The 118,597-nt window shown below is 42.0% G+C and overlaps 2 protein-coding genes and 1 pseudogene across 4 annotated transcripts; all 3 read right to left on the bottom strand.

Annotated features, from left to right (window-relative positions):
• Window positions 1-34,937: 34,937 nt before the first annotated feature.
• C4bpa (complement component 4 binding protein alpha) lies at window positions 34,938-74,665 on the bottom strand. 3 transcript variants are annotated; one of them, XM_045135626.1, is made up of 12 exons: window positions 74,511-74,665; window positions 67,188-67,357; window positions 65,674-65,856; window positions 64,334-64,433; window positions 57,931-58,016; window positions 57,576-57,770; window positions 49,824-50,006; window positions 42,589-42,780; window positions 39,905-40,093; window positions 37,088-37,252; window positions 35,651-35,826; window positions 34,938-35,313 (listed from the first exon to the last, which is right to left on the bottom strand). In XM_045135626.1, the coding sequence occupies exons 1-12, from the start codon at window positions 74,585-74,587 to the stop codon at window positions 35,149-35,151; spliced, it is 1,881 nt and encodes a 626-aa protein (XP_044991561.1). In that variant the 5' UTR covers window positions 74,588-74,665; the 3' UTR covers window positions 34,938-35,148. The 3 variants fall into 3 exon arrangements, with proteins under 3 accessions (XP_044991561.1, XP_044991554.1, XP_004663508.2); XM_045135619.1 differs by having other exon boundaries at window positions 67,188-67,360; window positions 74,511-74,663; XM_004663451.2 differs by lacking the exon at window positions 74,511-74,665 and adding an exon at window positions 74,303-74,441 and having other exon boundaries at window positions 34,939-35,313.
• LOC105944410 lies at window positions 53,052-53,654 on the bottom strand (annotated as a pseudogene).
• Window positions 74,666-79,510: 4,845 nt separating the features above from the next.
• On the bottom strand, window positions 79,511-107,387 carry C4bpb (complement component 4 binding protein beta). The gene is made up of 6 exons (XM_045143099.1): window positions 107,369-107,387; window positions 105,771-105,944; window positions 103,438-103,614; window positions 88,840-88,933; window positions 80,483-80,609; window positions 79,511-79,666 (listed from the first exon to the last, which is right to left on the bottom strand). Exons 1-6 carry the CDS (start codon window positions 107,385-107,387, stop codon window positions 79,511-79,513), a joined length of 747 nt encoding a protein of 248 aa, XP_044999034.1.
• Between the last annotated feature and the right edge of the window lie 11,210 nt (window positions 107,388-118,597).

The following is a 118,597-nucleotide window of genomic DNA, read 5'->3' on the forward strand; positions in this document are numbered from 1 at the left end:
CCAAGCTCCGCACTCCATTGGGCCAGTCACCCTTCTCCAAGGACATGGCATAAAAGCCCCCACTTGCCATTCTCTTTCTTTTATGCTGACCCTCTTTCCTGAGGTAAGGTGCGTGTTCTCGGATCCCTGTATCTCTCTCCATCTCTGCTTCATCTGCCTCTCTCTCTACATGCGCTTCTTCTCTCTTATTGTCCCCACCCTGACTTTAGAGACCCTTCTTAGCTGCTCCCTGCCCTCACTCAGCCACTCAGCTTTGTGCATACCTCTCCCTGTCATGAATCGCCCCACTCTGAGCAGCTAATGATAAATAATAAATGATCTCTTTTTAACTTTTATTTTAGTCAGTTTAGTTGACAGAGTGAGAAGGAGAGAGTGGGTGCCCCCAGGTCCTCTAGTCACTGCAAACAGACTCCAGATGCATGCACCACCTAGTGCATCTGGCTTTACTTGGGTACTCTGGAATCAAACCTGAGTCCTTAGGCTTTGCAGGCAAGGGCCTTAACTGCTGAGCCATCTCTCTAAACCATAAGCAATCTCTTATATATCAATCAACTGGTCTCAGAACCTCTGTTTTGGATTTGGATGGGAGAAACTGATGCCTGTGATTTTACTATGAGTTGCAAGATCCCTCCTCTCCATTTAAGCCTGAGTTTTTGTGTCACTAACCAGTCAGTGGTGAGGCAATCAAAATGGAGGGAAGGAGAGGGCAGTGAAAACTTGTTCTCTTTTTTGTGTGGCTTGCAGAAGATCACTCAGGTACACACTGATAGAAGCTAGGCATAGATGCTACATGGTGAGGAAGTTATTTTACTCTTTGATGGGGGCTGATAGGAGCACTTTGTAATATATATATATATATATATATATATATATATATATATGTATGTATGTATTATAAAAGCACACTTGTGCTTCATTTTTAGGAAGAAGTAGGGGAACTTTATAGCGTATGTTAAAGAGCACTTTGTGCTTCATTCTTTTTTAAAAAAATATTTAATTTTTATTTATTTATTTGATTGATTGATTGAAAAAGAGGGAGAGAGAGAGAATGGGCGTGCCACGGCCTCCAGCCACTGCAAATGAACTCTGGATGTGTGCACCCCCTTGTGCATCTGGCTAACGTGGGTCCTGGGGAATTGAACCTGGGTTCCTTGGCTTTGCTGGCAAGCGCTTTAACTGCTAAGCCATCTCTCCAGCCCTGTGCTTCATTCTTAGAAAAGACTCTATGTGCTAGTGCGATTGTGCTGCGAGTAGCCCAGCACAATCACACTGGCACACCCACACTACTAATCACTGGTGCTGAATTAACCTTTCAGTGTAGATGCCATCCAAATGGGGACTCAGCAAGAATGAAAGCCTTAGTGGCCTTGGTGTATGTGAATGTTCCCCTCCGCAGACAGCCAGATGACAATGAAGGAAAAGGGGACTCCCAGTGACAAGGCCAGAAATCTGGCCAGAGGGACAAGAGTACAGACTGATTTTCTGTCTTTCGTTCTGGCTCTCTGTAAAACGTGCTGAGAGATGGAGAGCGGAAGGCCGGCCGCCCCGACCCACGATCTCTGGCTTTCCAGATTGCCTGGTCTCTGGTAAGGGACAGTCTGAAGATTCACTTCCTGTTTTTGTTCACTGTGACAGGCAGCGCTGACTGAACTCTGGCTTCACCTTCACTTATTTCAGCCAGAGCCACAGTGCTGGGGACAGAGGAGGGCAGTGTTCCCTCTGAGCCTCAGTTTCTTCGTTTAGAGAATAGCAATGTTATTTGGGCATGTCTGCAATTGCTGACAGAATATAATAGAAATAGCCTCTGTAAAGGGCTTGGCATGGTACCTAGAATAATGGCATCTCTCTTTTGTTTTAGATTGGAAATTGCTTTGGAAGACAATAACATAATTGGTATTAGAATGTGGCTAACAGAAACAGAACTCTTAGAGGTCACAACGTCATTATCATAATGATTTACAGTTATAATAACAGACAGCCACACCACCAGGTCACTTTAATTAGGCCCCTCTACAAAGAAATTCCCACTGTACTTGGGGCCAGAGGCCCTTGGTCTGGTCTACACTGTGACTGTCTGTACGGCGAATCCCAGAGGCATAGACAGGGATATCCTTGGCATTTTCCCTCCTTATTCTCAGCTGCCTCTCTTGAAGGGGCTCGTGCACTCCCATTATAGCAGTTACCTTCCCATTGCTAAGACAAATCACCTACCAAAAGCAGCTTAAGGGAGAAAAGGGTATATTTCTTTCTTTTTTTTTTTTTTTTTTTTTCGAGGTAGGGTTTCACTCTAGCCCAGGCTGACCTGGAATTCACTCTGTATTCTCAGGGTGGCCTCGAGCTCACAGCAATCCTCCTACCTCCTCCTCCCTCCTGAGAGTGCTGGGATTAAAGGTGTACGCCAGCGTGCTCGCCTCAGTTTACAGTCCTGAGGGGAAGTTTCATCTTGGTGGAGGCGGCATGGCATGAGCAGGAAGCTGGCTCACACGGTTGCATATCAGTCAGCGAGAAGGACATAGTCGGACTGGGTTCACTCTAAACTTCCAGTGAGCTGGACTAATAAACCTTCAGGTCCACCCCAAATGAAGCATCCCCTGCAGCAAGGGTCCACCTCCCAAAGGCTCCACAATGCTCCCCCACTGCCACCAGCTGGTGACCAAGTACTCAGAGTGCATGAGCCTATGGGGGACATTGCATTCAAACAGCCATGCCACTGTGCATGAATTATTCATGGGCCATTGCATACAATTAATAATTCCCTTACTAATCCCCATTCTCTCCCACATACAAATGCTGAAGAAATTAGCCTACTTAGAGTATACACTCTGTTGGGGTCTAGTGTATTCACAAAAGTGCTCCAGCCTAATTCCAGGACATTTTTATCACCTCTCCCCACCCCCAAAACATCCATACTTACTAGTAATCACTCCCTTCCTCCCCTTCCCACAAACTTTCCGACCACCAGCTGAATTTCTGGATCTATAGCTTAGTGTGTTTTAGATATTTCACATAATTGGCATGATACAATGTGTGGCTTATTGAGACACTTTTTAATTTAGTATATTTTCAAACTTAAGCCTCACTGAAGTATGTGTCAGTAGTTCATTGCTTTCCATGACTGAATAATATTCTTTTATATCACTAGTTTATATTTTGTTTATTTAAATCTTTTTCTTTCTTTATTTATTTGAGACAGAGAAGGAGAAAGGGAGGGAGGAAGGGAGGGAGAGAGAGAAGCAAGAGAGAAGATAGAATGGACACATGGTCTCCAGCCACTGCAAAAGAAATCAAGGTATATATGCCACCTTGTACTTATGTAGGAACTGGGGAATCAAACCTAGGTCCTTAGGCTTCGCAGGCAAGCATCTTAACCACTAAGCCATCTCTTTTGTTTATTCATCTTCAGTTGATGGGACTTGGGTTATTGATAGATTGACACTACATATGCTCCTTGGCATCTATCACCCCATCAAAAATTGAAAGTATAAATCATTATAAATCAAAAACACAATTAATATACCCAAACTCCCAACTAGCATACCTTAGGCAAATCTACACCAAACATGCTCAGGTGCTGGAGAGATGGCTAAGCAGCTGTCTCTTGCCTGTAATGCCAAAAGACCTGGATTTGATTCCCCAGTACCCATGTAAAACTAGATACACAAAGTGATGCATGTATCTGGAATTCATTTGCAGTTATAAGAGGTTCTGGTGTACCCATTCTCTCTGTCTCATTGCAAATAAATAAATAAAATATTTAAATTGCTCAGAACACTTGCATTAGCCTTTGTTTGAACAAAGCCATCAATATTGAGTCTATTTTACAATAAAGTACTGAGTATCTCACAAACAAGGTGGATCACTTTGTAGGTGTTACAGGATGTAAAAACACAAATTGTGTCACCCAAAAAATACTGACAGAATAGTATACTAGAGAGTATGAATTGTTCACACTCTCATTCTTCAGTGTTAGAAGAGGAGCTGAAGGTTCTGTCACTGTCCAACAACCTGAGAAAGAATTAATTGCCCCCTGTACTGCTAGCCCAGGAATAGACCAAAACTCAAAGTATGGTTTCTATGGAATACATATTACTATATAACCATTATAAAGTTATTTTTTTTTAAATATAGGGGTTGGAGAGATTGCTCAGTGGTTAAAAGCACTGCTTGCAAAGCCTAATGGCCTGGGTTACATTCCCTAGTACCCACATAAAGCCAGATGCCCAAAATGGTGTATGCATCTAGAGTTCATTTGCAGTGGCAGGTGACCCTGGTGTGCCCATACTCTCTGTCTGTCTGCTTCTTTCTCACTCTCAAATAAATAAATAGAAATATAAAAAGAAGCTGGACATGGTGGAGCACACCTTTAATCCCAGCACTTGGAGGCAGAGGTAGGAGGATCGTAATGAGTTCAAGGCCAGCCTGAGGCTACATAGTAAATTCCAGGTCAGCCCGCCTAGGCTAGAGCAAGACTCTACCTTGTGTGTATGTGTGTGTGTGTGTGTGTGTGTGTATGAAATGCTTATTCCAGTAATTTCTTAATTTTTGTCTCAATTATTTCCTTTTTGAGTCAGGCTCTCTTATGTTACCCCAGGCTGGCCTTAAACCTACCATCCTCCAGCCTCCTCCTCCTCCACCTCCCCTAGTTCTTGGATTACAGGTGTATGACACCATACAACTTTTTATTCATTCTTGATAGTAAAATAAATGCTTTTCATTTTAATGAAGTCCAAACTTTTCTATTTTTTTCTACTGTTACTTATAATTTTAGTGTCATATATAAGAAACCACTGCCATAGACATTTCCTTCTATGTATTCTTTCAAAGGTTTTATGGTTTGGCATTTTGTATTTAGTTTTAAGCCTATATATATATTTTCAAGGTAGAGTCTCAATCTAGCCCAAGCTGACCTAGAATTCACTATGTAGTCTCAGGCTGGTGGTGATCCTCCTATTTCTGTCTCCCACGTGCTGGGATTAAAGGTGTGTGTCATCACACTCAGATTTTTTTTTTTTTCTTTTTTGCTGGGTGTGGTGGCACACACTTTTATGAGAGACAGAGAAAAGAGAGAGAATTGGTGTGACGGGGCTTCTGCCACTGCAATTGAACTCCAGATGTGTGAAGACCCTGTTCACATGCGTGACCTTGTGCACTTGCATCCCTTTGTGCGTCTGGCTTACATGGGACATGGAGAGTGAAACATGGGTCCTTAGCCTTCACAGGCAAGTGCCTTAACTGCTAAGTCATCTCTCTAGTACCTCCCCTTTTGAGATCTTAAATATTTTTTTGAAAGAAGAGACATAATACCAGTTTTAGAAAATGAAGGACCAAAAGTATGAGGAGGAATAAGCTTTCTCTTGAGAGAGGAGGTAAGGAATAACAGGTGTCCTCATGGCATCTCTCAAAGCCTGATAGCAAGGTAGTGTCTTGCTTAGCCCCTGCTGGGCTGGATGTATGTTTTCCGGGTCCCACTGTCCAACTCTCAATAATTTCTTTATTTTTGTTTCAGCTGTTGCCTTTTTGTTTTTGACTTACAGGTTATTTTTCATCTTTCTTCCTTGGTCACGGGAAGCCTATTTAAATTGCCATTTCTACTCCCAGATATGGGTGGTGGACAAACTAACTGATATCTTTGTATTTCAGAATCAGTAACAATAATACCTGAAACTCTTAATCTACTCTGGGGCTTATTTCACTTGTAGGCATTACTGTTTCCCACATTCTCCTCAAAATGACCAAACACAGCCTTTTCCCCAAGACCACCAAGATGTTTAGGAAATCACCAACCTGCGGGAATCTGAGTGAGCAGCCGAAGAGGAGGGACGCTTGGGATTGCTCCACTCTCGGGATGAAATCCCTAGGAGTCCTGACATGCTGAGCCCCTCCCTAGAACAGAGTCACCTTAACATTCTTTCCTTTGAGGCAAACATTCTGCTCAAAGCCCGGAGTTCCAGCAGTGTGGTTAGTCATTATCTGCCCAAGTGGGGATGATAAATTGCAGGAAAAAAAGATGATTTGCCTCAGCAAGTCTTTAATACACATACACACACACACATATATATATGTATACATCTTCATGTGTATATGGCGTGTGTGAGGGCAGGTGTGTGTTACAGGGCTAAGGTGGGGCTCAGGGGAAAACCTCAAGGGTCAGTCCTTGTCTTCTACCTTAGGACAGGGTGTTTCTCTTGTTCTCTGCTGCGTAGGCCAGGTACGCTTCCAGGAGTTTTCTGCCTGCGCTTCTCATCTAGCCGTGGCGCGCCAGGATGGCTGGTGCGTGTATGATAAGTAGTCTAGTGTACCAGGCTGCACGTGGGCTCTGCAGATCCAAACTCAGGTCTTCATACTTGTGCAGCACGGGCTGCGTGTGAACCATCTCCCCAAGTGCCTGTAGTCTTCAAGTTTGAAAAGATACCATGTTTGTTTTGTACATCATCGCCTACTCTTCAGGGGCAACTGACCTTCCTCAGTAGAACACAGAACAGGACTGGGGATTTGGTTTGGCAGTTAAGGCACTTGACTGAAGAGCCTAATGACCCGAGTTCAATTCAAAGCGGTCCATGTGTCTGGAGTTCTTTTGCAGTTGCTAGAAGCCCTGGCATGCCCATTCTCTTTATCTCTCTCTCTCTCTGCTTGCAAATAAATAAATAAAAATATATTTCAAAAATCTTTTTAAGGGGCTGGAGAGATGGCTCAGTGTTAAGGTGCTTGCCTGTGAAGCCAAAGGACCCAGGTTCGGCTCCCTAGCACCCACGTAAAGTCAGATGCACAAGGGGGCGCATGTGTCTGGAGTTTGTTTGCAGTGGCTAGAAGCCCTGGTGTGTCCATTCTCTCTCTCTCAAATAAATAAATAAATAAATAAATAAATAAATAAATAAATAAATAAATAAATCTTTTTAAGGGCTGGAGAGATGGCTTAGCAGTTAAGGTGCTTGCCTGCAAAGCCTAAGGACCCAGGTTAAATTCCCTGGTATCCATGTAAGCCAGATGCACAAGATGGAGCCTGCATCTGGAGTTTGTTTGCAGTAGCTGGAGGCCCTGCTGTGTCATTCTCTCTCTCTCTCAAAATAAATAAATTAACTAATTAATTTAAAAAACCTTTTGAAAAACACAATACAGGCATCATTTGTGGATTCTATGAGCTACCTATGGCATGCTGTGTGGGTAGACATATAGTGGTTACTAAACATGTATAGAATTTCTCCATGTCACTATTCCATAAACAACACCATATTAGAACTATTTCCAAGCCAGGTATTGAGGCTTACATCTTTAATCCCAACACTGGGTCTGAGGGCGAGGGTGGCAAGGCCAGCCTGTAACTACAGAGTGATTCCAGATCAGCCTGGGCTAGAGTAAGATCCTACCTCGAAACAAACAAAAAAACGAAAAACTATTCCCACACCATTTACGTTTTATGGGTACGGTAAGTAGTCTAGTGATGTATTAAAGTGCACAGAAGGATATGCCAGGATCATCCAGCAACACTTTATCATTCCATGTAGGGGACTTGAGCCCAAATCCCCCACAGTCACTGAAGAAAAGCTATCTTTACAGACCTGGAAACTAAATAAACTGGGCATGGAAGATCTTTCTGTCCTGTGGTCACCACCTCTTTTGAAGAATGAGGAGAGCAGTCAATCTACTGCTCCTAACTCAAAAGAACATGCAAAATTGAAAGACTAGTTCTTACAGTTAAGTTTAAACAGCTTATAACAATCCTCATTTTCCATCTAGTTTCACCAGCAATGATGCAGTGAATTACAGCATCACAGTTTTAGAGAGTGATGAAAATAGTTTAGTATGCCATTCACCTTTCATACATGGGTACCTTGGGCACAGGCTTTGTCTTGTAATACTATGGACTCCAAACACCTGATTTCAGTTAATGATCAGAAGGAGGATTAACTTCCACCTGCTAGTTTCAGATGAGATCAGTTCAGGGTGGTATGGCCATAGACCACCTGCTGAATTCAAAATCGTTTCTTTCTATATTTATAAGAAAGAAGTACAAGCTGGGTATGGTGGCACACGCCTTTAATCCCAACACTCTGGAGGCAGAGGTAGAAGGATCGCTGTGAATTTAAGGACAGCCTGGAACTACAGAGTGAATTCCAGGTCATCCTGGGCTGGAGTGAGACCCTACCTCAAAAAACCAAAATAAATTTAAAAAAATTAAAAAGTGAAGGTAACACAACATTATTGGGTTTCTTATTTTTCCTTGGCTCAAAATAACGTCAAAGATTCCAGGCATCAATCTGAACGTTAGCAAACCTGCTGCTACCCTTCCCACCATCAGTGCGTTATCACCGGCTATGAGATCCCCCAGTGCAGTTGACTTTATGTTTTTATTTTATCAGCTTTTAGTTGTACATGTGGCACCAGTTGTCACTGCATTGTCTGTTTGCTGCAAACTGGCCACATGTAGTCCTGCAGCAGTGGGCAGGATTCCTTTATAAGCTTTCAACTGCAGAGCTTCCCCAGTAGAAGATGCTAAAAGTACACAGGATGTCTCCTGATAGTCCCCCTCCCAGTCCATGAAATGTGAAATAGTTTAGACCTAAAATGTCTCCCAAAAGCCTGGTCCTAGGTTGAGGCTATGGTGAGGTGGTGGAAAGTTTAAGAGGTGGGCCTGGTGGGAGGTCTTGGGTCATCCAAGGTATGACCTTAAAGACTTACCTTTGTCCTGTTTGGCTTCCTGGCCATGAGGTGAGTAATTTTATTGCCTTCTCTCCACAATCTGCCACCTTACTACAGGCCCAAAGCAAAGCCTATGGCCAACTGGTCATAGGCCAAATTTTCTAAATGTATGAGCTAAAATAAATGTTTTACCTTTTTTTTTTTTGTAATTTTTTTTAAAGAGAGAATTGGTGCGCCAGGGCCTCCTGCCACCTAAACCGAACTCCACACGCGTGCGCCACCTTGTGTTTATGTGCACCCTTGTGTGATTGTGTCACCTATGTGCATCTGGCTTACATGGGACCTGGAGAGTTGAACATGTGTCCTTAGGCTTTGCAGGCAGGTGCCTTGACCGCTAAGCCATCTCTCCACCCTTTTTTATCTTTTTAACAATTTTTATTTATTTGCAAGCAGAGAGAGATAGAGAGAAGAGAGACAGATAGAGAGAGAATGTGGGCATGCCAGAGCCTCTAGCCACTGCAAACAAACTCCAGACGTATGTGCCCTTTCTGCATCTGGCATACTTGGGTCCTGGGAATCAAACCTGGGTCCTTTGGCTTCATAGGCAAACTCCTTAGCTGCTAAGCCATCTCTCCAGCACCCCGTATTATCTTTATAAACTGATTGTTTCTGGTATCTATTATAGTAGCAGAAAACTGAATAATACAGTAGTTAGTAGGCTATCTTCTGGAGCTGTGCCTCAGCCCCATACCCAGCATGCACTTTTCTCAGTCTTCTTTCTTTGGACTGGCCTAGCTAGCACTTTCCTGTGATTCTCCTGGCAGACCTCTTGCTGTGCCAGTGCCCCGACTGTCTCTGCATATCCACACAGCTGGCCACCTTCTGCGGTTCTCACATGCTCTGCCTGCCCCGGTGGCCTGAGCAGGAGTACATGTGCCTCGTGGCCACCTGTGGGTCCACAGACCCTGCTTGCATTCTCCGAGGCTAGTTCCTGCTTTGTCTACTGATTACAAACCGACTTTGGTACAGCCAATGGGTTACCTTCTCTGGCACCTAGTGGATTAAAATGAATGCTTTTTAATAAGGCCTGAGCCTTGAGAAGGACATGTCTGCCCCTTGAAGTTGTCTCTTGAGTACCTCCTCTCTGCCTTTTAAAATTATGAAGACTTTTCTCATATCATCGCATAGTCACGCTTTCCCCCTGATGTTTTTTTGTTTGTTTGCATGCTTGCTTTTTCAAGGTAGGGTCTCACTCTAGCCCAGGCTGATCCAGAATTCTGTAGTCCCAGGCTGGCCTCAACCTAATAGCAATCCTCCTACCTCTGCCTCTTGAGTGCTTGGATTGAAGGCATGAGCCACCACACCCCTTGGGATTTCTTTTATTTTTTTCTTTTTATTTATTTATTATGACAGAGAAAGAGAATTGGCATGCCAGCCCCTCCAGCCCCTGCAGTTGAGCTCCAGACACATGTGCCACCTTGTGTGCAAATGTGACCTTGCACACTTGCATTGCCTTGTGCATCTGGCTTACATGGGACCTGGAGAGTCGAACATGGGTCCTTAGGCTTCAGAAGCATGCATCTTAACTGCTAAGACATCTCTCCAGCCCCAAATTTCTTAAGAAAGGAGAACTCACTCACTTTTAAATCTGTAAACCGTCTCGAGCTGAGCATGGTGGCACACGCCTTTAATCCCAGCACTCGGGAGGCAGACGTAGGAGGATCACAGTAAGTTTGAGGTCAACCTGAGACTACATAGTGAATTCCAAGTCAGTCTGGGCTAGAGTGAGACCTTACCTCAAAAAACCAGAAAATAAATAAGCAAACCTGCAAACAGTCTTGGTATTAGTATCAGAAGGTCAATTATTTGGTCACAATGGCTGGAAACATGGTAATAGAAACAGTAACTTGTGTGTTCAGAAGAATTTTAGAAAACTCCCTCTTTTTTGTTCTCATAAATACAAAATGACAGTACAATCAAAATAGTTGTTTTAAATTATAACTTCCTATGTCAGAGCTTCTAGTTTATGAGTACTTTTCTCTTCATGTCTATAAAACCTAGAGTTGAAGTAGTTCACTTAGCTAAATCTATTGTCATGGCGTCAGAGAATATTTGGCAGCAGATGCTCTGTAGTTGATTTATCTTGGACTGAATTAAAGTTTAGAGCCAGATTAATATTTCATATAACATTTCACATTTTTCATTCAGGCAAACCTTGATGGAAACCCCCAAATGACCTAGTGTCACATTTACTTTTCTGGGTGATAGGAACAAATATCTATTCATCCAGATAGAGCATCAATGACAGACCAAAGCATGAGTCCACCAAAACCCAGTCTGAAGCATGAGTACACTTACTGAAGTTACTTAGAGAACATGGATGAGGTGCTACAGGGGTATGAGTGGCCACAAAACAGCCCCAGCCCATCACTGGTGGTGGTTTTGTGGAGGTTGCATCCTGAGTCCCTCTTGTATTTAAATTTGTAATTTCTGTTGCTATATCCTGTACCATCTCCTAAGATCACTTGCATCTGGGGGTAGGGAGGTTGGTAGGAAGGAATCCTGGGTTACAGCCCTGTGACCCCGCCCCTCCTCCTCCTAGTCAGTGGCAGTAGTTCCATTTCCATTTCCATAGACCTGGCTATCACTGTGTTGTTTTGCTCATTAGTAGCCATGGCTACAAGGCCAAGGCCTTTCCTACTCCAAGATGACAATCATGTTAAGCCTAGAGGAAAAAAGCCCATAGTGATACTGAAAGGGAAAACATGTCACTGAAAACAAGGCAGTGATTTCTCTGACTTCTAAGGATGGGAGTAATTATTGATACAGGAAGTTTGGGCTTCACCTGCCTATGTACCATTGCATGCACACCAGTGCACTGATAACTGTGTTCCCAGATCCCTGTCTTATGCATTTGAAGAATGAAATCCATAGACCAGATGAAAAGGTTTAGATTTTTTTTCTTTCTTTTCTAGGTAGGGTCTCACTCTAGCTCAGGTGTACCTGGAATTCACTATGTAGTCTCAGGGTGGCCTTGAACTCATGGCAATCCTCCTACCTCTGCCTCCCGAGTGCTGGGATTTTAAAGGTGTGCGCCATCACGCCCGGCTTAGAAATATTTTATTATAGCTTTCAGCTTTAAGGAGGGAGAGCTTTAAGAGAAGAGGAGCTAAGGGAAGGCAGGAAGACATAGCTCTTACTTGGGGAAGCAAGATGGGGTTTGAGAAGCCCACCTTGAGACTGGGGTGGGGATTTTTATGGACCACATGGATGGTGTTGTAGTCAGCTCCATGATGCTGGGATGAGCATCCAAACCAGACACAGGTTAGGAGAGGAGAGGGTTTATTTCAAGCTTACAGATCCAGGAGGGAGAGAAGTTCCATCAAATGGCAGAAGAAACTGCTTCCATACAGCCAGAGAGAAACCATTACCCGCCAGCAAACACCAAAAGCAACAAGCACAAAACTGGCAGCAAGCAGCAGGGACTCAGGCAGAGCTCCAACCACTCTGCAAACCTTTAGGCTGGAAATCAGATCTGTCCCCAAACATGCCTTAAGACTGGACCCCAGGATCAGCCCCCAGTGGCCCCTCTTCCAGCCAGATTACAAACTTAATAAAACACCTGAGTCTATGGGGCTCATACATTCAAATTACACACATAGAAGGCCCAGAGTTTAGAGGAACTACCCACGTGGTAGACTCAGAAATCAAAGAACAATTTACATAAAATCAAAATAAGGAATTAGGGCTGGAGAGATGGCTTAGCAGTTAAGCGCTTGTCTGTGAAGCCAAAGGACCCCGGTTCTAGGCTCGATTCTTCAGGACCCACGTTAGCCAGATGCACAAGAGGGCGCATGCATCTGGAGTTTGTTTGCAGTGACTGGAAGCCCTGGCGTGCCCATTCTTTCTCTCTCTCTCTCTGCCTCTTTCTCTCTCTGTCACTCTCAAATAAATAAATAAAAATGAACAAAATAAGGAATTACCCCAAAGCATAGCACAGAAGGAAGCAAGCTGTTCAGATAGACAAGGTCGCAGGGAAGAGATGGAGGTTAGCAGATAAGTCATGTATAGCAATTAAAAATGGATTTTGTCATCAGATTCAGGTATATAAAGGGAAGACCTGATTGGTTCGCAGGTTCAGGGGGATAACCAGAAGACTAGACTGCCTAGGTAGTGCGCTAGACTGTGGAAGCAGCAGGGGTACTGCAGCCAATGTGGACAAAACTGGATCAGACATGAGTTCTAATTCTGCCAAGGAAGGCAGGGTGACCGTTTCTAGTTCTCTTCTTGGGTTCCTGCCTGCAAGAAGCTAGTTTTCTCCTGTCTCCTTCAATAGGATACCCAGAGCAAATGACTGTCCCTTAACTCAGTGCAGCAAGTGTCCTTGGGCCTGTATGGGGAGAGAACCTACATCATTCCACATGGCTTGGGGCCAGAAATGTCAGAAAGGAGAATCTGGCTTTTTCTTATCTCCTAAAACCTCACCAGAGGAGGTAAGCATCTCTGTACTCATTCTTATCGCTTCCTTTCTTGGGAAAGGAAGGAATGTAAAGGGACCTGTCCCTGCACCACAGCCTAATGCTGTCCAGACACCCATTGTCAGAAGTAAACTGACTAGCCCAGGTGCTCATCCAGGGGGCTCACATGATAGATTCAAATCTGGTACTCAGAGTGGGTTTTCCTATTTCCAGAAACTCTCCCTCTTGCCTCTTGGATATTGTAACGTAAATGGAGGTTTGAATACAGAGGTTCTGAGACCATACTTTTAGAAATGGGAGGGTTATTAATGGAAGTCTTTAGACTAAGGGACCAAGAGGAAGGCGAGGAGCCAGCAAACTGGCTACTACAGCCCAGAGCTTTGGAGAGGGAGGGGAAGGTGTGCACGAGGGGATCTGCGGTGCTCCCCGGAGGCGGCATTCGGTGGGGTGGTGATGCGGTGGAGTAGTGGGCGTGACTCAGTAAGCGAGGAAGAGCTGGCAAGAGGGAGAAAGAAATCGACAGTGAGGGAGAGGTAAAGGAAGAGTAGAGAGTGTGGGGAGATAGGAGCCCACGGCTGGGGACAGAGAGGTATGGCGACAGAGGAATAGACAGGGATATAGACAAAGAAATACATGCACCGCTGTCAGAGGAGGGAGAGCGAGCAAGGGAAATGGTGCCAGGGCCTTCAGATCTGTGCCCTTGCAGTGTCGCGCACTGGCTAGTGGGAGGGACTTGGGGGAGCACGTTCCAGTGCTCACGGGAAGAGACGGGTGGCTGGATCCCCCATTGAACAAGCTGGCCCTTTGAAGGAAGACCTCAGTGTGGACCAGTTGGTAGGGGGGGGGAGCGATGACAGTAACAGACATGAGTCATCTTCCTTCTACTGAGTTCTAGCGATAACCCAATAAAACTTGTAAACGTCACCCTCTGGTGTGTGCGCTCCCATTCTTCAGGTTCCTAAGACAAGAACCCAGAGGTCACTGACTGGAAGTTTTGCGTGACCATTGAGTTTCCTGGCGCCCTGACTCCTGAGTGAAAGCCCAACGAAGAGCCAAGAAAGGTTCTGGTGCTCTCAGAGCCACCCCGAGATTCCTGAAACAGAAGCCTAACCTCATATCACCCAGTGGAAACCCAAACTTACATTCAGGGTGTAAGCTGACAGAAGATGAGAGGCTCTGGATAAACTAAACAGCAATGTAGAACAAAGAAAAACAGGGGCTAGGAGCAAGGTAGTTTTTTTTTTTAAATAGGCAGCCAGTATGGGGCAAAAGAAAAAAAAAAAGGCCCAGAGAGAGAATGCAGAGATGCCATTTCACCTGCCCTGGCAAAACTAGAACTCAGGGTCTGTCCAATTTCACCTAAGATGGCTATAAGCATTCCTTAGCATCAGGGCCTCCTATTTCTTCCTAAGTCTAATGGTGGGGCTGACCCCTTCTGGGTCAACCCTTTGAGTGCAAAGACCAATTAGTTCTCTCCCTTACATACTAAGTCTGATGATAAAGTCCATTCTAATTAATTATGAAATGGCTTACTGAGTGAGTCATTTCCTCTTGGCTACTCATTCTCCTGGTGTCTGAATCTCCTGGACCTCATTTTGGTAAATGCATCCCCCTTCTCAGCCTGGTTGGGATGGGGGAAGGAAGATTTCTTCCTTCTCACTCTGTGACTCACCTCTAAGCTCTGGGCTTTTTCTGATCTTTTGGCCCAGGTTCCCTTGCTCTGACTTCCACATCTTCTCCATGGGCTTCTTCCCCTGAGATCTCCCTTTCCAGCGGAGCAAGGTCTGATCTGTCTTTCTGACCTCCTGGTTCTATCTCCCTTTCCAGTCTTTCTGGTCTGAGTCTTTCTAGTTTTCCCTTAAATACCAATTCTCCCCAGATAAATCTCATAATAATTAGTTTACCCTTCTTGGAGTACATTTCCTCAATTCTTTGTTAAAATGGACAAGATCCTACAAGTTGGGGTTCACAGGCTGCCCCCCCACAACCCAATATCTCATAACAAGTAGACACTCATGTTTGGGGATTCCTGTCCTTACGCTCATCATTGTTAGATTTCAAGTAAGCTGCCGTTCCTGTCCTCCCTCTCCTAACGGGAGTGCCCAGGACCAGACAATCCTTATCTACTGTTGGGGAAACTGGCTAAGCTGTACTGCCCCAGCTTCAATGAGCAATGAGACCTCCTCTCAACCTCTACCTGCGGCCTTGTGAAGGATGTGGCAATTTAAATCTTACCTTCCTAAAGGTAAAGGAGAGTCAGCAGGTATTCCAGTGAACCCTAATAGCTGGCCATAAAAATCCAGACTCAGAAAAGGAATGTCACCCCATCACATAGGCTTGAGTCACCTTGAGTCACAGGTGCTCAACCCCTCCTTTACCCCACACTGCAGATAGTTTCAAGGGAGAGATCTTAGGTTGATCTATGTCACACCCTTACTACGTCCATGCCCCACTTATCTCAGCTCTCCCCACCCACCCCAGTTGCGGGACACAACATTTGCTTCTCACCCAGTCAGATCTCTCTTGAGCACACATGCTTCCCAGAGGTGAGTGGATTCCTCCTGTGAGTCCAGGCTCATTGGCTAGGATGCCTGGTGCAGGGGTGTTCAGGTATGTTGAGCATTGACTCCAAAACATACCTTTTTGCCAGGTGTGGTGGTGCATGCTTTTAATCCCAGCACTCAGGCAGAGGTAGGAGGATTGCTGTGAGTTTGAGGCCAGCCTGAGACTATATAGTGAATTCAAGGTCAGTCTGGGCTAGAGTGAGGCCCTATCTCAAAAAACCAAAATAAATAAGTAAAATAAAAATTAAAAAATAAAGTAAAACTTTTCTGGGCCCATGGAGAGGTTCTTCTTTGTCTTAGCCTCTGTGAAGCTACACACAGCAATATATCTGGGTCTCAGAGCAAATAAGATTATCCTTCTTGCCCATCCCGGTTGCTGGGGTGGGAAGAGAAACTTTTTATTAGTGTTTTTATGTTTAATCTCTTTGAAAATGCACTGAAAAGAGAGAGAGAATTTGTGTGCCAGGGCCTCAGCTGCTGCAGTCGAACTCCAGACGCTTGCACCACCTCCTAGTGGGCATGTGCAACCTTGCATTTGCCTCACCTCTATGTGTCTGGCTTATGTAGGATCTGGAGAGTTGAGCATGGGTCCTTAGGCTTCACAGGCAAGTACCTTAACTGCTAAGCCATCCATCCAGCGCACGTCTGTTTTTTATGTTTGTTTTTTTTTAACTCCACTCTCCTGTTTCTCTGTAAGTTCATAGGGACTCCTGGACCACATGGTGTGCTTCCCTTCTCTCTACTCTGCCTTTCCTTCCTCACAACCCTGTGATATCTGAATAAAATGTGATGGCTTAAAAATCATTTTCTTTAATCTGAATTGCCAATTCTTTGGTTAATTTGCAGACATGGACTCAGGGCTTGGGGCTCCAGGAAGCATCAGAACCCCAAATTTATCCATTATAGCCTCACAGTATAAGACCTGCCCTTCTCCCCTTTCCGCAAAAAGGCTTATTATCACCTTTCTTCCACCACTGGGTGGTTTGGGCATCTCCATCCCTCTCACTCAGAACCCCGTCACTCTTTCACCTGGCATTAAATAAAGCTTTGGGTGCAAGAAGCTATCTGTTTGGTCTTTTGTTGTGAACCCTGAACATGATACTCAGCAGGAGACAGTACACCCAAAAACTCAGTGGCTCACAAGAAGTTTGCTTTTTGATTCTTTCACATGATAGTTCAGAGACAAACAGCAGCAAAGGCATTCATAGTGATCTGGAAAACCCACCATGGTCAGCTTCCTCTGTTGCTTCGGGGCAGCTGTCCTCAGGATGCTGAAGTTGGCTCACCAGTGCCCTGTCAGCACTACAGTCCTCAGCAAGAGAAAGCAGAAAATGAAAACAAGTGGCTTTCTTTTGTTCATTTTTTTTGTTGCTTTTTGGATTTTTAAAATCTTTTTTATTGACAACTTCATAATATAAAGATACCATGATCATAATCCCCTCCCACCCTTCCTTTTTTCCCCTCCAAACCCTCCCCCAACCACTGAATTCCTTCCTTTCAAGTAACTGCTCTTCTATTTTGATGTAATTATCTTTTGCCTTCTGTTATGAAGGTCTTGCATAGGTAGGGTCAATCATTGTTGGGTCATAAATATCAGGGCCACTTTGTGTCTGGAAGACAGTACTGTAAGCACTCCTCCCCTTCCTTTGGCTCTTAGAGTCTTTCCTCCACCTCTTCCACCATGGTCTCTGAGCCTAGGAGGGTATGATAGAAATGTCTCATTTAGTGCTGAGCATTCCACTGCCTCTTCTCAGCACTTTGAGTCTCCCCATACTCACTGCCATCTGAAAAGAGAAGCTTCTCTAACCAAAAGTGAGAGCAGCCGTAATATTTATGTGTATGTCCGTATGTTCAGGTTGCTCAGAGGGGGAGAACTCATATCTGGTTCTGGGAAGCAAGCCATCTTCCCTAGGACAGGATACCAATAGGCTCCAGAGAAAGTATCAAGTGCTCTGTAACTAAGAAGAGTAGACATACACATCAATAAGTCTCTCTAATAACTAGGATTATTTCCTTTAATTAAAATAACCCTCATGTTTGGTTGGAGAATCTGTTCTCTCTTACCGATGGTGGAGATTATTGGGGAGAACCAGGATACATTGAGAAGAGAGACCTGACTATCTACCATGAGATGGGTCACCTCCATCTCATCTGCCCAGGCCCAGAAGTCATTACAGAGGAAGTGGTGACATGAATCTGCTCTCGTGGCTAGCCTAAAAAGCAGGACCAGGGAGATGGTGACACACACTGTGGTCATTCAAACCTCACCAAAACAGATCGAGACATGACAAGGAAAGCAACACTAAATCAGTTCCCCCTCTTGCCCACAAAGACTGGGGAGCATTGCTGAATAGGGGGCAGAGAGGTTGTCAGGGCCTAAGGGTGGGTGGAAATAGACAGAGGTGCTGTATTTCCCCGCCCCCCAGAGACTGACTGTGGACTTTTGGTCCCCACAATGAATACCAATCATCCCACTGAAGAAGGCCCTTAGTAGAACTGGGACAGGGATGAGGAGGTCTAAGAGTACAATCTTTTTTAAATAAAAATAAATAAACAACAACAACAAAAATAAACAGTTTCTCTGCCTGGTGCATGCCTTTAACCCCAGCACCAGGGAGGCAGAGGTGGGTAAGTTAGAGGCCACCCTGAGACTGCATAATGAACTCAAGGTCAGCCTGGGCTAGAGACTGAGACACTATCTTGGAAAAACAACAAACCCCCAAAACCCAAAAAAACAATCTCTAAACAGTTTAATAAAGCATTCTTAGCCATAGATACAAATAACCTCTGAGAAAAAAAATATATATATATATACATATCAGCTGATATAATATATCAGCTATCTTATTCTTCTAATACCCAAGAAACTTATTAAAAAACTTATACATTTTTGGGCTGGAGAGATGGCTTAGCGGTTAAGCGCTTGCCTGTGAAGCCTAAGGACCCCGGTTCAAGGCTCGGTTCCCCAGGTCCCACGTTAGCCAGATGCACAAGGGGGCGCACGCGTCTGGAGTTCGTTTGCAGTGGCTGGAAGCCCTGGCGCGCCCATTCTCTCTCTCTCCCTCTATCTGTCTTTCTCCCTGTGTCTGTCGCTCTCAAATAAATAAATAAAAAATGAACAAAAAAATATTTAAAAAAAAAAAACTTATACATTTTATGCAATGATACTTTATAGTACAGAAAACAAATTAGGGGTTTCTAGCTGGACAAAATATGGACTATTGCATAAATGGAATAAAATATAGCATAAATAATAACTAATGATGAGACATAATATTAATTCAGCTAGCATCTAATAAAATAAACCATCAAAGTCATTTTTTGGGGGGGTAGGGTCTCACTCTAGCCCAGGCTGACCTGGAATTCACTCTGTAGTCTCAGGGTGGCCTTGAGCTCACAGCGATCCTCCTACCTCTGCCTCCTGAGTGCTGGTTTAAAGACATGCACCACCATGCCCGGCTTAAAACTATTATTTAATGAATGAAGATTTTCTGAGTGATAGTTGATCCCAGTGATAGGAGATAGAAATTGGTTATGCAGTTTAGGGGTGATGAACCCCAAAGTGAATAGTTTTCTCTTGGTTAAGTGCAGGAATTATCCTTGGGCCTATAGAGGAAAATGTAGGTTACTACACTTTACTACAAGTCATAAACAGCAGGATATGGTATTTCTTATCTCTGTGATTAAGGAGTCCTTCCACACCCTTCCTAGGAAATTAAGATTCCTAGGAAGGGATTTGACTGCAAACACCTGATGCCAGGACTAGACTGGCTCACTGGTTCATAAAAATCCACAACATGAGCCTCAAAGTGGACTTCCCCAACCCCCTCTTGCCTCCCTAGACAAGACATCCACTTTGCTTCCTTCTGGGCTTAAGCACTTCTCTCCTTCCTCCTAAGGTTTTAAGCTATAATAAATTTTTTTCTGAACCTTATCCCCTGGCCTGTGGATTTCATTCTTTGAATTCATAAGACAAGGATCCAGGGACACCCTCAAATGATCAATACATTGGTGTATATTGGTACACTGGCAGAGGAACCCTAAAATTTCTGTATCACCAAGTTGAGGGAAATGTAGTCTCCAATGTTGGTGGCAGAAGGTGGAAAGAGAATTATCAAAAACAAGTGAATAGGAAGTGCCAGATGATTATTTCTGTTTAGTCCTAAGAATCTTGCCAACCTTACGTTAAACCCCTGCAGACACTGAACATGACAAATAGAAGCGCTGCAGCAAGCCACAGTCATAGAGACGCCGACATCTATTTGGGTTTCCTTTCCTTGAAACTGGGCACTACTGCCCGATGTGGTGGCGCATACCTTTAATCCCAGCTCTCAGGAGGCAGAGGTAGGTGAATCATCATGAGTTCGAGGCCATCCTGAGACTACATAGTGCATTCCAGGTCAGCCTGGGCTAGGTTGAGACTCTACCTCAACCTCCGCCCCCTAAAAACAACTGGGCCACTACTGAAGCCGTTCTCTGGGGGTGATAGAGCCTTAGCTCAGCTCTTAGGTGGGCTTAACTCAGGAACTAATGCCAGACTCTCAGCACTAGGCAGTGTTCTACTGAGCGAGGGGCCTGGATTTCTGTCCTTCAAATTCAGGAAGGATTTTCGCAGACAAGATGACTTGGTTTATTTATTTATTTATTTCACCTGTGTGTGTAGTATTTGTGGGTGGTGTGGTGTGGGGTGTGTGTGGTGTATGCACGTGTGTATGGGCAGGCATGGTGTTCTGTGTGCTCACCATAGAGGTTGGAGGACAATGTCCAGTGTCCCCTCTATCACTCACCTGCCTGTTTTTCCTCGCAATAGAGTCTGGGATTCCAGAGCTTGTGGTTTGCAGTTCCCAGCGATTCTCCAGGCTCTGCCTCCCGCAGGACGGGGTTACACACATGTGTGGACACACCAGCTGTCTATGTGGGTTTTGGAGACTTGAACTATGGTGGTCTTGTAACAGGGGGAATTGGGGTTCTGGGGTGCTTTTAGGAACTCCAAGCCATGATTTCATATTTGCAAACTAACCAAAGAATTGGCAATTCCAGATTAAAGAAAATTATTATTATTTTTTTTAAATTTTATTTATTTATTTATTTATTTGAGAGTGACAGACACAGAGAGAAAGACAGATAGAGGGAGAGACAGAATGGGCGCACCAGGGCTTCCAGCCTCTGCAAACGAACTCCAGATGCGTGCGCCCCCTTGTGCATCTGGCTAACGTGGGACCTGGGGAACCGAGCCTCGAACCGGGGTCCTTAGGCTTCACAGGCAAGCGCTTAACCGCTAAGCCATCTCTCCAGCCCAAGAAAATTATTTTTTAAAATACCACATTTTATTCAGATCTTACAAAGGAGTGGGGAGGAGAGAAAACGGGGAGGTAAGGGAGGATAAGGTAGGGGAAGAGAGGTTCACCACATGGAGCCCAAAGACCCGTGTAGGCCACATGGAGCCCAGGAGCCCAAGTAACTGAACATGGATCTTAGGAAAAAACATGAAAAGGGATTTTAAAAATATGCACTTCCAAGAAGACCAAAAGTGAGGACAGTAATACAAAGGAAAAGGTGTCTCTTCCCACCCTGGCAGCATGGGGAGAGAGCTGTGAGGCATTGAAAAACCCAAAAAACATTGCTGCCAGCTCCAGAGAGAGAGGGGAAAATGGCCCCCTTTGTGGATCCAGGGGAACATAGGATTTACACCATCCCACCTGGACATACCTACGCCAGGTGTCCCAGTCAATGAGCCTGGCCTTAAAGAAGAAATCCACCCATACCTGGGCAAAGTATGAACTTAAGGGAGATCTAATTGGGTGAGATGGGCAAATACTAAATCCCATGACTGGTGCAGGAGGGACAAGCTGAGATAGGTTTGGTGAGGGTGACATCCTAAGGCCCCTCCCTTTAAGGGGTGCCCTGGTCCTGCCTAATTAATCTAACTGCCTACTCTGCCCCCCCCCCCACAGTTTCAGCCCCCCTCAGGCTTGTGCAGAAAGTTCACTTAACTGCTGAGCCATCTCACCAGCCCAAGAAGGATATTTTTTAAAGGAAAACTTCATTACAGAGAGAAAGAAAACAAACAAAAAGCTCATATTAAGCTTATTGACAAATGAAAGTAAAAAGTAAAAGAGCTCTCTGCATTAGCAGACGGGTCCTGAACAGGTTTCTGATGAGTGTCTTTGGGGGAAGGGGCTTCTGAGGCTCTCTGGCTAGAGAAATAAAGTGATTTTTAAAATGACTAGACTGAGATTTGGAGAAGTGTGGTTCTGGCCCAGTCATCAAAGCCCATGAGGTGTCCATGTGTCTTCTTTCCAATCAGGGGAGGCTGGTCACATTCCTCCTTATCTCAGTGAGAGGGGGTGGGGAGAGGAGTATCAGTGCCTACCTACCTGCAGGTTATGCAAGGGGAAGACAGGAAAGAGTCAGCCCACATGGTTTAGAGGTAAATTCCTGTGAGATGTTTGCGCCTCTCTCCCTGATGGTGACTGGCTCGGCGTACACTTGCACAGAGCAACGGGCTCACATGGGTCTCCAGGAGGCGGTGCTCAGAGTTTTAGTTTGTTATTGTTTCAAAGCTTCTGGGAAGATGGCAGCTTAGGAGCCATGCCAAACCAGCCTAGGGAGGGATTTAAGCAAAACTCCAGCAAAATACACTCTTCTTCTGAAAACTAAAGGAGTATAGGTTATTCTTAGACACAGTGGAGAAGCTGGAGAGACCAACACCCACCAGAAAGGAGGAAAACAGCCAACGTCCCACTGAGGCGATCATGACCCACGATCTACACGCCCGCCCAGCACAGTCCCGCCAGGTGCGCCAAGCAATAGATTTTTTTCAACTCCGTCAGCCTTCTTGCAAAGTTAAGAAATCTGAAGGAAAGACAGCTGAAATCAACTAAAGACCTTCTGAAAGTGTGAGCAACTCCAGAAGTCTGAACTTCCCCATCCCTCACCATCTGAACCATGAATCTCCATAATTCAGCCCCCAGTGGCAGCGCAGCCAGCAGAGCGGATCAGAGGTACAGCTGCACAGCACAACACGGAGGGATCGAGGAGGGCACTCAGCACTGGTGAGATTGGAAGCCACTCCAAAAGGTAAAGAGGCTGACAAAAACACACAACAAAACAACAACAACAAACAACAGGTACACAGGCCTGAACTGCAAAAGCTAATCAATCTTTCCTTGTCAGGACAGGTTATGGGTTACATATCCTGGGTTGACTTTACCATTTTCAAATAACCTGTATTCGGGGGTTGAATATTGTTGCCTTTGGTGCTTTCATATGTATAGAGGGCCTTTGTTTTTTTGCTTCTGTCATTATTGGGGGCAGGGTCTGATTCAGAACCAAGTTGACCTGGAACCCAATTCAGAACAGAAATCTCTACCTCCCAGCTGACAAGATTAAGGGTGTAGAACAGCACACACCCTTAGGGATTTTGACTTTATATGACTATCTGTTTGTTTTAATCCCCCCAATTGCATACTTTATGCTGTTTTTTTTATTGTGTATGTTATTCACTTGAAGTTTAGAATTTGCCAGCAAATTATTCCACTCAGTCCACTAGAATACTTGCTTAGAATGCAAACTCAACACCTAGGATTAGTTCTGTGGCTTGACTGGGGGACAAGAGCTACACCTGGCACCTTGAACTCATATCATTGCCATGTCTGGGATCACTGCAGATAAGTAGAAAACCCAAGCATCAAATTAATTCAGGATGCAAAAGTTGCTACAATATAATACAAGAAACTCAAATCATCAAGACAATACAGTGCCACCAAAAACTATAAATCCACCAGAAATGATCACCAATGAGACTGTTTTAGATGAAATGCCTGACAAAGATTTCAAGAAAATGATGGTATCTATGCTCAAAGAAATCAGAAGAAATGAAGGGGATCAAAGAAGAAAACAAAGGAATTAAAGAAGAAAACAAACTTCTGAAAGAGAACACAGGAAACCAGCTTAATGAAATAAGGAGGTTATTACAAGACATGAATAAGGAAATAGAAATACTAAAGAAAAACCAGGCTGAAATCCTGGTTCTGAAGAATACAGTCAATGAAATAAAAAAACTCTGTGGAAAGTCCAGTAGAATGGATGAAGGAGAGAACAGAATATCTAAACTAGAAGACCAGGTGGCAGATCTAATATAGTCCAACAAAGAGAAAGACAAGCTAATAGCAAGGTATGAATTGGAATTTCAAGATATCTGAGACACAAGAATTCAGGGTATAGCAGAAGTAGAATTTCAATCCAGAGGCTTAGTAGGTGTTTTCAACAAAATCATAGAAGAAAAATTTCCCCAAATTGGAAAAGAGATGCCAGTTCAGATACAAGAAGCTTTTAGAACACCGAACAAACAAAATCTGGAAAGAACCTCTCCTTGCCATGTTATAATTAAACTACTAAACACACACACCAAAGAAAAAATATTGAAAGCAGTTAGACAGAAAAAGCAAGTCACTTACAAAGGCAAGCCTATCAGAATAACTGCAGATTACTCAACACAAACTTTAAAAGCCAGAAGGGCTTGGAATGATATATTCCAAGTTCTGAACGAACACATACAGGAGGAAATGGGAAAAAAATAAACCACACTCAAATAACAGTTAAAAAAAGCGAGTAAAGGGAAAACAGGAAACACTCACTACAAAATAAGAAGAATGGCAAGAAAAAAAATGCCTACCTTTCAATAATAACTCTTAATATCAATGGCCTCAGTGCACCACCCAAAAGACACAGGCTTTCAGACTGGATTAAAAGGCAGGATCCTGCCATTTATTGCCTCCAGGATACTCATCTCTCAATAAAAGATAGACACCGCCTTAGGGTGAAAGGATAGAAAATGGTATTTCAATCAAACTGGCCTAGGAAACAAGCAGGCGTTGCTATCCTAATATCTGACAGGATAGACTTCAAACCAACATTAGTGAGGAAAGATAAAGAAGGTCATTTTATACTGATTAAAAGAACACTCCAGCAGGAGGACATTACAATCCTAAACATATATGCCCCTAACATGGGGGCTCCCAGTTTCATCAAACACTATTAGACTTAACATCACAGATAACATCAAACGCAATTGTAGTAGAAGACTTCAATATCCCACTCTCATCAATTGACAGGTCATCTTGGCAAAAACTAAACAGAGACATCTGAATTAAATGATGTCATGGAACAAATGGACCTAATAGATATCTACAGAACATTCCATCCAAATGCTGCAGAATATAAATTTTTCTCAGCAGCACATGGAACATTCTCTAAAATAGACCATATATTAAGACACAAAGCAAATCTCCATAAATATAAGAAAATTGAAATAATCCCTTGTACTCTATCTGACCACAATGGGATTAAACTGCAAATCAGCAACCAGAAAAGCTACAGAGCATACAGAAATTCACAGAGACTAAACAGTATACTACTGAATGATCAATGGGTCGTTGAAGAAATCAAAAGGAAATAAATTCATAGAATCAAATGATTATGATAATACAAAATAACAAAACCTTTTTGACACAATGAAGACAGACTTAAGAGGGAAATTTATAGCTCTAAGTGCCTATATTAAGAAATTAGAGAGTTCACAAATAAACAATTTAATGCTATACCTTAAGGCCTTGGAAAAAGAACAAGGCAAACCAAAAATCAGTAGATGAGAAGAAATCATAAAGACTAGGGCAGAAATAAATGAAATAGAAACCAAAAATCAATCCTAAGAATCAATGAAACAGACTTGGTTCTTTGAAAGGATAAACAAGATTGTTAAACCCTTAGCAAATTTGACCAGAAGAGAGAAGAGACAAAATTTAATAAAATTAGAGATGAAAAAGGCACCATTAAAACAGATACCAAAGAAATTCAGACAACTATCAGGACATACTTTAAGAATATATATGCCTCTAAGTTTGAAAATCTGAAAGAAATGGATGATTTCTTCGATTCATATGACCTACCAAAATTAAATCAAGATGAGATAAACCATTTAAATAGACCTATAACAAGTAAAGAGATCCAAGCAGTCATAAAAAGTCTCTCAACTAAAAAAGCACAGGCCCAGATGAATTTTACCAGTCCTTCATGGAAGAACTAATGCTTCTCAAACTTTTCCATAAAATAGAAAAGGAAGGAATTCTACCAAATTCCTTCCATGAAGCCAGCATCACCCTCATACTGAAACCAGACAAAGACAACAACAAAAAAGAAAGAAAATTACAGACAAATCTCCCTCATGAACATAGATGCAAAAATTCTGAACAAAATATTGGCAAACAGAATACAAGGACATATCAAAAATATTATTCACCCTGACCAAGTTGGCTTTATGCTAGGGATGCAGGGATGGTTCAACATATACAAATCAATAAATGTAATACATCATACAAATGGTCTGAAGGACAAAAATCACATAATCATCTCAATAGATGCAGAATAGGCATTCGACAAAATCCAACATCCTTTCATGTTAAAAGTATTACAGTTGTGATGGGGAGGTAATATGATGGAGAATGGAATTTCAAAGGGGAAAGTGTGGGGGGTGGGGAGGGAGGGAATTACCATGGGATTTTTTTTTATAATCATGGAAAATGCTAATAAAATTTAAAAAAATTTTTTAAAAAAAGTATTACAGAAACTGGGACTAGAATGAACACATCTCAACATAATAAAAGCTGTTTATGACAAACCTACAGCCAACATAATACTAAATGGTAAAAAACTCGAAACTTTTCTACTAAATTCAGGAACAAAACAAGGGTGTGCACTGTCCCCACTTTTATTTATTTATTACTGGAAGTCTTAGCTATAGCAATAAGGCAAGAGACATTAATTAAAGGGATACAAATTGGAAAGGATGAAATCAAATTATCACTATTTTCAGATGATATGATTCTATACATAAAGGGCCCTAAAAACTTTACCAGCAAACTGTTAGAGCTGATAAACATTTTTAGCAATGTAGCAGGATACAAAATAAATTTACAGAAATCAGTAGCTTTTCTATATATTAACAACAACTGTGGGGAGAATGAAATCAGGGAATCTCTCCCCTTCACTATTGCCTCAAAAAATATAAAGTACCTTGGAATAAACTTAACTAAGGAAGTGAAGGAGCTCTACAATGAGAACTTTAAAACACTCAAGCGAGAAATTGCAGAAGGCACAATGATATGGAAAGATATCTTGTGTTCTTGGATTGGAAGAATCAATATTGCAAAAATGTCAATCTTACCAAAAGCAATCTACATACTAAATGCAATTCCCATTAAAATTCCAATGACATTCTTCAAAGCAATAGAAAAAGTTCCTAAATTTCATTAGGAAGCACAAAAAGCCTCAAATAGCCAAAATGATTTTGAGCAACAACAATAAGGCTGGTGATATCACCATACCTAATTTTAAGCTATATTACAAAGCCATAGTAACAAAACAGCATGGTACTGGCACAAAGACTGACATGTAGATTAATGGAACAGAATAGAGGACCCAGATGTTAATCTAGGCAGCTATAGCCATCTGATTTTTGACAAAAATGCCAAAAATATTCATTGGAGAAAAGACAGCCTCTTCAACAAATAGCGCTGGGGAAACTGGATATCTATATGTAGAAAGATGAAAATAGATCCTTGTCTTTCTCCATGCACACAAATCAAATCCAAGTGGATCAGAGACCTTAATATCAGACCTGAAACTCTGAAATTTCTAGAGGAAAAGGTAGGGGGAACCCTTCAACATATTGGCATAGGTAATGACTTTCTGAATATAACCCCAATTGCTCAGAAAATAAAACCACTAATCAACTACTGGGATCTCATGAAATTACAAAGCTTTTGTACAGAAAAGGACACTGTGAATAGAGCAAAGAGACAACCTACAGAATAGGAGAAAATTTTTGCCAGTTACACATCTGACAGAGGATTAATATCCAGAATATACAAAGAACTCAAAAACAGAACAATAATAAATCAAACAACCCAAACAAAAATGGGCTTAGGAACTAAATAGAGAGTTCTTATTGGAAGAAATACAAATGGCATATAAACATCTAAAAAAGTGTTCTGCATCCTTAGTCATCAGGGAAATGCAAATTAAAACTACCTTGAGATTCCATCTCTCTCCCATCAGAATAGCTACCATCAAGAAAACAAATGACAATAAATGTTGGCAAGGATGTGATAAAAGGGGAACCCTTCTACACTGTTGGTGGGAATGTAATCTGGTACAGCCATTGTGGAAATCAGTGTGGAGGTTCTTGAGTCCTCTAAAAATAGATTTGCCATGTGATCCAGCTATAACACTCATAAGCATTTATCCTAATGACTCTTCTCACTACCTTAGAAACACTTGCACAACCATGTCTATTGCTGCTCTGTTCACAATAGCTAGGAAATGGAACCAGCCTAGATGTCCATCCACAGATGAATGGATAATAAAGATGTGGTATATCTACACAATGGAGTTCCATTCAGCAGTAAAGAAAAATGAAATTATGAAATTTGCAGGGAAATGGATGGATCTGGAAAGGATTATACTAAGAGAGGTAACTCAGGCCCAGAAAGCCAAATGTCACATGTTCTCTCTCTCTCTCTCTTTTGACAAACCAATTTATTTTATTTTTTAAATTAGTTTTCTATTCAGCAAATACAGGCAGTTTGGTGCCATTATTAGGCTCATCTGTGACCTACCCCCTCCCCATTGTCCCCTCCTTGTTGAGGTAAATGGGTCGTGCATTGTGGAGTTAGCCCACAGTTATTGGTACAATAAATGTCTCTGCATATCATGACCCAACATGTGGCTCTGACATTCTTTCCACCCCCACATGTTCTCTCTTATATGTGGATCCTAGCTACAAATGTATAGACTTATGTGTGATCTGGAATCAAAAATCAGTAGCAGAGGTCCATAAGCTAGAAAAAGTCTATAAAGGAGGGAGGAGAGGGAAGGTCTTAAGAGGATGGTATGGTATATATGTAAGTAGAAGAACAGATTACAAGGAGGGGAAAGGCCTAAGCAAGGTCAGGGGGAGAGATTGTATAAAAGAAGGGCAGGGGGAGGGTCAATCAAAATTCAAGGTATTCTAAATTATATATATACATTATTTTGTATATATATATATATATATATATATATATATATATATATGAAAATATACTTTCTTAAATAATTGCACATCCAGAAGCCATAGATTGTTACTAGAAAATTTTCAGTGCCTGTGATGAGATACCTTCCAGTGAGTCATTGGCCAGGGATGTCCCTGAGGCCTCCAGACCATTACAGGCTATTGCCAAGGCTCTTGGTTTCCTACGAGTAACATATGGTAAGACCCTATTGCTGAAGACGTCACGTGCCTGAGTGGCAAAATCACTGAGAAATCAAGCTAGTATTGAGCAGAAAACCTTCTCCCTGTAGCTCAGCCAACTGGAAGCTGGAAAAAGCTGCCCTGTATGCAGTCTTATGGGAGACAGAAGTCATCAGTGGTGAAAACAGTAGACACTGGAAACCTCAAGTCTGGCCAGACAGGCCAAATGACTGAACGAGTGCAATAGTGGCATTTCTGCTCTGGGGGAAACCAACTGCTCTCTAATTGGACTGAAGACCCACTCTATGGGAGGGAATACGTGCCTGGTACTGAAAACCTAATCAAAAGCCTATGGCAGGGGAGGTCATGAGCCTTAGGGGTATAAAGCCTGCTCTTGTCTAAATAAATGCATATATTACTCTCACCAAATTGCCTTGAAAGCACTACACTTAATGTTCATACTCATTTATTAATACTACTCTCACTTCTGGTTAAAGAAGCTTCTCTTTTCAGATGGAGATGACCATTTGAATGACCCAAAAGATAACATAGTGCTGAGAAGAAGGTACAGAGGAGTGTCCAGTACTGAAACTCTCACACCCTCCAAGGGTCAGGGTCCATTGCAGAAGAGGTGGCAGAAAGAATAAAAGAGCCAAAGGAAGGGTGACACCCCTTACATACAACTTTCCAGACAGAATTTGGCCTCAATATCCAAGACCTCACAATGCCTAGCAATATCCACACAAGACCCTCATACGAGGAGAAAAAGATGATGACATCAAATTAAAAGGGAGACTAATGGAGAGAGGGTAGGGGTATCATGGAGAGCAGAGCTTTGAAGGCGAAAGTGGGAGGGGGAGGGGAATACCATGGTTTGTTGTCTGTAGGTATAGAAATTGTCAATAAAAAATATATACATAGAAAAAAATATTCAGGGCTGGAGAGATGGCTTCGTGGTTAAGCGCTTGCCTGTGAAGCCTAAGGACCCCAGTTCAAGGCATGGTTCCCCAGGACCCACATTAGTCAGATGCACAAGGGGGCGCTTGCGTCTGGAATTTGTTTGTAGTGGCTGGAGGCCATGGCGCGCCCAATCTCTGTCTCTCTCTATCTGCCTCTTTCTCCGTCTGTTGCTCTCAAATAAATAAACAAACAAAAAAATTTAAAATAAAAGAAAAAATACTCAAATGGAAAAAAAAAAAGATTTAAAAGAAGAAGAGAGAAAAGAAAAACAATCCTCCCCCAAGGCACTAATGGTGCCAGGGACTGCTTACTTTTTCTCCTGCTCTCATCACTACCAAGAAGCCTGTGATAGCTATCCCACTATGTTTTTTTTTTTTTAAAACATTTATTTATTTGAGAGAGAGAGAGAGAAAGAGAGGGAGAGAGAGAGTGGGTACGCTAGGACCTCCAGCCACTGCAAAGGAACTCCAGATGCGTGTGCCACCTTGTGCATCTGGTTAACTTGGGTCCTGGGGAATCAAACCTGGGCCTTTTGGCTTTGCAGGCAAACACCTTAACCGCTACGCCATCCCTCCAGCCTGTATCCCACTATTTTCCAATGTAGCATGTCTGCTAACCTCCTTATAAGACAATATTAACTACTTTTGTTTGTGTGTTCTTTTATATTTAAAAAGTTTTATGCTTAGGGTTGGAGAGATTCCCCAGCAGTTAAGGCACTTGTCGGGAAAGCCCAGCAATCCAAGTTTCATTCCCATCGCCCATGTGAAGTCAGATACATCAAGTGGTGCTTGCATCTGGGGGTTGTTTGCAGCAGCTGGAGGCCCTGGTATTTTCTCTCTCTGCCAGGCATGATGGCACATGCCTTTAATCCCAGCACTTGAGAGGCCGAGATAGGAGGACAGTTGTGAGTTCTAGGCCAGCCTGAGAGTAAGTACATAGTAAATTCTTGGTCAGCCTGGTGAGCCCCTACCTCGAGGGGGAAAAAAAAAATTAATTTAACCTTTCTTGTCTCCTTTGCAAACCATCTCTGAGCATCAACTAGCTGAACAAACTATTCCTTCTTGTAAATTGTACTGTTAGATCTTTCCTGAGTCATCTTCTTAGCCGGGACATCCATTCTCGGAGGTCATGTTTTTGGTGGCTCATGTGGAGATAGAAGTTGTCTCCCACAAGGTGTTTACACAGTGAAAATAAGCTGCTTGTCGGAGAACATCTGAGGCACGGGTGGGTGCTGCTGACCTGCCCCCGTGCTCAGAGTCCAGGGGAGAGAATCAAGTGGATTGTTGTTATTAATTAACTTTGATTAAGTTGTTTTGCAGACAGTTTTGGCAAATATTCAGTTAGTGAGAAACATCATGTGAGGCCCAGCCTGTAAGAAGAGACAGCTTGCTCTATAAACAGGATGGCACAATGACCCAGGGACCTGACAGGGGAAATGAAAGCTGCATGTGGAGAGAGAGGTGAATGACGTGTCAGCTGATGTGACTGAGGCAGGACAGAAAAAGGAGAATTATGGTGACATGGAAGAAGGGCACGGGATTAGGAGAAAACTCTGTTCCCAGAATCTGATCTGTTTTTGTTCTGCCAGAAAAGACAGGAAACTTCATGTCATCGGTAAGTCAAGTGGTCAGTACAAGTGGCCCACAAAAACAACCTATGCTTTTCTAAAGACTTCCTGTCAAAAATAAGAAATATGGGGTTGGAGAGATGGCTTAGTGGTTAAGACACTTTCTCTGTGAAGCCTTAGGGCCCCTGTTTGACTCTCCACGTCTCACGTAAGCCAGATGCACAAGGTGACACAAGAGTACAAGTCTGCACGTGTGCCCAAGGCGGCATGCGCGTCGGGGAGTTTGAGTGCAGTGGCTGGCGGTCCTGGTGCACCAGTTCTCGCCCTCCTCCCTCCCTCTCTCATCAAAATAAATAAATTAATTAATGGTGCTGGGCTGGAGATATGGCTCAGTGGTTAAGGTGCTTGCCTGAAAAGCCTAACTATCCAAGTGTGATTCCCCAGTACCCACATGAAGCCTTATGCACAAAGTGGTGCATGCATCTGGAGTTCGTTTGCAGTGGCTAGAGGCCCTGGCACGCCGATTCTCTCTTTCTCTCCCCTCCCCCTCTCTTTCTGCTTGCAAGTAAATACATAAAAATTTAAAAAAATAGTGCTTGCTTACTATGGGACAAAATGACACTTAGGTTTCTAGTACTTCCCTCTCTTGGACCTAAAAATAACCCTCATAAATACACTTTACAATTACAAATATTGAGAAAATTCTTTAACTTTTTTTTTTCTTTCAAGTTAGGGTCTTACTCTAGCCCAGACTGACCTAAAATTCACAATGTAGTCTCAGGCTGGCCTTGAACTCACAGAGATCTTCCTTCCTCTGCCTCCTGATTATTGGTATTAAAGCTGTGCATCACCAGGAAGGACTAATTCTCTAACTTTTAACCTTGTTACAAATCACACACTTTAGACAGTTTTTGGGGGGGGTTGGTTTCTGGTTTCTTTACATCCTTTAGAAAGGAACTTAGAAGTCACAAGATATATTTGCATATACATTGTAAGCGCACATACGTGTGACGTGCTCTTGGAACGAGCATTTGTCTTTTCAGGTGCACTTTTCTCTTCCAAAACGTTTCTTTCTATATTTTAAATAATCCAGCTTTTATTCACACTTGGCTCACCTTGAATTTCGTCATCCAAGTCATGAGACCCAATTTTGCTTGGGTGTTCTCTGAGAGGGGAAACTCTGCAGGCTGCTGTGAGAGGGACAGGGTGGAGTGGAATCTCCAGCCCAGTCTCCAGTGACATGACCACAGACTCTAGAGGTGACTTTAGAGGACGCTCTTACCACCCTTTCTCTATTTCCTTGGCCTACTCTTCTCAAAGAACTTTATGGGCACCATGGGCTTTGGTGTCCGTTTGCTCAAAAGTGATCTCTGTCTCTGACATCTTCTTTGATGGCCCACACTAGAGTCCCCTGTGGTTGGGAGTCAGTCCCACTAGAGTAGGTCGTTAGTAGCCAGGGGAGGGAAGCCATCCGTGAGCACCACAGGTCGTCCTTCCAAGGAACCAGCTCAGTCAAGTTCTTTGTGCTCTCTGAGGAATGAGCCCCTGGGAACAATAGGTCCAGCCAACCTGACTCCTTTCCTGAGCACTAGACCACACTTCCCTCAGGCCCTTCTTCCACTGGGCAAGTTGTTATGCTTTAAGGCCAAGTGCCATTCTTTCTCTCTTTTTGGCTCTCTTTAGTGAAGTAAGGTATGTATTTTCCCATATATCTGACTATATCTCTATCTATCATTGTCTCTGCCTCAGCTTCCCACCTGCTTTTGTTCTTAACGCCCAGTCCCCATTGGCTTGCAAGCTCATACTTGGCTCCTCTGCCCCTGCTAATCCACAGCTGTACATATGCTGTTGCTTCTGGGCTGGCATTGGTGCAACCCGTTAATGACTCTCCTGGCTCCTTGCCCCTCTCCCTGTCCCTAAAACTCCTTCTCCCTATTCTCAGAAAGGTGTGGTCTCAGTCATTTAATTTCTTTGTTTCATTTTCTTTTTTAAATTTTTTATGAGGGAGAGAAAGAATTGGCACACCAGGGCCTCTAGCCACTGCATTCAAACTCCAGATGTGTGTACTACCTTGTGCATATTGAGTTACCTTGTACGTCTGGTTTATGTGGGACCTGGAGAATTGAACATGGGTCCTTAGGTTCACAGGCAAGTGCCTTGATTGCTAAGCCATCTCTCCAGCCCTCAGTCATCTAATTTCTAACCCTAGACAAATAGTCCCTTTTCAGCTCCCCTCCTTTCCCTGCCTTACTACCACTCCTCACAGTGCTCTCCAGAACCACCTTCCAAGGAAACTAGCTGCCCATACATGCTCGTATCAGGTAAAATCAAAGAGAAAACATGTAATAAAGAAATTCCAAATAGCCTATGAGTATGAGGTAACAGTTTTGAAGATGGCAGGTAGAACCCTTTTGTGCCGCCTCAGGGGTTCTCTAGCAGTTCAAGACAATCTGTTACATCTCTGGCTCAGTGAAAGTCTGCTATATCCATTGACTCTTTTCAGTATGTTTTGGGAAACTAAATTTGAAAATATTAAAGTTCCTGTAGGGGCATATACCTTGAATAAGCATGACTTCTGGCCAAGCCTACAAGATGGCTCAAGCTTATTGCGTAACTAGTATTCAGCACCCCTTATGTAGATGAGATCATCACATGGAGCACACCTGCATGGGAACTTCCTTATAAGCACCCTGTGACTGGATAAAGAGCTCAGCTCTGCTCAGCTCAGCCTTGCTCTGCCTTGCATTGCAACTGGTGTTTGCAAATCTCTACTCCACATGCCTTCTTCCAGCTGGGCTCACCTCCTTCATGAATCCCCTTGGAGCTGTCCCCTTCTGACAGTTCCCCACAGAATTCAGTGTGAAGGATAAAAGAGACAGCAGGAGGCACTGAGAAGTGGTGCCTAGAAGAACAAATAAAACCCTCTAGAGTACTCAGAGAGGATATTGATAAAGGCTTGAGGTGCAGGGCAAGTACTCCAGCCATGCGAAGGTCATTGCAAGAACATGGTGATCAAATCAAATGGAAAACTTGAGAAAGATGGATAATGGAGTTTTCATATTCATCACTTCTTTGAGGTTCCTTCTCTGGGGTTGGCATGGGGTCAGAGACACATGTGAATCCCCTTCATGGCGGGCAATGATTGACATGTGGCATGAGTAGACAGGCAATGACCAGAGGTCAGAATAAGGTGGGATTCCTTCCAGTGGGTAGACTGCACAGGAGTGAGAGGGTATGTTGACATTGAATTTGAACTCCAAGGACCAGCATGATATAAACATGTGGAATTGTAAAGTAGAGGTAGTCCAGGGATACAACTGCATGAACTAAAATAAACAGTTTTGTGCCCCATACAGTGAAATAAATATATTAATTTTATAGACTAATAAATGAAAACAAGGGCAAATATATTTTAACATGTAAACTTTTTAATTGAAAAACTGTAAATGTTGCAGAAAAGGAAAAAAATGAAGTCACAAGATGACCAGTAATTCCATAATCTTAAGACACTATACTTTAACCAATGATCCTGTCCATATATTTATCATCAGGAATATTAGTGCTAAGCTGATCAAACAGTTATTAACGGATCTGTTTAGCATCAAAGTCAGAAAACAAGTGAGGCACTTCTTTCTCCCTCTTTGAGAAAAATTATTCCAGGATAGATAATCTCATCCGGTCTATCTGTAGTCTTAAAAGTTCAATGTCCAGAGACAATTTAAATATATCCAGAGCCATTTTCACATCTTTTGGGTTTGGAAGACACTGCAAGAGTCTGCTGCCTTTGTTCACATCCTCACAGTCTTCAGGGAACTCCTGGAAAGATATTTAGGGTAGCATGAATCAGTGTCTGTTACCATCCAGAAACAGAATAGTGTGGAACATAGTCCAGTCAGGTCTACGGGACCTACTCTCTAAGAAGCTCAGTGTTTCCTGTGTTCATGTGAGAATAGGAAAATGTGCTAGCCCAGTTCACCTTCAAAGGCCTCAAAGAACAAACAAACAAAAAACCCACCAAAATAGTTCTTAGAATGACTTCAGAAATGAATCCTGACAAATCAGATGTCACCATTACTGTCTTAGATAGTTTTGTGGAAGATCACCATTTTTTTTGAGGACTCAATAGCACAAAACTTCTTATATGGCCACTTACCCACTCACATTTGGGTACCTTTGGGTACCAGGTTCTATTCTCTGAGCAAGTGATACTTTGAAGACCTGCCACTGCAAAGCCAGAGTCACAATGGATGGTAATCTTTTCTGATTCGACATACTGATCCTTATCCTCCGACAGCTTTCCATTCTGTATCTCTGGTTTCAGACACAGAGCTGTAACGGAAACATGCTTTTAGGCAATCTATATCTAAGGAAAAAGACATAATCATCTAGGATAATAAGAATGAGTGATACTTATATGTGGCTTATTGTTCTAGTTTTTATTTCCTCTCAACGAAAATAAAAATTCACATTTTTATTGAGTATGATGGACTTTGCATACAATGTGACTACTTTATCTCACAATAGCCCTGTGAAGTGAGTATTATTATTTTCCCATTTTATGTAGGAGAAAATTTAGATAAGAAAAGGTAAGAATTTTTCTCATGTTTAAGTAATATGATAGGGTATTTTTTAGAGTATGTGACCCAAGATTCTCTACTGGCACAGTAACTTTCACTGCAGAGTTCTGCAAGTCTTTACATATAGTTCTGTTGTTTCCCCAATACTGTGTACAGTAGAGACAATGTGCCAAAAATCATGAAATACTATTAATATAGTAATATTGTTGTTATATGCCTGTAAAAATTGGATTCAATTTTGACTATTCCTGCTCGGACCGTTGGTTTGCACCTAGTTCTTTTAATACACATCACCTATGCCATGGCAAGTGGTGCTTTGGAGAAAACCATGATGAAAACAATTCTGCCATCAATAATGTTTGGAATTAAGAAAGCTGATATCAGTTCTAGTACAAGTTTCATTGAAGATTTTGTACAGCTCCCTAGGCCCACTAATGGAAAGATTTTCATAGGCTGGAGAGATGGCTTAGCGGTTAAGTGCTTGCCTGTGAAGCCTAAGGACCCAGGTTCGAGGCTCGATTCCCCAGGACCCATGTTAGCCAGATGCACAAAGGGCACAAGCATCTGAAGTTCGTTTGCAGTGGCTGAAGGCCCTGGCACATCTATTCTCTCTCTCTCTCTATTTGCCTCTTTCTCTCTGTCACTCTCAAATAAATAAAATAAAAATAAACAAATTAAAAAAAGAATTAAAAAAAAATATTTTCATCTAGAATATATCTGGACATGTCTATATGTCTACATATCTATATATTTAATCTATCTCTATCAATCTGAAACAAAACAGGAGCTGCCCCCAGAAAGCTGCTGTTAATGTTTGTGGCTGGGAGAGAAGTGGAGGGAGGTAATGTTTGTGTAAGTTCTTCCTGGGTTTTGTACGGAGTATCATCTGCATAAATTAATTATTTAAAATTAACCAAATCAAATTAACTGTTTTCCTACTGCCTATGGCAGGTCTACATCCTCTGATAACAATCTCATCCACTTGGCCATGTGTGGGAAGAAGGCAGAGTTACCTTTACACTGCGGGGCTGCGGCTGACCACTGGGAAGAGTCGCAGGATAATTTTGCTTGCCCAACCAGTTGGTATCCTTCATCACATTCATATGTAACCTCAATCTTGAAAAACCATGAAGTCATTTGAGAACGCCCATGAGCAATGTCAGGAGGAGAACTGCAACCTTGATGAGATACAAAAAGGAGATGGTGAGCCAGGAATAGTGATACATGCTTTTGATCCCAGTACTCAGGGGAAGGGGAAGTAGGTGGATCATCATGAGTTTGAGGCCAGCCTGGAACTACAGAATGAATTCCAGGTCAGTCTGGACTAGAGTGAGACCCTACCTACCTACAAACAAACAAACAAACAAACAAACAACAACAACAAAAAAAAAACCCAAGAAATCCCCTAAAACAAAAACAAACAAACAAACAAAAAAGGCAAGAATGAGATGGTGAGTTTGTAGAGTGTCCAACAGCTCTGCCCAAAGTTTGCATGGCTTGGTGGCTTCATTCTGTCCTTCTATCTTCTCTGCCCATAACTAAGGGTATTTGACCAAATTTATGTTCTTATTGCTCTCTTCCTGGAACTTAATGATGCATTGCAAGGTTTTAGAAAAACAAGAACAAAGCAAACTCTAAAATAATTGATGAGAAGAAATAATTATGATCAGGGCAGAAATTAATAAAATAAGAATAAAAATACAAAGAATTAATTCAACAAAGCAAACTACCCTATGATCCAGCTATATTCCTCTTGAATATGTACCTAAAGGACTTTACCATAAAGATATTTGTACATTCATGTTCACTGATGTATTTTCACAATAGTAAGGAAATGGAACTAGCCTAGATGTCCATCAAAAGATGAATGGAGGGGCTAGAGAGATGGCTTAGTGGTTAAGGTACTTGCCTGCAAAGCCAAAAGACCAAGGTTTGACTCCCTAGGACCCACGTAAGCCAGATGCACAAGGAGGCACATGCATCTGGAGTTCATTTGCAGTGGCTGAAAGCCCTGGTGCACTCATTTTCTCTCTCTCTCTCTCAAAAAAAAAAAAAAAAAAAGGGTCAATGGAGCAACTGGTGAGATGGCCCAGCAGTTAAAGGACTTACTTGCAAAGTTTGACAGCCTAGGTTTGATTCCCCAGTACCAACATAAAGCCAAATCTACAACATTGCGCATGCATCTGGAGTTCATCTGTAGTGGTAAGAGACCCTGGTGCACCCGTTCTCTCTGTCTCTCCTTGCAAATAAATAATAAAAACTATTTTTCAACAAGATGAAAGGGGAAAATGTATATAAACACAATGGAATTTGATTCAGGCATATAAAAACATGAAATCAAGGGCTGGAGAGACAACTTAGCAGTTAAGGTGCTTGTCTGTGAAGCCAAAGGCCCCAGGTTCAATTCCCCAGTACCTACGTAAGCCAGATGCACAAGGTGGTGCATGCATCTGGAGTTTTAAGTGGCTAGAGGCCTTGGCACACACATTAAAAAAAAAAACAACATGATACCACGATATTTGCAAAATAACAGATGGAACTGGAAATCATTGTTTAGCAAAATAAAAGAGACTTAGAAAAACAAATATCACACTTTCTCTTATATGTAGAGCCTAGATTAAAAATAATATGAGTGGGGTTGGAGAGATGGTTCAGTGGTTAAAGCATTTGCTTGCAAAGCCTAACAACCTGGGTTCAACTCCTCAGTACCCACAGAAAGCCAGATACACAAACTAGCACATTCATCTGGATTCATTTACAGTGGCTATAGGCCCTGGTGCACCTATTCTCTTTCTCTCTCCTTGCAAATAAATAACTAACTAACATGTATTTAAAATTGTGTGTGTGTGTGTGTGTGTGTGTGTGTGTGTGTGTGTGTGTGTGTTGAAACTAGAAAGGGGATCATGGGAGGAAAAGAGGAGATTTAAAGGATGTGGGACACAGGGAAGATAATGAAATACATGAGACATGAAAGCATGAGCAGGGCCTATCTGTGGAAACGAAAGGTGCTGCATGGGTGTGGGTGGAGAAGGGCTGGAATGTATGAAAATGCACAATGAAACCCATTATGTTGTGTGATGACCTAATAAATAAAATTTAAAAGTGTCATAAAAGATACATAAATTTTTATTTACTTTTTGTCAGTTTCTCTGTTTCTTTATTGACTCTGATTTAAATATATATATATATATGTATATATATATATATATATAATTTATTAGAGAAAGAGACAGAGAGAGAGAGAGAGAGAGAGAATGGGTGCACCAGGACCTCCAGCCACCACAAATGAACTCCAGATACAGATACCACCTAGTGTATCTCGCTTACATGGGCCCTGAGGACTCAAACCTGGGTCCTTAGGCTTCCAAGACAAGCACCTTAAGCAGTAGGCCAGTACTCCAGCCCCAACTGACACTGATTGTTAAAAAAAAATATCTTTTTTAAAAAAAGATTTCTTAAGGAAGAAATTCACTGTGTGGTGCATGCTGCACTTGAATTGTTCATTTTCCTTTATTGGCCTCCTGCTAAATCTTGCTTTATTTTTTTATTTTATAAAGCTATTTAATTAATTTATTTGAGAGAAAAGAGAGAGAGAGAGAGAAAATGGGCATGCCAGGGCCTCTAGCCACTGCAAACGAACTCCAGACACATGCACCACCTTGTGTATCTGGCTTTATGTAGGTACTAGGGGACTGAACCTGCGTCCTTTGGCTTTGTAGACAAGTGACTTAGCCACTAAACCATCTTTGCAGCTCCAAATCTTCTTTTAATAATATCAACATCATTGATATGAAGAAACTCCCCAAATAACACTTGTACAAAGTTCTTACTGTGATCACATGATGGGGTTTCAGGATACCATGTACCATCTGACTTGCATGTAGCTTTAAATTCTTGTTTCTCTAAACATGTATATATTAGTTCATCTTGATAGAAATAAGCGCAGTTACTCTCAGGATGAGCTACCCTATGGTGAAGGATTCTCATGTTTTTTAGCTCTGGTCGTGGACAACATGTCTCTAAAAAGCAAAAGTGAAGCCAATGGTAAGTAAAATGACCATGAGGAAGATCTCATTTCTTGTCTGAAAGCCCTCACCACTGGAGAAAAGCTGAACAGTAGATCCAAAACAGTCTGTTCTCCCTATGAAATTGCTAGAGAATTCTAGTCTAGTCATTTTCCTCCAACTAAGCATTTACATTAGAAGGCTCTAACAAAGAAGTTGTAAAAAAAAAAAAAAGTCCTGTATGAAAATCTAAATTTTCAAAATTATTCAAGAACAATGATATATAACTTAATGCTTCAATGAAGTGACATCATGATTAAACTCTACTAGCTACACTTCTCCAGTTACAAAGAACAAGAAAGTTCCCAACAGTGGATGCCCAGCTAGCGTAAAGAAATAAATTTAAGGTAGTGCATAGGGACAGATTTTTTTGATACAAAATTTTATCAAAATAGTTTTTCAAATTCTTTCATTTTTAAAGTAATAAGAGCTGCTTTAAGGAATATAAGTATTCTTAGGATACTTAAGATAAAACTTTATATTGTCTATTGTTACACTCCATATAAGGAGTTTAACTGTCACTATATTCAAGTCTTCAAGGCATATTCAAATGTTTCCTGTGTGCATTCTTTTTAAAAATTATTTATTTATTTACATGTGTGTGTGTGTGTGTGTGTGTGTGTGTGTGTGCAAACAAATGCAGCTTTATGTGGGTGGCTGAGGAATAGAACCCCAGCTTGCAGGCTTTGCAAGCAGGCTCCTTTAACTTCTGAGCCACCTCCCCAGCCTCCCAAGTGCTCATTCATTATGAAAATAATAAAAAATACCCAGAATTCATCCTTTTAAAATCATAATCGTAATGTTTATATAATACTTTATAGTTTAGAGAAAATTGTGGGCCACAAGTCTAAATTTCATATTTAATCATCTACCTGTTGTAATGCAAACATGTGCCATTCACTTCTACTTTTATTTCTTTTGCTTTTGCCTTTTGGTGGTGCTGGGGAATGAACCAGTATTTCTATTTTTGAATGATTAAAATATTATTTATTAAATGATGAAATCAATAAAAATATTGAGAAAAATAAATATATCTGAAAATGGGCTTTTAATATTTAAAAGCAGTGCTTTTGTTATGTAAATAGTGACAATAAACTATGCTCAGCATATTTTTAATTCTTTTGTTGACTTTTCATCCTATTGTCCCCAAATGAGTATGAATGACTATAATTAGACTTTGCTAAGGTTTTCCTTTTGTTCTTTGTGTACAGATTCTGATCTGTAACATAATTCCATGTAGACTGCTATTTTCACCTCAAAATGACAAGGCTCTGTTAAGTGGATAGAAGAAGGCAATTTCTTCCTTTCTTGGAAAACAGCACCCACAACTTTGAACCCCTCCCTTTTTCCCAGAAGTAGGTAAGAGTTGACTCTCCTACCCAGTGAAATGAAAAACAATCAAGAAAGACACCAAACAGAGGGCCTTGCTTTCTGTCCTGCTAAGGTAGAAAACGCTGGGTCAGGAGTTAGTACTTGTCTGCTAGAGGCCTGTGAGTGAACCCATGGGGCCAGCCTGCTGTCTCAAAGCTCAAAGCCAGAGACACAGGTCAACTTTCAGCTGGCTGTATTTATGACTGTCTTGGGGACTGTTCTTTTGATAGCACTGCAAATTTTCCCACTGGGAAGGGAAAGGCTGTGAAGTGTGACTCTGACACCAGTTGAGCCTCTAGATAATTCTGAAGTGAATATTTAAGCCTGTACAGGGTTCCACTTCTGGGTCTACTTATCTGAACTAATCTCAACTTCTCAGCACCTCAAATTACATCTCTATGGAGATATATGGACATATATCCATCTATCTATATATGGATATAGGCATGCTAATATATATATATATGTATGTGTGTATGTGTGTATGTGTGTGTGTGTGTATATATATATATATATATATATATATATATATATATATATATATATATATATATGGCTTTGATTGAAGTAGTATGTCCAAAATTTATCATGAGGAATTAAAATTATATTCATTGCCAGGTGTGGTGCCACATGCCTTTAATCAAAGCACTTAGGAAGCAGAGGTAGGAGATCACTGTGAGTCTGAGGCCAGCCTGGAACTACAAAGGGAGTTCCAGGTCGGCCTGGAACTAGAGGACACCCTGTCTCAAAAATTTATCTATTCCCCTGCCCCCACCAAAATACATTCATTTGAGGTGCAGAATACAGGGCTGGAGAGACGGCTTAGCAGTTAAGGTGCTTGCCTGTAAAGCCAAAGGACCCATGTCCAATTCCCCAGGACCCATGTAAGCCAGATGCACACGTTGGCTCATGCATCTGGAATTTGTTTGCAGTGGCTAGAGGCCCTGGCCCACTCATTCTCTCTTTCCCTCTTTCTCTCACTCAAATAAATAAAAAAAAATCTTTAAAAATATTTTAAGGTGCAAAATACAATCACCTATTAGTTAATGCACGAAAGTGTTTTGTAAACCCAAACTCACCCTTACATCCTTTGAATGGGCTCCATCTGAAGTCCTTTTGACAAGTCACAATCATGGGCTCATTTGTGGCAGGGTGATAGCCAGCGCGACAATTGTATTTTAACACACTTCCAACCGGATATACAACCTCTTCTTTTAGTAAGTGAGTTCTCCAGTAAGCATGTGGAATGTCAGGTAAGTCAGTGCATCCAGCTGCTCATTAAATTAGACCAAGATAAAAAGAATGGCACTGTTATTGGGACCCCCCCCCCCCAGCACTCATGGAACAGGCCCTCTCAAAAGGTATTTGCCTAACTGGGCCAAGCACCAGAGAGGTTCCTACCAAGAGCACAGCCAAAAGATTTCTGTGTTTTGTGCCAATGGTATATCATATTAATTCTCCTCATTATACTTCAGAAATTTTCAGTTCAGAATGAAAGCTCTAGGCTTGCTAAGTGAACCTTACAGGAAAACTTGTTGACAAAGAAAACTAACTTCCTGTGTTATGTGACAGGGAAACTGAACAGGAGCAGTTTCCCTCCTCTACCCGGCACCAGGAACTTTTATCAGTAAAGGGCTTGGCCTGAGCAAAGAAAGCTGTAAGCATTTTAATTTTTTTCCATAAAGTATCAGTAAGATATTTTAATGAGGAAAGAAACAAAACAAAAACATCTTAGTCTTACATTTCTATTCAAAGATACTCCAAAACTAGTTTTTCCCTGTTCATCCCTTCCAACCATAATCTTATGACCATGTAATAAAGGCCAGTTTAAACATTTTTTTTTCGAGGTAGGGTCTTACTCTGGCTCAGGATGACCTGGAATTCACTATGGAGTTTCAGGGTGGCCTCGAACTCATGGTGATCCTCCTACCTCTGCCTCCCAAGTGCTGGGATTAAAGGTGTGCGCCACCACGCCCAGCTTTAAACATTTTTCTTTTAAAGCTTAAGCCTTCTGTCAGGCTAGGAAAAAGGTGCTGAATACATACACTTTCCTTGTGTCAAACAAACTAGTTAGTATTCAGTACAGTGTAACTACACAGAATATATACAATACATGTATGTTCACAAAGCAAACATTAGGCTCAGCACAGATTTGAAAAACATGATATTCACATTGATTACAGTAACTCTAAAATGATTGTAACATTGAAACGGCACTTAGTTCACAAAAGTCACAAAAATATATATGTGTATGTGCAGTTACCAAGAATTACAGTTTCTGTAAAATACTAATAGCCATATACTGGTATATAAAATGTGAAGTTCTGACATTCTATACATTTTTTAGGAAATCAAGATAAAATCCAAAACAATTTCAAACTTGGTCACTAGATTTTTACGCAAATGTCTTTAACCACTGAGAAATCCCTCTATTCCTGTGTATTGTCTTTTCAATTATGTACATAATGATATTTTCAGATGTTCATTTTTCCCTTATGGATTCATACTACTGGCTCATGTCACTTGTTTACAGCCTGAGGAATTTCTTCTACTATTTCTTGTAAGGATTATCTTTTAGTCATAATAAAATACCATTTCATACCTATCTGAATGGCTATAATAAAATAAAAACCAGACATCCTCACTAACATTTGTGGAAGTATTTGAACTCATCTACTGAAATTTGTAACAGCCACTGTGGAAAATAGTTTCAATAGTTCCTCCAAAGTTTAAGCATAGAGTTGCCATGTGAACCATCTTCCTGGGTGTCTATTCAAGAGAAAGGAAGACACATGGCCACACAAAAGGTTTTTACATGAACGTTCAGGGTAAATATTCATAGCGGCCAACGTTAGTGAGGATGTCTGGTTTTTATTTTATTATAGCCATTCAGATAGGTATGAAATGGTATTTTATTATGACTAAAAGATAATCCTTACAAGAAATAGTAAACAAGTGACATGAGCCAGATTTTCCAGTCCCCACAAGATATACAAAGTGGCCCATGACCCTAGAGTTCATTTGCAGTAGCAAGAGATCCTAGTAACCCCATTCTCTCTCTTTTGCTCTCTCTCTCTCTCTCTTTCTGCTTGCGAATAAACAATACATAAAAAACGTGTTGCAGATAGTAAAAAAAAAAAAAAAAAAATACAATATGTAGTCATCCTTTGGTATCCATGGGGATTGGTTCAAGAGCCCTTACAGATACCAAAATCCATATTTTGGTATGCTCAAGTCCCTATAAAATGGTGCCGTCCAGGTTCCACATAAGCCAGATACATATGGTGGCACATGCATATGGAGTTTGTTTGCAGTGGCTAGATGCCCTGGCGCACCCATTCTCACTCTCTCTCTCCCTCTGTGTCTCTAATAAATAAATAAAATAAATAAATCTTTTAAAAAAACTAGCTGGGCGCGGTGGGGCACACCTTTAATCCCAGCACTCGGAAGGCAGAGGTAGGAGGATAACATTGAGTTTGAGGCTACCCTGAGACTACATAGTGAATTCCAAGTCATCCTGGACTAGAGCGTGAGACTCTACCTCAAAAAAGCAAAAAAATAAAAAATAAAATAAAATAAAATAAAATAAAAAGAAAAACAGAAAAAAAAAGAAATCGGCAGGGAGAGAGAGAGAAAGAGAAAGAGAGAGAAAAAATAGGCACGAACTCCAGATGCATGCGCCCCCTTATGCATGTGGCTTACGTGGCCCCTGGGGAATCGAACCTGGATCCTTTGGCTTCTCAGGCAAGCGCCTTAACCGCTCAGCCATCTCTCCAGCCCTCAGGGTCATATCTCATACATGGAATAATGAAGACCTGACCCTGGCCTGTGTGAATGCAGGTTCCAGGCAGGTTTTCCTCACACCCCACTGGAAAGCTGACAAGGACAGCGGCCCAGGCAAGGCGGTGGCTTCTCCCGCAACTGGATTAGAGGCATTTCTCTGTTGGCAGACGCCGGGGTTGGAGGGGCAGGAAGGCCAAGAGAAAGATGCCAGGGAAGCAATTCTTTTCTCACAGAGACAAGTCTGCATTCGGATTCTTTTCTTTTTTTCTCCTTTGCACACCCAACGCAGCAGCAAATTGGTTTGCAGAAGACTGGCGCTCTGGCCCCGGCATCCAGACGCCTTGGATCGTGCATGTATTAGGGTAATATTGCACACTTTATCAGCACCAGCAGGACTGGGGACTCCCACAGGGACACTGCTCTGCTGTCGGACGTATAAGGCCATTTAATCTCCCTTATTAGATTTGGTGCTGCCTCCCTCAGCCCCAGCACCTCTCACAGACCAATAAAGAGAATTTCTTCAGATTCAAACAAAATAAAATAAAATAAAATAAAATAAAATAAAATAAAATAAAATAAAATGGTGCCGTGTTTCCATAAAAGCAATGCAATCCTCCCACATACTTTAGGCATCCCTTCCCTACTTATGTGCCTAATACAATGTCAATCTTTGTAAACAATTGTTATAAAGTATTGTTTAAAGAATAATGACAGGAGAAAGAGTCTTTACCTGTTCAGTACAGATACATTATCTTTCAAATATTTTCAAATATAGAAAATTGATGGAGCATATTTCATATACTGACCAGTATAATGCCTAACCCTAAAGAAGGAATAGTCAGGAAGGGAATTTTTATCAGGTTATATATAACTGGGTAGATCCAAACCTATAGATGTGATCCAGGTGGTATCTCAAAAAAGAAATTTATTCTCCAGGTCTATGTCCCTTCCAAGAGGTAGCAAATAGGGAAAGAATTTCAAGAGTACATGTTCTTTTTTTTTTTTTTTTTGATGTCAGGTTTAACTCAATGCAGACAAAAGTTGAGACCTTTTTATTCAGAAGGTTATGAAAAGTTTATTGATGAATTCCAGTCCTGTGCACTTCCTTTGGTCTAACGTGGACAGGTTTACATGCACTCTTATCTGCCTGTTGCCCTCCTGAATAACAGCAGGCTTTTCAAAAGCTAAGGAAGTTATTCTTATCAGTACCAGCTCCAGGAAACCTGAAGCAAGGGTGGCACTGGGTGTTCTCACCCAAGAGTTAAGGGGCATCATCAGATTTGTGGCTTACTTTTCTAAGCAGCTGGGTCCTGCGGCATACAGAAGGCCAGGGTGCTTACACGCTGCAGCAGCTACAGCTGTGTCAGTAGATGAGGTAAGTACACTTACTCTGGAACATTCTTTAGAAGTCCTAACTCTCTACCAGGTTTAAAGCATCCTTGAAAACTGGGTGTGGTGGTGCACACCTTTAATCCCAGCACTTGGGAGGTAGAGGTAGGAGGAGCTCCATGAGTTCAAGGCCAGCCTGAGACTACATCGTGAATTACAGGTCAGTCTGGGCTAGAGTGGAACTGTACCTTGAAAAAAAAAAAAAAAAAAGCATCCTTGAACACCTGGTATACGCATGTGTGGGGTCCTAACTCCAAACCAGGTTTAAAGTATCCTTGCAAAGAAGGACTAAATGCTAACTGGGGGATGACTATCCAAACATCAAGCTCTCTGAGTCACCAGAAACTTCCCTGTGTTAAACCCAGCAAGTTTACTCTCATCCTCACGAAAGGGATAAATTATCTCACTCTTATGGAAAGGGTATAGACTAGGTTTACTTCTGCAGGCCTGATTTAAAAGATAAACCTGTAACAACGTGGACATAGAGTGGTTTATAGATGGAGCAGTTATGTAAACAAGGGCACTGCAGGGCAAGGCAGAGTGTGTAATAATTAGCCTGCAGGGGATAATAGAGGCAAAGCTCTCTCCTAACACCACAGCCCAAAAGGCTGAGCTAATTACTCTAACCACAGCCTGACAACTTGGAAAAGATAGATAAATTCATGGTTATTCTGATACAAAATAGGCTTTGCTAGTCCTTCATGCTTACTTTCACAGAAAAAAAAAACTCTCAAATTAAGTATGACCCTGAAATTTTGCTTCTCTTCAAGGTCATTTGGCAACAGGAACCTGCAGCTGTGATTCACTATAAGGGATATCTAAAGGACAACTCTTGTACATAAGGAAATAAACTGGCAGATACGTGTGCTAAATAGCACTCCAGGGGGTAATAGCAATGGCTCTGATGCCTTTGGAATTAAATGTAAGTCCAGTTTATACTGAAATAGAAAAAGAATGGGCCACCCAACAAGGATATACATTTACTGGAAATGGCTGGTGGACTCAAGGGGAACAATAGATTCTTTTTCTTCAAACACCATGGGGAAATTATTAGGGGATTTCGCAGCGCATGCCACCTGGGCAGAGAAACGCCAAGCACTCAAGCTTTTGAAGAAGGATTAAAAACCACAATCAGGACTAGAGAGCTAACTTAGTGGCTAAGATGCTTTCCTGCAATGCCTAGGGACCCAGGTTTGATTCCCTAGTACCTAAGTAAGCCAGATGCACAAGGTGGTGCATGCGTCTAAAATTTGTTTGCAGTGTCTAGAGGCCCTGGTGCACCCATTCTCTCTGTCTCTTCTCTTCATCTCTTAAATAAATAAATATTAAAACAAAACACAATCAGGGAAGTTGTCAGGGCCTGTCTTTTCTGACTACAGTAACAAGGGAGGTAGAGCCAAATCACCACCCCTAGTACACCCTGTACAAAGCAGAGGAACATCCTCAGGGAAATACCGGCAAATGGACTTCACACAGACTCCTCCCTCTGAGGGTATAGGAATCTGCATGTCGCTGTCTCAGGACAGAGAGAAGCACAGCCTTCCCCACCGGGACAGAAAAGGCTCAGGAAGTTGTCAATCTCCATCTTGCTCGTTGCCACCGACACTCTGGTCACTCTCCTCTAACACCTTGAATAGTGTTCTTTACCAATTCTGACAGGTTTAATAGATTCAAGTGCAGGAGAGAGATTAGCCCCACTCCTCACACCGCTATTCCAGAAACTCCCAAGGTAAAGTCTTTTAGTGCTTCATGAAAGCAAAAGACAAGAGCACAAGATGCAGTGGCTTCCTCCCCTAATCAGTTGTATGATCTTGGGTAAGTCATTTAAGTTCTGTAAAAACTTTTCTCATATGTAAAACTGACGCTACTCCTCCTCCTCATGATTGTTAGGCTGCATTGATTAATTCTTATTAAGTTCCAACTTATTATTTTTATAATTATTTGAATTATCCACATAAGCTATTCATAATTTAGAGTGTTAAAATCACATTGAGTTTACATAATGTAAGGATTTCAGAATTCCCTCCTCCTATCTCATCAGCTGGCCATACTCTAAGGAGGCCTAGGGTTCTTGAACTACTTCCTTTGTGGTAACTGAGGTTTCAAAGAGAATTGATTTTTGCCTCATTCCCTGCTTGCTCAGACTAGGTATGGGACCTTAGAATCTTGTCTACCATGATGGTTATTTAACCAAGCTTTTCTGCCCCTCAGCTGAGAGGAAAAACACTGTCTTCTCTGCTATCAGCTGTTGACTTGTGGGTGTGACTTCCCCAAGAGAGTTCATCAGGGAGTTGAGCCAGCTTGGATGCTGCAGACTTGGTCTGTCCTCTTCCCCAGCACCCCATTTGGCACAATGCAAAAATCTCTCCCTTTCCCCTTCCTTCCTCCAAAGGACTTAAAAAGTCTTTCCCTCCCTCATATGCACTCTGACTCTTCCTTTGTTCTCCTATTCTAAAGTGTGAGCAATCTCTTTTCTCCATCCTCTCTCCCTCAGGTTCAAGTCCATTCGACCCCTCATCCGAGCCCCAGGCCCTGGCCTCCTGCATCTGTCCTCTGCCCCATTCTGAGTTTCCTCTCCAGCTTCCACTGTCCTGTTTGGATCTCCCTTCCCCCTTGCCCTGCCCTTTTTCCTCTTGGCTCCTGGTTCAGAGTCCCCATCCTCCCTCTTCGGTCACTCTGAACTCCGCCACTCTCTCAGCATTAAATAAAACCTCCTGCCCAAGAAAACTGTGTCAGAGTCCTTTATTTACAAACAGGACACATTATAATTTTGTACAAGTTAGGAAATGGCATTTTTACTCAAGGCCCTTTATTACTCATCTTTCACAATAATCTTCATGATACAATGATTTTGTTAGAATAAGGTCTATCAATGGCCAAAAATTAATGAAAGAATTATACTAATCCACCATGTCTACAATGTCTGTGCTTATTCTTAGGACTGAAATTGTGTATGCGATAGACCACCCCGCAGAGTGTACTGAAATCACTCTATTTTCTAGTAAGGAAAAAAATAAATTATTAATCTAAATTTAAATATTTTCTGATTTAGAGTACTTCTAGCATGCAAGTTTTTTCACAGATACATTTCTTAGTATCTTTAGATGCCAAACCTTGAAAATCCTTCATGATCCATACTCACAGGGTTCACAGACAGGAGGTGGAGGTCTCCAATTGCTGTCAGCTTCACAGTGGATTAAACTGCTGCCTCTGAGGACAAAATCTTTCTGGCAGGTAAACACAATAGAGTCTTTATAATTATAGATGGGTCCAAATCCAGAGACAATGTTTCCATGTGGAACATGTGGCTGATCACAATTGATTTCTAAGAATCATAAGAAAAGACAGTGGGTTTTATTTTTTTATTTTTATTTTTTTTTAAATTGTTTATTTTTATTTACTTATTTATTTGACAGTGAGAGAGAGAGAGAAAGAGACAGAGACAGAGACAGAGAGAGAGAGAGAGAGAATGGGCACGCCAGGGCCTCCAGCCACTGCAAACGAACTCCAGATGTGTGTGCCCCCTTGTGCATCTGGCTAACGTGGGTCCTGGGGAATCGAGCCTCAAACCGGCGTCCTTAGGCTTCACAGGCAAGCACTTAACTGCTGAGCCATCTCTCCAGCCCAAGACAGTGGGTTTTAAAAGATGAATGGGAGGGAGGGAATTACCATGGGATTTTTCTTATAATCATGGAAAATGCTAATAAAAATTTAAAAAATAAAAATAAAAAAATAAAAAATAAATAAAAAAAGATGAATGGAGGGCTACGAATCTACCTCATAGAGCTCAATAGTAGAGTATCTGCCAAGCATGGGTGGAGCCCTGAGTTCAGTGCCTAGTACCACAAAAAGTTTCTTGGGGAAATAAAATAACTGGTAATAATGGACATGGTGCCACACGCCCTTAACCCCAGCACTTGGGAGGCAGAGGTAGAGGATCGATGTGAGTTTGAGGACAGCCTGAGACTACATAGTAAATTCCAGGTCAGCCTGGGCTAGAGTGAGACTGTACCTCGAAAAAGACAAAAAAAAAAAAAAAAAAAGAGTATCATTGAAGATAGCAGAGAAGGGTATGTCTCTGCATGGGTCAGTGTAGTCAGAATTAAAAGAAAGCAGTCTTTATCCCAAAAAGAATAGAGGAAGTGCTTTGGAAATCCACAGAGAAGTAAAAGGATTCTCAAATAGAGGAGGAAAACTAAGACCCATGGCCCAGCCTCAGGTACACAGTTCCCAGGTAAGCCAGAGAGAGGCTGGTAGTCCTATGTGCAGGCCCAGACCAGCACCTGCAGGGCCTCAGATCTAGTTGCACATGCTGACAAGACAGGGATTCTTCTGGAAGCGGGCTAACATGGAGAGGAAGAGAGGGCAGCTGCTGGGCAGCAGCTTGATTACAAAAAAAAAAAAAAAAAAAAAATGTTGCTTAAAAACTGAGCTATGGGCTGGAGAGATGGCTTAGCGGTTAAGCGCTTGCCTGTGAAGCCTAAGGACCCTGGTTCGAGGCTCGGTTCCCCAGGTCCCACGTTAGCCAGATGCACAAGGGGGCGCACGCGTCTGGAGTTCGTTTGCAGAGGCTGGAAGCCCTGGCGCGCCCATTCTCTCTCTCTCCCTCTATCTGTCTTTCTCTCTGTGTCTGTCGCTCTCAAATAAATAAATAAATATTTAAAAAAAAAACAAAAACTGAGCTACGTCAGAGACCTGAGATCAGGAAACAGCCCAAGATCAGGGCTCCTTCACGTAGCTCGCCACAGCCCAGATGAGGGCAGGTCCAGGAGGCAATTACGGAGAACAGGAAGACCAGATACTGACAAACAAACCAGAGTGCAGGTGGCCAGGAGGTTGGCTCAGGCTGAGAAAAGACAGAAAGCCTCACCCTCAGTCCTCGGGAGCAGGTATCAAATCTGAGGATAAGCCCGGAGTTTAATAGGTCTAAGCTTATCACTACCAAGGACAGAGGGTGGGTCTGATGCTACCCGCCATTCACTGAGCTCTGAAGTTATGGAAGAGCACTTGATACCGCAGCCGTCACCCTGCACAAGGTGATTGAAACTTAGGACAGCTTGAAAATGTGAGGATGGATCCTTCACCTGCACCAGTTTCAGTGAAGTGGTTGCTTTCCACACTCCCGATGCACTTGGGAGACACACAACCCCTTCATCTAAAACATTAGTTACCCTGGGGGTCTGATCTGCAGAGAATGAAAGAGCCTGCCCAGACCACTGAGTGCAGAGCCGCCTGTGACCGGCAGAGGTCCCTGGTATGCACAGAAGGAAAAGTACCAGTGAAGGTGGCTCTCGAGAACATCACACACTGGACCTATATACACTCAGCAACAGCATACGGGACATTGTGACACAGCATTGTCAGCTTCAAGGATCATGATCAAGATCCATGTAATTGAATTAAAAAAGTCACAAAGCATCTGATGTTAAGTATTTAAGTAAGCTGACGATTTTGTGCTGGGCTACATTCCTAGCCAGCCTCATCTGTATGAGGTCCATGGGTTGAACAGGCTTGGATGAAAGGAAAGACAAGTCCACAAGCTCAACGGATTCTCTTCACCCTCCATGAACACAACAAGCAGTCTCCCAGGTTTTTTTATTTTTTATTTATTTATTTATTTTTCTTGAGGTAGGTTCTCACTGTATCTCAGGCTGACCTGGAATTCACTATGTAATCTCAGGATAGCCTCGAACTCACAGTGATCTTCCTACCTCTGCCTCCCAAGTGCTGGGATTAAAGGCGTGCACCACCACGCCTGGCTTAGTCTCCCAGTTTTGATAGGTCCAAAAGAAGCTGCTCCAACATCTCTCTCTTTTTTTAAACCCTTGTGGCCCTTCCTCCTCTTATTAAGTATATGTTAAGTAAGACATGCATTTTATTATATTTGTTTTCAAGGTCTCAATTCAACTTTAGTAGATACCACAAAAACATCAATGGAATACTCCACTACTGGTACATCAGATACATCACATGATCTGTCCCACAACAAACATGGTTCAGGCCATTCCTACCAGTGGGAGATAGGCTCAACTCCCATCCCCTGTAGCCTGTAGAGAAGACATGTCTCCAACCACACCATATTCATGTGTCTTTTTTTTTCTTCAAGTATTTATTTATCTATTTGGAGAGAGAGAGAGAGAAGGAGAGAGGAGAAAGAGACATAGAGAATGGGCATGCCAGGGCCTCCAGCCACCGCAAATGAACTTCAGATGCATGTACCACTTTGGGCATCATGGGTACTAGGAAATCAAACCTGGGTCTTCAGGCTTTGCAGGTAAGTGCTGAGTCATCTTTCCAGCCCCACTGACGTGTTTTAAGCATAGAAAAAGTAGAAAAAGAATTCTTATAGCTGTGCACTGTAGCCTTAGCATCAAATGGCCAGTGCTCGCTGGCGTTTAGAGAACTAGTCCTTGCTCTTTGGGCCATCAGGCTTGAGGGAATCACCGTCAGGTTTCCAGCCAGCTGGTCACGCTTCCCCATGTTTGTGAGGGTACTGGAAGGCCTGAACTAGTCTCAGAATCTCACCCACAGAGTGGCCAACAGTAAGGTCATTTATAGTGATGGTGCCAAGGAATACCTTTATCATCAATGATAAACAGGCCCTGAAGGAGACACCTTCACTAACCAGCAAGACTTCACAATCCTGAGCAGTAGTGCGCTTGGGATCAGATGCCAAGGGACCGCCCATGGGGCCCAGTCCTCCTTATTTCCTGGTGTGCTGATCCATGCCAGGTGACAGTGGTGAGATTCCACATAGGCACCCATCCACCGCTTGACAGTTGAGCTCTTCATGCCCACTGAGAGCAATGACCTCAGTGGCGTGCAAAAAAGAGGTCAAGAGGATAAAAGAAGAACACAACACATTTTCCTTTGTACTCGGTCAGGCCGATAGCTGTGAACTGACCATTAGCATAATGGCTGTGGCTTTGAAGTTGGGGGTAGGATGTCCAATTTTGGCATTTCCTGAAGACATCCTGCTATCAGCAGTTTACACAAGTTTCTAACACAAAAACCGCCACAGCCAGGCAGGAAGACACAGCTTTTATTGTATTTTTAATGCATTTGCTATTTCTCTTCATGTAGTCACCTAATTTTATGAATTTCTTCCATTTGTGAAAAATAATTTTACTTTTCTTTCTTTTCTGTGTTTTCTGTTCCTTTTGTCTGCTGTGTTTCTTCCTTTCCCCTCATCTCTACATTTGCCAGAATTTTGACTTTATCTTATTTTTTAAAATAATTCTGAGCTAGGGAAATGGCTCAGTGGTTAAAGGAACTTGCTTGAAAAGCCTGCTGGCCAAGGTTCAACTCCTCAGCTACCCACAATAAACCTTGACACACAAAGTAGCACATGCATCTGGAGTTCACTTCTGAAGTGAATATTCCACTCTGGAAGTAATATAGAGGCCATTTGAGAAGTGACTGAGGAGGTCACTTCTGAACTATAGACATAAGAATACAGCTGGTTAAAAAAAGTCCAGGGCTGGAGAGATGGTTTAGTACTTAAGATGTGGTTAAGGTGTTTGCCTGCAGAGGCTAACTACCTGAGTTCAATTCCCCAGCACCCACACAGTGCCAGATGCACAAGGTGATGCATGCATCTGGAGTTCATTTATAGTGGCTAGAGGCCCTGGCATGCCTATTCTCTCTGTCTCTCTTCTCTCTATTTCTCTGCCTACAAATAAAGAAATAATATATTTTTTAAAAATCCAAGTAAGAAAATCATCCCAGATGCATGAATCCCAATGTTGTAATATAAGAAACATGAGGAGTCAAGGCAGCATAACTTCAAAAACATTGCTAGTCCTATATTAATGGCCTTCAGTGAGACTGAATTAAATTAAATGCCAGATACAGAATTCAGAGGAATGTTCAAATAAAGAAGAAACAAAATTAAACAGAGAAACATCTGGATTAAATTAAATCATAAATAAAATGGATTTTACAGGTGTCTAGAGGACATCCCATCCAAACACTAAAATACACATTATTTTTAGCATTCCATGCAACTTTCTCTAAATAAATCATAGATTAGGAGACAAAGTAAATCTTTGCAAGAATAGAAAATATGAAATAATTCCTTGTATTTTATCTGATTATGAAAGGACCAAGAATTCAGAAGCCCAGAAATACTATCACGCTCCAAAGGGAGCTTAAGTGGGCCCCTGCATACCTCAAACTCCAGGCTTTACTCTCTGTTGAAAGCAAGTAAAGAATCCCTCTTCTCATTATATCAGAGCCCGCTCCTAATATAAAACTAGGTAAAAATGGCATGAGATAGCCCTCAAGGATGGGAAATGAGTAAGAAAGTAAACCACTTATTTGGTTTCTGTAAATAGCCTGCACCATAAGCCTTAATAGCCCACACTGTAAGCCTTAGTAGCCTGCACCATAAGCTATAGCAGCCTGCCTCAGACCTCCAAGGTCATAGGAGACTGATACCACACTCTGCTACCCCCACCCAAGGACCTGCGCAAATGCTGACCACCAAGGTCATAAGAGACTGATTGGTCCACGAGGGGCTTGAACAAATTAAACTAATTGGCTTAGAAACTATGGAGTGACACAAACTGACTGGCTCGCACCCCGTGGGCTCCTGATATTAAAAAAATGATTGGTCTAATACACAGGCTTTGTTAGAAACCCTATAAAAACTGTCCCGTTCCTGCATTCGGGGCTCTGCAGTCCTCTACCCCTGTGAGGTGTACGACTGTGGGCCCCAGCGCGCTTGGAATAAAATCCTCTTGCAGTTTGCATCAAGACCGCTTCTCGTGAGTGATTTGGGGTGTCGCCATATCTGGGCAGAGCGTGGGGTCCTCGTTTTGGGGGTCTTACAATTACAAGTAGGGCTAGAGAGATGGCTTAGTGGTTAAGCGCTTGCCTGTGAAAGCTAAGAACCCTGGTTCAAGGCCTCATTCCCCAGTACCCACGTAAACCAGATGCACAAGATGGTGCATGTATCTGGAGTTCGTTTGCAGTGGCTGGAGGCCCTGGTGTGCCCATTCTCTCTCTCTCTCTCTCTCTCTCTCTCTAATAATAGATAAATAAAAATAAACAAAAAACTACAAGTAAACAGCAAGAAAATTTATACAATACATACACTCATGGTGATTAAACAATACACTTTTGAATGATTAATGGGTCATTGCAGAAATCAAGAAGGACAATTTTTAAATGATTTTTTAAAAATTTCTATCTATTTGCAAGAGAGAGAGAGGTATGTCAGGACCTCCAGCCATTGCAAATAAACTCCAGATGCATCATGCACCACGTTGTGCACCTGGCTTACATGGGTCCTGGGGAATTGAACTTGGGTCCTTTGGCTTTGCAAGCTTAACTGCTAAACCATCTCTCCAGCCCAGAATTTCTGTTTTAATCCTTGAATTAAATGACAATGAAAACTCAAAAAAATTTAAGCCTATGAGCAATGACAACAGTTTTAAGAGTAAAGTTTATAGCTCCAAGTGTCTATATTAAGAAATTAAAGGCTAGAGAATGTCTTAGAGGTTAAGGCACTTGCCTGCATAATAAACGAATGAATGAATAAATAAACATTTTTAAAGGGGTTAGAGAAATTGCTCAGTGGTTAAAAGTGCTTGGTTGCAAAGCATGATGCTGTGGGTTTGATTCTCCAGTACCAATGAAAAACCAGATGTCCAAAGTGGCGCATGCATCTGGAGTTCATTTGCAATGGCAAGAGACCTTATCACACTCATTCTCTCTCCCTTTCTCTTTCTGCTTACAAATTATATATATATATAATTAAAATAATATATTACATATATTATATATAAATTAAAATAATATATTATATATATATGCATATTTTTAAAAATGTGTCATCAAAATGGCCCCTTCATACAACTCCTAGGATTTTACTCAAAAGACTCCAAGTCAACATATCCGAGATAATGTGCACATCAATGTTAATTGTAGCACTGTTCACAATAGCTAAAGTATGGAACCAACCTAGGTGCCTAACAATAGAGGAACAATAAAGAAAATGTGATATATATGTATAAATATATATATGAACTCTTTCAGCCATAAATAAGAATGAAGTCATGATATAAGCAGAAAAGTGATTATCACTTTAAGTGAATTAAGCCAGATCCAAATATCATATTTCTTGTTTTCTTTTACTTATGGTTCTTAGATTTTTCTACATATATATAAAATCATGTGTGTATGTGCAACAAAAGCACAGAAGTGAAAATATCTGCAGAGACCAAAGGAACTAATGGGAAGAGGCAGGGAGAGGCAAGAAAAGGAAGAGGAGATGAGGAGGAATATGCTCAATGTACAAGATATACTTGCACAAAAGCTTTAAAATTAATTTATTTAGCCAGTGGTGGTGGTGCACACCTTTAATCCCAGCACTGGGGAGGCAGAAGTAGGAGGATCACTGTGAGTTGATGTCACCCTAAGACTACATAGTCAGCCTGGGCTAGAGAGACCCTATCTTAAAATAATAATAATAATAATAATAATAATAATAATAAGCTAAAATAATTTATTTAAAAATAAATGAATACATTTGTAAAAATCAGTGCATTTGGTTTATCTTTGAATTGTTTCATTTCCCCCAATAAATTCACCCCCCTTTTCTCTTAAACAAAAATAAAATGGACACTGTCAAGTATGACTCAAATCTGGAGAAACGGCTCATCCACAGTTAAAGGTGCTTGCTTGGAAAGCCTGATGGCCTGGGTTCAATAGCCCAGTACCTGCGTAAAGCCAGACTCACCAAGTGGTGCGTACATCAGGAGTTTGCTTGCAGTGGCAGGAGGCCCTGGCACAACCACGTCCTACTCTCTCTCTCCCTCTGTCTTTCTCTCTCTCTCTCTCAACTAAATAAAAAAATTTAAATAAAGAATAATTCATCACTGTGACTTACTTTTACATGTAGGAGGGCTTGAGCTCCAGGTACCCATTGTGTTATTCACCACTGTGCAGGAAATGGAGGCGTTGCCTAAGAGTGAGAAGTTGGGGTCACATCTGTAGGTGACAGAGGCGCCATAGGTATAGAAGTCCTGATCTCCACCGCTGTGTTTCCCGTTGATAATGGCTGGCGGGGGAGCACACTTGGCAACTGAGAGGAGTGAAACACAAACATTCAGGAAGTGCATCGTTATAAATGTGAAACTCCTTCAACATCTCTATGAAGGGTACATGTAGCAGTAAGATTGCACAGAATTATTATTCTCATAGGTAGTTTGAGTCTATAGACAAGTCAGAAAACCTTTACTTACTCATGCATTCTGGGAGAGGGTCACTCCAAAAGACGCCTTTATCTCGGCTCTCACAACGACTAGTGGGTGAGCCAATTAAGATATATCTGAATAACAGAAGGTCAAAGAGTTTAATGAATTTCTTCAGAACCCAAATTAAAGTGGAGAAAAGGGTCTAACAAATACAATTGTTATTTAATATTAAAATACAGAAAGATTTTATCAGCTATCACATCCCACTGAACATACTATTTCATGTAAGTGAGTTATGGTAATATCTGTTTATTTGCTCATTTTTCCTTTCACTATTTAATCTAGAATTGAGCATCAACTATGTGTCAGGCCTGGAGTTCCAGAAGGGTAATAAAAGACTTGCTTAAGTGTGTTTGGCAGTACTAAACCCAAACTCTCCTGATCGCTAGTTTGAAGCCTCCTTCCGATGAGCCCATGCCTGGCTTGCTTACGTATACCATATATCTATGTACTCCTGCTCATCATTCTATCCCTTTAGTTCCTGACAAGTAGTAGGCTTTCCTGAGCTCATTTCTCATGGTGAACAGCATGTTTTCAATTGTAGTAGCATTGAGGAACAGAGTGTGACAGAACACTAAAGTTATTGTCACTTTCACCAAACTAAAGGCTCCTGGATTGAATTCAGTAACTATTTCCTTACTTTAAATTGATTTAACATGCAGTTTTGCCAACCAAGTGAAAAGTATGCTTCTGTTATTTTAACAGGAGTGACTTAGTGCTCCACCAACATCTTGATTCTACATCTTCTCACTTGCTCTCTTGACAGCAATACATAACAGGAAGAAAAAATTAAAGAATGAAAATGGTTTGGGAAGCCATTCACCTACCTAATGGGCTAGGGGCAGTTAAATTTTTTTTGGGGGGGTCATTCTCTCCTGGGCAGAATAAGTGATGAGAAGGAAAAGAAGTGCACAGAGACAGAGGGACACAAGGGAGAGTAATGTGGGACACATATGAACAAAATAGAACATATACGTATGGAAATATAAAAAATAATAAACTGAAACCACAAGAGAAAAAAATATTAGAAATAAAATAGCCAATACAGATGACAAGGAAAGAAAATCATTAGGAAGACTAAGGCATCCCCTTCATGAGAAGATCACACTATTGAAACAGTAATGTAAAAGACTACACAGTTATCTTTCTGAATAGTGCTAATAACACAGTGAGGTAGGTTTGGTTTGGCTGTAGTTTTAACTGGGAGATGGAACTTGCTTAAGGCACACTAAGTCCCTCCACCCAAAGGAGATATTCAGACCACGGCAATACCCCATATATATTTACTGGTCAGTCAACTATCTGGACTGCCAAGGTTGTTTTGGAGAGAATACAGGCTAAGTCAACTCCCCAGAATTGTCACCTGAACAGTTTTTCTTCCCCTCTGAGAAGGAGTGGGGATTGTGCCTTAAGTAGTAGGCTGCTCAATAAGAAGGTCCACAAACCAGACCAGAAAAGCCATCCAAAATAACAAATGAATAAATCGTAGCACACCACACATACACACTCCCCAAGGCAACACGACTCCCTCAAAAGATGATAATTCCTCAGCTACTGAATTCAAAGAGACTGAAATAGGTAAAATGACAGGTAAAGTTTGCAAAATTGTCTTTTCATATGTATATATATTACAAGAGAGAGAGTGAGGGCAAGTGAGAGAGAAGAATTGGTGCACCAGGGCCTCAGGCCATTGCCACTGAACTCCAGATGCATATGTCATCTTGTGCACATGTGTGGCCTTGAGTGCTTGTGTCACCTTGTGCATCTGGCTTACATGGGATCTGGAGAGTAGAACATGGGTCCTTAGGCTTCGCAGACAGGCACCTTAACTGCTAAGCCATCTCTCTAGCCCCCCCGCTTTTCTTTAACTTTTTTTGTATTGTTTTTATGACAAAGAGAATGAGAGTGTGAGAGACAGATGCAAAAGTGTTTTTGCTAAAAATGATTTGAACAGATACAGGAGATGAATTTAAGACCTAGACAGGGAAGGCAGCAACACAGAGCAAAAAGTCAGCAAAATGGATGAGTAAATCAGAAATATGAATGAAAAAGTCAGCAACATGGAAGAAAAGTTCAGCAATAAAATGGAAATTTTGAAAAGATAGAAAAGTTGGGTTGGAGAAATGGCTCAGCAGCTAAGGCACTTCCTCACAAAGCCTGACCTCCAGACTTCCATTCCACAGTACCCACATAAAGCAAGATGCACAGTGGTACGTGCGTAGCAGTGGCTGGAAGCCCTGTGGTGCCCATTCTCTCTCTCTCTCTCTTTCATTGTCTGCTGGGTATGCGGGTGCAAGCTTTAATCCCAGCACTTGAGAAGCTTACGTAGGAGTCTCACTGTGAACTTGAGGCCACCCTGAGACTACTTCCAGGTCAGCCTGGGCTAGAGCAAGATCCTACCTTCGTAAACCAAAAAGAAAAAAAAAATTGGAAGTGAAAAATTCAATGAATGAAGTAAAAAAACAGGGTAGAAACACCACCAACTGATTCAACCATGCGGAAGAAAGAATGTCAGAGGTGGAGGGCAATGTAGGAGAAATAGCATATTGAAGGTACCATGGTTCTAATATCTGACAAGGTAAACTTCAGACCAAGATTAATCAGAAGAAGCAATGTCACTTTATACTGATTAAAGGAACAGTCTGTCACAAGAACATCATAATTTTAAACAGATATGCATCAAGCTTGGGTGCACACAATGTTATAAAATAAACACTACTACATGTAAAGTTACAGATGAACCCCAGCACAATAACAAAGCAGACCTTTAAAAAATGAGAAAATTAAAATAATTCCTGGGCTGGAGAGATGGCATAGTGGTTAAGCGCTTGCCTGTGAAGTCTAAGGACCCCGGTTCGAGGCTCGATTCCCCAGGTCCCATGTTAGCCAGATGCACAAGGGGGCGCACGTGTCTGGAGTTCGTTTGCAGAGGCCGGAAGCCCTGGCGCTCCCATTCTCTCTCTCTCCCTCTACTTGTCTTTCTCTCTGTGTCTGTCGCTCTCAAATAAATAAATAAATAAAATTAAAAATAATAATAATAATAATAATTCCTTATGTTCTACTTAATCACAATGGAATAAAACTACAAATCAGCCAGAAAAACTCTAAGGCTAGGCATGGTGGTACACACCTTTGGTGCTAGCACCAGGGGAGGCTGAGGTAGAAGGATTACTATGAGTTCAATGCTAATCTGGGACTACAGAATGAGTTCCAGGTCAACCTGGGCTATAGTGAGACCCTGACTCTAAACAAACAAACTAACTAACTAAAAAAACCTCTAGAATTACACAAACTTATAAAGAATGAACAACATACTATTGAATGGTAAATACATTACTGAAGAAGTCAAGGAGATCAAGGACTGGGGAGACGGCTCAGTGAATGAGCGTTCACTCTACAATCATAAGGATTGACTTCAGATACCCAGAACCCACATATAAAGGTGGGCATGGCTGTGGGGCGATATGGGTGAAGAGGGACTTGGGGAGGATTAACTAAAACTAAAGATATAGAAAAAACACATATGGAATCCAGACTGATGGTACACACCTTTAATCCCAGCACTGGGAGGGTGAGGTAGGAGGATTGCTGTGAGTTCAAGGCCAAACTTGAGGCCACAAAGTGAGTTTCAGGTCAGTTTGGGCTGGAATGAGACCCTACCTAAAAAAAAAAAAAAAAAAAAAAAGAAGCCCATGTGCAAATCTACTTATTTGCAAGCCAACTAAAAAATATAATTTGCTGGACATGGTGGTGTACACCTTTAATCCCAGCACTTGGGTGGAAGAGGTAGGAGGATTGCCATGAGTTTGAGGCCACCCTAAGACTCCATAATGAATTCCAGGTCAGCCCGGGCTGGAGAAAGACACTACCTCAAAAAAATCAATATATGTATATATATTTAACCACCCCCCTCCGAATTTAAATGAAGTTACCCTGTGAGTGTGGACAATGCTCCTCAAAGAAGCCATAAGTTATTAAATAAAAATCTCAGCGCTGTGTAGAACACCTCTCTATGAGTTGTTGATCAGGGGGCCTCTCAGTCTTGCAAAACAATGCAGGCTATTGACACTCCTCTTGGTTGCCCACTGGAACTAATAGTAAAATCTCAATGCTGAAGAACACTTGCTTTGCTTGCAGGACACAGAGAAATAGAGCTGGAATTGAGTTGGAAGCTTCTTCTCTCTGACTAGTTTTCACAGTGGCCAGCATGTGCTATGAAGGCTTCTACAGGAGGAAAGTCAGCAACAGTGCTATTCAGCAGTGAACCCTGCATGCTACAAAACTGCCCAGGCAGGCAAGATGTGTTCAATGATACAACAGTGGCATGACTAGTAATGGGTGTAACCAGCTGCTTTCTTTTTTTTTTTTTTTTAATTTTATTTATTTATTTGAGAGTGACAGACACAGAGAGAAAGACAGATAGAGGGAGAGAGAGAGAATGGGCGCGCCAGGGCTTCCAACCTCTGCAAATGAACTCCAGACGCGTGCGCCCCCTTGTGCATCTGGCTAACGTGGGACCTGGGGAACCAAGCCTCGAACCGGGGTCCTTAGGCTTCACAGGCAAGCGCTTAACCACTACGCCATCTCTCCAGCCCAACCAGCTGCTTTCTTACTGGCTTTGAAGCCCGCTCTCAGGGAGGGAATTCATGGCTAGGGAGGTCATAGGTCCTACAGGGGAAGGAAATTCTATTGTTTTGCTAAATAGCTATGTTGTGCCCACCAAATTAAATTGTCTTCTAAATATTTATGTTTACGGCCATATCTCAGTGCTGCTGTCAATTTTGGGTAGAGAAACCTCTTGCAGTGAGTCATGACGACTGTGGAGATATAAAGCTCTTCTAAGTGGTGAAAGTAGTTGCTGAGTGTTCAACCCTATGTAAGACATCTATATCACCCCCTCCAAGGCTCAGGGAACATTCCAGAAGGAGTGGAAAGAATGCAAGATCTGGGAGTCTGGGGAAGAGTACTGTAGAACACTCTTTTGATGACATGGCCACTGCCTTCATAAACTCACAGTAGTGATCACCTGAAAAGACCTGTCCATTGGGCCCATCAACAGTTCATCATTGACGGCTGGTGAGGCCCCACTGCTCACTGGGGAGCAATTAGTGTTGCTGGAGGGGGAGACATTTTCTTCAGTGGTATAGCTCCTGATCAGTTACCTGTGCTGTGGTAAATAACTAGAATCCATGCTTATGCAAGTATCCCTAACTAACCAAGTAGGTCACACAAAAAGGGATCAAAGTAAAAGCAGCACTAGTTGAAAGGAAGAATGATTTCAGCAGGAGTGGCAGGGGGAGAAGATAAGGAAAAGAAAGGTGAAAATGATCAAAATACATTGCATACATACATAAAGTTGTCAAAAATAAAGTAAAAGGATAGGATGCCACAGTTGAAGTCAAACTTGATTTTATGTAAACAACATAATTTAGTATAAGTCTGATCCATAATATTTTATTGGGCATATTTGTACTAAAATTATTTGTACACATATGAAATTTCATATTTAACTTGAAGTCCTGTGCTTTTCCTGACAACTCCAAATTACACTTGAAGTTCAGACCTGCTAATATACCCCCTCATGAAAAATGAATGAATAGGCCGAGAGAGAGAGAGAGAAAAAGAGAATTCTGGTGGCTGGGAAGGTCACTCCTGATTATTCGGGGGGAAATTGAATTGCTTCTGCACAATGGTGATCTAGAACTACACTTGTAAAAATGCACTGGAACATTGTTCAGAATAGAAGAAGACTGGAAACATCCATAGATCCTAAGTGTGGTTGCTAAACTAGGACACATCTATATGAACCTCTCTGTATACTAACATGACCTGTCTCCAATACATATTGATAAATAAAAAGTCAAAATGAGATTAAAAACTACATTTTTCAATAATATCCTGTTAAAAATTTAAACAAAAATTACATTTGTTATTGGAAAAGGGAAAAATAAGAACATAGCATATGTTTTATTCATATTTTGTATTTTATATTTTACAGAGGAGAACACTAGAAAGATACACAAGAAACTAGTAACAGTAAATTATTTCTTGAGGACAGGAAGAGTGGGTATATGGCAATAGGATGGAAGTGAGAATTCTCGATGTATAGTTTTTTTAATTACTATTAATTTTGAAATATATGAATATATTACCTTTTTTTGATTTTTTGAGGTAGGGTTTCACTCTAGCTCAAGCTGACCTGGAATTCACTATGTAGTCTCAGGGTGTCCTCGAACTCACGGCGATCCTCCTACCTCTGCCTCCCGAGTGCTGGGATTAAAGGCGTGCGCCACCACACCCGGCTCAATATTACCTATTTTTAAAGTCAACTGAGGAAAATTGTTTCTTTTTTTTTTTGAAAAGAATTATTTCTAAATTAGCACATGCTCACCCTTCTAAACAGCGGAATTCTATTTGTGATCCAAAAAGCAAATCTGTCTTAATCTCCACTTGTCCGTTAGGTAGATCTCCTGGATATGAGCACCGCTTTTCTGGAGAAAGATGAAGAAAAGTGATCTCCCTGACCACGTATCTCACATTACAAAGAACTCATCGATCAGTTTCTACCTGTGCTCCAAGAGAAAGTGAGATCTTTCACCCTTGCTTCTGATCCTCAGTCACTGAATTTCTATTTTGGAGGTACAACACATATAACTTTTTAATTTCCGTGTTGTTTTTTTCTTGTGCATTTTACCAAGTGGGTTTCATTATGACATTTTCATACATGCATATCATTGGATTTTGTTCTTATACACATGTTATCCTCTCTTCTATCCTCCTCCCTTCCTACTGTTCCTCTTCCTTCCCCCAGTCAGCCCTGCTTTTGGATGTGAGCGTGCTTGTTTACACGATGCTGAGTGCATGGAGGACGGAGGACAACCGCAGGTTCATTGTTCTCTGCTGCATTTGCCAGGCTAGCTAGTTAGAATCAGATGTCCCTCATAAACTCAGGTGTTCTTAAGTCTTGATCCCCAGCTGATGGCAATTTGACAGAGGGAGCCTTGCATGGAGGAGCTATGTTATTGGGGGAAGGTCTAGAGGAATTATAGTCAACTCCCCCCACCACCCTTGCTAGAGTTTGGCTCCCTCTCCTGCTACTGTTTTCTGTGGCAGAGGTGATGTCCAGCCTCTGCCATCTCCCCAGCATTGTAAATATATATATATTTTTTAAAATTATATTCTGCATATAAAGGAAACCATCCAGAAGATATTTCAGATGAGATGATTTTCAGGTCATTTCTTTTTCTTTTCTTTTCTTCTTCTTCTTCTTCTTTTTTTTTTTTTTGTTGTTGTTTTTTGAGGTAGGGTTTCACTCTAGCTCAGGAAGACCCAGAATTCACTCTGTATTCTCAGGGTGGCCTAGAATTCACAGGATCCTCCTACCTCTGCCTCCTGAGCACTGAGATTAAAGTCATGAACCACCACACCCAGCTTTCATTTAATTTTTTAATGATTTTTTTTTTAAAGCAGATTGGCTTTCAATAAACCAAAATGGGATTTGTGATTCATTTTATTTGGTGAATTAATCATAGAGAATAGACTTCTCTGGTGCAATTAGCTTATTTTTCCCCCTGTTTCATTCTGCTTTTAAAACACGTCACCCACATGTACATGAAAATCAGTACTTGGTGGAAGATTGCCTAGTGACTGAAGATGCAGGAAGTACACATCCTGAGACACTTTCAAGAGCTGGTAAATGCACAGATGAAAAGAATAAATGTTGACACTTACTGGCACAGAAGTTCTTATAGTGCCATTCACCACTGGATTTACAGGTGAGAATCTGACTTGAACTGCTCCTACTGTAGCCAGGGCGGCAGCTGTAGCTCAGAATAGTTCCAATGCTGAACTCCGTCTGGTTCAATTCACTTATTGGAAAAGCAAAGGGAAGAAAGGGTGGAGGACCACAATTTCCTGGACACCAAAATGACAGCACTGAATGTTACGTCTTGGCACACAGAATCTCCATGTTTCACTTGTCTGATTCTAGAGCAAGGACAATTCTTCTCTTGTAAGCAAGAAAAGTCACAACTCCATTATCTCCTCTATGCAATGAATTTGGTGAGTGACCAGTAAATTAATTTTTTGACAAATGATGATGATAAAGGCATATGTTGTTATCTCTTCTCCACTATCTAAGATAAATTATCTAAAAAGGATGGTGGGCGTCAAGTTCATCGGCCTGTCACTGTGCATCTCTACTGACACAGAAGGTACCTATGCAAAGCCAGAAATTATCACACATTTGCCTTAGCAGAAATGTATTATTTCATTAAAAACAACATGACAGGCCAGAAATGGTGGTGTACACTTGTAATAATAGCACTTAAGAGACCAAGGCATGAGGATTGTGAGTTTAAAGGCCAGCATAGTGAGTTCTAGGACAAAATGTGGTACATAGTGAAGCCCTGTGTCAAAAACAAAAATAAACATTACATAATGTTGATTGCCTCAGCAAAAGGGAAGTGGATGATGGATAAGAGTAACATTTTAGGACTGGAGAGATGGCTTAGCGGTTAAGTGCTTGCCTGTGAAGCCTAAGGACCCCGTTCGAGGCTCGGTTCCCCAGGACCCACGTTAGCCAGGTGCACAAGGGGGCACACGTGTCTGGAGTTCGTTTGCAGGGGCTGGAGGCCCTGGTGCGCCCATTCTGTCTCTCTCTCTGCCTTTCTTTCTCTGTCTGTCTCTCTCAAATAGATAAATTTTAAAAAATTTTAGAAAAAAAGAGTAACATTTTAAATTTATATGTATATAATTTACATATACAATGTATACATAATACATAAAATATTTATATGCATATATAATTTGGATGATATAGAAGAGGGAACAGAGTCCTTGAGATATAAAAAATACTAATCCTTCTTTCCTTATAAAAACTAATGTTAATATATGACTGGTTTACCTTTCAAGAGCTCTAATAGAAGTATAATATCACCTCTCCATCCCAGGTCAACCCACAGACCATGAAATTTGTTCAGTCACTGACAGATAATATAGCTTTGTTTCAAGATCTGGTTGGGGAGACAGATTACTTTGGAAACTCTTAGAGGAGAAATCCTATGGGAAATGCCTAAAAAAAAACCACCCATTTTGTGTGTGAAACAAATTCTCCTACATTCCTTTTTTTTTCCCCCTAAAAATGGATTTCTGCTGGAAATGTAGCCATGCCTTTTTTGCAGTCTGATAAGCATGGATGATCTAAGTGGTTGGTTCTCTGTCTGAACTTGCTGCCCACTACTCACCCAGAATGGTAGGCAGAAAAGCGGCGAGCAAGGTTATGTGGAACAGGGTCGGATCAGAAGCTCTGCACAGCCCAGAGAAGGGCCAGGCTGCCATGTTGCTGATTCCATGAAACACCCTATTTGGAGCTCCTGATGGGTGTATGATCTGACGCTGCTTCTCTGGCATTTTTCTGCTGGGAAAAGAAAAAAAGTTAATTTAATAAGCAGCCTTTGAATTCCTACTTGTCATAAAGCATTAGGATAAATCTTATTGTATCTGTGTTTCCAAGGAAGTTACACTTGAGATGGGAAGAAAAAAACATGAGCACAAATGTGTCAACACGAGACAGTGACACTTGCCCCTCTGCAGGAGTCAGTGCTCAAAAGGTGGAATAATTCCAAGTGGAGAGAGGCAGTGGGCATGGGGAGTCTGAGAAGCAGTCTTTGTTCCTAAAGGAATAAGTGAAGTTGGCTCACAATAAGTATTGAATTTTATCTGGTTTGGTTTTTTTTTGTTGTTGTTTATTTGTTTGTTTTTTGAGGTAGGACCTCACTCTAGCCGAGGCAGACCTGGAATTCATTATGTAGTCTCAGGGTGGCCTTGAACTCATGGAGCTCCTCCTACCTCTGCCTACTGAGTGCTGGGACTAAAGGTGTGTGCTACCATGCCTGGCAAATTTTATCTTTTATTCTTATGCCTCAATTAGGTATAGATGGTTCAACACTCCCACATGTCCATAGTTCATGTTGAGCCTATACCCATTTAAGTAAAAGGACTTATATCAATATTTCATTCAAAAATGTTTCTGTCAAGCTGGAGGGATGGTTTAGCAGTTAAGGTGTTTGCCTGCAAAGCCAAAGAACCCAGGTTCGATTCCCCAGGACCCACGTTAACCAGATGCATAAGGGGCACATGCATCTGGAGTTTGTCTGCAGTGACTGGAGGCCATGACATACCCATTCTCTCTTTCTTTCTCTCTCTCTCGCCCTCTTTCTCTGTCAAATAAATAAATATAAAAATACTTTTTAAAATGTTGTTGTCTACATCATGAGAGGAGTAGTATACAGTGGCCCTGAAATGAACTACCATATGGCGGGATCTAACTATTCCATTGAGTAAATGCCCCCGGAAATATCTCATCCTTCAAAAACTCAGTTCTTGTGATGTTATTCCTCGGTCTGTTGTCAGTTGTGAGCACTGGTGTTATGCATGTCCTAGCCCATGAGCTCTATACCTGCCCACCAACACAATTCTGCCAAAATGTAAATTCACCTGCTGACCACTTGCCAAATCCACTTTCTTGCTGAAATCCAGGTCATCTAGAGTTTGGCCCAACATGCTGGGCCTTCATGCTCCCTGTCTCTTACTTGAGCCACTGATCCTGGAGCTTGCCATTTTTTCAGCAAGCCCTGGAAATTCTCAAGGTCTACTCCCTTACAAGACTGGGGTTATGCATGCATGAGGCCATGCCTAGCTATTTATGACATCAATTAACTCCTGAATGAATGCAAAGAGAAATAAACAGCTGAATGAAATAAGAAAGTCAATTCAGGGGGCTGGAGAGATGGCTTAGTTAAGGCGCTTGCCTCGAAAGCCAAAGGACCCAGGTTCGACTCCCCAGGACCCACATCAGCCAGATGCACAAGGGGGTACATGCATCTGGAGTTCATTTGCAGTGACTGGAGGCCCTGGTGCTCCCATTCTCTCTTTCTCTCTACCTGCCTATTTTTTTCTCTCTCTCAAATAAATAAAAATAAAAATATCTTTAAAAAGAAAGTCAATTCAGAATATGATAATAGAATCCAATAAAGAGTTAGAAATATTGAAGAAAAATCAAACTGAGATAAAACTAGAACTGAAAATAACTCAATAAGTTATTGAAGATCCCCGAGGAAAACCTCACTGGCAGAACAGATCATGTGGAGTAGAGAAAGCTGAGGCTTAATGGCAAGGTTAAGAACCAGGTCATTCAGTCAAAGACAATGACACATTTTAAAAAAATGTATGAACAGAACATGTGAGACCTTTGGAACAACAGGAAAAGACAAAATCTTAGAATCATAGAGATAGAAGAAAGAGGAGAATTCTATACCAGAAGACTAGAAAGAATTTTCAATAAAATTATAGAAGAAAAATTTCCAAATCTAAGAAAAAGAGATGTCCATTCAGGTATAAGTGGCCTACAAAACACACAATAGGACTAGAGGAAAAACTCCTCACATCACATTTTAGTTAAAACTCTAAATATATAGAACAAAGAAGGGGCTGGAGAGATAACTCAGCAGTTAAAGACGCTTGCTTGCATAGAACAAATAAAGTGTATTGAAAGCTGCAGGTGAGAAGGTCCACCTGTATTTTTCCCAGAACCATTTGTTGAGCATGCTGTCTTTTCTCCAGTGTGTACTTTAAGTATCTTTCATATACCCGAAGGACTCCATATCCTACCATAAAGATACTTCACATCCGTGCTCATTGCTGGTCAACTCACAATAGCTAGGAAATGAAATCAGCCTAGAAGACTATTAACTGATGAATGGGTAGTAGAAATATGGTACATGCATACAATGGAATTTTATTCAACCATAAAGGAAAAATGAAATTTGCAGGAATATGGTTGGAACTGGAAAATATTATACTGAGTGACGTAATCCAGGCCCAGAAAGACAAATGCCATAGTTTCTCTTTCATATGCAGAGCCTAACTTCAAAGTTTTAGATTTGTGTGTTGAACTTGGAATGAATGTTTGCAAAGGCTGGGGAAGCTAGGAAAAGGTCATGTGGGGCCGGGTGGTAGACTACGTACAAAATGGAAGTGGGGGAGTGTAGTGAGCAGGGAGGCTTAAGCAGGTATAGGGGTAGGAGGAGCGTTAACCAAAACTAAGGATGTGGGCTGGAGAGATGGCTTAGCGGTTAAGCGCTTGCCTGTGAAGCCTAAGGACCCCGGTTTGAGGCTCGGTTCCCCAGGTCCCACGTTAGCCAGATGCACAAGGGGGCGCACGCGTCTGGAGTTCGTTTGCAGAGGCTGGAAGCCCTGGAGCGCCCATTCTCTCTCTCTCCCTCTACCTGTCTTTCTCTCTGTGTCTGTCGCTCTCAAATAAATAAATAGAAAATTAAAAAAAAAAACAAAAAAAAACTAAGGATGTATGAGAAAGTCATATAGAAGCTTACTATTTTGTAAGCTAATTTATATAAGTGGAAAAAAAATTTTTTTGAAGGAAGGTTGTTAGGTTTGCATTTGAAATAGAGGCCTTAGATAGACAGTTCCTTGAGCCCAGGGTTTCATTGAGTGCCAGAAAGAGTGAAAGGGTCCTGAGTGAGAGGGGAGGGAGGTCCGAAGCAGGAACAAAGAGGAAGGAGAAAGATCAAGGTGGAAGGCGCTACCCAACAGAAGGAGAGAGAGAGAGAGTTTTAAGCCCTTTGGGGAAAAGGGAGGACGGTAGGGGAAGGGGGGACAATGGAGAGGAGATCTGCGTTGCGCTGCATGGGTTGTGGGGGAAGATGACTGACTGGAGCCTGCAGTGGCCGGCAGCTGGCCCTGCCGAACCTCTCCAGAAAGGGGAACTCTGAGTCAGCAAAAGTAATGGTGGGGAAGCTGCCCTTCCTCTCAGCTCAGAGGCAGATGGTGAGATCCTATTCGTGCCCTGCTTCGTTCCTAGCTCTGTGGCTTCCAAAGTCAAATTGCTTAATAAATACTTTCTGAACATAAATCCAAAAGCACCTGGTGATAATGGATGTTTCAAAGAAAAATAATACCAGGCCATATTTGCCTTGTGGAGGTCAGATCTTAACTGGCTCTAATGTGGGACACATCTGTATTTTAAAATAACTTTTAAATATTTTATTCATTATTTATTTGAGAGAGAGAGAGGGAGGGAGGGACAGAAAAAGGCAGATATGGAGAGAATGGGAGCTCCAGGGCCTCCAGCCACTGCAAAGGTCCAGATGCATGTGCCACCTTGTGCATCTAGCTTACATGGGTCCTGGGGAATCAAAGCCAGGTCCTTGGGGTTCACAGGCAAGTGCCCTAACTACTAAGCAATTTCTCTAGCCCCACATCTGTGTTTTAAGGAAAACTCACCCAAGCAATTTTATTCTAAGCTGTTTTCCAAACATTTACCTGAGTCAGTGGGGGACAGCGAAAGAGGGAAAGGATAAACAAAAGCTGGTACAATGATACATACAGACTCTGCACCATGGTGAGAAGATCTCATTCCTTTCATTCAAAGTCACTCCAAGGCCACAACTGCAGCTCTGAGGATGAGATCAGCGAGCTCAGGACCCGAGGCCTGGGCTCTGGATGCAGCGCCTGATTGTGTGTAATTAAATCTTGGTTCTACCACACAGGAACCACATGCCCTATAAGGATGAGAAACTCAGCCCTCCACACTCTAACTTCCTTTTGATAAAATAAGAGTGGCAGTGATACATCTGTCAGAATGGCTGAGGGGGTGTCGCATGGTGCTTGGATGGTAGACAGTAAACATTCAAAAGGAAATTAGAGAAGCATTCAGTTCTCATAGGTCCCCATTCCTCTTCCAGTTCTCCTCCTGCTCCATCCCCCTCACAAACAGAACACTGCCTCCACCTCGTGCAGTGCTCACCTTTACAAAGACACAGCCTGGACTTCATTGAAACATGTGCAGGAGGCACTATATTTGCATATAATGTGTACAAACTCCTGCCACCTGGGCAGAATGCTATTGCCTCCTCTTTATTCCCTATCTAAATCATATGTTATCATATCTCTACCAAGAAAAGCCAATGTCTTCTGTGTCCCCAAGTACTTTGGCATCTTTTTAAAAAAATATTTTAGGGCTGGGGAAATGGCTTAGTGGTTAAGGAATTTGTCTGCGAAGCCTAAAAACCCCAGTTCGATTCCCCAGGGCCCACGAAAGCCCAGTGCACAAAGGGGCACATGTGTCTAGAATTCATTTGCAGTGGCTGGAGGCCCTGGCATACCAATTCTCTCTTCCTCTCTCTCATGGTCTCAAATAAATAAATAAAATAAAGGCATGAGCCACCATTCCTGGCCCCCAAGTTCCTCTATTTATTTATTTGAGAGAGTGAGAGAAAGAGAGAGAGAGAGAGGGAATGGACACACTAGGGCTGCCAGCCACTGTAAACAAACCTCAGACACATTTGTTACCTTGTGCATCTGACTTACATGGGTACTGGGGAATTGAACCTGGGTCCTTAGGCTTCGCAGGAAAGCGCCTTAACTGCTAAGCCATCTGTCTAGCCCGTGATGACATCTTTTAAAAATTATTCCTTTATTTATGAGATGGAGAGATAGAAAGAGAAAGAGAGCACATGGGTATGCCAGGGCCTCTTGCCACTGAAAAAAAACAAAACAAAACAAAACAAACAAACAAAAAACCATATACATGCATCACTTTGTACATCTGGCATTATGTGAGGTCTAGGAAATTGAACCCCAAGCCAGCAGGCTTTGCAAGCAAGTGCCTTTAACTGCTGAGCCATCTCTAAAATAACAACATTAAAATTTGGTGATCTATTTTGGTCCCTACAAATTCTGCAGTTCTGTAACTGCCTACTAAAAAGCTGAGACAACTCAAGCAAATGCCTTTGTGTTTCAAGGCTGTCATCACATGTTTAATTCATAGAGAAATGAGACCAACTCACAAACTATAGTCAACTCCCTGAATGTCTTATGAAAAACATTGTGGGCACTTGCCAATGCAGCCCAGTGTGAGATCCTGGGAAAATTTTCACTGGGAAAAATCTCTTTACATTCAGATCACAGTTTTTAGCCATGTGTATTTAGTTGTGTATGTGTGTGTGTGTGTGTGTGCATCATGGCCTCTTGCCACTGAAAACCAATTCCAGATGCATGTGTAGTTTTGGCATCTGGTTTTATGTGGGTACCGGGAAATCAAACCCAGACTAGAAGGTTTTATAAGCAAGCACTTTATGTCTGAGCCATCTCCCCAGTCCAAGATTATATTTTAAGTTATTGTATTTCTTTGTCTAAATTCCCATTTTAAAGTTCAGATCTAGTCAGAGGTAGAGAGTCCTCTTTTTTAATACCTAGGTGCCCAGTTGCAAACTCCAGAAAGAATTGGTTTCCTCATGTTCCCTTCTATTTGTAGATTCTCTTGACCTCTCTTTCAGCTCCTTTCTTCTATGCTTGTAGTATACTCAAATGCATTTCTAAGTCTATTGCAGACCTTATTTGTTGCTTCTGCCTTTTTTACATACAAGTACCTCTCAGTATTATATTTAGGGACTGTAAAGAAATCAGCAAAATGACAACTAAAATGAGGGTCAGCACCAGGGCAAATCAAGGAATAAGAAAATGCCAAGAAGAAGGCATGATTGACATGGCTAACTTCGGCATGTGGGAAGGGGAAGAGGTGAGGATGGCTAAGGTTTCCAGATTGTGAGAAAAACTGAAATGGACCCATGTTTTCTCAATACCAAATGTCGAGGGATTTATTGCTAGTGATGGAGACTGTGAGGATAAAAAGTCCAAAAGAAACTGCAGCAGTTTTTAGTTTGGGTTTTGGTTTTTTGAGGTAGGGTCTTGCTCTATCCCAGGTTAACCTGGAATTCATTACTATGTAATCTCAGGCTGGCTTTGAACTCATGGTGAACCTCCTACCTCTGCCTCCCTCCTGAGCACTGGTATTAAAGGTGTGTGCCACCACACCGGGCTTGCAGCAGTTTCAGAACACAGACTGTGAGAAAAAAGAGATACACACACACACACACACACACACACACACGTAGAGAAAAAAATCCAACCAACCAAACAACAACAACAAAAAAAAAAAAAAAAAAAAAAAAGCAAAACAAAACAGGTCTCCTATGATTCTCCTTTGGAGAAGTAGTTTATCTCTTGCTTCGAAGCCTTCATATGGGGAGATGCTGAAGGAAGAGTAGCCTAATACATTTGCCCCAGACGCAATGATAAAAACATTATCATCATACATGCCTTATTTTTGCCTTAATCTCATTAATATGCATTCCCCCATTTATAATTTTTCAAATGAGGCTCAGAAGGGGTTAAAATTTTTGTTGTTCTTTCTTTGAGGTAGGGTCTGACTCTAGCCCAGGCTAACCTGTAACTCATTCTGTAGCCCAGGCTGCTCTCAGACGCACAGATATCCTCTTACCTGAGCCTCCCAAAGACCAGGATTAAAGATGTGAGCCACCATGCCCTATGCAGGAGTATTTTTCAAGTCACACAATCTCTAATGCAACACTCATGAACAGATTTCCCCTGAAAACACAGGTCTTGTCCTTCTAGTAATGCCTGTTTAATGGGTCAAACCATCAGTTTCCCCCCCAAGATTCCCTAGGCTCTGCTGGAAACCCACTGACCTGAAATCACAGAAGGGGGAGAGTGAATAATGGTGCCTTGGTGTCTGTCGTCTGATTTTCCCTGAAAAGCAGTTCATCAGAGTATCCTGAAGTTGGCTAGCAATTGCTCCTCAGAAACGCCCCTAACACCCCCTACAGTGGGCTGGTGAGGGGCAGCTGAGCGGAGAGATGCTGGGAAGAGACGTGCCTTGTCCCGTGAATGATTAACAGCAGGGCCAGGGTGGCCATGCGCACCTCCCCTTCCTCTCGCCCGTCCTCACTCTTCATCGTATGTTGCAATTATTTGCTTTCTTCTCTGCCAACCCTTTCCCCTAAGTGAGAAAGGTGGTTTGAATTTGATGCCAAAATGCTTTTTTTTTTTTTTTCCTTTTCATAAACATAAAGGTTACACAAGATACAATCCCAGCAGTTTAGAAACTTGCAGTATTCAGACCGGCTCACCATGATCCACTTCCGGCCCGGACGCTTTCTGGGAGCTCAAGATATGAGGTGTCCCTTTCTCTGCTCTCTATACATCCCAAGGAAGTGCAAAAGGTGGAGAATGCATCCAGTTTGTTTTTATTATTGTCAACAAATGTTAACAAACACCATCACAGCACCACATGCTTGACACGAAACCATCTCCGGCAATTGTCACTGAGTGTGCCTCGGAAGACTGCGACGGGAGAGCCAGGGCCGTTTGATAGCTAGCTCTTCCCTGTTTTAAAAAGACTTCTCTTCACAAACTGAGGGAACTTACCTACTCTCTCAGCTTTAACTGTGCCCAGTAGGATTTTCAAGGCTTGCCTTTGAATGCTCCTTTCCTCATGCAATCAGTTAACAAGTTATTTTGATACAAGTACTGCAATGATCATTTCTGCTGCGAACAGGGTAGTTCAGGCCATCATCATCTCTTTTGTAAATCTTTCAGTCTCTTCTGTTGCAATCACAGAATGCCCAAGACTGGAGACTTTATATAGAGCAGAGGTTTACTTTTCACAGTTCTGGAAATTGTGAAGCTCGAAATTGAGAAGCGTACTTCTGGCCAGAGCCTTCTAGCTACATCTTCCTGTAGCAAAAGGCAAGAAACTACAGGCCTGAGAGGAAGGGGGAAGGGAACCACGCTAGTTCTTTGACTAGGAATCCACTCTTGGAGGAATTCCCTCCACCAATAATGACATTAATCTATTCTGGGGGTCCTGATCATGGCCTGAAGGTGTAGGATCCAGTGTGAACTTTGGGGCACACCAATCTCTAGCAGTGGAGCACGGCAGTAACCCTTTTAATTGGTTTCTGTGTCTCAATTATTTTTTCCATTTCAACCAACGCTACCTGTTGGTTGTGTTCTTACTATTGGGAGAGAAAGCGTGCTCGGCGCTCTGCCCTAGTCTCCCTGCTTGACAGCTTCTCATGGCTATTCGCTGCTGAGAAAAGAATAAATTCTCTGATATGCTGTTCTAACTGTCTTTAACTGATCTACCTAGCCTTCTTTCTCTCTCACCATCCCCATGCTTCATGCAGGCGAAGTGCTCCCTAAGCACGCTGGCCTCTTAGCAGTCCTTTATATATGTTTATTTGCAAGGAGAGAGAGAGAGAGAGAGAGAGAGAGAGAGAGAGAGAGAGAGGAGGGGAGGGGAGGGGAGGGGAGGGGAGGGGAGGGGAGGGGAGGGGAGGGGAGGGGAGGGGAGGGGAGGGGAGGGGAGGGGAGGGGAGGGAAGGGAAGGGAAGGGAAGGGAAGGGAAGGGAAGGGAAGGGAAGGGAAGGGAAGGGAAGGGAAGAGACAGAGAGAATAGGTGCACCAGGGCCTCCAACTGCTGCAAGCAAACTCCGGATGCATGCAGCACTTTGTGCATCTGGCTTTACGTGGATACTGGGAAATTGAACTTGGGTCATTAGCCTTTACAGGTAAGTACCTTAACTGCTAAGCTCTCTCTCCAGCTTCCCCCCACCCTTTTTTAAATCAAAATTCTTGGGCTGGGGTGATGGTTCAGCAGTTAAAAGCCCTTGCTTACAAAGTCTAATGGCCTGGGTTTGATTCCCCAGCACCCATGTAAAGCCAGATGCACAAAGTGACACATGCATCTGGAGTTCATTTGCAGTGGTAAGAGGCCCTGGCATGGCCATCATTCTCTCCTTCTCCCTTTCCTCTCCCTCACTCCTTGAAAATAAACAAACTAGAAATCCTATTTTGAAATATTAATATTCTTTAAGAAAATAAACATAATTTCAACATTTGAAGACAGTATTTATTATTGTGTACTTTTTCCCCCAAGAAAAAAAGGTTTATATAATTGTAATCATAAGTTCTTATCATTACTCTATTTTACTTAAGATTATATTTTCAAGATTTTCTGTCTCTTCAATAATTACCATTATAATGTATCATAAATTATTAAAAATGTTCCCAATATTGAGCTAGATGTAGTAGTGCATGCCAGTAATCCAAGCACTTGAGAACTAGATGTAAAAGGATCAGGAGTTCAAGATTATCCTCAACTACATAGGGAGTTCATAGCCAGCCTGGGCTACATGAGGCCATGTCTCAAAATTAGTGAAAAATAAAGCAAAAAAAAAAAAAAAAGGCTCAAATCTTTATGACCTTATATCTTAACAATCTTCCCTCACCCTCCTCCCAGAAAAGACCTATCTAGGCCCCCTAACCTGCTGTTCTGGAAGGGGCTTTCTTCAGTTAAGCCATCCTGACATAATGTGTATACAGGCCACACATCTACTAAAGGAGTCTCAGCTATTTAATTTTTTTTTTTATTTGAGAGTGACGGACACAGAGAGAAAGGCAGATAGAGGGAGAGAGAATGGGCGCGCCAGGGCTTCCAGCCTCTGCAAACGAACTCCAGACTCATGTGCCCCCTTGTGCATCTGGCTAACGTGGGACCTGGGGAACCGAGCCTCAAACCGGGGTCCTTAGGCTTCACAGGCAAGCACTTAACCGCTAAGCCATCTCTCCAGCCTTCAGCTATTTAAAAGTACATTTCCAATCTCTTTTTAAGCATCATTTAGAGATTTTCTATGGTTTCAAACTTATGCCTTCTCTATTTCTGATATATTTCATTCATGTTTTCTGTGTGCTATGGGAGTCAGGGTAAGAGAAGGGAGAAGTCTCTCATGTTAGTTCAGTACTAACATAGTTAATTCATAGTACTAAAAAGCCTTAGAAGTCTTATTTCATTTGAGTGTGTGTGTGTGTGTGTGTGTGTGTGTGTGTGTGTGTGTGTGTAATAGGGAGAGATAGCAAGAGAATGGGCCTCTAGTCACTGCAAACAAACTCCAGATGCATGAGCTACCATGTGCATCTGGCTTACATGGGTTCTGGAAAATCAAGTCTGGGTCCTTAGGCTTCGCAAGCAAATGCTTTAACCAACTAAGCCATCTCTCCAGACCAGGATTCTTGTTCCTTCCACTGTCAACATAAAGAGAGAAAAATGCATACCCTGTGTTGCACCATCTCAGTCTCATAGTGATTCAAGGCCAGGATTCATCTCAAAGGCCATAATAATATTACCACAAGAAATACAGAAACCTGGTTTCATAAAGGGGAGCATTTGGGCCTATTTCTACTTCTGGCTCAATGGGTTATTATTTTTTTTTATTAACAACTTCCATGATTGTAAACAATATCCAATGGCAATGCCCTCTCTCCTCCCACTTTCCCCTTTGAAACTCCATTCCCCATCATATTCCCTCCCCCTCTCAATCAATATCTCTTTTATTTTGATGTCATGATCTTTTCCTCCTCTTATGATGGTCTTGTGTAGGTAGTGTCAGGCACTGGGAGATCACGGATATCCAGGTCATTTTGTGTCTGGGGGGAGCACATTGTAAGGAGTCCTACCCTTCCTTTGGCTCTTACATTCTTTCTGCCACCTTTTCTGTAATGGACCTTGAGCCTTGGAAGGTGTGATAGAGATACTGCAGTGCTGAGCACTCCTGCCACTTCTTTCCAGCACCATAATGCCTCCTGAGTCATCTCAAGGTCACTGCCATCTGAATAGAGAAGGTTCTCTACAAAAAGTGAGAGTAGCGTTAATATATAGGAATGAACATTAAGAAAAGTGCTAGCTGGGCAGTTTGATGAGCAGTTTGATGAACATTTAGCCAGACAGAAGCAGATGTTACACCTTTAGGGCTCATGACTACCCCTGTTGTAGATTTTCAGTATCAGGGATGTATTCCCTCCCATGGAATGGGCCTCTGGTCCAATTAGAGAGCTGTTGGTTTCCACCATGACAGATGTGCCACTATCACACCCGTTTGCTCATTTGGCCTGGATGGCCAAATATAAGGCTTGTAGTGTCCACTGCTGAGTATTTTCACTGGTGTTTTTCTCTCTTTCCCATTGAACTGCATGCAGAATGGCTTCTTCCAGCTTTCTCTTAGCTCGTCTACATGGAGGAGGTTAACAGCTCAGTTCCAGCAGGATTTCTCAGTGGCCTTGTAGCCCAAGTATGTGGAGTCTTCAGCAATGGGGTCTTACCATCTATTCCTGGTGGGAAACAAAGGGCCTTGGCAATGGCCTGTAATGTTTTTGGGGTATCAGGGACCTCCCTGGCCAACAACTCACTGGAAGTTATCCTCAATGGGTTATTTTAAGGATGTCATTTTCCATGATGATAAGCTAATTTTACTCAGTCGTTTTGGGTAATGTTTGTTTCATAATTCATGTTTCACATCAAAGTATGAGGTAAACTCTTAGCTTGGACCCAAGCTTTTTCATTCTCCTTACAGACAGAAATTAAAGTCTCCAATTTCCATTAACATGTTGCCAACTCTGGACTTAAACAAGTCAACACCATCACATTTAGCCTGTCGACATTCTAAATGAAACTGCATACACACACACACACACACACACACACACACACACACACACACACACATCCTACACCCGCAGCTGGCCATAGTTAGCTACTACAGACTCACATTTCAGCTCAATGAGAGACCATGTGCAGCCAATTTCAGATTCAAGAGAATAGTTTATTCATAGAAGTATTTCTGTTGCCAGTTTATTTATTATGTTTCAGCAGTACATTTGCCTCCAACCTCGCTTTCTTCACCTCCAGGGAGTGTTTCACTTCTTCCATTGTTAAGCCACTTTGCTTCAGGTTTTTAATGAAGTTCCCCATGTCACTGCAAAGGTCCTCATTCTCCTGAAACATGAGCTGAGGAAAGAGAATTGTTGAAAGTTACAACTGAGGGCTGAGACACAGCCCTGTGCTCTGAAAGCAGTGAGCGGCCAACGCAGAGCCCCTTGGGCATTTAGATCTTCAACATGGTGAATTGTTCACATTTTCCGCTTTATTATGCTCATTACTAATTTCCCAGTAATAACAGTAATAAAATAAGTGTGAAGAAAAAGAAATTTGTTCAGTATTTAGTGAGATCTAGAATTTTAGAGTTTTCTCCCAGCAGCCAGTAGTTATAAATCTGATACCTTGTTCAGTGTGGCAAATGAAACAATGACTCCTATGTAGAAGGTTTTTAAATTCTTTTTAAAAATGTGTTTGTGTGCGTGCGTGCCTGCGTGTGTGTAAGGGCACAATGAGCATGTGTGTGCCATGGCTCGTGTGTGATCAGAGGAGGTGTGGGTGCTCCACCTTGAGACAGGTCTCTTACTGCTACATGGCCCCTGAACTTTGCATTTTCCTGGGCCCATGCCTTATATTGTTGTAGGCCACTGTGAACACAGATGCATGTGCCACCTTGCGCCCTACTTTTTGTGGGTCCTGAGGAATTGAGCCTGGGACCAGCAGGCTTCATAAGCAAGGGCCTTTAACCACTGATCCATTTCCCAGGCTCCAAGAGAAGGTTTCTGAGTCATTTGTGATGATGGTGGTGAATGGGAACATTCTTACCTGGAAATACAAGTGCCCTCCTGCAATCAGGCCGTAAAGCCTTTCAATGACATTATCCAAATTTAAGCAGATAGCTGCCAAAAAGGAGAGAGGCCAGGCCCTGAAGATGCAGCGTTTACTTACCAGCACTTTCTCAAGAATGCTCAGTATAGCTGGCTTGGGAGTTTCCTGGATCGGCTCACAGGCGGGAGGCTCACTGCTCCACTCCCCATCAATGCATTGCAGCTCCCGGGTGCCCACTAAGCGGTATCTGAACAGAAGTTAGAAAAACACTTACCTCTGCCATCTTCTAAACTGAGTAACTAAGGCTAGGTTTGTGTAGCTGCACTTCAGTGTTTTAAACCATGAGCAAAACACTACCTCTTTGCCCCTGAACCTTAATGCATGCCTGTTCTCTGAGTCTCACGAAGAGTTATAAAGAAAAACAGATCTCCTAATGGGGTAGGTAGACCCAAGGGATGAGTCAACTTATGATGCATGGAAAAGGGAATAGTTCTGAGTTGGAGTGTTTATGCAGTTTTTGTGTGGCATGGGTAAGAGAAGTCCTTGATTACCTCAGTAACCTAAAATGGCATCTGTAGCTATGCCCTACAAAGTAGGATAAAAGTAGATAGTAAAAAGTAGAAGTTAAAGACACCCACAATTAAATCTTAATTGAATGGGCTAAGAGGGAGCAGGAGGGTTTTATCAGAAAAACATGGGAGTTGATTGCAAAGTCTTTTGAAGGTATCAAATGAGACTTAAATGAGGCCACATGACTCAACCGGATTGAGACAAGGGAAAGAAAAGGGCAGGCAGCCCCCATCAGAAGGGAGACCAGACAGTGTAAATTAGAGCCGCACTATAATTAGCATGATTGCAAGTGTCGATACTGTAAACTGATGCTTCTGAACTTCTTGTTTAAGGTTTTGTTCTGTGGTTCTGTGAAGAACAGGCCATCGTAGCAGCCTTGTCCTCCAAGGCGTTCTGCAGCGTGTGAGACGAGCTGATGAGGGAATAATGCTACTACCATTTCCCTCCTTTGAAGATGGGAAAACAGAGAAGGAAGACAAGGCCTGGCAGAAAAGTCAAGCGTGCCCATCAGAAGGTAGTTAATGTTCACCAGGACCCTGTTTCTCCTTGTGTGGTGGATGTTAAACACTGCCCCTGCTTGTAGATGCAGACCTTTGTCTCTCCACAGAATGGCTACAAAAAGCTGCATGGTGGGCTGGAGAGATGGCTTAGCTGTTAAGGCGTATGTTGGCAAAGCCCATGGACCCATGTTTGATTCCCTAGGACCCACATAAGCCAGATGCACAAGGTGGCGCATGTGTCTGGAGTTTGTTTGAAGTAGCTAGCTCTGGTGTGCCCATTCTCTCCCTCTCTGTCTCTCCCTCTCTCTTTCCTCCCCCCTTCTCTCAAATAAATAAATAAAATATTTTTTAAAACCGCATGAGTAAATTCTTTCTTTGGCCTAGTCAGCAGAATAGCCAAGGGGAACGGAGGCAGTAAATGAGTTCTGTGGGAAAATTCTCAGGCTGATCTAAGACACGGAAGTGGATTGTTGTGGCTCCGTGAAGGGAATAGCCCTGTGAGAAGTTGCCAGCTATCTTGATTGAAGGCAGCAAACAAGCCAGTTGTGGGAAAGCAAAAGGAAAACTGGGTGGCTACTGCCACAGTTGCATGACCTCTGCTCAAAGAGGCCACCAACAAGGACAGAGCAGCTGGCTCACCAGCCAATAGATTACAGGAAGAACTAAAGTCAGCCTGACCCGAGTTAATAGAAAACACACACTAAGTAAAGAACTTAACCTTGGCAGATGGACATTTACAGGTCATGGTGTGTTACTACACCGGACTATGGGACCTAAAATCAAGGGTCCCTGGGTGGTGGACCCCAACAATCTGTCTGACACAGAGAGCTCTCGTACCTCAATGCCATCCTATACCTCCACAGTTAATAGAAGTCCGAGCCAAGTTCAGGCAGAAACAGAGAGAACCTGCTTAGCTACTCACACTGTGGGCCATAACAACTGGTAACATTCTGTTTGGTGCATAAAGCCACCCAGCAGCAGTAATGACTGACTACTGCAGACAAAACTGTAGGGCCATTGCTGGCAGGAGTAATTACTGCCTTTAGGCAAGCTTGTGAAGGAGAAACAGGAATAAGACAGCTTTTGTTTAAAATTTTTAAATTATTGACAAGTTCATAATTACAGACAATAGACCATGATACTTCCCTCTGCCCACTTTCCCCTTCACAATTGCACTCATCATATCCCCTCCCCTTCTCCATCAATCTCTCTTTTTGATGTCATAAGATAGCTGTTCAGTCAAGAACAGAGGCCCCAAGAGAGAACCTGCCTTGGCAGAACTAGAACTTGTGGCTTAGCCAGTCTCATGCACCTTGGCTGCAGCGCCCCCTTCTGCTTCTCCAGTCTGACACCACCTAGGCGAGCCAGCCTCTGGGTCAGCCCCTGAACCCACCAACCAATCGGGTCTCTCCCTTACACAGGAGTCTGAAGACAAAATCCACCCTAATTAACTATAAAGGGCTTGTAGTGTCTGCTCTTCCCTGGTCCCCTGCCTGGCTGGAAGGCAGAAAGGGAATTACTCTTTCTTCTATTTTGGAGGCCTGACTAGTTTTTCACCAGCACACCAGTGTGTAAGTTCCCTCCTTCTCCCAGCCTAGCTCTTTTTTCCTTGCCTGGGTACTTTTCTGTTCCTTTCTCGCATGTATTCTGTTTCCAGATGGTTTCTGCTTTGTTATATGCCTGATTTTTTTTTCTTTCTCTAAAGTCTGGGTCTGCCACGTGTGTAATCACTCTCCTGACTTTCTTGGCCACTTTCTCTCTTGCTGTCTGAATTCCCTGGTCCCTGCTTTGATGCTCTCTCTCTGTGTTATCTTTCCTTAAGCCCTGAGTCCTTCACCTAATCTTTGGCTTTCCTCTGTGAAGGCTCCCACATGTGCGTGCACATGTTTCCTGTAAGTCTGTGGGTGGGGCTCTCATGCTTTGCCTTCCACATGCATGGGTGCCAGGCTTGCACTCTCATGCTCTGCTTCTCACATGGGAGTGTGAGTGCTTTGCCTAAGTCTTCTGACATGGGCCTCCCCAAATCCACCTTGTGTACATTGCCTTATTGCCTGAATATATCACACAGGGGAGACATACTGGGGAGAGTGCTTGTAGGCTACAGTGGAAAATTTTGGTTAAGGTGCAGTAAAACCAAATATATCTCAGCCATAATCTTTTTTTAAATTTTTTTTCTGTTTTATTTATTTATTTGAGAAGGACAGACAGAGAGAGAATGAGGCTGATAGACAGAGAGAGAGAGAGAATGGGCACGCCAGGGCCTCCAGCCACTGCAAACGAACTCCAGACGCGTGCGCCCCCTTGTGCATCTGGCCAACGTGGGTCCTGGGGAACCGAGCCTTGAACTGGGGTCCTTAGACTTCACAGGCAAGCGCCCAACCGCCAAGCCATCTCTCCAGCCCTCAGCCATAATCTTAAGAGGCTGTGCCAAACCCCTTTGATGGAACTACCATCCTTACCTTTACTACACTGGTAGCACTACCACCCATCAGTACTGCCTGTGGGTAAGTGAGGCCACCAAAAGCCCACAAAGAAAACTGTGACTTGGTATAAGATGAGCATCTGCAGGCTGGCACATAGTTCTTTTAACTTGCTGGCATGGCCTATATACAAGCCTGATAAGACATGGTACAAGGATTACAGGAAATTTAGTGAGGTGGACCCCCCACATATATGGCTACGCACAACATTGCTACACTCTTGGAGACACGGAACACCAGCTGGTCCATGACCATTGTGTACTGGATTTGGTCAATGCTTTCTTCAGCACTGATATAGCAAGTGAAAAGCCAGGAACAATTTGCTTTCATCTGGGAAAGCAGTCAGCGGACTTTTCCCTTGCCATCCAAGGGTTATTGACACAACACCCCAGTGTGCATGGGACAGTGGCATCTGACTTAGCAAGTGGATGAAACCAACAACTGTTCAAATGCTCCATTGTATGGATGAGCCATCAATCCACACCCCGCCCTTCCCACCTCAGCCCCCTCTATAATTTAAGTAGAAAAGATGTGGTATGGAATTGGCTGCAATCTCATACCATGGCATTCAAGGAAGTGAATCAGACTGTTGAGTAGGTACAAGCACTGCAAACATGTGACATGCCCACCTTGCAGAGCTAACAATGCATATAGATCAGGGTGAGTGCATCTGGAGACTGGCAAAGAATTCATAGCCCCAAGCAAAGGCTAGGCTTCTGTTCTTGACTATGGAAGGGTGCTGAGACTTGATCGTCTCATGATGTGGTAGTTTGAATGACATGGCACCCATAACCTCATGTGTTTCGAATAGTTGGTCCCCAGCTGGTGACAATTTGGTATGTGGAGCATTGCTGGAGGAGGTGTGTCACTGGCTGTGTTATAGTTCAGTTCCTCTTGCCAGTAGTGTTATGGGAAACTGGCTTACACAAAGATGGCACCAGAGATAGAGTGGAGAATTGGAAAATTTATTCATGTTGACATGGACTCAGAGGAATAACTTCCAAAGCCTGAGTATTGAGCTCTGATAGCTCAGGGTTTTTATAGACAAATATGTAAGGCAGCCCAACATCACAGGAATTTTTTTACACTATTGGTGGGTTACAAGTTTCTCAGCTTACATGATTTTGGGCCACAAACAGAAAATTCCTAAGTAATAAATCAGTGATATTCAAAGGAGAAAGTGTGGGGGGGAGGGAGGGAATAAACATGGGATATTTTTTTATAATCATGGAAAATGCTAATAAAATTTAAAAAAAAAGAAATATAGAACAAAAAGCTGTTTGTTCTGGGATGTTTGTGCCTATGGCTGCAATAACCAGATACAAGCAGGGTGCAGCTGCATTGATAGGGGGAGACTCAAGGTCATGCTGTCTTCCTGGTAAAGCTTGTATAATGGAAAGTTGTGTTTTAGAGTATCATCTGGGTCTGGTTACTTTGTTAAATGCTTTTCTACCACAGTAGAGGCTCAGTTCACTCTTGCTGCTTTCTGTCAGCTGCTGTGGCAAGAAGTGATGTTCAACCTCTGCTCTGCCGTCCCTTCCCTGCCACAATGAAACTCTTGAGGCTATAAAGCCAAAATAAACCCTTTCTTCCCATCAGCTGCTTTTGGTCAGGTGTTTTGTCCTAGTAATGAGAAGATAACTATAACAGATGGAAAAGCAGTGTTGTACCGTTTATGAAGACTTAGTGGTCATATAACTTATTAACTAGGAAGGTGCTATCAAGTAATGACTACTGGGCTGGAGAGATGGCTTAGCAGTTAAGGTGCTTGCCTTCAAAGCCTAAGGATCCTGGTTTGTTTCCCCAGAACCCACATAAGTCAGATGCATGTGGTGGCATACATGTCTAGAGTTCATTTGCAATGGCTAGAGGCTCTGGCACACCCATTTTCTCTTCCCTATCTCTCTCATAAATAAATAAATATAAAAATTTTTAAAAGTAATGACTACTTTCTCTACTGAAGGTTAAGTACATCATATGTAGACCCACTCCCAGTACCCCAATGAGTACTTTAATCAAGTGGGGAGAACATCTTAGATAGAAAGGTGTGGCAACACATCTTTCTTCAGTAAAGAACCTCAACAGTTTTTGGATCCCGTTACCTATCAAACAGAAGATGGGTGACTGCACACAATGAAACACCAGACTATCCCTCACTGGTGACAGAAGGGAATGTTACCAGTCCCCGAGGAAGCATGCCTGGCTAGGACAGGCAAACCACCCTCTAGTGGAGGGCAGACAGAGTCCCTCTGGGTTGATGAGAGTCAAGGCTACAGCAGCTAGTGGAGGAGAAGCCCCTAATTATATGCATGAAGAGTTGGACCATGTTCAAGCCTTACACTTTAGGTTTCTCACTGGAAGTGAACAGGGGCCTGATAATGGATCCTTGCTGTGGGACACAAGAGCTATGGAGAGATACAGGGAATATACAACACAAACTCATGTTGTTGCTCATACTGCTGCTCACCAGCCCTTACAATGACCTGGACTTCACAAGGCTGGTCAGCTTAAAGAAGTCTCGGCTAAGTTAGCCCCACTTGGCTACACTGCTCAATGGGACCAGAAGACCATGTGGACTGCTGCAACATGACAGGGACTCATCCTTAAGATGGAAGACATTGTACTGACTTGCCAACAATGCTTGGTATGTTCCTAGATGTTTGCAGGGCAGCTAGGAGCTGTGGGGGTTCACATTAAGAGAGGGAACATGCTTTACAGAGGTGACAAGTAGACTACCAAGCTCAGAAAGAGCCCAGTATACTTTGACATGTGCTGACAATGTCATTGGACTCTGGCAAACTTCTTCCAGTAAAATAGCCACATAAGACTACAATATGGGCCTCGCTCCTCAAATAATTGAAAGTGGCCAAGGTACTAATTTTACAGGTCACAAAGTATAACTGGCTTATTATCAAGACATACTGTGGGTCTTCTGCCTCTGTCACAACCTAATGGGAGCAGGACTCATTAAGATGGATAGGTCACTAAAGAAGGCTTAAAGACCTTGCCTCGAAAAACCAAAACCAAAGAGAGAAAGGGGGGGGGGGGAGAGAAGGCTTAAAGACAGGACTCCCTCTCATTCAGGAGTGAACTCCTCTCCCTGGAGTCTGGAAAATTCTCAATGAAGGGTCTGGAAAAACAAGATGGCAGCAGTAACTAAGGCTTCCCACTGTGGTCTCCTAGAATCAACACTACAAACTAAAACAGATCTCTGAAGCTAGCATAGTGTCGTGATAGCAATTTGTTATTCCCAGATCCAAAGGGCATGAGACCAGCCATAGGATACCTGATGTGGTCCAAACCATCGAGAGATACTTCGCTATAGTGGCCCCCTGAGGGGAAAGAGACTAAATTTAAATTTAAATTTTATGGTTATGCCCACCATGCTGGGGAAATGACCTAACAAGACTAGGGTATGCTTTCCAGAGGTAATTATTCCCAAAGGGAGGTGTCACATAAACAAATGGCAATTATACCTCCATGAGGTATCCTTTCCTTTCTCTCCCCTGAATCCCTGCCTGATCAAGTGGTATGGTACCCTGCCTCAGAAAGCTGCCAGTTCAAGTGGCTCTTCTGACACAAGATCACACCCTGGTGCATATTTTGCCTTCCTCCTTTAGTATCTACTAAACACTTTTCTTTTCTTTTTCTTGTCTTTTTTTTTTTTTTTTTTTTTTTGAGGTAGGGTCTCACTCTGGTCCAGGCTGATCTGGAATTCACTATGTAGTCTCAGGGTGGCCTTGAACTCACGGCGATCCTCCTACCTCTGCCTCCCGAGTGCTGGGATTAAAGGCGTGCGCCACCACACCCGGCTCTGCTACTAAACACTTTTCTTGCTTCTCCTAGTTGGGCAGCAAGGAACCTGCTTCTTGACTAACACTAACATTCCAACGTCATTGATAGCTGGGTTTACTCTAAATTGGCCACATGGATTGCAAGGCTGGTATATGGGATTTCATCCAGCCCATGCAATGGAACAGGGCTAGATGTTCCATAACTAGATGAGGAATAGAAAACCATCCTTCTGGCCCATGGTAAATGCAACCAAGAAGCAGGTCTTCTAAATCCAAAGTGAATCCTGGCCATCTCAGTGGTCATATGCTCTGCACTCCCTGCCAGTGGGCCTCTTAGCCTTGCTGTTCTAGTGCTGCGGGTTATGCTGCTGCTGTGGCATGTGGATGCAATGTGTGCCCGGTGCCTTGTCTCAAGAGAGATGTTAAAGATATGGAGCAGCAGAAGGATGGAATGGGCAATAGAGGCATCATATACTGAAGGGATAAAGTGGGCAAAACATCCCACTGGCAGTGCCTGGGGCACCTCATAGGTGTTCTGCAGATTATGTGAGTCAATGCTGACATGAGAGGAAGGATCCTATCTCCCTCCTCTGAAGACTCAAATAAAGGAAGAAGATAAGGTCTGGGAGACAAGTGTAAGGTGCCCATTGGAAGTTGGTTACTGCAGCCTTGAGCACTAGGATTCTATTTCTCTTTGTTCTACAGATGTCTGAATACAACTGCTGCTGCTTCTAGACATGGCATGAACTCTAGGCTTCTGGACCGCTGCTACCAAGTCCTGCTTAGTGATAAACAAAGAGGCACGGTGACTCCGCTCAGTTCTCTCTTTGGTGTCTTCAAACAGTGCGCTGAGGCTTTTGAGATTTTGGGTTTGCAACAGGTTCTTTAGAAAACATACATCTTTGAATATTTGATAGAGAAAAATAAAGGGAAAAAATGATACTCTCGCTAGGATAAATAAGACACTGTTATTAAGATCAAAGATCAGTTTGTTGATCCTGGGTTGGAGAGAGCTAATGGTTGACTAAGAAACTGTCAAATCATAATGAGTCAGAATCTAGAAGTGTCAGGAAATCCTCCAAATTAATGCAGTCCAGGGCAAGAGCTTCTGTTTGAAGGCTGTGTATGCTTACCTCTCTTCACAATAATAAGTAATGACAGATCCTGAAGTGAAACTTCCTCCTTCAAAATAGCCATGAACTGGATTCCCAGGAGGGTCACAGTCTCCTGAGAGAAGGAAGGACAGAAGTGACACTTGTGAGGGCCATTTATAGGCATAAACAGTGCCACAGACATGCACACATGTACACAAGGTTCTGTCATTGTTACAGCAGTACGAGTGAAACCTGAGGACATGTTCTCCACATGTTCCTCTTCAAAGTCATATTGGTCCATAAAAAGACTTTTCTCCCTAGCTCATCCCCATGTCACAAAGGACTGAGGAGTGCTTTCTGACTGACAAGAGCTCAATGAAAAGGACACGTTGTAAAGCTGCTAACTATTAGTGTGTAAGAAAAGAAAACTTTGGCCATAGGGAAAGGGAAAAGTAACTCCCTGAGACAAAAGGCCAAGGGTGTGAGCTCACATAGACATTTACACCCTGTGACAGTTAATCTCAGTTATCAACTTGACTGGATTTAGACTAACCATGGAAACACATTTCTGGGCATGTCAGGGAGGGATTGTCTAAATAATGTTAATTGAGGTAGGGGGACCCATCCTAACTCTGGTGGCAGTATTCCATGGCTGGGGTTCTAGACTGTGTAAAATGTAGAAAGCTAACTACATACAAGCATACAAGAGTAGGACCATTCCTGTGATATACCTGATCATGTGGTGCTTAAGCCTTTGGAACTGGTTTGCAGGAGGAATGTGGAAGAGCTTGAAACTTTGGGCTATAAAAACTTTTAAATGGTATAAGCAGAACTTAAATGGGCCATTTTGGTAAGAACTTTGAAAATGAGAATGCCAAAAGCAATGCTGACAGTGGAGGCCTGGCTTACAAGATTTCAGAGGGGAACAAGGACTCTCTCAGGAACTAAGCTGGACGCAGTTTATATGAATAATCTGGCTGTATCCTATCCATCTCCAGAGAACTCCAGTGAGTGGAATTTACAGGTAATGGACTAATTCATTTGGTGGAAAAAAATTTTAAGGCAGAAAAAGGCTGTGGCCTGGCTACTACTATCTGTGACTTATTCAGATATATAGCAAGAGAAAGCATCAAGTTGGACCAGAAAGATATTTGTGCAGTTTGTCTAGGAATGTAAGCAAACCAAAGGACCCAGGTTTGATTCCCCAGGACCCATGTAAGCACAAGGTAGCACATGTGTCTGGAGTTTGTTTGCAGCATCTGGAGGCCCTGGCTTGTCCATTTCTCTCTCCCTGCCCCCTCTTTGCCTCTTTATCTCTCAAATAAATAAATAATTTAAAAATAAGAAAGAGACAGAGAGACTGGATACAGGGACATCAGCAAATGGGACAGGCCCTGCCTGTCTTCCACTCTCCTGGCACTGAGACATCAGCATGTGAGACCAGGTCCTGCTTCTGCCCACCATGCATGTGGAGACCAGTAAGCAAGAGCAGATTCTTACTCTGCTTGCTCAATGGTCGCCCTGAGTAAAGCACCCTCCCTGGGCTCCCCACTGTCAGTGAATCAGCATCAGTCCTTTACAGCTGAATTTCACCCAGATGCTGCTCCGGGAACCTCTCCCTGAACTATTAAAAAGCAAAGTCAAACTATAACATTATCACCTTTTTCTGTCATTTTTGTTTGTAGTCCCTGGTTTGTTGGTTTATATGCCTGTTTGTGCATTTTCAGTACTTACATATATATATATGTATATACATACATGTATATATATATATATATAAATATACATATGTCTCTCAAACAAATAAATAGGTAAATAATGAAAATTTTAAGAAAAGTAAAGCATAAAAATTAAAGATATTTCAGAGGTAACTTGTACCATGGACCACCTGGATTTAACAGACATCTAAGGAACATTCCATCAAAGACATGTAGAATATAATTCTTCTTGTCAGAGCACAGACGATTTTACAAAATTGATCATATCATGGGCACAAAGAAAGTTTTAACAAATCAAAAAAATTGAGATAAGGGCTGGAGAGATGGCTTAGTGGTTAAGCGCTTGCCTGTGAAGCCTAAGGACCCCGGTTCGAGGCTCGGTTCCCCAGGTCCCACGTTAGCCAGATGCACAAGGGGGCGCACATGTCTGGAGTTCGTTTGCAGAGGCTGGAAGCCCTGGCGCGCCCATTCTCTCTCTCTCTCCCTCTATCTGTCTTTCTCTCTGTGTCTGTCACTCTCAAATAAATAAATAAATAAAAATTAAAAAAAAATGAGATAAGTTCTTGTATCCTATTAGTCCACATTAGAGTAAAGCTGGGAATAAACAGCAAGGGAAACTTCAGAAACTGCACAAACATTTGGAGAGTGAATAATACACTTTGAATGAATGGTATGTCATTGAAAAAATCAGAGAGGAAATTTAAAATAACTAGAAACAAATGAAAATGATAATACAGCATATCCTCTGTGGTACAGTTAAGGCAGTTCTAAGAGGAAAGTTTATAACTATGAGTGCTCACACTAAGAAGCCAGACAAATCTCAAATAAACAACCAAATAATGCAAATTAATATGCTAGAAAACAGTAAGACAATCTCAAATACAGTAGATGATAATAAATAATAAATATTAAGACAGAAATTAATGAAATAGACTATGAAGAATAATACACCTAATTAGAGTTGGTTCTCTGAGAAGTTTAATAAGATTGACAGCTGAGCATAGTGGTACATGCCTTTAATCTCAGTACTTGGGAGGCAGAGGTAGGAGGATCCCCTTGAATTCAAAGCCACCCTGAGACTACATAGTGAATTCCAGGTTAGCCTGACCTAGAGTGAAACCCTACCTCAAAAAAATAAGATTGACAAATACCTAGCCAAATTAATAAGAAAAAGAGAGGAGACCCAAATAAATAAAATTATAGATGAAAAGGAAATTGTTACAACAGACCCTAATGAAATACAGAATATCATCATTGGGAAATACTATGAGAGATGGTCAGAGAGATGGCTCAGAAGTTAAGGAGCTTGCCTGCAAAGCCAAAGAACCCAGATTCAATTCTCCAGTACCCACATAAAGCCAGATGCACAAAGTGGTGTGTGCGTCTGGAGTTCATTTGTAGCAACTAGAGGCCCTGGCACACCCATTCTCTCCTCCCCTCCCCTTCCTCTCTTGCTCTCACTCTTTCACATTCTTCCCCTGTAAATAAATAAATAAAACATTTTTGGGGTTGGAGAGATGGCTTAGCGGTTAAACGCTTGCCTGTGAAACCTAAGGACCCCGGTTCGAGGCTCGATTCCCCAGGACCCATGTTAGCCAGATGCACAAGGGGGCGCATGCGTCTGGAGTTCGTTTGCAGTGGCTGGAGGCACTGGCATGCCCATTCTCTCTCTCTCCCTCTGCCTCTTTCTCTCACTGTCTGTCACTCTCAAATAAATAAATCAAAATTTAAAAAAAACTTTTTTAAAAAGGAAATACTGGTTAAGATGGCGGCGTAAGTACCACGCCAAAGCAGCCTAGGGGGGAAAAAGACCAAAAAACTCAGCAAAATACACACTTTTACTAAAAAGTGAGGCGTATAGGAAATTGAGGCGGCAGCGGAGAAGTGGAAGAGTTATAGAGCATCCAGAGCCTGCACAGGCGGGAACAGCGGCTCCGGGACGGCTCGGCCACCCGCCGCAGCCGCAGAGCGGCAGAAAGCCGCCGGACTCTCGGCTCGAGCCGCAGGACAAGCCGGGTGCGGGATTTTCCCTCACACCGCGCTCTCCGCAACTCGGGAAACGTGAGGGGAGAGCGGCAGCGAGCAACGGAGGGAGGAGCAGACCGCGAGGTAAAAGCACACGTGGAACAGCGATACAACCAGAGCAGCCGCGGCTCCCTCCCCTCCCCCACCGCCTGAACCCAGCTCCAGCGAACACAGCAGCGGCCCGGGACCGGCCACGCAAACTTGGGCTGACGGCGGGACCCAAGCAGGAGCAGAATTCGGCAGCAACTTCAGCGGCTCCAGCACCGGTACCAGTGGCCCCAGCAGCAGCGGACCCAGGAGCGGCAGTGGCGGCGGATCCCGCAGCAGCGGCTTCGGGGTGAGCAGCGGCGGTGAACACGGCAACGGCAGCTTCAGCAGCGGTGGTGGCTCCGGGGGTGGCAGCTACAACAGCAGCAGAGGCGGCAGCAGCGGCTCAGTTTGCCCCGTAGGAAAAGCAAGTGCCCAGCTCCAGAAATCAGAACAGCAGCCCGACGACCCAGGCAGCAACTTGACTGAGACCACAATCACCCAAGGTAACTGGGATTGCACCAGGGAAGGGTCTCACTTGGTCACAAGCTGACTTGGATACCTCAACAGACCAGAAATCTAAAACTCTTTGTTGATAGAGGATCTGGTCATTATAATAACTACTCTTGCATACATACTCGGGGCTGTTTTTGATTGAATGTGTACAGTGTTTAGTTAAATTTTAGAATCTACCAGTATTTTATTCCACTCAGCCTGCTTGAATACTCCTATAGCAGGGAAACTCAACCCCTAAGAACATCTTTGTAGATACTCTGAGAGTCTTAAGAGCCACACCTAATACCTTAAGGTCCTACCCTGAAAATATATTACATCAAATCAATTGATACAGCTAAGAATACACAGCTAGCTAGAAAATCCAAGCATTAACTTAATCCAAGATGCAAAAATATATACATTATAACACAAGAAACACTAAAAAGCAAGACGATATAAATCCACCTAAAAGTATTAATGCATCAGAAATGTCCTCCAGTGAGAAAGAGTTAGAGGAAATGCCTGAGAAAGAGTTCAAAAGAATAATTATAAATATGTTCAAAGAGGTCAAAGAACACATGAAAACAATCAAAGAAGAAATCAAAGAGGAAATCAAAGAGGAAATCAAAGGAATCAAAGAAGAGGCAGGACACCAATTTAATGAAATAAAGAAGGCAATACAAGACATAAATAGAGAAATAGAAATAATAAAGAAAAAACAGTCAGAATTACTAGCAATGAAGAACACAGTTAATGAAATAAAAAACTCTGTAGAAAATCTCACCAGTAGGATGGATGAGGGAGAGGACAGAATATCTAAGCTAGAAGATCAGGTGGCAGACCTAATGCAGTCCAACAAAGAGAAAGACAAACTTATAGAAAAGTATGAGTGGGAATTTCAAGATATTCGGGACACTATGAAAAGATCCAATATAAGAATTCAGGGCATAGTAGAAGGAGAAGAATTCCACTCCAGAGGCATAGTAGGCATCTTCAACAAAATCATAGAGGAAAATTTTCCCCAAATTGGGAAAGAGGTGCCAATACAGATACAGGAAGCCTTTAGAACCCCAGCCAGACAAAACCCAGAAAGAAACTCTCCTCGCCACATTATACTCAAACTTCCAAACACACAAACCAAAGAAAAAATATTGAAAGCAGTTAGAGAGAAAAATCAAGTTACCTACAAAAGCAAGCCCATCAGGATTACAGCAGATTATTCAACACAAACTTTTAAAGCCAGAAGGGCCTGGAGTGATATATTCCAAGTTCTGAAAGATAACAACTGTCAACCAAGGTTACTTTATCCTGCAAAGTTATCCATCCAAATAGATGGAGAAATAAAGACATTCCATGACAAAAGCAGGTTAAAGGAGTATCTGAAGACAAAACCAGCTCTACAGAAAATACTTGATAGAATCCTCCATGCTGAACAAAAGGAAAAGCACACATATAAGGAACCTAGAAAAAACCAGCTATACTCAAATACCAGTTAACAGAAGAGAGCACAGGTAGAACAAGTAACACACACACACACACACAAATGGCAAACATAAATACACACCTTTCAATAATATCTCTTAATATCAACGGTCTCAATGCCCCAACGAAAAGACATAGATTTGCAGACTGGGTTAAAAAGCAGGATCCTACAATTTGTTGTCTCCAAGAAACTCACCTTTCTACAAAGGATAGACATTATCTTAGGGTGAAAGGTTGGAAGACGGTGTTTCAAGCAAATGGGCCTAGAAAACAAGCAGGGGTTGCTATCCTAATATCAGACAGGGTGGACTTTAGTCCGAAGTTAGTCAAAAAAGATAAGGAAGGTCACTTTATATTGATTAAGGGCACACTCCAACAGGAGGACATTACAATCCTAAACATATATGCACCTAACATGGGGGCTCCCAAATTTGTCAAAAGGAAATACTGTGGAAACTTATATTCTAGAAAGCTAGAAAACACAGGAAAAAAATTCTAAATGATATATGCTGCTTATGTTAAATCCAAAGGTATTTAAACAGATCTAGAATGAACAATGAGATTGAAACAGTAATCAAAAGTTATCCTACAAAGAAAATGCCAAGACCAGGTGGATTCACTGCTGAATTTTACCAGCTTTTAAAGAAAGTCTCATGTAGATACTTCTCAGACTCTTCGACAGAATAGAAATGAAAGAACACTGCCAGAGTCACTCTATGAAGCCAGTATTATCCAGGTACCAAAACCAGATAAATACACAACAAAAACAAAAGAAATATTCAATATTCCTGATATACATAAATGCAAGAATTCACCAAAAATCCTTGCAAACCACATTCTAAAGCACTAAGATCATATGTCATGACCAAGTAGGTTTCATCCCAGGGATGGAACATTAGTTCAGCATATGCAAAGCAATAAATATAACTCATCATGTAAGCAAACTAAAGGACAGAAATCATATGATCATCTAAACAGATGCAGAAAAGGCATTGACAAAGTTCCACTGCCCTCATGACAAAAGTCCTGGGGAAATTAACAATAGATGAACTTACCTCAAAACAACAAAGACTATATATGACAAATGTATAGCCAGCATTATACTGGATGGGGAAAATCTGTAAACATTTTCTCTAAAATCTGGAAAGAGACAAGTGTCCACCCTCTAAACTTTTTACATTTTTACTATTTATTTATGTGTGTATGTGTGTATATTGTATGATGTATATATATGTATGCATATATTGTATGATGTGTGTGTATATTGTATGATGTGTATATGTACTGGTATGTGCTTGCCATGGCACATGTGAGGAGGTCAGAAGACAACCTCAGGTGTTTCTCTTCCCCTTCCACCCTCTTGAGACATGGTTTCTCTTGTCACTGCTGCTTGAACACTTCAGGATTCTTCAGGCCCCACCTCCCATTTCTGTAGCATGTTGGGATCACAGATGCATGTGCCACTTTGTGTCTGATTTTATGTGGATGCTGGGGAATTGGACTTCCTCCAGCAGGCTTTCAAGAAAACACCTCTAATCTCTGAGCCATCTCCCTAAGCCCTCTAAACTTCTGTTCATTTTAGTTTTTCAAGTTTGAATTAGAGCAACAAGACAAATGAAAGAGATCAAAATGTGAAAGGAAGAAGTGGAATTATCCCTGTTCATGGGTGACATGATTCCATATTCAAAAGACCCTCCAGACTCTACCAGAAATCTCTTATGTAATAAACATGTGCAGTAAAGTTGTATTATATAAACTAAACATACAAAAATCAGTAGCTTTCATACATATCACTCATTAATAAGCTTGCTGAGGAAGAAATTAGGAAAAATATCCCATTCACAGTCACTCTCTCTATATATTAGGAATTAACAAGTGAGAGACCTCTACTGTGAAAACTTTTAGATACTGGAAAAAAAATCAAAGATGATACTATATGATGGAAAGATCTTTCATGCTCTTGGATTGGCAGAATTAATATTGTCAACAAGGCTGTGTTATCAACAGTAACTTACAGATTCAATGTAATTCCTATCAAAATTCCAATAACATTTTTCACAGATCTAGAAAAAATCCAAAAATTCATATGGAAACTCATATACCACAAATAGCCTAGGCAATTCTAACCAGAAACAGTGTTGTCACAATGACTGGCTTCAAATTAGACTCCAGAGGCATAATGAAAATTACAGCATGGAAGTGGCACAAAACAGACAGTAGACCAACGGAGCACAGCAGAGAACACAGAAAGAAACACCCATGCAGCTACGGCTCAGCCCAGGCCAAAGGCACTAACTGGTGCAATGGTGGCATGTCTGTTATGAGGAAAACCAACTGCTCTTTGACTGGACTTGAGGCCTGCTCCAAGGGAGGGAATTCCTGTCTGCATCTGAAAACCTAATGAAAAACCTATGGCTTGGCAGGTCATGAGCTCTAGGTGGAGAAATGTAGTTCTACTGTTGTCTGACTAAATGGATATATTATACTCACTAAAATGCTTTCTAAATACTTACTTTATTCCCATATATTGATGCTGCTCTCATTTTTGATTAGGGAGGCTTCTCTTTTCAGATGTTTGTGACCATTGGGGTAACTCAAAACTCACCAAAGTGTTGACAGGAAATGGCAGTGGGATGTTTAACATTAAATGAAACACCTATGTCACATCCTGCAAAGCTCAGGGACCCATGCAGAAGAGGTGGTGGAAACAGAGGTAGGAGGATCGCCATGAGTTCCAGGCTGCCCTGAGAATTAGAGTGAATTGCAGGTCAGCCTGGGTTAGAGTGAGACCCTCCACTGAAAAACAAAAACAAACAAACAAACAAAAAAGAATGTAAAAGCCAAAGGAAGAGGAGAAGTGCTTATGATACTGTCTTCCAGACATAAAGTGGCCTTGTTATTCATGACCTCATAGTGGCTGATGCTACTTACACAAGACCTGCATAACAGGAAGAAAAAGAATGATAACATCAAAATAGAAAAATTACTATTTGGAAAGAAGAAGGGATTCAATAGAGAGTGGATTTGGGTGAAGGGAAGAGGAAGGGGTTATAATTATGGTATATTGTCTATATTTTTTTAAAAAAGAATTTTATTTATTTATTTGTTTGTTTGAGAGAGAAAGAGAGGGAGGGAAAGAAGCAGATAGAGAGAGAAAGAGAGAGAATGGGCACACCAGGGCCCCCAGCTACTGAAAACGAACTCTAGACACATGTGCCACCTTGTACATCTGACTTACATGGGTCCTGGGGAATTGAGCCAGGGTCCTTAGGCTTTGAAGGCAAGCACCTGAATTACTAAGCCATCTTTCCAGCCCTATATTGCTTATATTTGTGAAGGTTATCAATAAAAAGTTCAAAACCTAAAAAAGGAAAAAATGAATTATTCAAATACAGTGTGAAAAAAATAACAGTCTGTGCAACAAATGGTGTTGGAAAACCTGAATACCTACCTGCAGAAGAATGAAATTAGATCTTCCTCTCTCACTCTGAATAAAAATCAGTTCGAAATGGATCAAAGACCTAAATTTAAAACTAGAAATGGAGCCTTCCAATTAAGACGGCAGAATAGGAGCTATGCCGAAGAAACCTAGGGGAAAAAAGGTAAGAAAATACACAATACACTCTACTACCCAAAAGTGAAGGTGTGTGAGGAATGTTTAGCCCTGGGAAGGCCCCAGCAGAAAAACAGGAAGGCAGAAGCAGCTTCCAGCAACCACACCATCAGCTGGGATTCCATTCCACTGGCAAGTGCTTTTGCTTGCAGGGCCCTGCCTGAGAAGTACTTCTACTCACCCAGCCTGGCCCTGCTCTAGCCAGAAACTCTCCCACTCACACTGAATGAGGGCAGAAGAGGAGGGTGATGACAACCCAGTTGCAGCCTCCAGGAGCTTCTCTGGAAATGATCTCACTCCAATATCCCAGGAAGTGAGCAGCACTGGGTGACCAAGCCCAGGAGAGCCTCCTCCCACATTTAGACCCACCCAGCCCCTGACTTGCGGGGACTCAGGACCAGCCCCACTCGTGTGGAACTCCCCGTCATTCACACTCCACCGGCTGCAGCATCCTCCAGAAGGGACCCAGAGCTGATCTCACTCCAAAGTCTGAGGCCGGGAGCAGAGCTGGGCTAGCAGTGCTTAGCTTGGACATGCAGTAGGCCAGGCCTCCCAGTATCTTACCCAGACCCACCCAGAGGCTGCACACACAAGAAGCCTGCTGATCAGACCAGAGTGCACCCAGCCCACACCTGCAGGTAGACTGCCATCCCACACACAGCTTGGTCAAAGCTGACCAGGCCACTCAACACAGGCTCTATAAAAGCTGCTATTGCTGCATTCTCAGCAAGCTAAGAGGACGTTCTGAAGATGGGCAAACCCCAACACAAAACAAATGACACAAGACACCAAATAAAAAGATCCCCACCAAGAATGCCTCATCCCATATGGGGGCGTCCAGTGAAAACTTAAAGTAAACTCCAGACAGAGAATCGCAAAATGAAATTATAATAAGCATACTAAATGAACGTAATGAGGCCATAAACAGATGGCTGGATGAAATGGAAGAGAATCAACCAAAAGAGAAAAAAACCAACAAACTGAACCCAGGTACAGGAGGCATACAGAACCCCAAATAGACAAGACCAGAGAAGAACTGTCTCATGTCACATTATAGTTGAGATACTAACAAAACAAGGAGAGAGTTCTAAAAGCTGCAAGAGAAAAACAGCTTGTTACATACAGAGATGGCTTCTAACACTGGGGAGAACCAAGATCAAGCAATATGTCAAGAAAAGATAGCTGACTGTCTAATAAAAGACAATGAATCTCCATCTCATCTGCCAGGGCCCAGGAGACATTACAGAGGAAGTGACCAACGCTCGGAAACACTCAGAAGAGAGGACAGAAAGACTGAGAGCCAAACGGTGGGAAGGAGTATCTTGAGACATTTTCTCTCCACAGAGACTGACTGATGCCTTCATGACCCCCCAGCGAATACCAATACCCTCACTGAGGAGGGCCCTTAATGGCATGGGGGTAGGGGGATGGCATATAAGAGTATACCTGACAGAAATATGACCTCACGAAATATGTTCATATAGTAAAGTTCAGGACTGATTTTAAAAACTAGAATTGCTGAAGCCACTGAAGGAAAATATAGAGAAAGCACTTCAAGATATAAGCATAGGCCTGGTATAGTGGCACACTCCTTTAGTCCCAGCACTCAGGAGGCTGAGGTAGGAGAATCTCTGTGAGTTCGAGGCCACCCTGAGACTATATAGTGAATTCTAGGTCAGCCTTGACTCGAGTGAGAACCTACCTCAATAAAAATTATATAGATAGATAGATAGATAGATAGATAGATAGATAGATAGTCATAGGCAAGAGCTTTTTGAGCAGGGTGCCAATAGTCCCAAGAATTAACGAATGGGATTGGATAAAATGAATAAACTTGCAATTCCTAGAATATACAAAGAACTGAAAAAATTAAGAACCAAGAAAACAAAGCTGTCAATTTATAAATGGCTTAACAAAACTAAGATAATTCCCAAAAGAAGAAACCTAAATAGTCAATAAATATTTTAAACAGTGTTTTATTTTTACCCAACAGAAAAGTACAGATTAAAACCACTCTGAGATTCCATCTCACCCAAGTCAAAATGGCTGTCATCAAGCAAACACATGACAAGAAATGCTGGCAAGAGTGTGGGGAAAGAGGAATCATTCATACTGATAGGAGTGCAATTACAGTTATAAAAATCACTATTAAGCTTTCTCAAAAAGCTAAATATAGAACTACCATGTGACCCAGCTATACCAATCCTGGGTATAAATCCAAAGGAGTCTGTATCATATGATGGAAATACTTTCTCATCCACGTCCATTGCTGCTCTACTCAGAATAGCTAGAAAACAGAATCAGCTTAGATGCCTATGAATTGATATCGGATAATGAAAATGCTTTATATATACACAATGGAATTCTATCCAAAAATATAGAAAATGAACTTTGCAGTAAAATAAGTAGATCTGGAATCTAATATTAAGTGAAGTGACCCAGACTCAGAAAGGCAAATATCATGTGCTCTCTCAGAGGCAGATCCTACGTGGGTGTAAGTGTGATATAGATCATGAAGCCAGAAAGGGGAAGAGGGAAAGTAGTTGAGAAAGAGGGGAAGGCAGTGGATCTAACACATGTGGTACAAAAGCAGAAAGGCTTCTGGGTGTGGAAGGAGACAAAGGAGGGAAAGGCTGGAACAAGTGAGCAAGAGGAGGAGCCACAAAACAAAGCATGTTTGAAAATACTAATTTTTATACTAACTGAAAAGTTTACAAAATTGTAAAGAAACTTGAGTTTCATCTTACTGCTTAGAAAAGCTTTCCCCATCTTATAGTCTGTCATGTTTTCTTTTAATTTTAATAGTTTTGCTGTTCATTATTATACAATCTATCTGTAACATATTTTTAACATGGTGTAACTAGAATCCAGGTTGGTCTTTTACCAAGTGGGCAATCAGTTCATTATCACTGAATACAAACTTTTCTGTTCTTATACATTGCTATTTTGATAACAGTAATTAGTGCCTATAATTTACCATGGTACCCTCACTTTGAATATAATACTTGTGTATAATTTTACAGTGGAGAAGTTATGACCTTTTAATTTTTAAATAAAAGCCTTAAGTAACTATCTTGAAATAACATAACAAATTAATAACTTTGTTATACATTTTTCCATCTGATAAGGCAAGTATCTCCTCCCATTTGATCCAGCCAAAAATAACCATTAGTATCATTTTCCAAAAAATAAATTGCTACATTAGATTTGTATGTTCCCAAATCTTCCAAGAGATTTTAAGATTAAATTTTTGTTTCTCTTTTTAAATTTAAAATGTTGTTAAAACTAAGCCTGGGGATGGAGAAATGGCTTAGCGGTTAAGGAGCTTGCCTACAAGGCCAAAGGACCCAGGTTTGACTCCCCAGGACCCACATAAGCCAGATGCATAAGATGGCACATGCATCTGGAGTTTGTTTGCAGTGGCTGGAGGCCTTAGCTTGCCCATTCTCTCTCTTTCTCTTTCAAATAAATAAAAATTTTAAAAAACTAACTCTGCCCATCCACCCAGGATCATGTTATTGTAGTTTTATTCAAGTTTTGTTTTATGTTTTTCAATAAATTTTCATATTGATCTTATGAATAAGATTAGTTTCACATTTTAACATTGAGCTAGCAATTATTAAATAAACTAAAATATTTATTTCACAGTTTAGTATGTAGTATTCTTTTTAGAATGTCCTGAGTATTTTACCTATGTTTCAAATAACAACCTTTAACACAGAAATCATTCTCAGAATCTCTACTAAACAAAGAATAGGGCGGGAATGGTGGTTCACATCTTTAATCCCAGCACTTGGGAGGCAGAGGTAGGAGGATCTCCGAGAGTTTGAGGCCACCCTGAGACTACATAGTGAATTCCAGGTTAGCCTGAACTAGAGTGAGACCCTACCTCAAAAAAAAAAAAAAAAAAAAAAAAAAAAAGCTACCATAGACATATAGATGTGTGGGTATATAAAATGTAAAATTTCAGCATTGTTTACAATAGCAAAAATATGGCAACAGGGCTGGAGAGATGGCTTAGTGGTTAAGTGCTTGCCTGTGAAGCCTAAGGACCCCGGCTCGAGGCTCGGTTCCCCAGGTCCCATGTTAGCCAGATGCACAAGGGGGCGCACGCATCTGGAGTTCGTTTGCAGAGGCTGGAAGCCCTGGTGCGCCCATTCTCTCTCCCTCCCTCTGTCTGTCTTTCTTTCTGTGTCTGTCACTCTCAAATAAATAAATAAATAAATTAAAAAAATATGGCAACAAAATAAATGTCCATAAATATGATGGATGTGTAATAAATTATACCTATATGTAGTTATTAAAAAGCATGAGTAAAGCTATATTACTGGTCTGGGAAAATGTTTATGTATTTTTGTTACATGAAAAAGAAATAATTTTTTGAAAAATCAGAATAGTAGGGAAGATGACCCCGTGGATAAGAGTGCTTGCTGCTTAAGCATGAGGGTCTCTTGCAGTGGAGACCACCATGTTTGGCTCCCAGAGCCCATGGAAAAGGATATATGTGGCCACACATGTCTGTAACACCAGTCTGCAGTAGGGATGGGGGGAGATGCAGAGACCTGAGAATCACTGGGGCTCACTGATAGCCACTCTGGGTTATGTCTCCAGAACCTACGTGGATGAGTGATAAGAAAAAGACACTTGAAATTTTCCTCTGGTCTCCACACATATGTGCATGAGGTGTACATGTGCACATGCATGTGCATACATGACACATCAGACACACTATATGCAGCATCCCCCCACAAATCCAGCATAATAGTTTTAATAGATATACACACACATATGCTTACTTACTGTTTGATACTTTCAACATTATAAATGCATGGGTTAATATGAAAAAGTCATGAAATAAACACCTCCAACTGATTACCTCTAATAGGTACAAAATGTAGTAGTATAAAGAAGGGTATAACAGTACAAGTTATGGTTCTTTTCTGCCTATTCTGTGTATCTTCAAATAAAAATGTTAAATCACCATCTTGACAAAAATGCATAAAATACTCCAAATGTCAATGCCTAAGCTTCCCTGCACTGGGCCCAGCAGGACAAATATCCCACCTGAAAACAGAATCACCTGATGTCGAGCTTCTGTTCGCCTCAGTGGAATACATCACATGAGTTCTGCTTCTGTACACTCCATTGATTTTGTTAGCTGTCTGTGAGAACACACATTTCACAGATACAAAAAAAGAAGAGAGTGTTGCAAGGATGCCCAGGGTGATGTCACTAACCAGTACCATCAGGGTTTCTGGTTGTTTCTTTGGTACTTACTACTTCTGCAGATGGGAAGGGGAGGCTCCCAGGTGTGGTCATCTAGACACTCGCTCCAGTCACTGCCCTTGAGGATGTACTGGTCATTGCACTTAAATGTGATCATGTCACCTACATTCACAGGCCCAGAAGAATTGCACTTGCCATTTGCCAGCACAGGGTCGGGACAGTGGCCCACTGAAGAAGAAAAGAGACAGTGATCTGAAAGGGCCAGGGTGAAGCAAAAGCCACATACCTCAGCAGGCTCAGAGAGACAATAGAGAATTAGATCTCAAAGCTGCGCATATCCTAATAGGATGGGTATATGGTACCAAGCCATGCCAACGCAGGATGAGAAAAGATGAGGATGCCATAAGTGTGGCCCAAAAGTCTTGATCATGTACAAGAATTGAATTGGCAACTGAATGTACAAAACATAATAAAGCACAGAACCAAGCATTACTGACAGAGGTACGTGCCTTATACTGTTAAGCTAAATATGGCTTAAAATCCTTGAGCCTGTTTCAGTTTCAGGCAAATCTTTTCTTCCTTTTCATTTAACCAAACTGTACTTTCTCATCTTTTTAATTCTCTATTTTGTTCTATGTTGTTGTTTCTGACCTGTAGGAAAATGGGAAATGTTTCAGAAGGGTGTAAATTAATTTTTTCATATGGATTAAACTTAAAAATGTTGGTATAAATACAAAGAAAACTAATACAGTGATTATAAAAAACAGTAATAATAAAGAGGATATGAAATAATTACTCTCCATCATTATAGAGGCATGGCAATCAATTCCATGACTTTGAGTAAGCCATGAGGATGTCATTAATCACACTTGAAAATTGATAAAAAAATATTTTACTACTCCAAAAATAATATGATGGTCAGGCATGGTGGTAGCTGTAATCCCAGCACAAGGTAGTGGGCTTTGACAGGATGCTTTTAGTTTCAGACCATCGTGGGCTTATTAAACCAAGATCCTCCCTCAGAGGTATGTGGGTGGGGTGGGGAGTGGATTCCTAGAAATTGGAAAAGTTTTAAATAAAGAGTTTTTTTGTTTGATTGTTTGTTTGTTTTGAGATGGGGTCTCACTCTAGCCCAGGCTGATCTGGAATGCACTCTGTAGTTCCAGGCTGGCCTTGAACTCACAGCAATTCTTGTTTCTCTACCTCCCAAATGCTGGGATTAAAGGCATATACCACTATGCCCACCTTAGATAAAGTTTTAATGTGGCCTATAGGAAGGGATATGTAAAAACGGTTAATTAAAAATTAAGATGTCATGAATAAGCCATATGAAAATCTACTTTTTTGGGATAATGGCGCACCCAGAAGTCACAGTTTGTTACTAGAAAAATTTCAGTGCCAGGGATGAGTTGTTGGCCAGGGATATTTTTAATGCCCCCAAAACATTACAAGCCACTGCCAAGTTTCTTGATTTTTCTACCAGAATTAGATGCTATGACCCTATTGCTGAAGATTCCACATGCTTGAGTGGCAAGGTCACCAAGAATTCAAGCTGGAGCTGAGCTGAAAACCTCCTTCCTGTGGACCAGCTGACAGAAAGCTGGAAAAAACTACACTGCATGCAGCCCTGTGGGAGAGAGAAGTCATTATTGGTGGTAAACAGCAGTGGACATTGCATGCCTTAAGAATGGCCAGCCAGGCCAAATGGGCCAACTGGTGGCATGTCTGTTATATGGGAAACCAACCACTCTTGAGTTAGATTGGAGATTGCTCCACAGGAGGGAATATATGCTTGGTACTGAAAACCAGTCAAAAGCCTATGGCAGGAAAGGTCATGAGCCCTAGAGGAGTAACAACCACTGTCATCTGGTTAAGTGCATATATGATGCCTACTGAACAGCCCTGTAAGGACTTTTCTTAACATTTATACCCATATGTTAATGCTACTCTCACTTTTGGTTAAAGAAACTTCTTTTTTCAGATGGTAATGACCAATAGTTTAGCATTGAGACATTGCCATCACATCTTCCAAGACTCAGGGTCCATTGTGGAAGAGGTGGTGGAAAGAATGCAACAGCCAAAAGAAGGTAGGCCTCCTTGCAGCGCAGCCATTCAGACACTAGTGGTCGGGATATCCGTGACCTCACAGTGCCCAGCACTACCACACAAGATCTTCATAATAGGAGGAAAAAAGAATGACATCAAAATAAAAGAGACTGGTTGAGAGGGGGAGGGGATATAACCAGGGGGTGGATTTGTGAGGGGGGAAAGTGTGGGTTGGGAGGCAATTGTCATGGCTTATTATCTGTAATTAAAGAAACTGCCAATAAAAAAAAATATACATATATTGCAGAGTACACTTCTCAGGAAGAAACCCAACTTACAGCGGCACTCAGTGGGAGAGACATCCCACTCCTCAGAGGCATTGCAAACAAAGGTTTCCTTTCCCACCAGGTGGTAGCCCATAATACAAATGTAGGTGCCCAGAAGCTGTCCTTCCACCTCCTCTGCCACAAATATGCTGTTGTCCACTGGTGGAGGGTCTGGACAGCTCTCTGCTGAAAGGAGAAAACAACGGAGTCACTAGGCTTATCCCTGATGGCAAGGAAGCCCCATTGGATTCCTGCCTCTTGGGATCTTCTGGTTGTGTTACTGATCTCAATTCCTTGTTCTCTTCTCTGTGTGTGTTTCTTTGTCCCTGCCTTTCCAGAGTTATGTTTCCAAAGGACAGCAGGCATTTTAGTCCAAATCAGCCACAAGCTGGCTAGCCCTGAACGAACAACCCCTTCCCGGCTAGCAGTCCTGGAGTTTATAATACTCCTAGAGTGTCATATTGTCAGGATTATGAAATTGTCACTGTTTTGGTCCAAGAGTAAGAAGGGAAAGTCAGCAGTAACCACCCACTTCACGGAACAGGGTCATTGCTGATATATACCAAAACCCAACAAGAACAGAGTACAAAGAATGAAGAAACAGGGCTGGAGAGATGGCTTAGCGGTTAAGCACTTGCCTGTGAAGCCTAAGGACCCCGGTTCGAGGCTCCATTCCCCATGTCCCACATTAGCCAGATGCACAAGGGGGCGCACACATCTGGAATTCATCTGCAGTGGCTGGAGGCCCTGGCATGCCCATTCTCTCTCTCTCTCTCTCTCTCTCTCTCTCTCTCTCTCTCTCTCTCTCTGACTCTTTCTCTGTCTCGCTCTCAAATAAGTAAAAAAAAAAAAAAAACCAAAAAAAATTTTAAAAAAAGAATAAAGAAACAAATATCGCGCTGGAGACATGTCTCAGCAGTTAAGCTGCTTGCTTACAAAGCCTAATGACATGGGTTTGATTCCCCAGCACCCACTTAAGCCCTATGCAAACAGTGGTGCATGTATCTGGAGTTCACTTTCAAGGACTAGAGGTCCTGGTACACTCATTCTCTCTTTCTTTCTTTCTCTCTCTCTCTGTTTGCAAATAAATAAAATATTTTTTAAAGAAATAAACACAGGCTGGAGAGATAGCTTACTGGCTAAGGGACTTGCCTGCAAAGCTTAAGGACCTATGTTTGATTCCCCAGGACCCAGGTAAGCCAGATGTACAATGTGGCACATACGTCTGGAATTCATTTGCAATGGCTGGAGGCCCTGGTGTGCCCATTCTCTCTATGTAGCTGCCTCTTCCTCTCTCTCTCTCTCAAACAAATAAACATTTCTTAAAAAGAAAAAAATCCTAAATGTAGATTTCATTAAAACCCCACACAAGCCAGGTGTGATGGCATATGCCTTTAATCTCAGCACTCAGGAGGATCGTTGTGAATCTGAGGCCAAACTGAGACTACATAGTAAATTCCAGGTCAGCCTGAGCTAGAGTGAGACCCTACCTCGAAAAAACAAAACAAAAGCAAGAACAAAAAACAACACAAAAACCTCTGCACAGATTGCCTCATCACCCACAAACCCATGAAATGATATCAAGTACCTTGAAAGAAAATGATACATACCATCTGAGGCAAACACCATCCTCACGAGACAGCATACAATCCAACAGAACATCTGGCGAGCAATTCTTGGACCTGAGCCGGAATTAAACACAGCCCTGACACCTAATTTGGATATAAGAAATTCCTTTAACTGCTTAAGAGCTGACCAACCAATTCCTTCCCAGAGCAAGAATTGTATTGATTTCCTTGCTCTGGAAAACAATGCAAAAGAAAAATATATCCAGCAACAATGAATAAAAATAGCAGAGTGGAAGATGGTTTGGACAGGGGCTATGCAAAACCAAACATGGTGAAAAGAGCCACCAGTTTTAAATCTTGGTCTCAGAAATTTCCCAGTTTCTGGGACTACAAGTCCAATTGATCAGTTTCTTTAAACTCTAGGTTAATCCTTTGCCAGTAGACATGGGCCAGATGATCTGCCATGACCTTGACTTCTGTCAATATTTGCTAGTGTTTACAGTCCACTGTCTGCAGCTCTGTCCAGCACTGGGGTTAGGGAACAAGGTGCCAGTTAATGGTGCTTTTCAGGTGAAAAAAATTACTCTGACTCCTACTTTCTCCCCTTTGCCCAATGCAGGATTTGGGTGCCAGGGAAGAAATAGATTTCATAAAAATGAAGGCTTTCCCAGACCTGTGGGCACCACCTTTTGGGTCCTTGTCCAAGTTTAACAAAGAATTGAAAATGCAGACTCAAAGAAGGGTAAATTATGAATTATAAGGTGTATATTAAGGAGAGTCAGGATCAAGAGGGAAGGCTAGCAGAGAAGCCTAAGCCAAAAGAAATTCTCCCTTTTCCAAGCCCAGTTGGAAAGGGAGAGAGAGTTGGAGAAAATTTCCCTCACTTAGGCAAAATTCTAGGTACACACAGCTGGGTTTTTGTTTGTTTTAAACCTCCATTTGAAGCAGATAAATGAGTATTTGGACTACTCTGGAGAAAGTTTGGCCCTTGGTAAGTTTCTCCCTAATTAGTGCATGTGAATTTCACCTTCCTATTTATGTCTTGGGCTCCTTTGAGCTGTATGGGGATTCTTTCTTTAAAAAATTAATGAGAGAAAGAGGGAGAGAGGGAATATGAATAGGTGTGTCAGGGCCTCCAAGTATTGCAAACAAACTCCAGACCCATGTGCCACCATGTGCATCTGGCTTATGTGGGTTCTGGGAAATCAAACTGGGTCTTTAGGTTTCACAGGCAAGCACCTAAACTGCTAAGCCATCTCTCCAGCCTGGATTCTTTTTCCATTTTTTTAAGTAAAACCATATAAAATGTTTATTCATGTGAGGGTAGAGGACAGTTTTGTGTGTCATGTAATACAACCAGCCACAATTTCAATCATAAAACTACCTATCATTGGCAAAGATGTAAATTAAAAAAAAAAAATCTCAGGAGACACAAATACTTCTGGCAGAACAGCTAAAAGCAAGTAAATTTTTATTTATCACAAACTATCCAAAAGATGTCCTAGATTTAGCAATTATTTCAGTAGGATAGTTTCACAAGAACTCCTTGTACACTGTGCTTTATATTCAAGTGAGGTATCTATATTGAAGAAAAATCTTATAAATTTCTTTTATATGAAACTAACTTTAAAGAATTTTATTTTCTGGGCTTAATTTTAAATGTTTTACCATTTGATCACTTTCTAATTCAAGAAGAGTAGCACTACAGAAGACATTTAATTATATTTTTAAACAGGCTCCAAATTGCATTATATAATTTAGAAGCCACAGGGGGGCGGGGGGGGAGGAAGAGGCTGTCCTTTTAAAGAATATGCAGCACAAAATACCTATATGCTTTTCTTTCAGAAGTGGAAATGCTCAAATATTGTACACTAGAAAACAAATTTAAGCTGTTTAAATTCCCCAATTCCACATGTATAAAACAGCAGTTACGTGTGCATTATTGCTGACGGCCTCCATAATATCTATTAACAAGTGGTTCCAAGCACAGGAGTAGATGTACAGTATGGGCACAATTTTTCATATTAATTTTAATGCCTTGTTATTTGGATAAAATACATGAAGGGCCAAAAAATTTAGTATTCTTCCCCTGTCTTAACATTGAGACAAAATGTTGACTAAAACTTGAAGTTGACTAAAACCTTTCAATACTAGCTTTGCAAATATTTCTAGAGAAATATCTAGCGCATGTTTCCTTTTTGCTTTCCTTCAAACAGAAGCCACAGATGTACCTGTCATGACTTTTACAAGATAAGAATAGCCTGCAATCATAGGAACTTGGTCTATCTCACCTACTTTAGTGACCACCTTATAATTTACTATGTACAAATGATTTATTACTCCTTCTCACCCCTGTACCAAAGATTTTACATATAAACTGGTTATATATTAAATGTTATAAAATCAGTTCAAGAAGCATAAAAAATCCTTATTCTCAAGGACATAGAAATTCAAGCAAAAGAATACACTTTAAAAAAATTGAAGCCCACACCAAACCTAAGTTGTTCAAATCTTTTCATACTGTTCACATTTTTATTTGTGATTTTATGGCAGTTCTGAGTGTCCTCAATCACAGGAGCTCTCATATTTACTACCTCTATCCATTTGGTACGTTGTTCTCATAAAATTTAGCCACAGACAGAAGTGATAGCCACCCAACTAAGCATTACTCAGTACAAAGCTAACATTGCCTTTCTCCCAAAGATGCTTTAGCAAGACTCTTCTAGGCCACACCTTAGTATAGCTTTTTAGAGTAAACATTCTCATTTTTTTTTTCAAACAGAGTAACATTATGAAGTGTGAGGAAAATTCTACTTGCCTAGTGAACTTGGCACAACAAACAAAAACCAACACCAAACCAAACTTTATCAGATAGCAACCAGCACATAAAATGATCATGCAGGAATAGAAGTTTTATATGGAAATTTCAGCAGAGGTCATGTTTAAAATATTACAAAATTTCTATTTTGGCCAGGTGTGGTGGCACACACCTTTAATCCCAGCACTTGAGAGGCAGAGGTAAGAGGAATGCCATGATTTTGAGGCCATTCTGAGACTACATAGTGAATTCTAGGTCAGCTTGGGCTAGGGTGGGACCCTACCCACCAATTTTTTTTTTCTATTTTGTTTTCAAGCTATACAGTGCAATTTAACTTAAAGGTACTTTTAACAATGGGTACATTTACAAGTGATTAAAAAACTGTTTTCAAGGATGGTAAAACAAAAACTATGGCACATCCAAGTATCTTCAGGAAAATGAAGACTATATAATGTCACATGACAAGTTTTTATTATGTGAAGGACTAAAAAAAAAACCTTTTCCTTTATTTGATGCTTAAGAGTTTATAGTAATATGGTAAGACCCACTTAGAATTTAAAAAAATAAAAAAAATTTCAAGAATAAGCAACTTATCTTTGAAGTCTTGAGTTAGAACTTAAGATGATCATTTGCTAAATAATAGCAAGAGAAATATTTTGAATCAGAAAAATAAATGGTGTTACAGGTCCTCGAGCTTGCCTCCCACTAAGCTGAGCTGTGATACAAATACTTTCAAATAAATTAAACCTACCTTATAAATGTATAATTTTTCTTTGTCTAGATCTAAATAAATGGCACAGAAGGGATATGTCATTTTAACATTTTTTTCCTCCTAAGGAGATTCCAAGAATCAACAAGTTAAATTACAGAGTTAATATAGTAAAGATTAAATGCAAAATGCTCATTTATATCACAGTATATTTAGAACACAAACTACCTCTTGAGCAGTATAAAAAGGTCTTTTTGGATATGTGAGTGCCATGAAACGAAGTATGAAGCTAACCAGGAAAAAGGGAAACCTAGTGATTTCTGACATTCTGTACCACTGGAGTATGTAGAGTATATAATTTTAACTCTAGCTAACTTGTTTTAAAAATAAAGTTAGTTCTCTTAATTCAAATAGTACCTTATTATAGAACATAGGAAACAAAATCTGATTAGATAATAATGTCAATGGTGGTTTCATGGACCTCCTTTATAAAAGTCACAAACTAGCTGAGTGTAGTAGCCCACGCCTTTGATCCCAATACTTAGCAGGCTGAGGCAGGAGGATCACTATAAGTTAGAGGCCATCCTGGTCTACACAGTTGAGTTCCAGGCTAGCCAGGGCTCATAATGACAAAATAAAAAATTAAAATATTTATTTTAGAGAGAGAGAGAGAATGTGCACGCCAGGGCCTTCAGCCACTGAAAATGAACTCCAGATGTATGTGCCACATTGTGCATTGGGATTGTGTGGGTCCTGGGGAATCAAAGCTGGGTCCTTTGACTTTGTAGGCAAGCGCCTTAACCTTTAAGCCATTCTCTAGCACTGGATTCTTATTTGAACGATTGGTAGTGATTGCCATTTGTTGATTGGTTGGCTTGGTCTTTTGGTGTTCTGTGAATGATTGTGAGCAACTATACCATTTGTAGGATGAACCTTAAACTATTTTTGCTGAGCCATTTTGGGTTCTATTGATCAGACAGAGAAATAAGGATGCTGAAGAGATCTCTGTTGTGATTTGTGTAACCATGAAAACATGTTAAATCTTTACTATTTTCACATAGAGAATTACAGTTGACTGGTCTTTTACATAGGATAGTTTCTAAGACAGCATAGAGCGAAACAAATTTACCCTGGAGATCCTAAAATAACTGAATAAGAACCTTGGGCCAATTTCAGCTAGTTAGATAGGCATTAGCAGGCTTGGAGGCCATGGACAATGGAGACCCCTCCCTTATGGTCAGAATTGGATCCCACCTCCCATTTCCCTGGTAAAGGAAGGAGGACAAAGCTCTCAGAGTTTTGTTGAGGGAAATATAATTCCTGTGATCATAAAAATAGAGTTTGAGTTTTTACCTCTGGTCCTGGGTGGAGACCTATCAGTCCAAGTTATCCAAAACATAAAATCAGATCCCTCTTCCTTACAGTTAATTTAAGGGGTTTGTAGATTATCTGGCCAAGAGACCATCATTTGCCTAAAGACAAGCCAAGGAGGTGGGAAGAATATCTATCCCCCTAATAAGATAATGTCCTTAAAGACACAGAAGCCTCTACCCCCACACCAGGCTATTGCTTGCAGATCCCTACCGCTAAGCCTGCCTGATGTTTTGAGTTCTAACACAAAACATGTAAATTTCTCTTTTTATATCTTTATATCCCTTTTCTCCCTTTCTATGTCTTTCTTAGATCCTGGCCAAAATTCTAACTAAGCATGCTTGAGTAGACTGTTGCAGTCCGGTTCGCATTGCTGGTAGAAATCATCCAACCAAGAGCAGCTTCTGGGAAAAAGATTTATTTTGGTTTACAGGCTCGAGGGGAAGCTCCACGATGGCAGGGGAAGACGATGGCATGAGCAGAGGGTGGACATCACCCCCTGACCAACATAAGGTGGAGCACAGCAACAGGAGGGTGTGCCAAACACTGGCATTGGGAAACTGGCTGTAATACCCATAAGCCTGCCCCCAACAATACACTCCCTCCAGGAGGCATTAATTCCCAAATATCCATCAGCTGGGAACCTAGCATTTAGAACACCTAAGTTTATGGGGGACACCTGATTCAAACCACCACACAGACACTGTATGTTTTTTCACTGTTTCTCTGAGTACCCCTTCCTCCTATGCAGTAGCTTGCCGGTCTCCATTGCCGAACCTGCCTGCTTTCTGGACCCTAACTCACAAGGCCTGCCCTCCTCTCTTCCTGTGATCCAGCAACCTGATCTCACCAGCTGCCCAGATTTACAAGTGACTTTCTCATTGGTTTTCCTTCCAAACACAAACACACTTGTCCTCAAGCTTTCTCCTGAGTCAATTTCTCAGTTCATTTATTAATGAGATACGAAGCCATGAGAACCAGGTGTGGTGGTTCATGCCTATAATCCTGGCACTTGGGCGTCTGAGTTAGGTGGATCCCAGTGAGTTTGAAGCCTGCTTGGACTACAGAGTGAAGTGCAGGTCAGCCTGGGCTAGAATGACATTCTGCCTCAACACACACACACACACACACACACACACACACACACACACACACACACCAGCTTCCCAGCAAGATATCTGGCAATCACAAATGGATGATTACAAAGTTCCTCTGGGGACATGAGCCGGGCGTGGTGGTGCACACCTTTAATCCCAGCTCTCAGAAGGCAGAGGTAGGAGGATTGCTGTGAGTTCGAGGCTACTCTGAGACTCCATAGTGAATTCCAGGTCAGCCTGGGCTAGAGTGAGACCCTACCTCAAAAAAAAAAAAAAGTTCCTCTGGGGACAGAACAGGTGATCATATTTTATGTACCTTCTAGAGGCTCAAACCCCAATGGTTACCCTTTGGCTAAGATTCTTATGGGAGGGATTTGTTCATCGGGCTTTATGTTCCTGACTTTCCCCAACTCTATAATACCTTTTCTTTGGTACTATGCCTCTTTGGGACAAGGAAAGGTTTTCTTTTTCCCTTCCCCCTAATCCCCTACCCTGGCAGCTGATGTAGTGCACATGTCATGTTTTTCTTTCTTGGGTTCTTCTTTTCTTGTGTCTGTGGCTGATAGTCATAGAGCAGAATATAAATGACACTAAGTCTTTCTTCTCTTTAGGTGTCAGGACTTTGTCTTCCCTCACCACCACCATTCCCCCAGAACCAGAAAAACCTCTACTAAAAACAAAGAGCAAAGTGGCCAGAGCCTGCTGGACGTAGGTGTCAGTACGTTAGGAGCCTAGACCCCTGACCACAATGGCTGTTTTGGTCCACGTGTTTGGCTGAGGACATGATCACAAGGTCTCCAGGTAGTTGGTTATCTAATTGAGTCAAGACAGCACACCAGACTTCTAAGGCTTGAATTTGGGGTTCACTGCTTTTAAGTATTAGGTTTTTGAGAAACTCGATTGCCTTACCGTTATAAAGAGGAGCACAGATATTTTGAACTTGGACCATGATGCTCTCGTGTTCTACGAGATGCTCCCAGATTCATGTATTTAAGTCTTCCTCTCCTCATTTCTTTTTTTGTCCATTCATCTTCCCAGGTGCCTGCTGGGAATGCCAAGCTCAGTTGAGGCAGGCACCCTCGCAGGTCCTGACCTGAGCCCCCTCACACAGAAGAGCCTGACCCCTGCCAGCCTGCCTGGAGGGATGGGGCTGAGGGGAGAGGGGAGAAGTTTGTGTGCATTGTCAGTGCTGACTCCAAGATTTAAAGCCTGCAACTGGCTCCACCTGCTGGTTCTTCTAAGTGCCTCCAAGCTTACTCTTTTCTCCTATGCAGAAGCAATTTGAAGTCCAAAGCTCCAGCTCAACAAGGTCAAGGATTAAAGACTGAATACAAGCAATGACATAGCGGAAGGGGTTGAAAAGCCAAAGTGAATGCTGTCTTGTCTTTCCCTGCCTCTGCAGGCTAAATGGCCCCTACCCCCACTGGGAAGTAGTCAGGCTAGGACTACAGGGTCTTGTCCCTTGCAGGGCTCCTGGGTACTTACACTTTAGTTGTCATTGTACTTTAGTTGCTTTCAACTCCTTCCTGTTCAGTTACTGTAGGCAATGCTATTCCCAAGGTCATGAATATAATTCCTCCCCAACACCCCCAAAAAGCCATTCCCTTTTAACCTCACTTCCAAAAAATAAAGAAAGAAAAACGTACACACTTACCCTTTAACCTGAATGGCCATTTACTTGTTTTTATTTATATTTTTATTTATTTGCATGTGTGTATGTTTGTGTGTGTGTCAGGGCACGTGTATGGAGGTCAAGAGGAGTCTATGCTCCCCCTTCTTTTGAGACAGGGTCTGCGCCATGAGTTTCAGACTCTCCTGGCTTGGCTTCCTATTGTCCCATTTAATGGACCCCAGGATCACAGAGGCATATGCCACTTTGCCTCTGGCTTTACACGGCTGTTGGGGAATTGAACAGTCTGAAAGGCTTTGCATTCAAGCACCTTTAATCACTGAACCATCTCCTCGACCTATGAGTGGTGATTTAAAACAAAAGGGCCAAATAAATTTATACAAGTGCTCTTCTCTGAACCTAACAGACTAATAGGTTAGGATTTGTTTCTTTCATTTATTTTTTAGTTCTTTTAGTGCTTCTTGGTAAAGAAGGGTTATTCCACTGAAATGCTTGTAGCAGGGACTTGCATTAAACACTTTGGGACTGATTCTAAGTCAAAGAAGAGGAGAAGAGAGGAAGGAAAAACAGAGAGTGAGTGAGAGAGAAAGAGGGAGAGAGAGAGAGCAAGAGAGAGAAAGGTAACCTTCTGGCTGGGGAAAGGTAAGCTTAAGAGAGTTTGAAGCACAAGCCAGTCACTGGTTCTCCTGTGGCTATAACAGTTTCCCTCAAAGACCCTTGGGTAGGAGGCAGGGAGGGAGAACACGCTAATGGACACAGTTTAGGGGTGACGGTACCAACAGTAAAATCAAGGAATATCTTTGAGCCTATACAGAGAGAACCTGGGTCATTCTTATCTCCTTCCTCTACTTTGCAAGAGGTCAGACGTGTCAGAAGTGTGTGCCTTCCTCTTTCCTGCCAAAAAAGAAAAAAAGAAAGTGTCTGGCCTCTCCCTGCCTCCTCTTCTCTAAAGGAGGTCTTCTTTCCTGGAAGAGATAAGTTACATCTTTCCTGGAGGATTAAGATTCCTGGGAAGATTACCCCTGTCCCAGCGACCTTATTTCCTGTATAGAAACCTATACAGTCCCGTAAAAGACCTCGATCTGGGTCTTCAGGTGGGCTTTCCCATTTTCTGAGAACTCTATCCCTGCCCACACTTGGGCCAGGTCCCTATGTTCTGTCCTCCTCTTAATCTCTATAGTATCTTTCTAAACTTTATCCTCTGGTATGTGGATCTCATTCATCAACATTCTTCTTTATTTTTGTTTTTTTGAGGTAGGGTCTCACTCTAGCCCAGGCTGACCTGGAATTCACTATGGAGTCTCAGGGTGGCCTTGAACTCACAGTAATCCTCCTACCTCTGCCTCCTGAGTGCTGGGATTAAAGGTGTGTGCCACCACGCCTGGCTCATCAACATTCTTAAGACAAGAACCTGGAGGCCACCAACTCAGTGAAACTCTGTGTAACTGTGGGGCACCCTAGCTCCAGAGTTACTGCCTACCCAAGAGCCAAAAACAAACAAACAAACAAAAAAACCAAAAACAAAACGCTTTGTTACTCTCACGGACACTCCAAATGCCCATATCGCATCCTTTCTTGGTTCTGAGGGCTCAGAGTGGGCAAAGGAGATGTATTATCTCCACTCTGGAAGCCCTGGCACTTGTCTCTCCTTAGGATCACCACAGAGACATTTGCCCTCAGTGTCCTTGGGCTGCCAATTTTCACACTGTCCAGTTCTTTGTCTCACAACCACAAAACATTGGGTACAGAGACATTAGGTACTTGAACTATGAGGCATGAGTCAGGCAAAGGAGAGTTATTGAGAAAAAGATGAAAAAGGCCCATATTGTCAGGGCAAGCAGCCCTAGGATTTTGGCTGGCAATCAAAGAAAAGAAAGTAAGGGGGGAAGAAGGGAGAAATGTTGTCTTTTTTTTTTTTTTGAGTTATAATTAAAAATCTGTGAGCCAGGCTGGAGAGATGGCTTAGTGGTTAAGCGGCTTGCCTATGAAGCCTAAGGACCCTGGTTTGAGGCTCAATTCCCCAGGACCCGCGTTAGCCAGATGCACAAAGGGGCGCATCTGGGGTTTGTTTGCAGGGCTGGAGGCCCTGGTGTGCTCTCTCTCTCTCTCTCTCTCTTACTCTCAAATAAAAAAATAAACAACAACAACAAACAAAATCTGTGAGCCACTGCATCAAGGGAATGGCTTCTGGAGATACAGTACATTATTTCATTAAAAGGATAACTATTTCTCCCACCTCCTCAGCATGTATGTGGGGGGTGGTCTCTTGCTCAGTACTGTGTTTAACAGGCTCCACCCAGGAATAGAGGATTTTGTTATTCTGATCAGGAGGGAATGGTCTTCCCTTTTTAATGTTACCTGGGAAATAGGAGGTGGGGTCTGCCTACCTACAACACCTGAACTCCCCACCATGCTGTAGTCTCAAGAGTTGGAATACGTTTAATCCTGAACACCTAAAAAAGAAAGAAAGAAAGAAAGAAAGAAAGAAAGAAAGGAAGGAAGGAAGGAAGGAAGGAAGGAAGGAAGGAAGGAAGGAAGGAAGGAAGGAAGGAAGGAAGGCAAGCAAAAAGGAAAGGAAGAAAGAAAGAAAGAAGAGGCTAATACTCTATTGTAACACTGACTGACATCAACGCAAGTTGAGTGATGGGGACATTTGGTCCAAGGGTATAAGCTTCTACTAAAATATTATGCTACAGTTGGACCTGTTTTGTAGGAATCAAGAGAACTGGTCTAAAATGATTTATGCTCAGGCCTTCGTGGTGCTCTTCCAAGAAAGAGGGCTAGGGAAAGAAAAAAAAGGGGGGGGGAAGGGAAAACATTTTTTATTTTTCCTTTTCAAGACAGGGTAGTTCCAGGCTGGCCTTGAACTCTCATCAATCCTATCTCTGCCTCCCGAGTGCTGAGGATTGAAGGTGTGAGCCAAAAGGGGAAACCTTTGATCGCTTAGATGATCCTTGTGTACACTCCTTTTATAGGCACCTGTTAGGGAACACAGGCCCAAAGGAATATAGATGTCAGCCTGCCCTGGTGAGACTAGAAGGCCACTCCAGTCTGGACCTAAGCCTGATTCAAGATGGCAGTCAGGGCAGCCATTTTACTTCCTGGGTTTTCTTCCTTCTAAGAGTATTTCCCCATTGTGGGTGCATTCTTAGTCTGTACTCTTCTCCATGACCCACTAACCAATCAGGGTCTCCCATATGTCGTTAAACTTAACCAGTAAATCCCATCCCAACTTGATGTCTAATTTACATACCCAGTATTATAAGAAAACCCCATCCAAGTCAAAGTTATTTCTTTTCAAGATGCTTTTAAAAAAATTTACATGTACTGAGGAGGGGTGGAGAGGGTGGGGTAGGATCTAAGGCCTCTTGCTTCCACAAACACACTCCAGATATTTGCACCACTTTTTGTGTCTGGCTTACCTAGGTGGCTTCACAATTAAAACTTGGGCAGGCAGACTGCAAGCGAGTGCATTTAATCACTGAAACATTTTCTCAGCCCCTGGGAGTTTTTTGCTCTACTTTCTTTTCTAAAATATACCTGAATTTGCATTCTGCCATGTCTGTGCTTATCAATTGTAAATATTTGTTTATGAAAAAGAGACAGAGAGAATGGACTTGTCAGTATCTCTTGCCACTGCAAATGA

Source organism: Jaculus jaculus, chromosome 1 (genome assembly GCF_020740685.1).
Source record: "Jaculus jaculus isolate mJacJac1 chromosome 1, mJacJac1.mat.Y.cur, whole genome shotgun sequence".
Taxonomy (NCBI): Eukaryota; Metazoa; Chordata; class Mammalia; order Rodentia; family Dipodidae; genus Jaculus; species Jaculus jaculus.

Coding starts and splice junctions, on each gene's coding strand:
- C4bpb (XM_045143099.1), bottom strand. Junction 103,615..105,770: donor CTCTCCCACTGAGTGCCGCT/GTAAGTTGGGTT, acceptor TTTCTTCTTCAG/TGGGCCACTGTCCCGACCCT. Junction 88,934..103,437: donor CCTTCCCATCTGCAGAAGTA/GTAAGTACCAAA, acceptor TCCTTCTCTCAG/GAGACTGTGACCCTCCTGGG.
- C4bpa (XM_045135619.1), bottom strand. CDS start 74,587: ATGAACTGCTTTTCAGGGAAAATCAGACGACAGACACCAAGGCACCAT. Junction 58,017..64,333: donor GAATTCCGCTGTTTAGAAGG/GTGAGCATGTGC, acceptor TCTGTTATTCAG/ATATATCTTAATTGGCTCAC. Junction 57,771..57,930: donor CCCTCTCCCAGAATGCATGA/GTAAGTAAAGGT, acceptor CACTCCTCTCAG/TTGCCAAGTGTGCTCCCCCG.